We start from the raw sequence: 143,084 nt of genomic DNA, 5'->3' as shown, positions 1-143,084 counted from the left end.
AGGCAGGCAGGCGTCACATTCCCCCCCAGCCAGGAGTGGAGACAGAGGGGGGGTTAAGGCTTAAGGCATGGCTCCCTATCTGGCTGACAAGGGACAAGGCGGGATGGTAGACATTGTCTCAGTCAAGTCAGTGAGTTCATCAAAAAGAATGTGGATTTACTGTATATTGCCTGGGCTCGACTCAGGGGAATATGGGGACAATTACATATGGTCTTGGCATGCATGCCCTCCTAAAGCATAGCCCAGAGTTATCAATTACTCTGTCCACACTCTCTCCACTAGATGCAAACACACATCATCGTCCATCTCTCAAGCCGCGCCCCGCAGATGACCCTAGTTAGCACAGCAGCCTGGGAACGTCCTGCGATGACAAGGTCATGAGTATGAGGTGAGGAGGCCTCAGTCCACAACTACTGCAAGACTGAAAGCAGCAACAGTCTTTAAATGCACTGGATTTCACACACAACCCTTGTCCACGACCTCATGGCAGAGAGGCATTAGCAGCTGCCGTTTTACGAGGTTCCCGATGTGACAATGTGCTGCATATATCCATCAACAGTATGGCCACAAGTTATACATACAGTGTCTTCTAAGGGTGTAAAAACAGCCACAGTGCTTATGTTGTCTGAGCCTTGAAGAGGTACGCGGGGAAGACAGTTCTGACAATGTGCTGATAGATTATGAGACAGTAAAATGGTAGATTTGTGGTAAGCCTTTTGCTTTGTTCATGTAACCCAGGCCATTGAACATTGTGCGTCTTCTCTTAGATAGGTTATGGATAAAAATACACAGAGAATAATACTGGAAATGCAAAACCATTACATGTTTCCACTGATTGTCTTACATTAACAATTAAACAGTATACCTAGCTTATTCTGTGCAAAGCTTAGAAGCACCACACTCTATTGTCTATGGCTTAATGGCTTAATTTGTACAGTGTGGTGCCCCCTGTTGAAGTGCTATGGCCCCATCTCTACTTTTCGTTTACAGTACTTTTTTTCCTTCACTTTTTGGAGCATTTAATACAAGGGATGAAAATTCTATTTTCAAATTCACTTGTGTCTAGATAACTTGAACCTAGAGCTTATCTCACCATGATCTGGAGAGAACACAAGGAAACACCATTACATTACATTAACTGTCCACACATGAAGTTTCATTTGCAAATGCTCCAGTATTTTTCACAAATTGCAATAAGGTCTGAAGAAAAGCACAAGTCAGTTTTTTCACAAAATTTGTCATTTACCATCTCAAGACCTTTTAAGACCTTCCATAATTCTTTTGTCATTATCAGTTACTCTGATGATTATTTAATAATTAATTTTCCTGATATTCCTGAATAAATTAATCACTCAGTCTATAAAATGTCAGATAAATAGTTGAAAATGTCCATCATAATTCCCTAAAGCCCATGGTGACATCTTGAAATTGCCTATTTTGTTCAATCTACAAACCGGAAAATACTTGGTTTATTGACAGATATGGCCAAGAAACTGAGTAGCTGGAATGTAGGAAGTCTGGAATTTGAACAAAAAAAAACAAAAAATTAACAATTATATAAATAATCTACTGATTATTAAAATAGTTGCTGCCTTTTAATGTGAGTCAAGTAATTGATTAATCATCAAATGTCATTGACTTTGACAAGAAAAAAATGAAGAGGAACAAATATGTTTGAGCGAACATTTGCACCAACAGACTTCAGTCCATTTGACTGACATTTTCTGGACTCCCACGAGGCCACTTGAGCACCTCACATTGGAAAAGCTGAAACTGCAGAAAACCTAATCTAAGAGGTTTCCTCCAGAACTGAAGGAGATGGATGACAGGTGAAACATCTTCAAGTATCTACAACCAAGTCCAAACAACTTATTCTCAACCATAACAAATATTATGTTGAGAGCCAAATAATAATAATAACAATAATAACTCAACCGATATCTCAGACCAAACAGGTCAGGTCTACTGTATCTATTTAATACCACTGTCCTGTCTCTTATTCTGTTGATTTCCCCTAACAGGGTTTCCTTGAGAACTAAATCTACTTAGGATTTATTGTTTCTTATTATTTCTCGTCATTGGAAATTATAATCCTTTCACCTAATCCCCCTCTCCCGCCCTCTCTTTCAGATCATATTCATCAAGATCATCCCCTCTGACAAAGCAAGAAATCAGCACAGTGGGTGAGGTCTAAAGAGATCGCGCACTGGAACAAGGGGGTTTCTTCCAAATCAAATCAAGTTCCTCTGATGTAATCAAGACGAGACGCCAAAGACGACGACATAATCTCCCAGGGACATGCCTCCCTTGCTTGCACATTATTAAAAAATGAGGAAGAACAAATCTTTAGATTGAAAGACTGGAAAAATGGAATTATAATAAATCAGGAAAACTGGGGCAAGGTTGGATAAAGCCTTCAGATACAGATGAGGGACAAATCTTCACAGTGGTTTGTGCTTGTATGTGTTTGTGTGTGTGTGTGTGTGGGGGGGGGGGGGGGTGGGGGGGGGGGGGGGGGGAGTGTGTGTAGGTGCGCAGGAATGTAATGTGTTTGCATGGTTGCTTATGAAATATTTCAATTTACTCAAGTTCAAGTCCCTGACCTGAGCTCGCTCTACCTCTACATGAAAAAATCAGGAGTGCCGGTCGTCCCACCAGAACTCTCTCAGTTGTCGGATAATCTGTCTGGATCTAAGGTGACTGGTGAACTGTGATGTGTCATGGATGGGCTTCTTAATCATCTGAAGGTGTATTTACAAATAACACCCACATGATGGCACAATGTGACAAAAGTGGACACCAGTTAGGAAACTTGGAGGCTCTTTCTATTTATCTGTCCAGGTTTGATCTCCATGATGGATAAAGTAATGTATAGTGAATAATGCAATCAAAGCAAGTGTTTATATAGTTGAATACTAAAGTTACATCTACAAACTGTCATTTGCCTCGAGGCAAAAGGATAATCGCTACAAGAGAGTAGATATCAGCTTTAAAGACACATTCCCTCTTCACCACCAGATGGCCTCACTGAACTGCAGTAAAAAAGTCCCAACACTGTAACAAGCTGTAGGCTATTCATATAGTGTAGATGAGGGTATGTGGTTCTTTACATATCTTAGATCAGAGAAAAACATGCCTGATATGAATGAGTGTAAAAAAAACTTCCCTGTTCTCTCATTTCTTGCAGTCACTCTGCTTTCCACTCCTCAATAAAGCTATGAAATGCCCCAAAAAATACTAAAACAGAGCTTAGTGAAGCCTCCTTAATCCACAGCTACACCTTTTAACATCTACAACAGCAATAAGGCAGTAAACATACAATTGTACTTTAAGCTTCAAGTACAATTGCTAATAATCATTCTATTTGCATGAAAGGTTACTGCAGTCTCAAGCATACTTTGGTGTTTTCTGTTACCACAGTGGATGGATAGTGTGACAACATCTCCAGTGACAGCTCATTGTCTGTTTAACGTCAAGTGAGTGTGCTGATATGGGGCAAACACACCACAGGGCTCAGACAGAGAGAAGACATGAACATCATACAATTTCTTGAACCTGACACCAGAGCCCCCCTTTTACAACCTAGAAACAGCATAGCAGGCATTCAGCAGTGGAAGTGTGTCAGCACAAAGGCACCAAAACACTGTAAGCATGAATGTAATTAATTATCTACCCTCAGAGATTTTGCTGTATCCTTTATACTGTAGTATCAATCTTGGTCATATCTTTGGGTGATTAGAGCAGTGTTTGTAATGCTGAGAATGAATGAGCAAGGCTGCCTTTTTGCTGTACTGGTTTGTTATAGTCACAGAAATCATCTTCAGTGTGATGAAACACCATTATTGTCAGGTATATCATTCACTGCATTAACCAAAGCTACACATTAATATATTATTTTCTCCGAGAACAATTTTTGAATACTTTTTCCAGAAATCACACTGTATCATCAACATCACATTATAATATTACATTTTGTCTGTCAGAGGATTTTACCCCTTTAAACTATTGTAAGCATTTGCTTATAGTAGAGGTTCTTGCCCCAGTTTGAGTCCTATGGTTAAGCTGCTCTTTGAGAGGGGTCAGTTAAAATATCTCTGAAACTAAGTATTGTAAGCCTCAAGAATTTTATCAGTGGCATGGTTCAGATGCAAAGTCAGACAAGTCATTTAAAGAAACAGGGTATTATAGTTGGCAGTTGGACTGCAGAAGCACATTTAGACAACATCTACACTGTATGTTCACTTCGAAAGGAAACAATACGCACAACGTACATGCATGACTTAACACACTTTTCTTATGTATATTCGTGGCATGAAAAATCTACAAGTTTACACTCTCATGCAGATATCAACAGGTACACATTAGTTTTGAATACTGAAGACAGTGAAGATAAAAACACCAAGACCTAAGAATGTTTGCATCTAGACGTATCAATGCATGTAGGCTTTCAAATACAAGACTCTTAAGAAATTATCCCAAGCAATATGCATACCCTCTGAATTAGCCTCTGCACAGGCTAAGTCACAGACCACACACCATCAATACATAACTCAACTACAAACAACAAATAAATGCAGAATTGGGGAAATTCCAAATCATCTAAAGCCGTGAAGCCGCTGCTAATGGCCAATGTGTATTATAAACTCCGTAACATCAACAACAACATAGCAAAAGCAGTTGAATATACACAGCCGCAGAAAGACGTAAAACCACGAGGAAAAACAACGAGCAAAGAGGCAGAAAGAGACAGAAAAGGTAAGGGAATATTTGACTCACAGTGTCTGAAGCAGAAGGCCATCCTTTCATGGAGATGAGGTGGTGAATATCCATGTCCATAGGTGAAACATTTAGGCAAGCAACAAGGCGATTCCTCCACATTATCTGATGCAGAAGGCTCCATGGAGATGAGGTGGTGAATATCCATGTCCATAGGTGAAACATTTAGGCAAGCAACAAGGCGACTCCTCACATTATCTGATGCAGAAGGCCTCCATGGAGATGAGGTGGTGAATATCCATGTCCATAGGTGAAACACTTTAGGCAAGCAACAAGGCGACTCCTCACATTATCTGATGCAGAAGGCCTCCATGGAGATGAGGTGGTGAATATCCATGATATACAGTCCCACTGAGTGCACTTGTTGCCGTGATTGTTTGTTGACAGAACTCCTCTTCATGCTAACTAGCTGCTAGCTAACTGGTTTAACAAGCACCTGTGACGCAGCTGATATCACTATCAAAATTACAAGAGCAAGCTAACTCTTCCGTTTGTTTGTTTGTTTGTTTATACATTTAAAATACGTTAACTTTCCGTTGTTTATAGTGAGACCCAAAGTAATGACTTCACAGTTCATAGTTCACGGACGAGTTTTTTGTTTGCATTTTTGTTTTAAGTCAACTTCACTTAGCTGGCTCACACGCGCATATCACCTGTTTGGGTGTAATATCACCGTTGACCTCGAAGACCTGTCGCTAGGGGCGATGCTCCACTCATTTGAGGAAATTCAATGAAAACTTACGAAGACAACGAAATAAGATTTTGAAAAAAAATAAATGTAAAATAATTAAATTAGAATGATAGTTAGGGTTCACGAGAGAGTTCTGACGTTACTGTGGTTGGAGAGGAAAAAAAACACCACGGAGACCCCCCCAGTCTTGTTGCCATGGAAGCACTGCCCCCCCCAAGCTGCCACAAATGTACAAGTATAACTTACTCTATAGTGCCCCCCAAATCAGTTACTATGTGCTATAACACAAGCAGAGACTTTGCCTGTGCCACAAAAGTTTTACATAGTTTTCATTGTTTGTATAAAACTGCAAGCTGTGTTACTATGAACTAGGCTATAACTGGGGGAGGGTACCGCCCTAACTCTCAGAGCTGAGGTGACCCTTCCCACTTTTCTCCTTCTGGGTCTAGAGTCATTCAGAGGGAAGATACCCCCGGAGGAGGCACGATGACAGGAAGCATCGAGGGACTTGAGAGGTTTGACAGTCCGGGAAAAGGGCGAGGACTCCGCGTTACCAGACCCTTTAAGTTGGGTGAGCTCCTGTTCTCCAGTCCAGCGTACTCCTACGTGCTGTCAGTAAAAGAGAGAGGCTGTTTGTGTGAGTTCTGCTTCACCAGGTAATGGCTGGTTATTTATTTTTATCCTAGCATGCTTTGATAACTCACTTTATTTCCTTCCCATACTTGATAAAGTTCATAAAGAGCCTCATCTGAACACTGTTTGCTTGCATCAGATGCAACTTTGTTATGGCTGGCACCCTGTGGCAGCATATCCTATCTCAGTACATGTGATTTATCTCTGAGTGAATCAGAAAACACATGGTTAAAATACTAATCAACTGCTTAGTAAGTACTGACCACCAAACACACAAACAGCAAATGTCAGTCCACAAAATCTATTTCAGTTGAGTGGCTCATCTTCCCAAATGGTGGTTCCTGTATATCTTCTTTCACATGTGACATACTGTATCCTATCTGTGTAGTACATGAATGACACCACGATTACATAATACAGTCTGTTTTGACTTTAGCTGAAGTTGGGATTGATGAAAGTGTTATAAAATGCAAGTAATATAATAATGTAATCTATTTTGCAGACACATGCCATTTTATAATATTCAAAGAAGTTTATAGAGTGGTCAGTTAGCAAGGTCATCATAAATACAAGGCACATTCAATAACTTTTTGTGTTGTAGCCCACAGGTTGCACTGTGTACACATATCTTTGATGTATGAAATTACATCACAGTATTCACTCTGCAGCAGCAGTGTTGTTATCCCATGTGATGAATTCTTATGCTCAATATTAAGGAATTAATTCCTTTAAACTAATATGAAAAGAGGCAGAAATCAAATTATATGCACAGTTTGGATTTTGTGCAGTGACATTTTTTATTGTCCAGTGCTGATACTTGCCTATCAAGTGACAAAAAGTGGATGTTTAAGAAAGTATTACTTTATTGTAACCCACTGTAATCTATACCTCTGACCTTAAGCTCACCCCAATCCTATTTGTAGGTGTTACCTTATTTTTTATTCCTGATGCAGTCCAGTTTAACCCACCTTTGTCCTTAGTCTTCCATTAAATAAAGTAGACCCTAGCCTTGACAATCACAGAAATCTGTACAAATATCTAGTACAAATGTGAATTTATGGATATTTGGAGCTTCTTCAGTTAGCTGTGAGTTTGACATACCGTCAACTCATCAGATCTTAATTAATCATTTTGTTTAAGCATGGAGTACAGCTGGACTTTACATCAGGCAGAGTTTTTCCCAGCTTTAACCCATCTTGTTTTCCCGCCACTTAGCCCAACAACCAAGCAGCTTGTTCAGACTTTGTGTAAGTGTCACAAAATTATATCAGTGGACTTTTGGACTGCTTTACTGTTTCGCTGTGGTAGAAAGACAGCTGGTCTGTCATAAGGTCAGCTCTATTAATACCACAGAATGTTTTAAAGCCCTTCATTGCTATCGGTTACAACAGGCCACCAGCAACTGCTGCTTCTTGTCTCAGAACGGGATGTTGAGATGTCCACACACATGCTTACACACTGAAGCAACCAGACACTCACCTATACACAGATGCACATACAGATACATTCACAAGAATGAAGTCTGATATATTCTGAGTGATCTCTGGTATGTAGGTTGACGTCCGATGGGTTCTGACATCTGATGTTTGAGTGCCGTTTCTTTGAGTGTCTAGGAAAGTAAATTGTACAAAGATGTGTGATGGCCTTACAGTAGCTTCTTTATGATCTGCTACTGCCATCCATAAGATAATACTCCCTGTTTTTTGTCATTTCTAGGAAAGAAGGATTGGCAAGATGTGGGAAGTGCAAGAAAGCCTTCTACTGCAATGTGAAATGCCAGGTAGGAACCACTTAGGTGAGCGACAGAGTGAGTCCTGTGTATAATATAATGAGTCATGTGTGATTGCTCACAGGACTTTGATATCAGTATTAAAGAAACTGTCCCTATATATATATTGAAGCTCAGTGTCCAGAACCGCTACAACAGTCACTGTTATGCTGTTACGCAAGCAGCATGGCTCTGTGGTTGGTTGGTTGGTGTGTGAGTGAAATATCTCAACAATAATTTGATAGATTGACATAAAATTAAAATGTAATGACATGAAAGACACTCATGGTCTCCAGAAGTCCATCACCTGGGTTTTCATCTGAAGGGTCAACCATCATGTTAGTGACAGCTCTTTAATTGTATAGCTTCTAAAATCAATGGTAAAATTCCTGTCGCTTGATATACAGCTCCAAGCACAGGTAATCCTAGGTATAGCTGAGAGTGACAAAGTACAGTTTAGACAGATGAAAGTTGTGGTGTAGAGCTGAAACTGAGAGGCTCAACCTGTCCTTAAATAACCACAGTATGGAGGATAAACCCCTTGTGTTCTTGGCAACAACACGTCCTTTCCTCTGGTAACACCTCAAGCCAAACTTTCCATTTTTGACCTACACTAGTGCTAAAGACATAATAAAAGCCAAGGTGATCCATTCATCATGAAGTTCTTCATCTGTCCAATGATAAAGTGCTGAGCATCACAGGTCTACAGACCTTTAGTCCAGTTCCCTTATACTATGATTTCATTTTACTTGAGCTTGGGTAGACTGAAATTATTTGGAATGGGGGATTGTGGGTGGACCAGTAGTGAAGGTAAGTCCTCTTGCTTTACTGCAGCTATGCCAGCTGTAGCATTAAGTTTTAACTACAGGGTTGCTCATTTGTATGTCATTGTGATATTTCTGTGTGTTTGTGTGTAGAAAGGGGACTGGGCCATGCACAAGCTGGAGTGCTCTGCAATGACTGCATTCGGAGAGAAATGGTGCCCCTCAGAGATGGCCCGACTGGTGGCCCGGATCCTCGCCAAGAAGGTTGAAGAGTTAATGACACTAAAAATGTCCTGTTGGAGAATTTATCTGGCAAATACTTTACTGTAGCTCATTGTGGTCATGCCACTGGTTTTCCACAGAAAGTGCAGAAAGAAAGATGTGTGTCTGAGAAGATCTTGCTATTAGGAGAGATGCAATCACGTGAGTAAAATCAACACAGAGAAAAGCATGCATGGTAACTTTTGAGTTTGTACTTTGATTACTCTTTTTGGACCTTATAAAACAACAAGGGAGGCAAAGTCAAGATAAAGTAAGAAGACTTTGAGTCTCTCTACTTCAGTCTTAAGTGGCTCCAGATGTCCCTCTTTAAAAAGCACAGCCCATTAAGATTAGAATGACAGAAACACCCATGGCCACATCTATATATAACCTATATATGTGGGTCAAACGGCCATTAGACAACATAACAAGTGTAACAGCTTGAATGGGAAGCAGGAGCACTTCAGACTAACACTTAGTCCTGACTACATGATGTCTCTGTAAATCAAATGGTGCTGGATTATAGCAGAGAGTTCATAGCTAAGGTCCAGTTAAAAATAAAAAAAAAAAAAGAATTAACATGATTTTTATTTTTTGTGACATAAAAAACAAAAATTTATCACTGGCTGAAAAATACCATTAATAGTTGTATCAAATGAATACAATTAAATAATAAATGATAATATGTCCTTCTCCATTTAACAGATGTGGAAGACGTAGATAATGAGAAGAGAGAGATGAATGAAGCAGACATTGCCGGACTATATCAGTTTTATTCCAAACACTTGGACATGCCCGACCACAAAGACCTGCTCACGCTGTTCTCCCAGGTATTACACACTCCCACACACACATCCAGTAAATGACTATTGATAATATCTGTGGATTCTTACTATTATAATCATTACTACTACATCAGTATGTTCTGTCAGACACTTGTTGAGCAGCTATAGATTGTGTAATATTAAATGTGTTGCATCTTTAATTCACTGTAAAAGAGGCAAAGACTGATTAATATGTATAAGCATTATGCCTGTCTCTGCTCCATATCCTTTATTCAACAGGTTGCCTGTAATGGTTTCACTATAGAGGATGATGAACTGTCCCACATGGGCACTGCAGTCTACCCAGAGTAAGAAGGGAAACTGTCATGTATACATACAATCACATTTTCATTCAGTACTGTACAAAACATGTAAAGGTACAGTATATCACACAGTATGTTCTCCCCTTTTTTTCAGTTGGCTTAAGATTCATGTCTTGGTCCTGTAAGATTTAGTATCTTAATATATCTGTATTGGCACAGGTGAGCTTTATATTTAATCTGGTATTCACCTTTATTAGTTTTATTAATTATTAATTTACATTTTAAATTTTTCTTGCGAGTAAGAGACATCCAAAGAGGCCTGACAAGACAGCTTTTCTCCTCCAGTTGGTGTTTTGGTGGTATTATCATCTCCCTGCTATGGTTGAAGCTGCTAAGTTTTAAAATTGGCTGTGTGAAGGTGAATTCGCCCTCTCAGCTCCTTGTAGAGCTATTTCCAGCCTGCCACCCAGGTAATAGCAAGGTCGCTAACATATTTCAGGGACACTCAAGACCTCTGTGTAGGCACAGCCGTAGCATCGTGCTAACACCACTTAAAAATAACAGCGGTTATGTCACTGTTATGTCATTGCTCTGAGCAATAATAAGTCTCACTGCTCCTACCTCATCCATTGTGAGGGAAAGTAGAGAGTGGTATTTTTATTCTAATCTTGCTCTCTCTCTCTTTCTCTTGGTGTCTGTTTGTCTCTCCACACAGTGTGGCACTGATAAACCACAGCTGTCTCCCCAGCGTCATTGTCACATATAACGGGACGTCAGCTGAGGTTCGGGCTGTGCAGGACATGAAGCCCGGAGATGAAGTGAGGAAAGGGGACAGCTGCCATTAGAGGGGGTTGGGCCTGTTTTTTTTTTTTTTTTCCCTAAGTGTGTGTGTATGTGTGGAGGAAGGCGCTACGGTTTTTACAGGCAAGCAGAGAGTGTGTGAAACATTTGCTAATTATATTACCCTCTGTCTGTGAGCATCACAGCAAGAAGATCCACTGAGTCACAGTTAATGTTTTAACGTCAAATGACACTTAAATTATGTTTAACTTTAAATTGTAAGCCAAGCATTGTTTTTTGTTAATATTTTGGGAAATACACCTGTTCTCTTTCCTGCTAGATTAGAGACATTTATTAGTTATAAGTTAGTTAAATCTCTTGGCTGAATATGAAAATATAGATGGTGAAGTTATTTTCAGACCTGACCCTTTAACCTGCAGTTATAGCGCTGTCTGGCAGCGAATTGAGACATTCAAACAAGAGGAGATATGTCAGGAATGGAGAGTGAGCATTATTTGGGATTTTCATGTGCTGTGTTAATGCCACCTCTAGGTGCTCATCAGCTACATAGACCTCCTTTATCCAACAGACGACCGCAACAACAGGCTGAGAGAGTCTTATTACTTCACCTGTGACTGCCAGGAGTGTAAAAGCAAGTCCAAAGTAAGGTCCAGTGTAATGACATGATATGCAATATTTTGATTTGCAAAGGCAAGCAGTTACCAGCACTTATGGAGCCCTTAGTGAAAAATGCTACGTATCCCACAGGCTGAGGTAGTTGACTATGACTTTGTCTCTACCTATAGGACAAGGCAAAGCTGAAAATACGCTAAGCAGAGTGACCCCATTGAGCCGGAGGTCATCAACAACATGGTGCGCTACGCCAGGAAAACCATCAGAGAGTTCAGAGCCTCCAAAAACGTGAAAAATATCCTTTAATGTCATTAACGAACACTTTTGTCGTACAGTTTGTCTGAACTTGATTTTCCTGTTTACACACTTTCTAATTATTTGCAGTACAGTATTGATTTACTCACTAACTTACTCTAAAACATTTGATTGATCAGAGTCCCTCAGTCTTTTCAGTTCAATCTCAGCATGTGTTCAACGCAGCCTTGACTCTGTTGCACCCCCTAGTGAGCTGCTGGAAATGTGTGAACAGAGCCTGGAAGGAGATGGGAGCCGTCTTCGATGACTCGAACGTCTACATGCTCCACATGATGTATCAGGCCATGGGGGTTTGCCTTTACATGCAAGATATAGATGGAGCTATCAGATACGGCGAGAAGATCCTCAAACCTTACAAGTACTAAGAGCACACACACTTTGTAAACATGCACGATTACCTGCAGGTCAGGTATTACAGAATGTAGGCTTTTCATGTACCTGTACTGTATTTATTATTTGCTAAATTGTGTAAGTATTTCATTTTTGTTTAAATTAATTTCTCATATCCCTCAGGAATGGTAACAATCACAGAGAACAGAGTTTTAACCATGATAAGAACTAATGGAAAATGGATAAAATTTTATTTCTTTTTTAATCTGTCTTTTGCAAGTCCACCAATTTCACAGAAGTGTAATAAGAAATCACATTAATAATATTAAGCCATTTTCTACTAAAGTAATTTTACTTGAGTACGATATTCAGATATTCTAGTGCTCTGCACTTCCCTGGCCCAAAAATTTGTGTCAATTTGAAAAGTTAGGAAGTTGATCGAAGATTTTGTACCAGCTCATATAATTCTAAAATATGGGTTTCACCCTCTACATTCCCAGTTATTAAACTGAACAGAACAGGAAGACTATACAATTTTAGAAGAGGAGATAAAGGGTTTGTGTTGTCTTGTCTTATCTATACAATATGATTCCTTATATTATCATATGAATACTTTTTTGATCAATTATTTGTGTTTGAGAAAAGTAACTACGTGTGATCTCTGTCCAATGCAGCCGGCTGTATCCTCCCTACTCCCTGAATGTGTCCTCCATGTACCTGAAGTTAGGCAGACTGTACATGGGGATGGAGAGGCACTCAATGGGCATCAGCGCTTTCAAGAAGGTAATGTGACGCTCTGACAGATTCTCGTACCAGATACAGGCCCTACAGATGACTCTTAATGAGGTTAACAGCAGTGAAGACTGTGTTTAAACAGGAATCATTAGGTCTGAGTATCATTTGAAATTCTACTGTTTACTGTGCGCCCACAGGCATTGGCCATAATGGAGGTGGCTCACGGGAAAGATCACTCCTACTTGGTAGAGCTTCGCAAAGAGATGGCACAAAAATGAAGAGAAAGGAGAGAAAAGACGGAACATGGCTGATCCCTATGGACTGCATACACCCCTGTGATTAGGAGGTTTACAGAACTGTAGACACTTTCTACTCTTTTTGGTACTGGAGCAATGATAGAGAGCATTCATGTTTTTATAGAAGGTTTAATTTATGGATTTTTGGAAATTACATTTTTATGTTAGTGTTATGTGTACAGCAACTTCAATTGTGTGCAGAATACTTTTGTACCTTGTAGAGTTGTTATACTGGGGTGAAAAGCTGACTTTGTGAAATTAGCTTTTTACTAACACTCTTCCCAAACTGCTGATGATTTTGTATTTTGTTTTGTCTCATGACTGACGCATCAGCTGGAATCAGTCGTCCATCAGAGTCAAGATGTTTACGTTTATGTGAAGCGGAGGGGGTCAGCACAACAAAAATTCCTGTCAGCTAGTCAGGACAGCTGCCTCACCACAAGGGGCCTATTAAAGCTGCAGAGTGTGCCCAGGGATGGAGGATTGTGTTTGCGTTAACACCTTCTGTGACTGCTCTGTGCGAATTAATACTGTGAGAGAAGCCCTCTCCAACCCACACGGCATGACAAATTTAAAAAAATAAATTAAAAAATTGCAAAATGAATAAATTTGTGGCCACATTTTTAAAGAAAATAAGGCTTTATTGCATAATAAGCAAGTACGACAGCTTCATCCATGGGGAGAGAAAAACAAAAGACTTGATGCACTGAAAACGCATATACAAAACATATGTACACATACTTTAAAACGTATTTGGGAGTTTTGCCAAAAAAAGAGAAAAATTAAGGGGAAAAATTAAATATAAACAAACAGTGGAATGCCGTGTGAGAAAATACTGTCACAAAGAGAACTGAAGTGCAACAAAACACTTATATGTCAAGAGAGCATGAAGCTTATACTTATCTGAGAATATATACATTGAAATATAAAAATGCATGCATAGTTTATTATGTTGCGGTATTTTTAGGGTACCAAGTCAAAAAAAAAAAACTATATAAAACATTTGTAGAAATATTTTTTCCTCACATGCCCATTATGTACAAAGTTATTTTGGACATGGCTGGCTTTGCATCACAATTCAGGGAAAAAAAAAAGTATATTTAATGTAATAAGTAAAAGGAAATTCTTCAGAAGTTGATTTTATAAACAGGATTCAGATTGTTGGAAACACAGTAATCTACTGGGTTTGGATCAGATTAGTAGAAACAGCTGCCTTTTGTTTGGCAAAGACAGTTGTGTCACTATCCTTCAAAAATAAACCAAGACACCAGCATTCTCCTACTGTCAAATCCTTACCTAAGTAAAGGACTTGAAATGTTATCGTTGTTCTTACATCAAAACACAAACTATAAAATACTGATTTAAAGATTTAATCTTTGGAGGTAAAACAAAACTAAGGGAATTTAGTTTACCAAACCCATCCAGAACCCCCCAACAAAGATCAGCCAGGCAGCTTCTCGTTTCATGTTTCGATAAGGCATAATGATACAGTATACTCAGTATCTGCTGTATATAAAGACACAGTTTTCTACTTAATGCAAATGCAAACAGTGAAAATATGTTTATAAATTATCTCCAATTCATTGGACAGAGTTTTGAAATGCTTTTAGATTTAAAAAAATGTGATAAGACACATTTGATCGCAAGGAGCTGTGATTCAAGGAAACAAATAATTATTGAAATGTAGTTTGTGCGTGCTTGTGTGTGAGTGTGTTTGTATGTGAAAGTAAATTGAGGAAACTTCAGAAGGAAAATAGGAGGAATCCTTATGACATTCACAAGGAAGACGTGTATAGTAAAAATAAGGACAGGTTCCAAAGATCGACATGCTTGTCAGACGTCTGTTCAATGCTGAAGGTGACTTCAATCTTGATAGAAATAAATAAAACATTTGTTACAATGTTGAAGTAAATATTTGATGTATTAATCAATACTCTGTTAAAAATAATGGAACGGCTTAGATCAGAACAAGAATATTTTTGTTTGGCGAACTCTTTAAGAGTATAGAGTTTAGTAATAATACTGCTGCCACCTACTGTTCATGCAGTGTAATGCCATTTCTAATAATGGCTGAATAATGAATAAGAAAAGTAGCAGGCAGGCAAGCTGGCCAAACTGTAACTGAGACTTGATTTCTTAAGACATCCACATTCATGCCTGCAGGAAAGATAAGCTGCTTATTCACCTGATCTGCATGGAGAAAACGCACAAACATGCATACTCCACGTAGAAAGATCAGGTCCAAGATTAAATCCCAGGGGATAAAAAGAATGAAATGTGAGCACACTAACTAGGAGAAATCGCCATTGATCTCGACACAGGCCTACAAAAACCTTCTCCTCCCATAAACTGCCACGGGAGAAAAATTCAAACGGAAGTGGGGTTGTTTCTCACTGCACCTACTTCCAACTGACACCATCACTTATATCTGCCATGTCAGCCCTCGTGCTTACATTAAGTACCATTGTTGTTGTCTGCAGCCATTCTGCCATGTCATCTAAGGTCGAAGGTCACAAGCCCATGCTCAGATGAGGCGGGAATTCTTGAGGAATTGGATGAGGACCTGATAGACGAACTTGTACTGGGAGATGGTCTGCACCATCAGCATCCTCTGCTGCCTCAGCTCTGACAACATGGTGGGAACCTCCATTGGCTGCAGAGACAGAGAAACAAAAGGCAGGGATTGGAAAACGTGAAATACAAAGAAAAGTGAGAAACAGACATTTAAAGCTGTATAGTGACTCAAAATTAACCTGAGCCCAATCTGGACTCTTGAATTTCCCTCCCTCTACCAACTCCACCCACCTCATTGTGCTCCAGGCAGCTGATCATGAGCTCAGTGAGGATGACCACGCCGGTGCGACCCACCCCAGCGCTACAGTGCACCACCACAGGAGGGTTTAGGCTCTTTGAGGTGTCCAGCATGGAGTTAGTGTGTCTCCTTACAGACTGGATCTCCTCCAGGTAGGCTGCAGGAAAGAAGAAGACAAAGGTATAAACATATTTCTTTATTTACTTATTTGCACAGATGTAACCATTACAGTGAGTGTTTCATCACTTCCTGTTACGTCTTGACATTCACGCAAATTAATGATGGTGATAATCATGACACAGTCCCACTCACAGAGGAATCCCACAACATATTCAGGACAGCCCTGCTCGGGCCAGTCAGTGTACTGCAGATGCCAGACCGTCCTCTCCTGGCCAGACAGCAGGTGTTTGACCTTTAACCCCGTGGTGGCGTAGCAGCCCTGAGTCGGTGCGGAATTTGGTGGTCACCTTGAACTTGCCGTGAGTGGCCGAGTTGTGTTTGGAGCCCAGTTTAGGCCAGTAGCGGTGACTCTTGGAGCGGCCGCCCTCCTGGATGGAAAAGAGGGTGAAGAGCAAAGAGATGAGGATTGATTGGTGATTGGATTGGAGGAAAGAAGAAGAAAAAGAAGAAGAAAAAGGGGTTGACATTTATTCATACACACAAAAATAAAGCCACGATGACACACACACACACACTCTCACTGTCATCGTATTATACACACACAGACAAAAGCCAGCTGTCAGGCCGCTGAAAAATATCCACATCTGCGTGTGCCATGTGTGTGCATATGTGCATGAGTATACCTCCTCTGCTGTAACCATGGCGATGACGTTGACCCCCTGCTCCCAGACCATCTGCCAGAAGTCAGCACAGGTGTTGGCTAGCGGGCCCTGGGTGGCAATGTAGTGCCACTCCTCCCCTCTGATCATCACCTGGGGAAACACACACACGCACATATACATGAACAATCAATTAGTGCACATGCAGATTATAATGAGAATCTGTGTGTAAACAAAGCAAATACAAATGAAAAGTCACACTGTTGCACAAAAATGTGTTCTATTGTTTCTATTTTAAATCATACTACATCTACAGCTCATTTAAGGCATTGTCAATAATCTCATCCACCACTGGAGGGCAGTATACATCCCTCTTATTTTTATCCACAAGTGGGACCCGTTTTCTCTCATTTATACAACTATCAACTCCTCTCCTCTAACTTTCTTTTGCTTTTCCTCATTAATAATCACAAGGCCACACACAGCACTGAAACACTCCCCATCTTCGATACACTCCAGTCACAGTGCTGTTACATAATGGGCATGTCCCAGCTGATTCCTCAGGCCACCTCGTGACTGTAAACACAGCATTAGGAGATGGATGGTGAATAAACAAGGCCTTTTGTTCCACGGCAGCTACCTTAAATCACGGCTGGGGGGGGGTAAGAGGGTTACACCGTGATAGGCAGCGATTCAGTGTGATTCGCTGCTCTCGCAAATTAGGCGTACGCGCAAAATGCAAACTCATGCATACGCACGAGCTTGCGCACACACACAGTGTTTGCAACTAAGCATGAATAGAGGGGCTAGTGAGAGCAGCTCAGGTTGACTTAAGAGGGTTTGGAGTTTGGACCACATTCTTTGGGAATTCCACAAGCTCTGTGAGCTTAAAGGCCCAAACAGCCTTCAATAGCTGCCTTTCATCCTTTCCTCCAAGCCATTCCCTGCTTAGAGATGACCACAACAAAGACTAGCAGAGAGCTGTATGTAGCAAGTTTATACCCTTTGGTTTAATTTATGTCGTATGATGCACTGTTGCTGAGCACACATAAACGTGAAGCTAGAGCTCTTTGTGAACTATTTAATCTCTAAATTATCTGCCTCTACATAGGTTCACACTGAAAACTTAAAGATTATTTAGTGTGATTTGGAGCTACATGGTTTTCAAAGGATGGTGTTCTCCCACCCCTGATGAGAAATCAGGAAAAATCTGGATCACAAATTATCCACAAATGCCTTTTTCCACTTTTACACATGAGCACACCTTGATATGCGAGGCATTAATGTAGCCTGTGTTGTTCTCTTTGTTGGGCACCAGCTCGACCCGGTTCTCTTCGTAAGGAACAACGTCGCGGAAACGGTTGCGCTCCGTGTTTTCGGGCAGAGTCGCTGTGGTGAGGACGCAGTTTGCCCTCTTCTTTGGCACCTGCTCGTACTCAGTGAAGACCCGCTCCTCTTCCAGCTTCAACTCCAAGGTCTTACACTGCAAAGACAAGAGAGAAAGAGAAGAGGAGAGGGAGGAATGGAGGGGGTGTTACTTGTTGAATACCAAGCAACATATCATTCAGAGGTTTCTCTTTCAGTCCCCAAAAGGCTTTTATTCATTTACATTCCACCATACCTAAGAGACTATTCAGACCAGGAGAATCCAGAAATCTCATTATAATATACGTCCAACATTTCTTAGCTCATGACTGAATACTGACTTCAAGCACTCAAAGCATGTATAACACATCGACACAGCTGTGAAAGAGCAGATTATGCTGTGGTGGTATTCATCCTGGTGGGGGTACATGTTTATTAGGCCAGTCATGTTTGAGAAAGCAGCATATCTCTCTGTCTCTCTCTCACTCTCTATCCCTCTGTCTCTGCGGCTCGCTCGCTCTCTCTCTCGGGTCACATTCTTAACATACCAGCGGGCCCAGAGGCGATAAGCACCACCATGCCACGCGTTCCACAGCCCACTTAGGGCTTGCCCCCGTTAGCTTAGCAACAGTCGGGACAAAGGCCGGGCTTCACATGTCTGCACTCAAAAGGGAGCAAACAGACAGGACTTGGGAAGCAGAATTCATTAAATTAATGTGATTACTAGAGACTGTTTTGGCAGTTTTATCATGACAACTATCAACCAAACTGATGGTCAACAGGGTGAGAAAGCTGCAGAGCAAAAGGTCCTCCAATGATCTTGATCCACAAATCATAAAAAGACAATTTATACAAGTAAAATTTGGGCTTGAAAGTTTTTGAATCCTGATTAAATCCTGAATAAATCAAGATTAAAAGTAGTTGTATAAATCTGGTGCAATTATATTTTCAGTCTGATTTCCTTTGCTTACAGTCTTTTAAGAGTAATTGTGAGTAAGAGCAGCTCTAAAAAGCTTGTTATAAATTATAAGAATTTATGTGATCTAATCTACAATTTAAGTTAAGTTAAGTTGTATATCAATCAATAGCACATACTATCCAACTGAGATCCATCTTACAGACTCGACACAGTTTCCAAAGGGCGAGAGAGCATCTTACCCGTTCGTCTGTAGCAGCCTTGGCACCTTCCTCTGTGGGACTCTTGGGGACAGGCATTCGGGCCACATAGAGGCCATTGAGGGCGGCCATCATCAGTGGCCTCTTCATGGAGTCCACAGACATCTTCTGTCTCTCCAGCGTCTTCAAAAGAGAGGAAAATCCCGGTGTCATGGTTACAGGTACCGGCAGCATTGTGAGACTGACTGACCTGCCGTGGCCCTAGTGCAGGTTGCGCGCACATGTGCGTCACGTAGAAGTGGGTGGGGAGAATTTGACGTGCACGTGAATGTGTGTATGTGTGTGTCCTGTTAATAGGTTGAACGTGGCTGTACCAATCCCCATGTGTTCTGTCCAAAGGTGTGAACTAACAAGCCCCCGTATATAAAGCCTATTAAGAGTAGACTTGTGCCTTTTTATCTATCTCATTGCCTTTAACTTTTCCTTTCATCCTTGTTTTGTCTTTCCTCACATATTTTTCATTCTTTCATCCCTTTGTTTGTCCCCACCTACCTCTCTAGCCTCCTTTCCTTTACAGAACACACACTCCCTCCGTCACCCTGACTCTCATTCTGTCTACCAAACTCTGACCCACATTGCACGGTCCCTCCTTCATCCAAGGATTACCTCTCCTAATCTCTGATGCTATTAAACCTCCAGGACAGCTCCACCCTTCCCCTCTCCACCTCCCTTCATTCCTTGTGGGACAGTCAAAACAACAGCTTTGGGGTCACCAGGGGTACCCTCAAAGTATGAGATACACCACCTGGTATGAATGAGTGATATTAGTTCTGGGAGTTTAGCATGGAAGTTCACACAAAAAAATTTTGGGCTCAAATCGCACTGTAAACGTGCCGGCCACAGCAGGTCAGTGGTGAACTGAGGGGTTTATCACAACCAAGCGAGGCGATTATATGATTTAACTTACACCTGGACTCTGGCACTGTGTCAAATGTTTGAGCCTTAATCAAAGGGCAGATCTACACAAGAGCACCTAACCCAACGAATAATCTGGGGGATTTATATGGGTTTTAGCTGCATGGGGAGACTCAGAGCCTAGTGCTACCCTCTCAGGTGCTGAACCCTGGATTTACTGCTAATCAGGAGCTATGAAACTAGGAAGCAAACAACAGACTAACATTTAAAACTGTACAGCATGGTGGGCTCTTTTGTTCAAAGCATGATGACGTTCTACTCTGAAAATTCTGTTTAATTACTTTTATATCTATATATTTCCACTGAGTTTGTCATTGAACTTGTTGATTATTTTTATTGCTTAGTTTATAAAATTGAATATCAAAAAATGTCCATCACAATTTCTCAGAGCCCAAGCTGACGTCTTCAATCATTATTATTCAGTCCATAACCCAGAGCTATTCTTTACAGACGGCAAAAATACACCATCTCCAATCTATTACATCTAACACAGAGAAAAATGTGATAAATGATTGTAAACAAATCATTTTCTGCTGACTGACAAATAAATAGCATGTATTTTTAAAAATAAATAAATCAAATTATGAATTAAGAGGTGTCAAGACATATGTAGCTGAATTACTGAATGATTGTCTTACCCTTTGAGCGATTTCCCTCTCCACTATGCTGTCCTCCAAGGAAAACATCTCTGACACCGGCCTCTCTTTGACCGGCTCCTTCCTCACCCTCTCCTTCACACTGGTCAGGTCCGGCTCTGAGATGGATGGACCTAAAACTGCTCCATTCACCCCACCCTGGTCCCCTCGGGTCAGTGTCCCACCAGCACCTGCACCACAACCTCCCCCGGGCCCTCCACCACCACCACCACCACCACCCTGGTTCTGCCCAGCTTTGAGGGCTCGGCCCTGGGCCTGGTTTGGGTCAATAGGTCCCTGGTTGCTCTGCGGTCCTTGATTGTGGTTGTGGTGGTGAGTGTGATTGTGATTGTGGGTGTGGTTGCGGATCTGAGCATTGCTAGGAGGTCTAGGAGGTCCAGGGTACTCCGGTGGGGGTTTGTTGGGCAGCTTGGCCAGAGCGGCCTGGAGCTGAGCACTGATGCTGATGTCCTCATTGAGACCTGGGATCTGAACGTCCAGCTCAGGTCTCTCCTCTTCCTCCTCCTCCTCTTCTTCACTCTCGCTACTGTGTATGAGCATGGTAGCATTAGAAAGAGTCTTTTGATGTTGGTAGGCCACCGCTGCAGGTGGCGCTACAGAGGCCTCTGTAGGTGCTTTCTGGGCAGGCATCTGCAGAGGCAACTCCTTTGGCTGCTGAGGTGGAGGTTGAGGCTGCGGCTGGGGTTGTGACTGAGGGGTCTGGGGCTGAGGAATGGACTGGGGCTGAGGCGGCATCACATGTTCTCTGAGAGTATTCCTCCGATGCAGTGGAGCGTTCATGCCCTTCATCACCATGCCCTCCAACCCCCCTCCTCCTCCTCCTCCTCTCATGCTGCTGATCACCTCCATGCTGTGCCTCTTGCCCAGAGTGGAGCGGTGCTTAGCAGCCGCGGTCAGCTGGTTCGCTGACCTCCTGCAGCGACTGGTGCACCACGGCCGAGCTGTCCGGCTGGAAGGTCTTGACCGACAGCTGCACCATACGGGTGACCAGCTCCGGACTGCTGCCCCCGATGCAGCGGTGACGGTGGCTGGCCAGGTCTGGTGTGCTGGTGGCCGGGCGAAAGGAGCTGGAGGGGTAAGGTGGAGGAGGGCGCGACATGTGGTTTCTCAGCATGTTGGCTGTAGCTGCGTAGCTTCCTGCGTTGGTCCCCTGTTGTTTGGTATTTGCCAACTCAGGCGTGCTGACAGTGTGAGAGATGGAGCTTCCTACGCCTCCACCTCCACCACTGCCTCCGCCGCCATTAACGCAGGGTGAGTGACAGGGGCCCTGGCTGCTGGCTGGTCCTCCCTGATGAGGCCCATGGGACACTGGCTTACTGTAGCTGATCTGCAGGGTGAACAGTCACAAAAACAGCATGAAATATAGGAAAAAAAGGCAGAAGAAAAATCTAACAACTCATTCAGAAAATCCACCTCTACCTGTGGCCCATAAGGTCCAGGACTAGGCCCCAGGCCATGATAAGGACCCCTCTCCCTCATCTCCGGCTGGCTGTACACCAGAGCTTCAGGCTGACGGTAAGCGCAGGCGTTACTGATGTTCAGACTGCGCAGCGATTGGCTGTGGAGATCATGGTGAGCGGGGAGCATGCGCCGCTTCTGCCGCATGACGGCATCGTACTCGGGCGTGGGCCGGTAGGACGGAGCGATGATGGCGCTGTGGCGGTGGCTGGGGATGTAGTCCGGGCGCATGAGCTCACTGCCGGGGATGCTGAGGTTGGAGGATATGGGTGAGGGTGGGACGAAAGTCTGGGAATGATTGAGGGAGCTCAGGCTGGGGCTGCTGTACATGCTTCCGTTGGGCACGGTACCGTTTCGGAAGGGGAAGTCCACCGGGCAGCGGTCCAGGCTGGTTTCCGACTTGTAGTAGGGGTCATCATGGAAAATGCTGTCTAAAGAGTAAAAGGTGTACAGAAGAATAAATGAATAAGAAACACAATAAACAAAAAGCTGCATCACAAACAGCACTCCATTTAATCCATTAATGAAACAAAGATGTAAAGTTGTGAGGGCAGTAGATTTTTTTTTTTTTTTTTTTTGGATGCTGTATATTCATTGAAGCTCTGTTAACATTCACACAGTTGGTACAGAACACAGAATGAACTCACATAAACCAAGCAGACAAAACCAACAGAAAATGGAAAAAAGGAAGGGGCATAAATTAAATCCCTATTCTCTCACAGTTGAGGGTACCTAACAAGTCATTTAGCCAGTGCTATACTGAGGGCAGTGCTGCTGTTTTCCAGTACTGTGGTTGAACTTTCTTAGCTGTTATGAAGCTATAAGAAATGAACACTCTTTGTGGCACCCTCAAGGTGTCTCTGATGTGGCAAAAATGATCATTGTTGGTTTTTGGTTGCACAGCAGCACCAACCAACTTAGAAGAATTGTGAAAATGTCCTCCCAGTAGTTAACCGGCTTACAGCGGTATAGATTTGGAATATTTTCTTTCCCACCATGATGGAGACAGTGGTATGCATGCAATTGCTCTTTGTTTGACAAACAGAGCATTCTAGTCGTCTCGTGTGAAAACTATCTTGAGCCCACAAGCCAGCAGACATACATAATCTCCATCCACACAAACTGGAGTGTGATGCCTGAGGTCACACTCCAGAATGATCTCACACCCACACATAGTAGCACACCCAGAATGTTTTTCCACACGCTCTTGTTTTACTGTCACGCCGACATGACTGAAGCTCCTCTGGATTATAAAGCAGACTTCGAGTGTGTGAACAAGTCAATGAAAGAGCAAAGCACAAATGAAGTCACCGCTCTGCACCCCTAACGTTAGGCTCTAATTGGCCGGGGAGATTGTTAAAATACAAATGGGCTGTGTGAGTCACACGCCGGATGGGAAAGACACAATTAGCTCCATTCAAACACTTCAGTTGTTTTGAGGGAGGCAAAAATCTTAAATCACACTGTGGCTGAAGCAGCGAGCTGGAGGGGGCTGAATCTTACTGTAAATGTGTTTGTGTTTGTCTGTGTGTGTTACACGTACCTTGAGAGCTCTGTGTGTCCTGATAATGCTCTGAATACTGGGAATGCATTGACTGGAAGTTACAGGACTGGGGACGTGACTGAATGGGAAAAACACATTTAATACAGAACAGTTAAGAGGATTGTTATACTTCAAGTTTTGCATGTTATCACCATCTGCAAATATTATATAATATAATAATATATGCAGTCTCTAAATAAACCTTAAAATGTCACAAACTTGCCTGAGTAAAAATATTTTGAAGTTTGATTTTCTTTGCATTACAAAATAAAGGCATTATTTCACTTTGTTTCTGTTTTAACACATCTACACAACAGGTGACCAGGACTGACTCAGACCCACTCCAGGGCAGTGGAGCTGTCAACTGCCAGTGTTTGCGGGTTCTTCAGACAGACATCCAAGCACTCGAGTGGACTGACTGAACAACTATTGTGCCACATTTAGCCTAGCCATTGTCTGGCCAGCAGGGAGGGAGACGCACAAATCACTGCCTTCATTGTCGCACCGGAAATCAGACCAAGCAACACCCTTGCAAACTTTCCAACAACACCCACCACACCAGCGACGCACGTTAAAACCCAGAGGCTCCGCGGCACAATTAAGAGCTGCCCTGAGTGGGAGAGCAAGGTCAACTCTCCAACCGCAGCCTTTTCTGCCTTCCCTCCCAAAAATTCTCCCGCCGTCTCTGGTCTGGCTTCTGGTCTCGTTCATACAGGCCAGAGGCAATAACAATAAGCAGGACTGTGTCAAACCACTAAGCAATAACAAGCAATATTAAACCGAATCAAAGAGAACAAATGCCTCTGACGGTACCAGGGAGAGGCGGTGGGTCCAGGTGGGTCTCCTCCTGATTGGTGCAGGTGAGTGATTGGGCCTAAAGAGAAAGACACACATTAGGTGACAACAGAGACGATGATTCACCAATAACTCAAGCTGATGATTCACACGCTAAAAGCACTGTGAACTCTGCTTCATTATACAATTTTCTTTTTACATTTTTTACATAACCTTCACAGGCTTGGTGAACTTGATTGGGAAATTAAATGACAGACAATACTGGTTTAATTCTAATGGCCTTCAGCTGGCCTTTCTGCATGGCCTCCAGACTCACTCTGCACAGATCTTGTTCTGTTTGTAGAATTTGTGTCTGGCCGTGAAAAGACGAGCGATGTACTTGGCCATTTCCATATCCTCCTGAAAGAAAAACACAGAAATAAAAACAGAGATATTTTTAATCAACACACTGGTTGTATTTATAGAATATCAAGAGCAAATTTTTCCCTGTATTTATCTCCGTACAGGGATATCTGGGAATGTGTGCATTTTTATTTGTCACACTCCGCACTAGAAACACTGTGCAAAGCGTGTGTGTATGTATACGCTGAGACCACTGTCAGACACAACACTCACCATGTGAAAAATGATGGTGTCGTCTCTGCTCGTTATCTCCACTGTGATGGCTGACTTGTTGTGTGCTATGGTACCAATGTCCTTCCACCTGTCACACACAAAAATGTACACAAGGGTTGAATTTTCCCACACAAAATGTACAATATTTTCTTGCAGATTCATTCATTTGTACTATCACCACTGCTTCATGGTCACAGATGGGACCACATTTATATGGGCAACAACAATAGAATACATACAGAGGGGAAACTTACTTGTGGAGCATGATGGATCTGCCATTTCTGTGTTTGACAAACACCCCGATGAAGGACACACCGATGAAAATATCGTTGGTATAGTTGTCCTGTGGAAGAGGAATGAATATCATAAAGACACAGTTAAATCTTCTCACTACTAAGAAAATGGCTACTCTGTGGATATGTGTGTGTCTGTACAGGAGGCGGGTGTGATATATCATTTATCTACCTTAGCAGCAAAGCTCTCCTGCCCAAAACCGTCCAGTTTCTCCACCTCCTTGATGTACAGCAGCTCTGCTTCAGCGGCCTGCATTCGGCTGGAAAGTACAAGACAGACACAGGAACCGGGAATGTCATCGTCTGTTTCACACGTACACTCATGTACAAACAGGATAAAAAAAGTCACCAACTGTACCAGTGACTCTTGTGCTCTTCAGCGACTTTCTGGGTCCACTCCTCCAGCACCTCTTCTCCATTAGGCCAGTTCTAGGAGAAAAGAGAAGTGGACAAAACATTAGGAAAGTGAAGCAACATAGGATAGGACAGAGAGATGGTAAGGTGAGGAAAAAGTGAGCTGTTAAAGTCTTAATGAGAATGACAATTAATTGAAATTTCAATTAAAATATTCTCCTACTCAATAGTGTGAAATGGTGTTTTGTTGTTTGTGTGTACTCTCACTCAGATTCTTGCTCATTATCTGCCAATTTTCTGTCTATCAGGTATGCAGAGGGAGGAGGTACACAGGTGACACAAGAATGTGTTCCTTCAGGCAACAAAAACACACACACAGCTCATATATATATTTGAACAGTGAAGGTTTGAGGACTCACCACTGGGAAGAGCACGTACTCCCTGAGGAACTCCTGAGACATGAACTGAGTGAAGTCTCCAAAGTCAGCTAAAAATCACACACGGAGACATATTTCTAATCTTTTAGACAAAAAACACAATGTGTGCCCATTTTTATGTGCATGAATGTAACAGTATCTCAAATGCAGTGTTTTTCTGTCATATTTTAAGAAAAGGTTTTATCTACGTAGTTGATAACACACGATTGTATCAAATCTTGTTCATTCCCGTGTGTGCCAAAGATGCTAACATGTCAGGATAATTACAGTCTTTCCAATTAACACCAAGGTAAAAATTCATATTAACTTTTTCACCACAAAATTATTGCATTCCCCTGTATTTTACCAATACAGGTACTTGTCTCAGTAACATATTTTGATATCAAGACTGCTAAATTCCTAAGAAGCTCAAGACATGGGTACACTTTTTTTATATATATAGCTAAAGCTTATTTCAAGTTTCATAACATTTCTATGGAAGAAATTTGCACAGTTTCCATATTACAGAGATAAAAGTCCTGTATATTTTTATTGTGGTGGATAATCAGAAGCAACTTGTTAGCGTAATTAACTAGCTAGCTAAATAATCCCTGATGTTCCTCATTCCCTGTGTGCTGTATTGGTAATACAACACTATCTCCATAACAGGCTCAGTCTTCCAGACTGGGCCTGTAAGTGTATCCTGCGTACTGTTCTGCTGTTTGTCAGACAAAGGGAGGTACAGTGGAGGATCCTTGCTTCCTGACAGATAAGACTCTTCCTGATGCTACTGAGGCTAACCTTGGAGCTAGTGATAAGCTAACTGTCTGTTTACATTCCCCCTGAGACACAGACAGCACCCAGGAACAAGACAGAGAAGATGGAGTGAGGTTGCGTGTGTATATGTGTGTGTGTTAAGACTGATACCATAGGAACTCAAGTGGACTGGGTTCTCCCAGTGGTATGCAGCCATATTAGGTAGTGAAGTCAAGATGACCCGAGAAAGTGTGAGTTTGCGCTCACTCTGTCTCTCTTGTGCTGTCTGTCTCCCTCTGGTAGATTATTCACATGAGATGTTTGTTCATGCATGTGTGTGTGTGTGTGTGTGTGTGTGTGTGTGGGCTTGAGTGTGTGTTACCTTGTACTGCTAGGCCTGCTAGTCTGATCCCCTGCTCTACTGCGCAGTGTAGACGTCCATCCAACACCTCCTTCTTCACCTGCAGGTAATACTGATACCTAGAAAAACAGAGAGAAAAAAGAAAGAATTATTCAGATGAGATGCTAGAGAGTCCGAGAGAGACAGACACCTATGCTCCCCAGAGGATGAACCCTTTAAACATTAGTGATTCCCAGACTCTTCCTATAAACACATATTTTGGTTTATGACCAGGTACCTGCACAATGTGTGATATCCCCACTCCTGTCAGCATGCTAACAGGCTAAACTAAGATGGTGAACATGGTAAAAATACCTGCAAAACATTGCCGTGTTCGCATTGTCATAGGGGCACACATTTATCTAAAAGCCGTACTGTGGTTTTACATATCAGGATGCATACCCCAGCCTTTCTACAAGCTGTAAATTATACAAAAAGTCTGACTAAGTGGGTGGTTGAATAGGCGCTCTTACTGGCTTTCAGGAACTCACCAGAATTCGGCTGGCGGTCAATGTTATTTTTCCAACTAGCCACACTGTCTCTGAACACCACTTATGTAAAATCGAGCTGGAAAACATGATGGGGTCTCAGTTCAACACATTTCTCCAAAGAAAGTAAGAAGAGCCACGCTCAAGGCCTGAACATTAGCAACTGAAGGATTGCAAACATCGACTGAAACACCACAGAGAGACGTATTCTTCTGCCTCTGGTTTGTGCAACAGAAAGTATGCGTCAAAGACAGTATTGGCAACGGCATTAGCCGGTAAAAACAATGCCAGAGAAGCCTGTTGCAGAATCCAAGTGAGGAATGAGTGAATCACCTCTGTTTGAAATACCAGTGACTCATTTTTGACTTGAGAGGAATGCCAAATGTATACCAGGAAAGGCTAAACAAAATGATTTTATAGGTCTGTAAATTTTCTGCTAACAGCAAGCTTGTTTCATGGAGCTGACGCTAATAAGGGCTGAGTTTAATCTTAGGTAGGACCAACACCAGCTGGACAAAGGAAGAGTATTATAATTGTGGTGTGAATGTGAGGCAAACTGGGACTCGGTGCCCTGTGGTTTTGGGCAGAGGTGGTTTTGCCAAGTGTAAGCTGATATGATGACACTGCTCGGATTGTTGAGCCCACTTAAAGCCTTCACAAAATGTGGTACAAGTCCCAAAACCAAGAGGCTGAAATACACCATGCTCCTCAAGTTTCTGAGCTCCTTTTGTCCACTTTTAGCTGTGGTCCAAGTGGATGTTTGTCTTTTGAAGAATGCAGCGGCCACACAGGAGGAAAGAGAGAACTGTCAGGGTGACCGGGCTCAGCTGCATAAAAACTTGTGCACCGTTTCCTGTTTGTTGCCATGGTGACCACAGGCTGAGTCTTTCCAATGTGGGCTGTGAGACACCTTTTCTGACATCCACATCCACATGCACACACACACACACACACACACACACACACACAGTCATTAAGAGTCCCTAGTGGAAGGGTACATGGGACAGAGAGAAGACAGACTTCTACGTGGAAACATGCTTCGTCATTCATTCGTCTTCCTCAAACACACACAAAATTTTGAGTTAATGCCTCGCTTTCTTTTCTTCCTCTTTGGTCTCTTTATTGAAACTTGCTCTCACCATCCACCATTCTACCATTCAGCTCCCTTTGTACCTTAAGTTACCCTCATAGTTCCAGAGTGTCTTGCTCTGCTTTATCTCCTCACATCTTTCATGTTTCATATTTTCTTTCACATTCCCCCCTCCTCCCCACACTTCTTCTTCTTCTTCTTCTTTTTTGAGCTCCTCTCAGCGTACTCCCGGGCCTATAATCTGACCCCGCCCTCCTCCCTCACCCTGTCATTACACCCGTTGGCTAAGCTGCCATTTCGTTCCCGTGGCAACCCTCTAATTAGCCAACCCCAACCACCGCGGCTGCAGTGGAGGGGGGGAGGGGGTGGCCTGATGCGGTCTGAAGGGGGGAGGAGCATCGCGGGACACAAAACCCTTCAAATGATTGTGGACTTTGTTTTTACAAACTCTCCATGTTTTCCCAGCGCTCTCTGTATGGGGTCTGGGGAAATGTTGAGGTTGACAGTGGTTGGTTCTCATTCTGAGGTTCGATGGTAACAGCATGATGGTGTTTATACATATGTGAGGCTGGTGGTGAAGAGGCGGACAGTAAACTGTTGAAATAGCTATGAACAAGTGAAAGCGTGACAGTGAAAGGCAGTAAAAAGTATGCACCTCATGGGCGAGCCTGAATTACACAAAATAGCCACAAAACATTTTATAGAACAGTGCTTCCCAACAATTTTGGCTTTTGACACACCTCTGTCAACTTGTGACCCCAGAACGAAAGTTGTGTTTGTCTACAGGTTGTGACCAAAGAGGTAAAATTATCCAGTAATTCACAAGAGAAATGCAAAAGTTAGACCAAAGTCTGAAAAACTAAACCCAACCTTGTGTTTAGATGTATGTTTTCCTGTTTTCTTCCCCATTCTCTCAACTCCTCAAACTTGTGTTGCAAGACATTTTAGGCTGGTCTTCAAACACATTTACACCCAACAAGATTCTCCGCAGGCACAAACTGAATCTAATTAGCATCCTAAGATTTGTAGCACAACTAGAGTTCAGCAATATGATCTCAAATCTACATCAAAATAAATGATCATTAAGATAAAATACTTAAAAATTACATTAAGTCTTATGTTGCTTTATGAGCTGAGCTACAAGGTTTTAATTGATAGGCTCAAAGGTAACATAAAGTCTTAAAGTACTGCATAGAAAGAAGACATTTCTGTGTGCTACGGGATGTCTGACACTGCCAAGTTTTCAACATTACTAATGCAAGATTAATTATCAGATTTACCTCAAGAACTAAAAATGAAACATTTTCCTGAATCTTATTGGCTCACTTCTGATATATCTGTCCTATTTAATTAGAGTATGACCACTTGATACAGAGCTGTTGGCTGATAGGTTGGCTGAACCTCTGGTTAGATGTCACTGGTTATTGTAGTTAGTTTCGAGTCTTGAATACAGCATCAGGCTTAAAAACAACATAGACAGAGGTCTGGAAAATGTTTTCTGTATGAAATTGAAATATGAAATCCACATGTTGCATGTTGAAGGATTCTACAGAGACAGAAACCATTCACTTTAAGTTCATGTGTCAATATCAATATAAAAAGACAATCCTGTCCTCAAAAATATAAATAAAGCGACAGCTATCACCTTACTCATGTGTGGACCCCAGCAATGTTCAAGTAACAAACACCTTTACTTCTGAATTATAGAAGAAAAAAGTTTTGCTTTGTGTTCTGCCAGACTGACTGCAACAGCAGCCTACACGTAGTTGTCCACAAAGACGTCATTATGGCAGCACACACCTGGTTCCTATGTCAGAATGACATCACCATGCTGCAATAACAGGTGAATATACACACGCATACATGAGGTACAGCTTTCTACTTGGAGTAACTAGTGACTTCCACCATGGCAGAGTGCTCTGCTGGCACTCCAGGCAGCCACACAGGCACAAAGAGCCCTTTATGTGCCCACGCATGTTCAAGCCTCGCTCAAGACATGCTGCCAGATGTCCAAGTGGCCTGGACAACAATCCTGCGAGCATATGTCCATGCATGCATGAATGTGCGTATGTGTGTACATGTGCCTCAACCCCCTCTTCCAACCGCCCCCCCCACCCCTACTGGCTCCGCAGTGGTATGACCCTGACCACCCCCTCAGCCCCGGGATGGGTCCAGACAGCTTGTGTGGGAGGCAAGAGGATTTCACTTTGAAATGTGTTGAATCAGCAAGGGGCACTACAGAGTACAGCTGTGTGTATGTGTGCGTGTGTGTGTGTGTGTGTATGTGACTGATAGTGATAACTAGCTGAACAAAGCTAGGATTTCAAGGCTGTTGGTGCTGTTAGCCTTGGGGGCTGCTGGGGCCAGCTGGCCTCGCTCTGGTCAACAGCTCTCTGTTTAGGTTCCTCACTTTCTCTCTCTGGGCCACTTTGCTCCTCCTTCATACCAGTGAGACAGAAGGAACAGAAGGTTTCAACCACACATACACTTTGACCTTCTGCAAGATGTGTGTGTGTGATAAAAATAGGTAAAATCCAGAGGAGGTGATTTCCAGAAAGAAAAAAATTAAGAGGTAGAACAGGATATCTAGTAACAAGTGAGTAATATAGTAGGTAGTTTGGGATTAGCACAAGAAGCAATTCAGGGGTTGGTCACTGTGCAGCCGACTCTGTGTGATACACATGCACCTACACACACACATACACACACGAAGAGCAGCCATTCTGTTTCTACACAAATAAAGCCAGTTTATCCCCCACACCAAAACACTCCAAACAAGTTTCATTATAACCACTACTCTGAGTAAGACATTACTCTGATTTATACGTTTACGTGGGCGGTTTAAAACACCATTCTGACTAAAAATGTCTCCTTCAGATTATGTGGCAATGTCAAAGAATTTCCCTCCATAATCCAACTCCAACTTGACCTTTTGCTACCAGGTCCCTGTGGCACTTGGGGTGAATATTGTTATGAAACTGTGCTATTGTTTGTGCAGGATCTTTTATGGTTAACACCATGTAGAATGTAAAAAATATTTTCACTGAGAAAAACACACCGCTTTGATTGGAAGTAAAATAACAGACCAAAAGGAAGTTAATCTGCAACAATTTTAATAAGCGATTTATAAATGTAGTTAACTTCAAAGCAAAAATGCCAAACATTTGCTGTTCCACCTTCTGAAATGAAATCAAGATAACTGCAGTATGGTGTTTACATGGTCTCCAGCTTTCCTGCATAACTTAATTGCACGATAGCTGGATTGTTGGTGTGAATACACACACAGACAGACACACATAAGATTTTCAGCCTCCTGCTCTGGATAATTTTCACAGCTGCATGCAGGGAGGAAGAGAGGGAAGGAGAAACAGATGAATGGATGTACGGGAAGAGAGGGAGATCCAGTATCAGGTTACACATCAGTCAAACACTGAACTTCAAAGAAGCCGACCACATTATAAAACTTGCATTACTTTCTCAGTAAATCTCATTTACTCAGAAGAGACAGACTTAACTGTCTTTCTGCTCTCTGGCAATAAAGTTTGAGTGAATTTGTTTCTAAAACCTTTTGATCTGTTATTGCTCAGTGTCTATGTTTTTCTTTTCTAATTATATAATATGTAAATAGACACAATGGAAATAATATAATGCATACAGTCAACATAGATCCAACTGGATGAATGAGATTGATTTATTGTGTAAAAAAAACTGAAGAGATGCATTAAAATAATGACCTACATCTCAGTAGGCAACGCAGTAACATATTTAACTACATACATTTTGTGGGAAGTAACAAGGTAGGAGGTAACATTTTCATTTTAAAGGTTATTTTACTCCAAATGTGTTTTGTGAAACAAAAGCACAATGTCCCAAAAACCAAATCCACTCACTCCCACTCTGTTTTTACAGACAAGCATAAACAGACTTTTCTGTGCAGACACATAAATATGTATACGTTCCAGCGAAAACACATGCGGGCAGCAAGCTTGAACCACATAAATAACAAGGTACAAACCCAAAGCCGAGTGTTGCTGCCAGACTTTTTTACTTTCTATGTCCTCACTTGTCTTCCTCTTTGCCTGTGTCATTCTTTCTTCGAACCCCCCACACACACACATCAGACCAGGTGTGTAGAAAAAACAACGACAAAGATCCGCTTCACTGGATGTGACCCAAATCAACCTTGAGTCAATAAATTTTAAAGAGTCTGTGTTCTTTCCCACAGTGACAGATGGAGTTCTCCAACAAAAGTACAGACAGCGTAAGAGCAAAAAAGATCAAGATATTTGGATTTGGTAAAACCTTCCATTAGGGATAATGGGTAATAAAAAATGTTTTGAGCTTGATAAAAAAAAAAGTTGTGAGAATTGTTTTCAACTTGATGTGGAGGGGTGAAAAAAGGAAGGGGCTTTCAGAAAAGCTTGCCTCGGGGAGCGTGTATGTTCTTACAATGTGGTGTATTGTGACTAACTCTTCTGACAGAGCTGCAGCTGGCTTCTGAGAGGATTCTTGGGAGAGTGTGCGAGGTGTATGAGGTGAGCGAGTGTAAGTGTGTGCATATGTGTGTGTGTGTGTTTTGTAAACCAGACATCGCCCCCAACCCACCCCCACCACCCCCTTTTACCCCCAGCACTTTTGCTGGGAGGAATGTGTGGTCCGCCTCCTACGCTGGACGGCTGTGCCAACATTCCTGACTAGCATAAGAAGAGAAAAAGGGAGAGAAGAAGAAAAGGAGGATGAGGGGACTGGGGGAGAAAGAGAGGAGAAATGTGGGACTAGAGTGATGTGGAGATCTGCTCTTGATAAAAAGGAGTAGGGGGGTGACACTATGTACAGGGATTGTAAGAGAAAGAGAGGGGGCTTGAGAAAAAGAGGCAGCCATTGTTCCCTAAATTGCCCCTAAGGCCCCATCATAACCCCTTCAACCCCATAACCCCCATACACACACACACACATACACACACACACGCACACGAACCATAAAAGCCCGCAGGGGATTCCTGGAATACCATCCCTTTACCAGAGCAGATCCTGGCGTCTGTGAAACGAACCTGCAGACACACACTCTCTAGTCCCTCTCTCTATCTCACACACAGTAACTGTATCAGTCAGTCATGAAATCATTATTTCAACATATCTGGTCTTGCTCCTTCAAATACTAAGGAAATTCAACGGCGGAAATGCTTCATACACACACACCACACACCTTTAAACTAACTCTAGCGTCAAAACGTCAAGCTGTGACCTGCAGTCGACCTTTCCCACATCCAGTGAGGCAAAAGCCGCAAATTCACCAGCTCAGTGCGAGGCAGACCTGCAGAATGTGAGCGTGTGTGTGTGTGTGTGTGTGTGTTTGTACGAGGATGAGAAGGAATCTGAGATGGCAGACTGTCCACTACACACTGACCCCTGGATGCCCTTTTCACAGCTAGCTAACGTGCTCATTCACACTCTTTCTCACACACACACACACTCACAGATACATATACGTGTATAGACACTTCCTGTGTGGTATTGGGACAGAATGGCCACTGCTCATGATGTAAATGTACCTGTCTGCCACCGGCTGTATCCAAACAGCATGTGAATATGAACATGTATATGAAATACAAAGACTGGTTCTTGTAAAGACAATATGCCTAAAAATAAAAACAATTACACAGAGACGACCCTTTTCTGAATAAAACACAGCATCCGCTGCATCAGTGTTGACTTTGTTTCTTAAAACTCCTGTACCTCATTGCTCAAATGCGAAAGGTATTTGACTGCGTTTATGGAGCCAAAGGAAAATTTCCACCTCTGTGGGCAGTAGAAGCATTTCATCTTCTAATCTGTCAGGTTTGTAAAAGCACACGACACCGGGAATAAGGCAACAAATGTAAATAAATCAAATACATTTTCCCTCTCAAGTTGCAACATACTGGCTGAGGCAACATGGAATATGAAAGGGTACATTAAGACTTTACCACATTTTTGAAGCTGGCAGCTACTTTTAGAGACTCATTGCACCTGGCTTCATTGTAGACAGAATCATTTTTGTTGAGGGTTGATAAGCGTGTAAGAGCACACACAACATTAAAGAATTCTGGTGTGAGTCACATTGAAGTACAAGCTGTGTTTTGCAATATGAAGGTGACTGACACATTACCAAAAATAAACTGAGAAAGCACTGACAGTAAATGTCACCTGTACTACCACGGTGCTAGCCTGAAGCACACTGCTGCGTCGAGTTTTGCAAGTGGTGACTGGAAATACTTTACCTTGTGGCCTCTTGCTCCAGCCGGGAGACACTGGGCACGTAGAACATGACTCCAAAGAAGAGCAGCGGCTCATTGCCAAACTTGTCCAGCTGCTTCTTGAGGGGTTTCTCCAGCTCCACCCAGCGCTGGGCCGGGGCCTGGGTCTTTCCTTGGAACCACAGCCCGAAGAAATGGGTCTGGAAGCGAGTTTGGGGAGAAGGAGGGAGGGTCAGTGTGGTGCACAAGGTCGGGGGATGGCGATGGAGGAAAGGAACGAAGTGTGGAGATGGCATGAGGAGGGAGCAAAGAAAAAATTAGTTATGAAAGCACAGTGGAGTGAGAGATAATGATGGTCAATGGAAGAGACAAAGCATTGGGATGGGAAATAGGGGTTTGTAGGGATGGAGAGAGATGGATTCAGGATGAAATGAGCTGAGTTGAGAACAATTAAGGCGAACAGAGAGGAGATTCATTGCAGCTGAAACACAACAAGTACATATTTCTCCTTCAAATCTGATCAAACCTTTGACGTCAGCAGTGTAACTCTACTAAACATAAATGTTACCATTACCAGTAAGACCCTGGGAGAAAAGAAACAGGCAATGATCCTATCTGACTGAATCAAAATGAAAACAAAGTGCCTGTTATTTCATATAGGGACTGATAGGCTGATTGAAAATGCAACACAATTCAGCTGAATGAACGACAAAAATAACACAGAGAAAGAAGAGATATGATCAAGCCATTCAAATTTGCAAACTTCTCAGGAAATGGTTCATGTAAAACATGCTGTATTGATTATACCACAGTTCAAAACAAGAGTGTGTGGGTTCAGCAGAGGAGCTCAGAAGTGTTATAACCAGTTGACACTGCAAGAATGAGCGATTACTCCAACTTTGACTATGAACACTGATTTGCGTCGCATGTTTTCTTTAAATCTTAATGTTCCTGTTCAGCTACTGTTCTTGAGGCCTACAGACGCCTGTATATACAGATCTGGGGCAGGTGTCAACATGCTGTGATTTGCGACATGAGTTTTTAATTTCCTGTCACACTAATTTTGACACACCTCAGCTGAATCAAAACAAGAACCATGAGCCCTGCAGGAATTTGCAAATTTAAATGCAATTTGTTTGCAACAGTAAATTATGAAACATGATGGTGCTGCTGTTTGTGATCTGTGTGTAAACAGTGCTCAGAAAATGCCTTAGTGAAACACACCTCTGACCTCTGACCATCAGTTTGTCTCTAAATAAAGAAGTCACTAAGTTTGTTGAACTTTTTTTATTGGCTTTGTGTGTGTGTGTGTGTGTGTGTGTGTGTGTGTGTGTGTGTGTGTGTGTCACTGGTTTCTACAAAAGGTAAGCACACCTGTTCTGTCCACATGATTTGACTCCACAGTACTGAAAGTCATAAAGTTTCATGCTGCAGCTGCAAGACACACACTCAGGGCTTCAGGTACAGTAATAAAGATGAAAACAACTAATTCAGATGGACACACACAAACACACACACACACATACAGAGTCCTGAGATAGCATGCATGCACGGGGCAGACAGCGGCTGAAGTTGAGGCGTCACACCACCTTATTTATAACATCACTGACACCTGGCAAATACCACAACACTATGTGAGTACGCACAACTACACCGCCCCTCCCTCTCACTTTGTAAGCAGCCCAAGCGGGAGCAGACACACACTCAAACACATGGACCCATCAAAGTCAACCAGTCTTCAACCAAACACACACACATTCTTGCTCTGATCTGTAGAAAAAAAACTACCTTTCACACACGAAACAACACCCCACACACAAACAATATAAACCCCATGCAAAGCTACATATGTCTAGTCTGCGGTGACAGTAATGACAGACAGCAAAGGACACAAAGTCAGAGAGAAGAGGAGAGAAAAGAAAAAATATGGAATTGGAGATATTCTGCTTCCTGTGTGAGTACAGTGCAAGGGGGTGGTTAAACCTCGATGAATGGTTAGAAAAGAAAAAGCAGGAAATGTATAGAAAGACGAGGAAACAGAGAGAGAGCACGAGAGAGAACAGAGAGAGCACGGACAGGAGGGGTGAAGTGGGACAAGGGGGATGAGCAGTATCTCTTTCTTCTGGAGTGAAAGGAGGACAGAGGTAGCCACGCTTCGTTAGAGACGGACAAGGACCCTGCAGGGGAGAGACACAAGAGGGCAGGGACACACACACAGGGTGAGGGAAGGAGACGCGTGGCGATCTCACACACACACACACACACACACACACACACACACACACTCGCACAATCTGAGAACGCATCCATAAATGTGTAAGAACAGATGTTCCTCTTGGTGTGTGTCTAATCTGACCAATAGTGTACTGTGTACTGAAGCTGACAGCAGTCGATTATTCATGACATTCGCACGCCCCCGCTCACATGTGGAAAAACCTATGGGGTGTCATGTTGGCCTAGGAGCCTAAGACGCCCAACCACGTACATAAAACATCCCCAGTTTGAATCCGATCGGGGACATTCGTTGCACATCACCTCGCTCTCTCCCTATGGCTCTCAACTGCCCAAGATATGATTAAAAAAAAAGAAGGAAACAACTAAAGAGCTCCTGACAGGTATTTCAGAAAAACCAAATATCAGCTGACATATTGTCTAATACTATGCATGTACCAGTGTCACATAATAAACTCACCTCCCGTAGCTCCAGCCTCTGGGCCACCGCCTCCAGACACTCCTGTCCCGTACTCTCCACTGACAGAGTGCATTCAATCACGTTGCTGTCCAGCAGGCGAATCCGTGTCACAAAGTAGTTCTTGCTCAGGACATTATAGCGCCGTGTGCGCCGCAGCTTTCAGCCGGAAGGGCATGGCTGGACCAAGGTCACGGCGGGGTCACGGCTGAGTCGTAAGGTAAAAAGTCACTTGGGAGTGAGCAAGTGGGCAAGCAAGCAGAGGGTGGGCGGGCTCTACGACCTGGCCGCTGCCTTCCTCACTCTCGCACGACGCCAGCCACACCACCGGGTGGAGAGATGCACCCTGGCAAGGCGCTGGCCCATTCCCGAAAGATGCCCGGAGAGGAGGAGGAGGAGGACGATAAGGTGGAGGAGGAAGAATGGGTGCTGTAGGGAGAGAGGAAAAAAGAGAGGGATTAGTCCATAATAAAGAACTCTTGACAAATATCAACATAGTTTTGTATATGCTTTTCAAGCTTCCCTTTCACATTTGAGGCCCACAGGAACGCAAAAAGTACATGGTGCTGTAATCAGAAAACACTCTCCCTACTATCAAACCCTCCCACACCATATTTCCCTGTATTATCATCCTACATGCCTCCCATCAACATGTAGAAATAAAAAACAGACAAGGCTAGCAGAATCACCAGCGATAGCAGCAGTGGTGGTGCTGCAGTATTAGCAGAGACAGGAATGGCACGGTAGCAGACAGCTTTATCCTATAGTTATGGCAGCTGCGCTCTCTCCAGCCCCATGAGGCCCAGTGTCGGGCAAAGCTGGGAGACAGAGGCAGAGATGTAAGGCTATGGATGAATGGACATCAAACAGCAGAGCGCAGACATCCATCTGAACCGGGCAGCTGGCTTTGAGGAACTAATGGAGCTTCTAAGTCTCATATCTGGCTGTGTGGGAGGCCTTTCCTTTTCCTTTTTATCTCCTCTCTCCCCCTCTCTGCCCGACAGCAGCACAGTGCCAGACATTGTCGCGTAGAGTGTAGTAGTGTCTAAGATCACACACATGTGGCGGTGGCACATATGCTTCAGCAGACACACTTTTTTTGTCACTGCCACAAAACAGAAAATCAGGTTTCATGCTGTCAGTGAGAAACTCATAAAACTGTTCATTACTGCAACATCATGAGGAAGACAAGCCAATACACACACACATACACACACACACACACACACACACACACACACCACACACACACACACACACACACTGCGGTTTTAAGGTTGAGACAGGTCTTTGGGGAACACTTTGAACACATCTCTGGGTTAGTCATCAGTTCTTAGCTTTTATGTCTGTGATGAGGACAGAGCTTTGAAGTAAGGCATGACACACACACAAACACACATGGACAGGTATATATTCACACCTGTAGTAGACCGTATACACACAAACACACACACACACACCACTGAAACACTAAAAAGAAATATGAGCATTAAACTCAGTGATTCAGCCCTCAGTCATCCAGGGGATTAATAATGATCTAATAACGCTGGTGTTGCTTATAGCAATTAATTCAAATAGCTAAAAGCAGTGTCATTTTCAGGGTGGTGGCCACTTTGTAGCCTTGTTAGACAGGAACTAGATCACAAAACCAAAAACAAGGATCCACACCCCCTAAGCAGGGTGAAGAAAAAACAACCTCTCCTCCACAGAGGAAAACTGACAAAGGTCTGTGACAAAAATCTGGTGGTTTAACGAGAGGGAAAATGTACAAAAATAGAGCGAGAAAACAGGGGGACGCATCAAAAATACAAGACAAACAGGAGCGCAAAAAAGACCAAAATATGGAATGACAATGCTCCAGTGATCAGGAGTGGAGAAAAAAGGGGGGTGAGGAGGAGTAAAGGAGATGGAGGAGGAGTAAAGACCGAGTGGATGTGTTGCTTCTTGTCCTGGGCTCTGGCAATGTGCTGTTGATAGTCAGCTTGGACCCCAGCCCAGATTCCTCTTTACCCTGACTGGAAAAACAGAGCACACCTGACACAAGTATGCACCACAAGGCAGGAAAGTGTGTGTGTGTGTGTGTGTGTGTGTGTGTGTGTGTGTGTGTGTGTGTGTGTGACCAGGCTGAGTGAGCGGGAGAAAAAGGGAGCGAGTCTTGAATGAAAGAGGGCAAGAAGCTACAAACCGCTGACTTACAGCCGTGTTGTTTGCTACAATCTGAATCACACTCGCTTCGTGCTCGTCTTTTGTAACAGCCGTGCCCCTTTGGGAGCCGTAACGCATTCCTTAACCGTGAATCCATGTAAGACAGCTCATTGTAATGTGGCATCATCTTATTCATGTGTTTTTTATGGGGCGTTCATGCCAACACACACACACACACACACACACAGCGAGAAAGCCACAGAAAAGTGAATAACTAGGCTGCAGTGGGTGAGTAAATCAGCTTTGCTCCGGGAATACGTGGCCACCGTGACCTCTAGCCGCCACCTGACCCGAACCATAGACCCTCTTTAACCCCAACCCCACCCCCGACCCCTCTGGCTCGGGCTTAGGGGAAGTGACATCACAGGCTGACGGTAAAACCTCCCCCAAAAAATGCCTAAAGAAACGTTCCCAAGCTCGGAGGCCTGCAAGATCACTGTCAACAAGTGCACAGACAGAGATAAACACACAAAGACACAAATAAAGACGCATACTTTCACTGTGTAGTGTACAAACATAGACATGCATGAACAGGGCACACCACAAACACACCAACACATACACAAGATCACACACACACCCACCAGGTTCTTCAGAGGTTAGCCAGAGGACCAGACAGCAGTTAGTGCAACTCTAAACTAGTAATCAGTGGCATGGTTTGGGAGTGTGTGGTTGAGTAAAACCAGACAGACAGACAGACAATAGCTTGGGACCAAACCCACTCCTCGATGCAAAAAAAAAAAAAAAAAAAAAAAAACATACACACACACACAACAACAAAAAAACGCTGCTTCAGTGCCGCTACAGCTCTGCAGCAACATTCTCTCCCGACCGTCGTGTTTATTTCCAGCGTGCAAAAACAGCATATACGTTTATGAATTTGCACATTGTAATTTTGTGGCGCAGAGAAAACGAGAGGGAAAACTGAGGGATGAGGGTTGTTTTTCTTTTTCAGGCTAGTGAGCTTTTGGCTAAATATATAAATGAAACCATTCCCATCTTTTGTTGTGTTTTTTTTTTCCCCTTTATCCCCCAAACTGGTGTGGCAAGGGGCAGAAAGGTGAAAAAAAAGATGTTTTTTTCCTTTTTTCTGTGTGCTTAAATCACATCAACCCACATATACCACTTTATTTTATGAATCAATCAAGATAAAAGATCTTAAGTGTGCAGGAGCCACAAAGTCGATACATAAAAGGTGAAAAAAGGGCAAACTGGGGGAGATCAGTCCAACCTCAGGCACCCGCATACCTTGAACTGACCATTAATAAAGCTGTGTGTTTGTGTGTGTGTGTGTGTGTTTGCTCCCATATGCCATTAGACAGGCAAACAGTTCTGTATCCCGTCAGCCTGACATCAAATTCATTTTCATCAAGCATTTTTGTGTTTGTGAGTCAGAAAGCTGGTGATCTGAAACGCCTTCAATGGACACAAAGAGAAGTGAATAATCTGAGAAACTGAGTAGCTTCAAATAACAAAAACAGAAGAGCAACAGTGAAGGAATTGATTAAATACTGTGTTTGACTACAACCGTTGTCAGCTTGTCCATCTAACTAGCTTATTGCCCACAGTAACAGCCCAGTGTTACTTCCTAGGTCATGGATCATATGCTAATTAACTGGGTTAACAAAATTAGTTTGTTGAGTTATAGGTTAAGAGATCTGTTCACGACTAGTTTTCCCACAGTGTAATATTTCTCCACTGCTGCTGCTACAATTGAGGCTAATGTCAGGAAAATTATCGTGCTTTTTATTGGACTTTTACAATCCAACATTACGACTGAAAAGCACATTGTTTAGTCAACATCCTATAAACCTTTTCTCTTGTAATGTCAGCTGGTGAAGAAGCTGACTTTTTAGTTTTAGCCTCAATCTTTTAGAGTTAGATCATGTATGTAGCCATCAAGTTAACATTTCAGACCGTTTTGCAGGATTTATTTTTAAAAACAAGTCAGCTGAAAACATTAAAAAGTCAGCCAGAGACTGTTTTCAACCAGCTCATGGGGCTAACAACATTAGCTTAATTAGTTAGTTAGCTTCAGGCGGATAGCATCCACCAGCCACAGTTTTCATTTCAGTGGGAAAAACAACAGCCACTGGCCTGAAATGAGAAGCAGGCTTTGGCCTATTTCAGTCCAAAACTAAGTACCAACTGTTTCAAAAATGACACTGAATTTCAGCTCCAACAATAAAAAGGTTGGCAGGTGTAGCAACAGCAACTTAGCATTTAGCAAACAGCCAAATGATGTTAAGTGTTAACAGCTGACAAAAGAAGGATATGAAATCAGTTAAAAAACAATGTTGACACAGGTTTCCCCCTCAGGGTGTTTTGCTTGCAGTGACCTGATCTCTATCGACTCAGGTGTGTATTCAGCACAAAAGAGCCACAGGAGAATTATAACCAAACCAAAAACCACTACTGCAACAAACACCACAGCCAGCCAGGTACACAACAACTAAAACACAACCAGACTGTTGCATTTAGTTGCTCATCTACAGACAAAACACCACAGAAAATCACAACTAAAATGTTTAATTATATATAATTTAATCAAAAAGCCACTGCCGCATTGAGCACTTAATACTTTCACATAATTGCCAAAAAGACAACTTGTAAACACGGGCTACTCCCAAGTGTCTGCTCAGGAGCCACAGTTCAGATCTGGGTGCAGTGCGTGCTCCGTCTCAGGGCAGCGCGTCTGTCACTTTGCTCCATTCACATCCACACAATGGCAGGAACAAAACAGCACTTTGTCGCCTACTGCTAAGACCATTAGGCCGCCGAGAGCAGAGGACGCAAGTGTAGCGTGTGTAACTCAATCAACCTAATCTCTGTTGGTTGTCTGTCTGAAATACCAACACCAGCCTCCTCCCCCTCACTCCCCCTGCCCTCCCCTCCTGTTACACATGAATGCTGAGGCAAAACAAACGGGTTAAGTGTTTCACAAGTCGTAACTACTCTTCCTCCAACTTATTCTTTTTACAGTTTGATCAGGAAGCCAAAAACAGGCCTGGATCAAATACCATTTATACAGGCTACATACAGTATATAATTAATAAAAATACAACTAAAATACAATTCAGTTATTTTCTTGATTAATCACATGGTCTATAAAATTTCAGAATAAGTTCCCAGAGCCCAAAGTGATGTCTTCAAATTACTTGACAGAAAATGTTTGGCATTTTGCTTGATAAATGACTTAAAGATAAATCCACTATCAAAAATCTTGTGAATTTATCAATGAATTGACAATTGGTGTCAGTTCAGAGAGTCAGCAGTTGCACAGATGACAGCTAACTTGACTTAAATTATTCTTCTACTGTAACAACTTTATCACTTACTGTATTGTCCTATATGGCAGCTAGGCTTAAGATTTTGCAAATACTATTAGACCAATGTCTGCACCAAAACAGCCAGATTTGGTCTGACATTTCTAAAATCTTCTTAGGACTTTGATCCTCTTGTGCTGCACTGGCTTACCATGGAGCTCAGTAGTGAGATGTTTTGGGGAAACACAGCTCTGAAGTCCACACACATTCCTGGACACACAGAGCCAAAGTCTGTCTGAGTAACAGCAGCAGCTCCTGGGAGCTGACCCTGGATCAGACTGTCCAATTCACAGGGCAGCGAAACACAAGTTTTAGTGTTTGTAGTGGAGAAACAGCAGATACAGTAAAGGCTCATGCACTCCACACACAAACTGTTCTCCCAGCATGCCTCAGGGACATCAGGACACACCACCAGGGCCCTCTTTGTTATCTGACACTCTGGCCATGTGGGTTTGTGTCTGCACCAGAGCACTGTGTGTGTGTGTGTGTGTGTGTGTGTGTGTGTGTGTGTGTGTGTGTGTGTGTGTGTGTGTGTACTTTCATGCCTTAAAAATCCCTAATATTTCCTCACCTTGAAGAAACAAAGTATTCACTCCACAACCTGTACTGTACATACACACTGTACTTTTTGTTGCATACAGGCACAGACACACTCCTGCTGCACACACACGCGCATGTGCACACACACACACACACACACACACACACACACACTGTCTGTCTCACACACAAACATCAGCAGCTGCAACAGATGGTGGAGCCAGGCGGCCAGACAGTGTGAAAGTGAAAAAGCGCATCTGCTTTTTCACTTTCCAGCTCTCTTTTGTTTTTTCTCTCCATCTCTGACACAAAGATGCATACATACACACACACCACACACACACACAGCGATACACTACAAAAGCACACACACACACACACATGCACATATTCTCTCTATTATATGAGAACACAGTGATGGTGACAAACACACAGAGCAGAGTGTTCACACAGAGGTGACATCCAGACAGTGAAGGAGCCTTGTCTGTAACTTTATACAATCTCACACACACACACACACACACACACACACACACACACACACACACACACACACACCCCATCTCCCCATCTATCTCTATCAAACAAACACACACTCTTCTTTTTCACAGATCCAGAGGATGAGCTGAGGGTAGAAGCTCCATGCAAATGAAAGCAAGCAGGCTCCCACATCTTACAATTGTTATATGTGGTCAGGAAAGACATGATGTTAACACAGTATAAGTTATACAGAGTTTAGTGTGAAACTTTTATACCACTGTGCTCACTGCTACCATCAGGCCATATTCAAATACTGCATTTATTTAGGACTGCTCTGAAAAGATCCACTATGTCTACCACTGGTAGATGATAATCTAACTTAAAATCTTTACATGTTATAAATTCCTTGTACCATTCAATGCACTAAAATGTATCTGTGGCCATATTTTACTGTCCGTCTGAGTGCTGAGCATTTGATAAGATGGGGGTTCAAGAATTTTTCAGAAACAGTTCTTTGGGTCTGTTTTCTTTTCAAGCAGTAGGTAAACATACTTGAAAATACTAGTTTTTTCAACTAAAGACACAAGAGTGTGCAGAGACAAGTGTCACAACTAACAGCAGCACCTTCACACAAAAATCTACATATCTGCAGAGTTGCTGCTGTTTTTTCTAAGCAGGATATGAGTTTTTGAGTATTAGTAAAAAAACATAATTTTCCAGCAACACATTGTTCATAGTGAACAGGTGTGGATTTTGCCAACCCCAAATATCATAAAACCAAAGACACTACAGGAAAAACAGTAGAAATATGTGCTCACAGGCTGCAGCGCTGTGCCACAGTTGACAGTAACAGATAGGGAATGCCCAGTGTTTCAGGCTGGCATAGCCATCCAAACACTGTCACTAGAACATGAAGAGGGGGAGGATCAAAGAGGGATCCAGCTTAACACTGACCAGAGACTGGTTTTTCAAACCAACAATGACGCAGCTCTGCAGACTCATCCTGCGGCAGTGAGATCTGGGGATTGATGTCATGGAGAGGCAGGGAGAGAGTTGGAGATATGACAGAGAGGAACAGCGGGAGGTGCTGTGTGTGTGTGTGTGTGTGTGTGTGTATATGTATGTGTCTTCTAAAGGTATACAAAGCGTGAGTGATTCCCAGCATCCGAGTGAGGAAATAAAGGCTTTAGATAAGTGAGGATATGGAGAACAGAGCACAAAGGGAAGAGGAGATGTGACACCGGGTGCGTCTCAGGCTCTTGTCATGTTGGTACAGTTGGTGAGGAGAAATGGGTGGGGGAGCGGGAGGGGGAGGGTGAGAATGAGGGGAGGATGGTGGGAAGGAGTGAGTAAACATTGGCGGTGAGACTGATAGGGGCGGCTCTCGACAACAGAAACACGATGATGGGACCATCACCCGCCGGCCACTGCGTCTGTTCCAGCCAAACCACGGTGCTGTTCACATTTTCCACCCCCCCCACCACACTCACACAACCAGATACACAAATACAACTACACACATGCTCAATCACCAAAAAGCCACTGAGTGTTTTCTACAGCTGAACCCTCAGGCACTGAGAGGGACTTCAATAGCACTGAGTTTACAGGCCAATGAAAGCAACACACTTTGGGTTTGCTACTGTTTACATCCGGCTGTATCTAACACACACACCACGGCTGCAAGGAAAGGAAAATTCACACATTTTAAACATGACATCAAATGGAAATTTTCTCTGCTTGATGCTCTATTAGGGTCACACACTTCCTCTATCCATGCGTACAGTTCAACCACAACATGGAAAAAGTCACATGTTCATAAAGTTTTGACTCAATCAGAGGGGGAGGGGTCTGACCTGTTGTGCAGGGGAGCAAATGGTGGTGGGGGGGTCGGCGGTGGCAGTGATTGACAACTCATCCGTAGCACCTGGAAGCTGCCTTAGGTGGAGTGTGGGAGAGTTGGACAGGTCGCAGCACGCTCCCTGCTCTGTTGTTGTCTGCTGGGGAGCACAGAGCTTACACAACTCAGAGACAAAAGCATCTCTGCAAGTCTGAATACACTCACCACACACATGACACACAGCTTATACTCACATACAGCTTTAATACCTGGCTTCCTAAAACATAGATGCATGTTTTATTTATATTAATGAGAATCTGTTTTATGATTCGAATGAATCACGACCAATATTTGCATTTAGGGATGTAACTAAGAATTATTTTAATTATAGATTAATCTGATAAATATATATACATTTCTCTATTAAATAATTAATTGTTTTGTAGTCAGAAGAAGACAGAAGAAAATTTCTCAGAGCCAGAGGTAATGACTTCAAATTGCCTGTTTTGTCCAGCCACAGGTTCAAAACCAAACTTACAATCATATTTAACTGAGAAAAGCAGAAAATTGTCACATTTGAGAGACTGAAACCAACACATATTAGGCTTTTCTGCCTCTAACAAAGCACTGATTATCAAAACTGTTGTTGATTATTTTTTTGTAGACTAATTAATCAATCAATTAAGAACTGAGGTATATCCCCTAACATGCAAAACTATGTATTAAAGGAACTGAGTTATATTAGTTAGATTTTAATTCATAATTTGTGCTCCAGTTTTAACTAGAAGCTACCTTTTATCATTTATTCAAACAGCCTTAGTTTGCATGACAACAGCTTGACATTGCGAATTCATCACAAGCGCATTTACATTTTAAGAAAGAGACAGAGTTCGCAGCCGTATGCCCCTTTCCATTTGCAGAGTAACAAGCGAACCATAAGCTGCGTTTGAAGGGATTCTGTACATTTCTCGGCCTCCATTTAAACTGCTACAACAATAACAACAATAAATGCTGCTGCCTATTTTTTCCTCCCTCCCTCTCTTCCTGTGCTGCAGCATGAACACCCGACCAAAATTACAGGTATGACCGCCCCACATAGTAATCAACTGGCCTGTAGACTCAGATGACCACTGGCTACACAAACAATAGCCACTTTTCCTTTTACATGCAGGCTCCCATTACGCAGTAAACACCTATTATATTCTTACCATGCTGACCTTAAACAAAACATGCCTTTGGGACTTTGCGTTAGCTTTTCAGCAACTTTCCTTTTGTTTTTAAATCTGACAGCAGGATGCAGAGCGACAAAAGCTGCACTGGCTCCATGGAAATAATAGGAAACAGATATTAGATATGTGACCACTCTCTCACTTGTGTCTCCACTGTGAAACATGCCTGACCACAGGGTGATGAGGGGCACGGTTGAAAGCTCCTGCTCTGACTTTTTTTGGTCCTTTAAATTCTCCACCAGTGTTTTAAAACTGCTGTGTACTCCCAAGCCACTTGCTCAGGCACCATATAATTTACACAGCATGCCTTTGAGCTTATAAAGACAGCCAGATGTGTGTGTATGTGTGTGCGTAAGGCCTACGCCTCCTGCAGCTATGCTATATTTGCCTTTACAGAACTCTCACCCTTTTTTTTGTACTGTAGCCGTGGTAGTTCAAGGTGCATGTCCAAACACATCGTTTTTTACATACTCTTACACAAACATGTATGCACACTGTGCACGCAGGGTGTGAGAGTAGGACAAACAACTCAGCAGCAACAAAAGTGATCATGTCATCACCACCAGGTTAGAGAGGAGGGACGGCTCGCTCCAACACAAACACACACCGTGTGATCCATCCTGTGTAAAAACTGTTATCACTTTGGTGATGAATGCATGTGTGTAGCTTTGATCTCAGCCTTTCCTTTTCAGACCTGGATGACTCCAAGCAAACTGAGCTCACAGTCAGTGCAACAACACACATTACAGGTTGCTGCAGTGTGAAAATGTCATCCCTAGGTGTGATAACAGTTTGGGATCTAAATATTCCAGGTGTTGCAGACTTTACCTGGCATGCGCTTGTAGACAGAGGCCCAAACTGCATTCTTATGGGATTCTGCAGAGGCCTCAACCAAGTATATATACGAAATATAATATTACTACTCCCTCATTGACTCTGGAGACTTTACAGTCTGCTTTGATAGGAAGTGTAACTCTTCCTACTCTACAGGATAAGATCTCTATGAAATCACACCCAGCACTAAGCCCACATCTTATCAAATGTATATGGAGGATTTGGGGCTGAGTGTGCATTTTAATTTATGTCTATGTGCTGGAGGAGGAGGGGGGAGGAGGAGGTGGGTTTGGCACGAAAATATTTGGGATCCCTTGCTTGCCCTACGTGGCTAAAGCCATTTGGCCTACATTTTAACTCTGCTCATTCTGACTTTAAAATCGTTGTCCTCTACCACAGGAATGTCCAGAAACTATCAAGAGCGGAGCAAAACTCTCCCAGTTACTTTTTCTCGCAAGACAACTCACCCTCGGTCCTGCGCTACATGCCGTTTTCTGCTCCCCGCCAGAGAAACTTCTCTTTGCTCGACGGTGTTGAAGCTCAGAGTAAATTTATATTCCTCGTGGGGTCTTGGAAATAACTTTAAAATCCCGTGTGGAGAAAAAAAATCTCGAGAGTCTCTCGAATCATGTGAGCGCAACGTTTTAGAGCAAAAAAAAAAAAAAAAAAAGAGTCGCAAAAGCAGTCGCAAAGTCAGTCCTGAGCTGGTCCTGAAGCTGCTTGAAGTTTTTGTCTCTTTGCGGAGTTTTTCAGGAGCAGAAGAAGCAAAAATAAGAAAAACAGACACGAAAGTTTCTCTAACGTGACCGTGGATAACAACGTCGTGGTCTTCCTCTCTTGTTGGGATTGTTGGTATGTTTATAGTAGTGGACCCTCTGGTCCAATGGAGGCGTTCAGAACAGGGGGAGAGAGGAGCACATGGTGCATTCGAAAGCTGCAGGAAACATGGGAATCACGAGCTTCACGTTGAACGTCCACACAAGGAAGTGGAAAGTGCTCACAAAAAGTCCCAAAACAAATCTAAGGGGTCATGAGATGATTAAAAGATTATAAAGCTGAAAAAACTTCTGCTGCGCCAAATTTAGTTTTTTTTTCTCTCTATTATAATCTGCCTTTTGTCAATTACTAAAAAATATTACTAAATACTCTAAAATTTATTTGGAAATTAAGTGAACGCAAAAAATGTACTTGTATGTATTTATTGAACTGGTCATACTCAACTAATGTTCTTTTTTACATTTGTGTTATAATTATGTGCCACATTTCAGGGGAAATGTTGTGCATTTTTCTCCACTACATTTTTTAAAAAGCTTTAGTCACCACTTACTTTCATCATATACAAAACATATGACCAACAAGGGAAATATGTTGCGTTTACAGATCAGGGTATAAATTTGTTTGAATTTAAGCCTCATCTTGACAATGCACAACAGTAAAATGTTGTTTACATGTTTACATGTTTTTGCATCAATAATACTAAGAACCCATTAATGTGACATATATCTTGAATATGCTCTGAAATGAGTCTCTCTGTATAATGACTATACTTTTGCTGACAATATTATTATGTTTTTTCATTAAATTGATTTCTGAAAGCAGGACTTTCAGTTGTAAATGAAAATGTTTACATTATGGTGTTGCTGCTTAAGCTTAAGTAACTGATCTTCCACCACCACTGGTCATGGCTGGTAAACAAACACAACCACTGACAATGGTTTGCATATAGACACTGTTTTGATGGCAGAAGTCACAAACATTTGAGTTGGCTACCACTGCTTCGAAGTATGGCTGGGGATAAATGGGAAAAATAATGTCAGACTTTAAGATGAATTGTTTTCCCTCATGTCACATCGAGAAAAAATCTGCTTCCTGTTGCTTGATATTTAAAAAAAAAAAAAAAAAAAAAAAAGCAAGTAAAACGTTTTTGTAAAATCACTCAAAAGCCCTAAAAACTCCAGTAGAGTTCAAAGGTCGCAGCCTCGACCGGGGCCGTGAAGGCATCAGCGGATCCAGATGCATCTGGAGCGCCGTCCCCTCTGCTCTGACATCAGACCGGAGGAATCTGAGGAATGCCGGGCTCCTGGGAGAAGTCCTCCTCGTTTAATGGTTTTCCAGGGGCCACAGAGGTGACTAAACGTTGAACAAAGACGGCGCCCTCACACATTGATGTCCCCAACTTTTTGTCTTTTGGATGTAGATGAGTTACAGCGTCAGTGGAGCAATTTATTTGCATAACCTACATTTTTACAACATGTAGACTTCTGGCTGTATGTAGACAGATTTGGACGTATTTATTACATCAAAAGTGCTTAATATAAAAAGTGTTATACTAAATGTTAACTTACAGTAGATTCTGAAATACACAAGGAAAGAATGCAATAGTTGCCCATGTCTGATTAAAAAGAGTGCTATTTAAATATATATATATAAAAAAATAAAATTAGCAGTAGTAGTGACCATTTTACAATAAAGGTCTATTTTCCTGCACTTCTATCCCACAAGCTACTTAATAATGACTTTTTATAATAATAATAATTATTATTATTATTTGATATTGATTTCATTTATTTAGTTAATTAACTTTTTTCTTCACATTTTATCTCCTTACACAGGGATCTTTCAAAGCTCCACCCACAAAACAGGGAAAATAATTCTGTTGAAGACATAGTAAATCCCTCCTTCTCACTCATTTTTATTGCCAGTAACAGTCAAATTTGAAGGTTTCTGGCAATAAATACAAATGTATGAACCGACCTTTAAAAACTGATTTTGCGTAATTTGTGTCTGGGAATGTCAACTTCCCCTCAAAACAAGTTCCCACAGAAAATACCAAAGACATGACCTCTGTGACCTCAGTGGTGGTTTTGTCCATGTAGTAGCAGCAGTATGTTCCATTCCACCTTAAAACACCTTAAACTGTGTATTTGATCTCATCTAATATGTTGTTGCTGCAGTTAAGTGTCACACAGTTACTCTCATGTTGTTGTGTGCCTCTGTGAGTAAGGTCCTTCGTGATCTCATTATGCATTTTTAAACATCACAGCAAGTTATTAATCACTGCATCCTACAAGGGCATCACAGGAACATTTGATGGTACCACAGGAGAGTAAAAAGCACAAAAAGAGAGGAATTATCTCAAGAGCCCTCACAGGTTCATTAAGTAGGTATATTACAATGATTTCCTGTTGGAGATGAGTGTGGGCTCAATGAGATATATACAAATATAAATGCAGCAGGTTATTATGATTCAGTTAAAGCTCTCATTCAGTTTGACAAATTCCAAACACAGTTCACACATTGTGAAAATTACACATACTCAACAACCAACATACTCTCTCCTATTTCTTTTATTTACTGATGATTGTTTTACATGATGTCTGAAATGGAAAGGACGAAGCATGAAGTGAAAAATTCTGCTCTCAGCAGAGCAAATACCAGGCTGCTTTATTTGTGACCAAATTGCAGCCTCTTGTGGCTAACATGCAATTTACAACAGCAGCAATCAGCACGATCATTGTTACAAGGTAGCATTCTTCTAGGTTAAAAAAAATACACAAACTGTAAGATTGTAAGGTTACCTGTTGCTACTGTGTCTCCCTCTTTCTCCCCTGAAAATCTCTGAAACTTTAGGTCTTGGTTGTTGAAAGTCATTCTGGGAAATCCCTAAAGGAAGGTGAAGTGGGTCGGCCAGGTTAAAGTAAAGTGGCCACAGCAAAAAAATACAAGACGCTCTAACACTATATAACACCTGGAATTAATTAAACATCACAAAGAATAATTATACACAAACATAAGTGTGTCTAAGAGTTGTGCATTTAAAACTACTCCTGCAGGAACCAGTGGCTGGGAGTCAGATCCAAGGGAAACAATATGTTTTTTATTTTCTATTCTAGGATTTTGGATAAAGGCCTAGGACTGTGCTTCCTGAGATGTCCTGTGGGAGATACTGTGGGAGTGTAAAATACTGCTGTTATGAGACTTTAACTTTCTCATACTCAGTGTGGATTATGCTCTGTTTCACTGACATTAAGGTGGGTTTCAGATCCACATTATGGAACAAGAGTGGTTCTCCCTTGTGTTTGACAAATTCAGTGACTTGTGATAAACTGAAGCTAAAGTGTGGAGAGTGGTGACATTATGTTCTCTGTTCTTATAGAGGCAATAGTAAGAACAGAACTTGAAACTCAAATCCTTTCCAGTTTTTGATTGTGACACACAGGGGTACTTGTCCAGAGGGCTGAAGATCCACATATCTGCCTCATCTGTCTCTGTTTTTCATGTTTTTATTTGCCTTGTCATTGCCAAAGGTATTGTTCATTTCATTGTTTTGCAGGATGTGTCAGTGATTGTGCACCTGTGGAAAGTCTCTGATTTTGTCTGTCCGGCTTCCTTAGCTTTTATGATTTGTTTTTCTCAGTAATTTATCTGTTAGGTGCAAAGGTGGTAAAAGTCAAAGCTTAATAAATGAGGTTCCCCTGCTTTGTATTTTCAACACTATAAACATAAATGATAAGGAGTTGTATAAATAAACCTAGACATGAAAAAGGCTAAGAGAGAAGGGCACAAACCACACATAATTTTACAGATGAATTTTTCACCACAGGTTATAAAAGTCAGTACTGTTTTATTTTAAGAAACTATATCTAAAAGCCTGTAAATTACAGTATGATAAAGAAGACAGTTAAAATGTGGAAAAATCTCTAAATATATGGTTTTGTAAATAAAAAAGTAAAACCACAAATTAGCCCAGTGGAATTGTTCCCATTACTGACTGTGGATGTGGTTCATTACATTCACTGTTTTTATCTTTTTCAGAAATTTAAGTGACATGTGGAACATTGTGTGATAACACTTAGAAAGGAGTAAGAGAGGTTGGTGTTTGTGTTAAGGTCCAAAGGAAAAGGGAGTTTCCATGTGTATCCTTGAGTATTTATTAACAAAGAAACATCTGCAACATTAAACCTTCAGCATTGAACTCAGACAGCAGTTATTTTTTAATCCTGTTCTTTTTTTTTCATTCATTGCTTGTTTTTCCTGTTCTTTTACAATATCTTTAAATTTCACATAAAAACAGGTTTGTTTTTAGCAGTGAGCGACAATAGTCACTTTGTTATGTCCCACCTATTCTATTTTTGGTCAGATGTATGTTGGTTTGTCAATTCAGCCACTTCCCTTTAATGGTTAGTTGATGTGAACGACTTGACCTTTCAGAGCTGCACTCTCCTTATGGATCAGTGTGTGTCCATAAGGAAAGTGCAGTGTGTCCGGTTCTTATTCATATTCTTAGACATACAAATTTATGAAATAATGTCCTTCACATGACAACCAGTGGCTGTTATGGGTGGTAATAGTGCCACCTACTGGATCATCTCAGTACCCAGAGCTGGATAAGCTTCTGTTGTTATTAGCTGCAAATAACCAACACAACATTTATCCAGTGAAAAACTGATGCGATACAACAGATCAACATCAGCTACTGCCATTGGTGAATGTCATCTCATGTGCTGATAGGCTGATAAGCAGTCAGTGAGGTGAATATCAGCCAGTACCAATGATGTGCAGATATATCGGTGCGTGTCTAGTTATTAGTGTAACAAATGTGGTCCTGTGTTAAAATCTAAAAGCGCAGAATGTAACACAGGACCAAATTACACTGAACAGAGAAATGTTACAACCACTGCACACTCATGTTAAATGGAGGTTCTCACGTGCAATTAATTCTTAGTGTGACCCCATTATAAAAAGCATGCTGTGATGAAAACAACATGTCAGTCACCATCTTAGGCACTGATTAGCTCAAGTGCGTACAGAGAGACATGACAAAGAATTGGTTGATGTGATCCAAGTAAAACAAGAATAGTAACAGCTGGAGATAAACTGAGAGATTAAAAGAGGAAAAAGTGTGAAAGATGAAATGACAACTCTTCCAGTAGTTTGGGACTCTGAGACCCTATAGAATAGATAGATAACTACGTTTTGTAAGCTCAAATTCAACACACACATCTACTCAGCTCAGTGTTACCTGCAAAGTGTTTGCTTGGCGAGTGGTGAAGCAGCGTCCATGAGTTTGCCTGAGGCATCCTCATGTCTGGCTTGGAGCCAGAGCACCTCTTCTCTGAAGCTCATGTTTTGGGATTTGACGGAAGGAAAAAAGTTCATCCCAGGACACAAACACGTGTGGGCGTTTTGTTAAACCAAGCTGAACCGGTGGTGGGCTTTGGGTGCCCCGGAATATGGCAAGAAGCCGACTCTGTGTACCAGCCGAGGCCATGGCCGCAGTAAATGGTTACTTTTGAAAACACACGTCTCGCTGTTTTTGTTCTGTTCTTTTATCCACACTAAGCCAGCAATCCCCACCCACAAAAACTCACCTTTTCTAAAATGCTCTTCCAAGGTGATAACTTTAAACACACCCGCCTTGCACTCCAGAGAAGATGGGGGCAAGTGGAGCTTTTCAAAAAAGCTGACATTTTACAACCTCTTGCAGCATGTAAACATGCCATCTCACTCGCTTTACTTGAATCTATTCTCTCTCCCTCCCACGACACAAGGGAGGAATCAAGGCGGCACACATTTGTCAAATGGGACATTCCTCCTCACTCCGGCAATATTCTGAAGTGACGTCAGCCTGTTCATGACGCACAGTTGCATAACCTGACACCAGGCTTGTAACGGATTGCTCTGGATAATGAGAAAAGCTTCAAATACTTTACATAAAGTCTGCAATTGGTTTGTAAAAGGTTACAGGAACAGTAAGTCTACCCTTTTCCAAGCTTAGGTGGCCTATTATAGGACTAACAGCCCAAATAGTCGGTGTAATAGCCAACTCTGCAGCTTTGGGAGGAAATAATTGGATTCTCCCTCTCATTATGACTGAGCTGAAAAGCACTTGGAAAGGAACTGAGGACATCACAAATAGAAGATGCCTTGCTGGCTAATGACTAAACAGTGAAAAGGTGGCAGGGCATTTTTATGATTCATTTATTATATAAATCACACACACACCAAATATTTCTGACTGTGTTTCCGCATACAACTCAAAACAATAGTGTGGCAATTACAGTCATTTTACAGCCTCATCATGTCAGCACGAGCTGCAGCTGAGACATTTGAGGTCCTGTTTTTGTCAGAAAGATGAGTATGCAGTGTGTTTGGGGTTCAAGCACTGTTGCCAGGCTTTTATTTTTCTTTTTGGTAACTCCATCATCAATTCTTCATCCAGGGAGTTATGTAAAGTTTTGTGAATCACCCATCAGTGGTATTAACAGAGCTGTTTATTGGGGCTCTCCCTCTGTATACAGTCAAAGAAAAAAATAAAATAAAATAAAAATCCCACTCACAGGAACCAAAGACTGGACAGGATGATCTAAGCTACTCTTTGGTCCACAATCCTAAACCCTAAGTATAAACCATCATTGTTTAAAGGATAACTCTTCTAATATGTCAAGATTATGAACAAAACCTGTGTACGCAAAGCATGATATAGCTTATTCCTGTGTGTAAAAAAGGAAGGAAAATACCTGTGAGAGAGCCCTCCATCACTTGGGTCGAGCACGGCAGAGTAGATGACGGAGGAGGGTTCAAAACTGATCCCATGGGATTCATTATCAGACAGAACCTTGAGGGACAGAGGGCATTTGGTCAGGGCTCACATGCTGCTCTCTCATCTGTGCCTGTGAGGGGTCTTTGTGCCGAACGCTGGTCATGTGAACGTCAGTCAGACGGGTACGCTGCTCAGAACATGGGGGGGAGATACGCCTACGCACATGTCCTGGAGGAAAATTAGTTAGTGTGTGATGTCTGAGGGGCAGGAGGATATTTTCACATGTGAAATAGTGTCACCTCATTGTACTTTCACAACCTACTGGTCAGCTACAATGCAAATAAGGTTGCATTGCCAAAAAATGTGATATACCCTCATTGATGTTGTGTTCTGTTGACTTTGCTTCCTCATTGTCTCTCACACTCCAGTGCTGTGTGCGTAAAAACATTAATAACCACTGCAGAGTCAAAACCAACAACTAACTGAATATTACACCACACAAGGTCATAGTTCATGTTTTATGTGTTATATTGGCTATACATAAACAATAATGGTCTCAGCTGCCACTCTATTAGGTAAACCTGATTAAACCTAATGCAGTCTAATACAACAGTCCTGCAATAAATCTCACTTTCATCAAAGTTCGAGTGTTCTTTACTTTCCAAAACATCACTCAAAACATCACTATTGTCCTACATATGACCTCAGAGAGAAACTAATAAATTGACTAGTTTTGTCTTAAACTTAAATATACAACACATAAACATCCATTGTATTTAACCAAGTATTGCGGCAGACATCTGAAATACATCATCAGTTGAAAATCATGTTTATAAGAAAATTCTCATAAAACACTGAAATAGCCCCAACACTGAATTTGTGCATCAGTCATTTTTGATAAAAAATATATATATATATATATCACAGATAGTATGAATTTATCACACACCTAGAGTTCGTGTGTGAAAACATTTCATGTATCTGAACACTGCATACTAGTCAAATGCAGTATTTGCCTTGTTTGAGCATTAGGACGTGCTGGAAACACGCCATTAGTCTTCCCCATTTGTATCTGCAAAGGTGAGATGTGAAAAATGAGTGGTTGACAGAATATCTGTCCTCTCTTTTCATAGCCTCTAAAACCTCTGCAGATTCATGTGATGATAACACTTGTATAAATGGCAGCTGGTTAAATGGCAGAGTCTTTATTAGGCAGTGATTCACACCCGGCACAGCCTTGTCTGGGGGTTGCATTGTTATTAAGCGGTGGAAATAAGCAACATCAACAGGGAGATGAGCTACACTCCTAAGTGCTGTTGGAATGCATCATCTCCATTTGTTTATAACCTTTTTATTCATCCATTGAAGAGGTGGCTTAGCATGCATGTTCTTTTTTTTTTTTAATATTCATATCCAGAAATGACTCAAATCACAAGCAGGAGCTCTGCAGAACAAACACCACCTGCAGTGGGAGGTCACATGGAGGTTAAGTGGGTTAAATCTATGGGGGCTTTGGCACTTCTTTCTGTGAGAGAAGAGAGAATTACTCCCACTTCAGACTCTCCTACATCAAGGTTTTAAATCATTATCATTAACATTGTAACCATCTCTAATCTGCTACCATTTTACCAATTATGTAAGATCTTTTTCAAACCATAACAAAGATACCAAATGTTGGTATGTTTGTCTATTTATCTGCATGAATTGCTCACCTTTCTTTATTCATGTGGAGCTGCAACAGTTTCAGCACAGAGGTGATATTTAGTGGTAAAAATGTGGTATTAAAACTGTAAATATTAAGTTTAAATCTTTCTAGACATTTCATGTTATTCACATATGACACACATGAAATGCATAAAATGCAAACAGTAAAAATAAATCCTGCAAACCTCCTGTCAAACAGACAGCAGGCTAAGAAATCCCACAGCGACGGATGCTCTGAAGTGTTTAATATGTCATTTGTCATTTCCATTGGATGACAAACTGAAAATAAACATATTCTCCACTACTCTTTTCTTCGTCTCTGTGTTTTTGGAAAACATCCCTTTGCTTTCACACAAAACAGCTTTGCAAGGTCACACTGCAGTGAACTGAGACCTCAAACAGCTTATGCCTTTGGTTAAGCAAGATGAAAATACTTCCCTGTGTGGTCTCTCCAGTTGACAAACTGCTGTACGGTAATGTTGTGAAGAAGGTGTCTCTCCATAACTTAATAACACAACAGCTCTTTAAGATTTGCTGTGTCTGGTGTTCAGCTGTTTCTTGTTGCAGATCTGCAGTGAAGAGGTTTTATAACCAAAGAAAATGTGGATGATCTGCCTTCTGCTTCTATCATCCTGACATGAATGAGTAATGTAAAGCTGGGCTTTTATTTTCTCACTTATCCTTGTTGTTATTTCCCAGAATGAGCAGCTTGTAGGTTACAGGAGTACGTCATGATTCAAGTATGATGTTTTTAACATTGTTACTGTTTTAGGATTCAGAAAAAAGGAAAACATTTGCATGATGGAAAAAAAACTCATTGGTCCAAATGAAAGGACCTGGATTACGAACAACTTTTTCCCACAACATGGCTCCTTAAACATAAACTGTTATTTATTTCATGCAACTAATCTTAAAGGGGAATGCCATTGATTTCACTGATTTCATTTCAAGTCCAACAGTGTTACAGGGATGTGACCAAATTGCTGATTGTTGGAGAACTCAGTAGTTATTAATGTCCTATGTTCACATCATCAAAGTCATTACATTTTCTGAGCACATTCCATAAGTGCTTGCATTTTGTTAATTTTCCTCATATTTCAATGCATTTAATGGACCTCTGTCACCCTCCATTGTACACATTATTCAGTCTTTATTGTCCTTATTGTGTAACATATAGATGCATGCAAAACATTAAGTGAAAATATGGTCAAATACGCATCAAAAACACCTATTTAAAAAACTGTTTATAGTGTTCAGGTGGGAATTCAAAACCCTCTTTGTTTTGTTGGTGATAATATTAATGCACCATGTTTAAGTGACATCATTCAAAGGACAGAGGCAAAAAACAGAAAATAATCCTGATTTATATTTACAGTATTTACTCATACATTTTAATCAATAAATTGCTTGATCACCTTACATAGTAACTGTGCTGGTTTGCAGGTAGTAGCCATTTCAGTATTTTACAAGTCATTACTCCACGTGCTGTACTTAGAATGTCAGCATTTTTTCAAATCTTAGCCCTTATTTAGTTCTTTCTTCAGTTTTCAAATTTAAAAATAAATGAACAAAATAAACAGTCAATCAGTGTCTTTTTCAGAAGGCACATATTGTCTCCACGTGCCCTCCAATTAACCCCCAATCATCTATTCTGTGCAGTCCATCCTTAAGAACATTTAAGGCAACAGCAAACAAAAAGCTTGAGTGTGTTCAGCCATTGAGTGGGTGAACAGACAGTGATTTTCTTTTCAAAAGCACAACCTTTACTTTTATAAAACACTTGTGTGTGTGTGTGTGTGTGTGTGTCTCCTCTCAAGGTGTAATCATGACGTCCAAGCAGTGAGTCAGGTCCTCCAAATGAAGTTTCCACACGGGGACTCACGCCCGTCTTGTCAACGAGAGCCGCTGAAAAACGATCCAATCAGTCAAATTGATTTGCACATGTCGCCATGGCTCTTTATCCTTTTTTGAAAAGGTGCGGAACTAAACATTAAGACGTCAGTGGTTAGGACTGACCTTTGAGGGATTTAAAGCAGGGATTGACAGGAGTCTACTAATGACCAGCACTTATTTATATCTGCATACGATCATGTAATCATGAAAGAGCACTGAAACATCCCTGTAATCATTTAAGTCACTTGAAGGTTTTTAAGAATGCACAGATGCAGAGGAAAACAGCAAGTTGACAACTAGTTCACTGAAGCTGCACCTGTTGCCTCGTGACGTGAGCAGTGCCATTGATTAAGAAGCGTGTGGGTGGCGTTTATACCTAAACATACACACAAACACACAAGTACACGCTCCGCCCCACTGAGAAAGGAGCAAGAGACCCCTTACCTAGATCACACCCCGAGGCCTTGAGACTCACGCGTCTATAAAAAGAGCTTTTCTCCTCTAAGGAAAGCAGCAGCAGACCCTCTCCTACTGAGCATTTCATCACAGAGCAGAGAGAGAGCAGGAGAGGAGAAGAGGAGGAGAGGGATCACAGTTAGAGAGTCGCCACTCTGGAAGATCTGTGGACAAACGGAGGGAGATAAACAAGAAGAGAGGAAAAGAAAGCACTTGGAAAAGGTAAAAAAAATTTGCTTGTGTATTCTTCTTGTTTTGGCATGGATATTAATTGTGTTTATTTGATGGTAGCTTTTTGATTTTTGAATGAATAGACACCAATGCACTGATTAAACACACTTGGTGTCTGATTGATTTAGGTTTTTCTGATGTTTCCTGACATATACAGCTGCATTTACCCTGTCCAGTTTCATTCAAGTTGATCTATATATCATGACAATTATACCTCAGCTTTTTGAAGAGCATGCATAGTTGTCTTAGCTGACATCTGAATTGCTGTCCATTAATATATACACCAATACAAACACCCATCTAACTTTGAAAACCTTCAAATAACTCTGTTTATCTTTAACACATATGGTTTCAATCTATTTTAATTGCAGCTCTCAGGCTTCTTTCAAGAGAGCATGTCTGTGGAGAGTGAGTGAGTCATACTGTAGGAAGAGTGTAGTCGAGTCTCTGCCAGAGTTACAAAGACGATGGCCCACCAAGGAGTTGCTCCTTAGAATAATGGAGAAGGGATGGAGAGACAATGAGATGCAATTTCCCAACAAAGGAAAGAACATAGACTCTTCACCTGTAAGACGTTTTATGCACCAGCATGAAAAGTTTTTTAAATGGGGGTATGAGCTTTTTTAATATCTGTGAAATTAGTAAAATCGGATGACTGGCAGGATATCAAATGTTACTGAATATCTCTGAGAATCAATTTGACAGTGCTAAATTTACAAGTCTTGCTCAATTTGTCTCTCTAGCCTCCAAAAAACAACGCCCCCTAAAGATTTGATCTCTAAATAAATGGTTTACGGTGGGGAGAGAGAGAGAGAGGATATGAGGCGAAGAAGTGATAATAAACATAGCAACAAAGAGATGAAGGGGGGTGTTTCCCTGATGGAGATGCGTCATAAAAGAAGTCATTAAATGTCACGTTGAAAGAATTAGTTTGTACATCTTGTCCATCACCCAAGAATAAAGATCGTTTCTGAGATGCGTGGGACCTATATGAATGCAGCCTCCTTTATGTTGGCTTGCATGTATCCATGTAGGTGCACTGAATGTATCTGCGTTTTCCTTGAGGTGAAACAAAAGGCAACAGTTGCTCACCACTTATCTCACAAAGTGACCTTAATAATCATTTCACCTCACTGACCTTTAGATTCTAGATTTATTGATCTCTCTGTTGGTGTTAGAAAGAGGGGTATAATTGAGGAAATTCAAAGCCTTTTCACTGATGTGATGTGAAGTTACGACCATCATCATTGTCAGTGCCCTTGGACATCTCTAAAGGGCAGCTGGATTCAGGGTTACTTTTTTGTTTCTGTTTCTTTTCTCCAGCACAGTTAAAATTGGGGACAGTTTAAAGACTGAATGGAAATGACTGGAGTGGAGAAAAGGGGCTGAAACTTGTGTTTAATGTATAATAATATTGCAAATCAAAGCGACCAATATTTTCTAGAAAACTGCATCACCTTCCACTTTAATAACTAAACTCAGCCCTGATTTCAGTCTTAATATGTTCTATGTTCTATGTTCTATGTTACGTTGTTTATTTACAAAGCCCAAATTGCACGGTAGGGAGTGGAGGTAGCAATTACCAAAATTATGGACAGCAAATCAAAGTGCGTTCTAATACTACAGCACAACCTCCTTAAACAGCTGTTAGTGTTTTTACAGTGCAGCCAAACAAACTACTGTTGTAAATAACGTAGAAGCAATAAATTGACATTTCCCATCAAGTCATGAGCAACCACAATCTGATTTCATGCTGCAGACGCCACAAATAGTTTCCCACACAACAGTAGGGCACAGTAAACTTGGTTACATTGCTGAGAAGCTGGAGGTGTGTAACAGTTCTCTGGCTTTTTTTTTTTTTTTTTTTTTTTTTTTTTTTTGTCTTGTTTCATCATAACCATGCAAAAATGAAATTCATATCATATGTTTTGCCAGTCTGATTATTTTAATATGAAGCAGCTGCGTTTTTGTGCAGCCTTGGTGCAAGTGAAGGCAACTTGAATCCAGCACAGAAATCCACTACTAACAATGAAACCTATTACATAGTGAGGAAATGATTGAATGTAAAATCACTTAATGGCCATTGTATAAAAAATGCCAGTGACAATGCCAATGCCAGTACTATTATAAAGCTGTATCTGATATCATGAAAATCTTAAGGATTATATGAGAAATTACAAAATTTTGTTATGACACAAAGTAAAGACAGCTGTTGGCTAGTGAAAAATAATATTTACTCCTTACTAAAAATTAAACTCCACATCTGCTGTTTTTGTTTAATGAATGTTGTGGTTCAATGTAGAACAAAGTGCAGAACACAGAGAGGCCTGTCTTTAAAAAAAAAAACAAAAAAAAAAAATTAAATTAGTAATAAATTAAATCTTGTGACGATACAAATCTGCAGGAGGAGAATACCTGCACCCACACTCAGTCTACCCTCCATTCACCAGCACCCTCCCCTCTTTCTGAACGCCACCTCCCCCTGCTAATATAATAAGTACAGTCCCTGCAAACTCTAATCAAGCCTCTTTTGGGAAGTCTTACAGAACAGGCTCCAAAAAAAACAATGTCACATTTTCCACCTCCTTTCATTATCAGCCACTTTAAATAAGATGAACGTGCTGCTGTTAAACAAGACCATCTGTTACAGTATGTGTGACTGGAAGAGGAATGTTGATCATTGGTCTTTTGAGCGCGCAGTTATTATTCAGCCATGACACACACAACTACAAATCTACCATTTATCTCAAAGATAGTGCTGAGACATGTCATGTTATATAAGGAAGGGAGGAAAGCGTTATGCAATGATCAAGAGACACCTACTTTGTTCCTTCACATAAGTAGCAGTTTCTTCTTGTTTATGATTAAGTGAATATCAGAGCCTGTCGGGACATAATTTTATCTAAACCCATGACTCCATGAAGATATTTTCCCTCATGTCACAGCACTTTCTATTGAGCTCAAAGCCTTCATTTGTGTTTCCTGTCCTCCACTCCAGGCTGAGGATGGTGTGTCTATGTTGGTTGTTGGTGGTGGTGATGGCATATGTGTGCGTCCCTGGGTTTGGGTCGGTGTGTTGGAACACCTCCATCTGCAACGACCTGAGCAACAAGGGAAGGATACTGGTAGGTCAAACTGTCTGTTGCTTTCTTTGTTTTTCTTCTCTGTTAGAGCCATCACTAGGCAAGGAGACTTTATTTGTGTAGCACATTTCATTCATAGCTCAGAGTGCTGTACATAAGATGCGAATACAACAACAGAATAAAGAAAAACAGAGATAAAGTCAAGAAAATGAAATAGCGTTAAGAGTAACAGATAAAGTTTTGAGGTGCAGAGTTAATTCTGGATCCTAGACAAAGCAGTTAACAAAACAATCTCAATCTAATAGGACAAACTCTATGTACAGCTACTACACTGATTTTTAAGGTAAAATTGTTTTGTCAAGAACGGGATATATTGTGTGGATGTAAAAATGGGATGGAAAACAGGTGTGATTTAACTCTAGGAATCAACAACAAAATAAACATTGTCATGTTTTTTTTGGTTTAATATCTGAGAACAAGCACCAGACCAGATTTGACCCACATTAGCAGTACACTGTTGTTCAGATATGTAAATATGTGTGTCATTGACATTCTGATCGCAGTAAATCAGCATCAAGTCAGCTGCTCATTATTGTATCATTATCAACTCTTGCTGCTGCAAATTATTTACACTTGGTTTTAAAATGTTACTGTTGCCTCTGATTTCTTCCACACAGGACTGTATTCACCTCTGCATGTCTGTGATACAGACTGAAATGCCAGAGCTCACAGAATTGGCCCTGAAGAGTAATGATGATGATGACCTCTTATTCAGTATCATTCTGGCCACCCTGGCCTCCTCCGAAGGCAAGATATCAGGGTCAGAGCTGAACGCCCACAGCGACGAGCGACGCTCGTATTCTATGGAGCATTTTCGCTGGGGGAAACCCTCCAGAGACAAGATATTGGAGCCCAAGCTGGTTGCTCAGCGTGACCAGAGACGCTCCTATTCAATGGAGCATTTCCGCTGGGGGAAACCCTCTGGCCGTAAACGCCGGCCCATCAAAGTCTTTGCCTCTTCTCTGGAGGGAGGGGGCTCTTCTGAGGGCGGTTTTCCCCCTCGGGCTCGCAGGCAGCTGAGCAGTAATAAGGATGAAGCGAAGAGGGACCAGAGTAGAGAAAATCGTCAAAACCAGGGAATGCCGGGGGCAAGGGTCAGCTCCAAGTCACCCATCCTGTTGAACCCACAGGACAGAAAAGATGGGACCTACCGGATGAATCACTTCAGATGGGGAAACCCACCTGTCTCTAAACGTAATGGCAACTTTATGAAGCCGGGGGAGGAGAAAGCTCAGGGGCTGCTGGCTAAGCTCTTCAGGAACATTATAGTTAAGGATGTGCAGAGGATAATGGAATGAACAGAGAAGAAGGGGCAGGGGTAGATGAACAAGTTTAATAGCCATTGCATGTTAGTACCTGCAGGTTTTTTCATTTTAAATTACAGAAATCTTTCACTATCTTTGGCATGTTGTTAAATGTCTTTTCTGGGCCAAAGGTTTGTCTCATTAATACCTTAATGAAAGACAAGAAACAAGGCAGTTTATGTTGAATAAAAGCAGTGATGCACCTGCTGACTGCCTTGGCCTTCTTGGCCTTGACTTGAAAGCTTTCTTAGGAGCTGTTTGTTTGTTTGTTCTTGTGGGAAATGTCATTATTCATCAAAAGCTTTGAAAAAAAAAAAAGAATTCAGAGAATGCACTTCCAGGGTAAGAGGTGGGCATGAAAGGAAGTATTTTAAAGAGCATAGCAGTTTATTAACAGAGTGGAATCTTTTTTGTAAATTAATATGATATTAAAGATCATTCTGTTTGTGGCAAAGAATAATGGTAATTGTCTGATTTAATAGGAAGAGCAAAGACTTTCTACTTAAACTATAGGGATTATCACTAACAACAGCCACCAGATGAAGGCTATAACAATGGCTGAAAGCTCTGGAAAATCTCAAGTAAGTGAACCACATGTTCGCAACTGACTAAAAAACATAATGACAAAAACCTGAAATATAAAATGATGTATTGTAGTAATATTCTGGTGACACATGGAAAAGGCTGATGACATAGGATGGATATAAAAGGAGTGGACAAAATAATACAAACGCCTGTTAACAATTACAAACACTGAGCTTGAACCCAGTCAGATGACAGCACATCAGGCACAAAAACACAATACAAACACTGATGCAAGTTGTGCATCAGAAACAAAACTCTGTTCCTGGCATTACAGGCACATAAACAATAACTGCTGAGGAAATATGTTTTGAATACTTTGTTGAACACTGTGGCTGATTCAAGGTCAACAATTTTCATCTGTTTGCGGTCAAATCTGTGAGCAGTCTTTCTGAGAGAGTTTTTCATTCCCTGCAGTACTCCACTGCCTTCCTGAATCTCCGGCAGATCACATCAGAAAACAACATTCATCTTCTTCGGGATTTCATCACTAATAAGAAAAAATCCAAACCAGATCAGACCTTTTATGTTTACAGACAAATTTATTGTACAACACAGCAACATCACTAGCATGCAAAGTCAGGTATGACACTCATAAGGCATTTTCTCCATGTAAAAGCTGCCTTTGTCACTAGGTAATCCAGTTTTTAAAGTGCAAAGTTCACAGAATGAATAGATTTGACCTACAGCACTACATTGTAAACAGATCTATTAACCAGACATGTAATGACAAAAGTAAGATTGGATTACCGTCTGTTAATATGCACTATGCAATGACAACAAGCAGACTCGATAGATTTACAGGTCCTCACTGCGAAGTTGCAAGATGCGGAAAAGACTTTACACGGTGTCACTGGAAGGTTTAGACAGCTGCACAATGCTCGTAGCTTGTTCTTCATTAACGTGGTGGAAAGAGTCACTGGACAAAAACTGTAAACTGTGTCTGATGAGTTTGGTCTTGGGTAATGAGGATAAAGACATCCATCTGCATGGATGTTCATACACAGACGCCAACGTATACAATCACTCGCACACAAACACATTTGCACTGACAGAGGGGTAAACATGATCAGACGATCTGATACACTGGCATGTGTGGACATAAATATACATGAGACAACACGCTGTAAAAAATATTAATAATAATAATAAAACAAACAGAGCCAACTGGACGGTAACAAATGACAATCGAGAACAAGCCGGACACCATTGTTCACAACAAACAAGACGGTTGCAACAAGTGCCACGCCCGATGCAGTTAAGTTCATAGAAGCGCAGGAGTGGGAGGGGCAGTCTCTTAAAACGACACAAAACTGAACCATCACAGCACCACAACAACAGAAGGTACGATTTAAAGTCACACGAAAGGATCTGCTACCTACAGTTGGGGCCGTGTTAGCCAGGCTAGTGCCAAATTATTGCCATTATACTTTGTTTCTTTTTTTTTTTAATACCTGTGTGTGTGTTTGTGAACACACAAAATGGCTTTTAGACTTAAATCTTGCTGTGTGAAAAAAAAAAATGCTGGGAGGCTGCCGCAGTAGCAGTTATGGCGTAAAAATAGAGTGCAGCAGGACTCAGGATGTAATGGTGACAATGCAGGTCAGGATGACTGCTAAAACCTGACTCAAAAACAGAAAATAACTTTTAAACCTGTTTTTCTAGCAAGATTTTATCAGATGGGCTCATTAATACTTCACTAGTGTGATCCACTGGCCTCGAGATGATGCAGATTTCTCCTGTGGGCTGTTCAGACCCTCATCAATTCATGTGTTGCTGGTTACATATTTGAGATCCTAACAAAAAGTACAACTGAATACTAACTAAGTAGCTTTCTTTCTTATCTATGGACACAGTCAGTGCAGTGGCAGTCAAAAATTAGAATTAATATACAGTATATATACAAACACAAGAACATCCCTACTCTGTACATCAGCTTAAAGATTTATATATTTCTCTGTATATACACATTTATATGGGAGGGAGAAAAATAAAGGATCCTTAGTTATTATTCTAGTGTTTGATCTGGTAAACACGTCAGATCTTCAGACGTTTGGTGTGGCCACAACTGTGGCGCATTGTGTATGTTTGAACTTGAGTCACCACTAAGGCACACTCACTTTGGAGGACAGCACACAGATCAGCAGATAAATCTTTCATTTAAACCACAGCTAAAAACATAAAAAATAATAAGTAAAATAAAAAGTAGGTGCAGGAAATAAATGCCCGTCATGAAAGAAAAAGCACTTTTGGCTAATGCTAAAAAGGCAAAATAAAAAGCGGTGAAGCGTTAAAACACTGAGGACAGATGCTCACGAGCTGAGTATCGTGGGAGATGGCGAGGAATAGTTTTATATTTGAATATATCGATCCATATTTCAGTCAAACATACACAACAATACGCTGTAAAGTAAATTAAAATGCATCTAACTCACATACACCCTTCCTGGCCTAAAAAAAAAAAAACAATTTAAATGTCATGAGAAAACAGGAATGATTGGACTAATTTTGTTATCAAGGGTAGTATGGCACCCTGTAAGGGACATAAGAATGTCAAAGAATTAGCAGTTACAGGACATGCAACAGGTCAATTCATTCTAAAGCCAATAAGATAACTTTCAGTTAGTCACAACATTTTTCCCTCACAGTTCTTGACAATGTGTGACTTAAAAATCCAACCAGTGGAGTTTTTACAGACATTTAAGGAGAACTGAAGGGAATATGTTAAATAAAAGTTTCTTTGACTGCTGCATGTATTGATTAGCCAGCTTGTTAATCAGAAAGTAATCATAAAGTGGCTTGTTCTTTAGTTGGCTTCAAACAACTGCAGTTGTTCCACGGTCAAGATGCCTTTACAGTGAAGATCGGTTTGCATCTCCCAAATTCCTTTTGTGTTCAGTAGTTCTCCGAAAGTTGCTGTTAACTCTCTGGTTTAGTAAACACAAAGGTCAGGAAACTTCATCTCGTAGATTGGTACAGATCGACTCTGAGTTTGACCATAACCTGATGAAATGGTTCCAGATGGGCTGGGTGGGGGTCTGAGTGTGAAGAGGAAATGTGTCAGAGTCGTCATCATGAGTCAAAAGCATCATCACCATCCACTTAGTCAGTATCACTGCCATCTATGTCATTACTGCACTTTACAAAATTATCAAACAAATACAGTTCTATTTAAATACCCCTGAACATTGTTTCTCACCTGATTGTAATCTCAAAGATCTGATTTAGTTTGCTCTGCAGTAGAGTGGCCTAGACAGGACAGAATAAATCATATTAGACAATAGTGAGAAGCTGACCCGAGAAAAACAGTTAAATAATAATATGAATAAAAGAAAAATATTTCTGATGTACCCTGGCACCGCAGTGGGCAGCTATTTCCTCGAAGGGGGCCTTCTGAAACTTCTCCACCACTTGTCTCCTCCGCTCCCTCTCCTGCTCCTCCATACCCACACTGTCCACTAGAGGGAGGCAGAAACAACACTTTCATTTCAATAATGCTGAGGGGAAATCGCTACTATCACTGCAATCATGCTTCAGCAGCTTATTTCCACTGTTTCCAGTCTGTTATTTTAATTAAAGCTCAATAGAAAGTTTTATGAAACAAGCACAGAAATACGGTGATGCTGTGATGATAAATGTGTAATTTTATAAATGCTTTAAAACCAGAATGACTGGACACACCAATGGCATTTTTCAGGGTTTCAAATGTGATCTCCTCCGCTGGTGTCCTCTGCAGGACAGAAAAACAAAAAACACTTTGATGCAGTGACAAAGCCATATATACCGAGACCATAAAATTGTTGTAAATGGTTCTGTGCCTTTACCTCTTCTTTCTCTGGACTGTTTCGGGACTCCACCTCCACCTGGAGCGAGATGGTTTCGCCGATGCTCTTTCTCTTGGACAGACGGTCCTCATCTGGAAGGAGAGAGCAAATTTTGTTTTATCTCTAAAAAATGATGCAAAACAAATGACAAATTGTCACATTTTAACGCATTTATTGAGGAGATAAAACTAAATGAACCCAAATGGAAACTGCAGACAGACTAAGACTCAAGGTTCAAGCTCAGTGATCCTAGTTCACACCCCAGGGCTGGCCTGATGAAGTGTCCTTCAGTGAAACACTAAATCCTCACTAACTCCAGGGGAGTAGTTCAGCAGTAACATCTCCATTCAGGAACTGATAAAGCACCTGGGCTAAAGTTGTACCACACTGGCAAGCCAATAGACATGATCATTATTTACTATTATTTACCTGAAGAGCAAAGCACATAAATCATTGGAAGATTTTTCCACTTTGCTACAGCTGACTTTTAACTCCCCAATTGCTACATTAAAACACAAGGGATTTATCTGTACCTGTATACTGTGGGACATAAGGCGTAGCCAGTCTGTCTGTGTTGTAACCACTACCTCCAAGGACCTCAGTGATCTTTGACTGGAGGAACAACACGTCCCCTTCTACCTTCTCCAGTGAGGAAGGCAGCCTGGGAAGAAAGAGGGAGAGGTTATTTAGTAGAGAGCAGTAACTCACTGCTAGTACTAAATATTTACATATCAAATTCAATACTGGTTTGGTTTGGGAGAAAGAACAACTGAATGTGGATGGAACATACTTAGGATTATCAATGAAGACATCCTCAGGCAAAAGGTAGGGGCTTTCTTTCTGTCTGACCTCAATTACCTGAAGGGCAGAAGAGAAAGGCAGTTTATTAACACTGATTCTCAGACACACAGACACACACATATAAACACAAAGAAGCCAGAGTCCAGACCTCGTGTATGTGCTGGCAGAAGGCTGGGACGGTGGTAAGCTGACAGATGAGGTTGAGGTAGGCGGCGGCGAGGGCATGAACAGCACAGCGGTTAAAAATGGGCAGAGCCTCGTCGGTGGACAGAGCCAGGTCCTGCACGGGACACAAAGAGACATCAGCACTGTAAAACACAATACCTGATAAACTCTGGCACTCAAATTCACAATAACCTCCATTATACCTTTCTTAAATGCATGCAAAGGAAATCTGATTCTTCATCTTGCATTGTTAAATTAGTTTTTATGTTTATTTATTGCTAGTTTTAGCACTCATATTTAAAATATAAATTAAATATAAATTATTACTTGACTGAATGCATGTGCATCAGTACCTGCAATGCCAGTGCCAGGCGAATGAGGTCCACCACTACCTCTTCATTTGCCAGTTCCACACTGAGAAGGCCCAACAGAGCGAAAAGGGTCTCGTAGTGCTGCCGACCGCTGCTATGCTCCTTACAGCCCAAGTAGATGTGTCGGTACAGCTGCTGGCCGTGCTGAGAGTGGAGGACCCACAGGGAGAACTTAAAGTACTGCAGTTTTTCAGCAGTTATGTTGCAAATGTGAATATCTATTTGTTCAGAAACATTTGGTGTGAATATGAACTTGCATAATCTGTTATGCTAAGTAGTTTTCATTAGCAAGTCAAATGTTGTTGTGTGAGAAATTATCCATTTAATTATGAGCAAAAGTATGAGAACATAATTTAAAATAGGAAAAGCAGAAAAATAGTAGACTGCTGGGATATGAAATTCAAAGACTTAAATGTACCTTTTTCATGAATAAGTTGTCCTGTCTGGAACACTTGTCAACTTTAAGCTTGAGCACAGAGATGTCAGAGATGATGCTGCGCAGAGAGAAGGCACAACAGAACACAGAAATTGTAACTGAAGCACACATTAGTCACTCAGGCAGATTAGTCCGCCTGAGCTTTAAAAGCAGTACAACTGAGGCCAGACAATGTACACAGACACAAAACTACCACATTCCTACAGACATGCCCTAATACCTAATGTTGGTGAACTTGGGCCTGTTGTCGTGCCGGTCGATGAGACTGAGAAGGATCTGGAGCACCAGCAGTCGAACCTCTGGATCCTCAGTTAGAGAGAAGGACAGCAACGGCTCCAGGAAAGAGCTGGGCAGTGCCGTCAGCATGTTGGTGGTCTGGAAACCTGCTGTCACCTGAGAGAACAATAAGCACATTTTTGGATTTGTAATCTTCCAACACGTGATGAAAATTAAAGTTGAACACAGTGGGACTGTGCTTTTTGGCCTTTATAGCATGCAAGCTACAAATCATTTCTTAAGATATGATCAGAGGCTCACTTCTGATTGGCTACTTGTATATCTAAGCACCACAAAATTGATGATGAGCAGCATCATGGATGTGTTTAAAGTACATGTTTCTGCTTTGGTAAAAATTACATCACTAGAAAAATATCCTTGCTGTGCAAACATTCCTTAGTTGATAAGAAGACAAATGTGAAGCCATGTAGAGACAATGAAAATATGAAAGGAAAGGAAAAATCTTTTAGACCACAAGAGTACATTCAAAATAAACATGGTTTGTATAAATTACTTTCTCAAGAGACAGAGTACAGCTCTTGTGAAGTGAAGTGTACCACTGACTGATTGACCTGAATTTACTTCTTGTACACACAATGATAAACACAGCTACAAGCACTATTATATCAACCTAGCAAGGCACTGATGAATCCTGCCACTGATCCTTGATGTATGATCTGCAACTGTCATTTTGTTTCTCATCTCTAATCTTTTTATAATTCTCTTGATGTAAAAATAAAACAAGTGATAGTAACCACCTGAGTTTTCGTGTCCTGCTTCAAACTTTATAAAGAAACATGTTTTAGTCTAAGTTAATGATGACAATATAAGGATTAGGACCTACCTGGACCAAGGACTTCAGTAACATAACCTGAATCATCCTGGTACCCTCATGCCTGGGGATGAAAAAGCACATTCAGTTAAAATTTCCGTCTTTACAGCCTAAATCAGAAAGCATTGTTAACTGAGGGACAGAATGAGGTCAGGTTTGAAATGTAAGAATAATTTACCCAGAGCCTGTGGATGGAAGAGCAAGGTGAACCCCAGGCACAGGGATCTTGCCCATAATAAAGAGCATGACCTCTGACCTCTGGTACGTTGGCAGAGTGTTGGCAAATGAACCTGAAAGGGAAAGAAACAGACAGATAAACATCAGATTTGGAGAGAAGGAAAAACTCACACATATACACACACAGGCATGAATGCAGACAAGATAAACATAAACACCATAGACAATCTGAGCCTTAAAAAGCCTCTCACACTCCCCTCACTCTCTCTCACATAAACCAAAACACACAGACTCACCAATGGTCCTGATAACAGCCTCCTGGAGCTGCCTCTCCTCGTGAGCTTTGATGATCTTGGTGCCAATGTTGGTGCTGCCGTCGTAGGAGCCGGTCAACTCGTAGTCCACGCTGAGGCGAAGCTGCCGCAGCAGGGTGTTGAAAACCTCCAGAACTGTGGGACCTGCATACACAAACAGTGAATAATCAAAACACCAGTTCACCCCAAAATGAAAAATGTCAGCCAGTGCCGTTTTGTGTATGTATGTATGTATGTGTGTGTGTACATATAGCTCACCTACAGAGCCGCTGGCTGCGATGGCAGCTGCCTCCAGCAGAACCTCCACTATCCCAGCTCGCACTGTGGCCGAGTTCTTGCTGTTAGCGTCCAGGTGACCGAGAAGCTGCTGGATTACCAAGTGAGAGTGCTGGGACTGAAAAGGAAGCAGAAGAAGGAATGAATATGAAACCACAGTAAGGACAGGGAGAGAAATAGAGTTGGAAGAAAACTGGTAAATTAAGTCATTCAACCAGGTAGCAAACTAAAAGCTGTGGGACTGAGATAAAGCAGTTCACTGACTTGCATATTTCATTCAGGTCCAAAATGAACCACAGCTGGGAGGAGAAGGGTTCAGCTCTTATATATATTATATAGCTATTTTCGTCTGTAAATCAGCAAGAACTCCATAAATATTGGAGCACGTTATGACAGTCTGCCCCTAAACAGTGTAGTAATCACTTACAAAGACAAAATATGGCACTGTGTAAATTGCACAAAATGTCTCTGGATTCCATTTGGACTTGCAAGAGAGGGAAAGAGAAAGAGGAAAAAGGAGGTGAGGAAGAGGTCTTGAGAGGATTTGTAGGCACTGTATTGCTCACCTGGATGGAGTACATGATGATTTTGAAGCAACGCACTGCAAAGGTCTTCCCCTCCCATAGAGAGTGGTTATCTAAGTGCCTGGGGGAACACAGACAGGAGGATAGGGACGGGGAGGATACAGAAGATGTAATTACACAGCTCCAGGAGTGATGGAGAGCAGCAAGGGATGGAGAGAGAGAGAGATTAACAGTTCTCCAAAAAGCCCTGCCATCAAGTCTCAGTATGTGTTTTTTACATTTATACTGTCTTCATAGAAAAATGTAGGAGCTCATGAAATTAAAATATATGGAGGCAAAATCAAGATTTGTAAAGAATTTGTAGATACAAAGAATTTAATTCTGCTTTTCATAGTTAAATGAGACCAGGATGTTTCTATAAGGGGCAAAAGTGCAATAAAATAACAACAACAACAAAGAAAAAACTCAATCAATGGCAATGATCAGGACCACAACATCCATCAAACATGATCAAGGTGACTGCAACTGAACAGTTGTTTGAACTGCAGTGTCCTTATGTATGGAGAATGACAGGCAGGGACATAAATTACTAAAGCTTGAAGCAGACAGAAGCTGAGACAGTGATGGATGGATAAGAGCTGATCTCACACAGCACACATCAAGTGAGATGAATTGAAGGGTAAATCGAGAGAAAGTTGAAAATAGATGGATCAAGAGTGTTCGAAGAAAAAGTAATAATATATAGCTGCATTAGAAAAAACAGTAAGTAGAGTTTCACTCTGAGGAATTCTGGAGTATAAAACTCAATGCATCAATAAAGGTATTGTAGGCTTAAAAAGTCCCTGAAATGGTATTTTCTTCAACTCCACTCCATTGTATTTTTGCTGGCTTTTTATGTTGTTATTCAGGTCCACTTCGCCAGTTCCTTCAAGGACTTTATACATGTTAAAGTGCTGGTCAGCACAATTTATCTACTGTATTTTTTCAGTAATTCTGAGCTCATGTAGGCTTAACTGCTAATAAGAAATTAACATTATAGGTAGCCCACTGTTCCAACCACACCTTCATGGAAATATAAAGCAGGAACGACAACAAGTACTAGCTGAGATGCAGGGAATAAAGCCAAGTGGGACAAGGGACAGATAGATATACAACAGACAAACATTAACAAATGTAATGCTTAGAGAGATGCAGGCACACAGAGTGAAAGAAAAAGGTTGAGACAAATAAAATACTTCATTTCAGGAAGAATAGTAGAGCTCAACTGATTCAAATAAGAGAGATGCAGGAGGCAAAAGGTACAGAGAGACAGACGACTAAAACTAAATAGATAATCTCACAGAGGACCAGGCTCTGAGACATTCAAAGTTAAATAAAAGCGTTGACATCAGAGGCACAATAGAGCTGCGAAAAAGCAGGGAGTAGCAGTGTCTTGTCAGAAAAGAACTATAACAGCAAGGCAGACCTCAACATAAATGCAGTACTATACAACCAAAATCTCCCATCTGCAAATCATTCACTCACATATAGTCAAGAACAACCTTGCATTGACCTTGTGCCCCCTCAGGCAAATCAGAGTAAAGCTAAAAATGCCGCAGTAGTGTCCTGAGATGCATCCCCCCTTCAGGTTTAGTCACTACGTCAAAAACAAACACAAATCACAAACAGAGGACAGATCTAGTAAAATAAAAGAGCTTGCAGGGTTGTCTCACATCAGCACGGGCGTAATGGCATTCTTGATGTTGCCATAGGCGGCTCGTCCCAGCAGCTCCCTGAAGCAGCGCTCCGTCAGCTCCACCGGGCTTTCCTTCTCCTTCTCCGACGCCTGCAGCGGCGAGGGGGAGCGGCTGGTCGGGAGCGATGCAGGTAAGAAGGCAGAAAAGGGAGAGAAGGAAAGGACACGAAAGAGCAGGGAGGAGGCGGGAGAGAGAGGGAGGGAGACAGCGAGTTGGGAGGGGGAGAGAAGTACAGACAGTGAAAGAGAGAGAACGGAGGGAAGAGGCAAGAGTTTGGAATCAATTTGATTCAATAACATTTACACACAGGCTTGATTTTTTACACAGAAACACTCTGGTTTGCTGTGTCACTGCAGCTTTTACTCCTGAGGTGACTTTACCCTCTGCAGTGAAAACTTTGCTGTCGTGTGTCTGCATATTTGTGTATTCCACATCTGTTGTCACCACTGGAGACTCATCCGTCTCTAAGTTTGTACATATACACGAGTGTGTGTGGACACTTGCAGCCGGTCCAGCCTTTCTTAGTTCTCATGCATAATTAAAACCTCCGCCATAACTCTATCTTGGTCATGACTAGCCTCGGGTGGTCCACCAATGATGACATTATTTATTAACAGCCTAACTCTTTCATCTTTCCTGCTCCTTCTGCTGCTGCTGTGGAGGAAATATGACTTACTGCCTGAGTAGCTCGTCTGACTTTGCTAAAATCCAACCAAAAAAGTCAGTCATCAAAATGTATCAGTTTAACTTAAAGGGCACAAATTTAATGAAGCCATTTTCTTTTAGAGGCTAATGAAGAAAACTCAGGTGAGTTCTAAGCTGTTGTTGTAAGGTTTCGCATTTATTTGGCAGTAACAAATAATGCTTACAAAGCCGCTCTCACTGACCCTTGTCCAATCGAAAAGGGCATTTCAAACACCTACTGGAGACTTCACTCTGTGCTCTCACAGCACAGTTTTGTCTAATGACTTGGAAACTTGCAAGGAAGCGTTTCGCATGAGGAGCAATCAGCATTAACAGCATCCTAAAAGCCCACTTGTCTACTGTAATCTGACCTTGTATCTGCTTTCATCAGACAAATCACGGGAGCTGTTTTTGAAACTGTAGAATGCGTGTAGAATGTGTGTAAAATGCATGTTTGATATGAGGATCATTTCAGTTCAAATTTTCTGCAGAGGAAATGTCTGGAGGAAAAATGTTTGGGGAACATAAAATCTTTGCAGGCAACTACACATGACATTTAAATGCTGGCACATCTTCAGGTATAACATGCAAAACAGGACCTAGAAAAAGTCTCCAGGAATAAACTCACTACATAAATTAGTATGAACCATCAGAAGCTAAAACTGTGCCTGAAGTTGATCTTTAAATGAACTTGTACATGTGCATGGGGATTAATGTAGAGAAAAATGCACCATCTGTGAGATTAATTAGACTGTGTACTGACTGCTGTGGGTTTTATGGCTGGTAATGACAAGGTATGGAGGATGCACAGTGAGGGGCAGGCCTCATAATTTACACAGAGCAGAGGGAAGCTCACAGGAAAATGTTCTTCTCTGCTGGATTGTGTCCTGTCTGTCTGTCTGTCTCTTTCTTTCAATAACCTCCCCATTTTCATCACTCTGTCTTCTATTATCCACCCTCCACCCAGCCTCTCAATGTTCTTCTCACTGCCCTCCCCCTTTGCTCCTCTAACCTCAGATCTCGGCATTGACGTCAAAGTGAATTTCAGTATGTGGAATATTGCCAAGAAAGGGAGGCTCCAGACTCTACATCTCTCTCACACTGGCATAGTCTAGCCCTCAATCCTTGTGATGCTTTTATTCTCCACTGATTGCACTATTCCTGTTCATGCCCCCCCTTCTCCTTTGCATTTTCTCCCCATCTCCTGGGGTTTTTGTCCTTCACTGCTGCAGGTGGGCAAACTGATGTCCATGAGGGAAGCAGAGCTGTCAGTGGGTTTGCTTGGTGATGACAATGATGATGAATGATGTGGGTGATGTGGCTGGCTAGACTGCCAGGACAAATATGGCCTAACGTAAGACAAACAGCACCAGTAGGCTGCAAAACAATGGCTGTGGACTGTGTGATGGAGGCAATGGCAGGTCAACACCGACCCATTTTGGGTCATCAACTTTCTCACCACATGTGGGCACAGCCTGGCCTATTTAGTCATAATCACAGACATATTAACAGAAGGGCCATGTTTATCTGCTGTGAACTGAAGCTCATAGGAAAATGCCAGTTTATACAAACACTCTATATGAATCCTCCCATCATGGAGTTTATAAAGTTCAGTTTTTGTTGAAATTGTTTTAGAAAAGTGTTGATTCAACCGCAACAACCCCACTTATGAGGGTAGGCTAAATAACAGAAACACCTCTACTTGTATAATGCAATACATAGACAGCACCACAGACACTATCCTCTAAAATAATCATACACCTCTTAGTAAATCTGTACATCAGTCAGTCACTATAAAACACTACCTAATATTAACAAGTTGTTTAACTTGATTGCAGAACTCACAGTGTTTAACTCCAAATAGTTTCAAAGTCTGTTTGTTAGGTAAAATCCTCTGCTTCTAGTTCATTTTCAGCATGAACCACATAAACACGTAAAATATGATAAATAAAATACAACCTGAAATACAAAATACTACAGCAATACCCACAGTACAGAAATGGACAAAAGATGAAAAAAATGAAGCGATAATGTGATGTCAAAAATTCTATGTAATATACAGTATTTGCCTGAGGTCTGAGAAAACAACAATATATGGAACCCAGTCAGTCAGGTGAGTGTTTTTCTTTGCAAACACTCACCTCTCTGTACGCTCTCCACTCTGCAGGTTGAAAAGCAGAGAGGGGACGATCTTGTCCATGTGCTGAGGGTCCCAGATGTTGGCCTGTAACTCGTCATTCACAGTCTTCCTCACCACACCCTGCAGGCCCTTGATACCTGCCATGCGGATCCTGGAGGCGGCAATCACAGACACAGACAGCAGAAATCATTTGATCGATTCTATAAATGGATGAGTATATTTAGGAAATCATATTTTTGTCTACATCTGTCAGTGTTTGGCTACTATTTTTTCCAAAGCTATATTTAACTGTTCAAAGATGTTGCACGTTCTATTTTCAGTAGATGACAAAGATGGCATTTTAAGGATTTCACTTTGTTTGAGAGGACATGAGAAAGACGTCCACATGCAGTGGTAGTCTAAAAACAGCAGGTGCTTAATAAAGCTGCCTCTAGTACAATCAAGCATCTGTCTACTCACTTGGTGCGAATGTCAGGGTCCTCGTAGCTAGAGTGGCACATCTCACTGAAGCGCGACACAAAGAAGTCATAACTACGGTGGTATGATGGCGTATCCTCTTCTATGTTGGCAAACTTCACAAACTGAGACAGGAAAAATTAAAATAAATACATTTTTATGTCAATCACAAACTCTATGACCCAAGAGATTTACAGTAATAAGTCTGCTCCTCGATAGCTTGTGTTTATTTCGATTTAATTAAAACCACTTTCATAAAATTATTTTGAATCCTCATTGTGAATCTCCCAAAGTCAAGCTGTAGCACCATAACATCTCATTAAGAGTGAAAAGCACGGGGCAGAGGGGGGCTCTCCCACTGGGCCGGAAAATGTCACCATTTCAACACACTGACATTTAGCTTCACACCGCACTACAATTAATAAATTATGATCTGGATATCTTTAGAATCAAGTTAGAAATTATACTACCTTTAACAGGAATTATATAGTGAATATTCAGTGAAGCAGATGGTAATTACAGCACATAAATTCCACATTCAACAATACAGGCTGGACTAGTGCAGTAACCCAAATGCAAAGTCCCTGGTGAATCTATTTCCTGTGTACAAAATAAGTGTTTGGAGTGGTTCTGAAATTAAATGTAGTAGTGCCCTTGAGCAAATTTAATGAAGTGAACCCATAACTGCTCCTGTGATGCTGCTACCAGAATTACTAAATAATAATGCAGTAATACTGAGCAGCTTCCAGGTATTTAAGTATCACCTCTGGGTCTACAGAAACAGACTATGTGACTGAAAGTTTTAAGAAGAGTGTCTAAAACCAGAGGCAATGGAGAGCTGAGATTATAAACATTTTTTGTTGCAACTAAAGGCTACAATAGGAGAAACCAAACGCTGATGTGCTGAAGAGCTGGGTGTGTGAGAGGCAGCGCTGCAGCATGAGGTCTTAGGGTCAGTGAAACAGAGTGTGAGAAAACCTGGTCAGGCTTCATTCCTGCAGTGATAAACTCTCTAATCCTCTCCTTTCACCTCTCTCTGACACTGCTCTGCTTCTGATGAGCTATACCGTGCACGCAAAGTCGCTATGTGGTAGCTGCCATGTGAACTTACAGCATCTGTTCACACAGGAAATTACAGTATCTATATCTTTGTAGTTCTATGCGTGAGGAAGCTCAGGGTTTTTGTCTGTCCTGGGTGTGTGTTAGGATTGAGTGATTCCAGTGAAACTAATCCCGATCAATATCCTCACAATGTTTAACAACAAGCACTCTGGATGCAAAGCTTAAAATGAGCAGATATGGCAAAATTCCTATACTACTGATTGTAGTAAATCTATTGAATGTAAATCTGAGGCATGCATGTATGTGAGTGTGTGTAGGGCATGAGTGCTTCAGCGTATGGCCTTTCTTTTGCCCTAAATACACAACCCCAAGTGTGTGCAAAAGACAATTATAGCAGGAAGATTATGAGGGAGAGGCTAGCATGTCTCGTAAATCTGCGTAGATGACTGCAGAGCTTTGCCAGTGTGGTCTGCAGCTAATCTGATTCCCGTTATGCATCCTCTGCTGACCTGGCCGACAGCGCTGATAGCTGCTTCCCACATCAGAGGATACTCATCACTTCCACTCCCTCTGCCCACCACTCTCCTTGCTGAGCTCTGATCTTTCTCAAATACTAATGCAGCATTCCTCTCAAGGTTAACATCTTTTACTTTGTGCCATCACGTCAGGAAAGTAAATGCACCATGTCAACATTTGATTAGATAATTCCTCTAAATCCACTGAAAAGGGTAGAATTTGATGCGGCAGAAAAGCTTAGAAACTAAGGCACATTAAACACATTAGTGACCAGTGAACAGTTTGAGGATGAGGGTATTTATCTAAATTTATATCAGGAAAACAATCTGTCTTAACTTTTAAATAATTCTTGTTACAACAACTTTACTTCATGACTAGACAAGTTTCTCCGCTCATTAAATTATATTTACATCGTCTCTGTTTCACTCCTACCTGTAAAATGCAATTGTAAATCCTTTGAAAAACTACCTCAAATCGACTTGGACAGTACATTTGAACATTTGGTTTGATTTTACTAGAGTTGTCTATTATCACAATGGTGTTGTTTTTTGTTCACACTGTACTGAGTCAAAAGAAAAAAAACTGCAACTGAAAATAAGAGTAGTTATTCTTCCACAAAGCAATATAGTACTACAAGTTTTATGATGTGAATGATTTTATTTGGTTGTATTATATCTGCAAAACTACAGAACATGTAATGAACTCTTGAAACTAGTAATCTAATCTTGGACACTCACCGAGTTGGTTCCTAGGATCTGTAGGCTGGGTTTGTCTGACTCTAGCAGCTTGCGCACCATCTTCAGAAAGCTCTCCACAAACAGGTTGATGCTCTGACAGTGACAGGCCATCAGCAGCTGGTCCAGGGCCTCCATGGCTATGCACACATACCTGAGGAGGATAAGGGTGACAGAGGGACATCTGAATTAGTCCACAAAATAATCTGTATCTAGATATTTTATATGGACAGTAAAATGTTTAACTGCACACATCAGCAGAGATCAAAATGTGATAAGCTCTGCCAGACAAACTCTAGAGACTCACATATTGCACAGATTTGAGAGACTGTGCCAAGTGTAAATGTAATCTGTACAGGCTGTTTGCACAGGCAAGACTCATCACAGGGCGTAACAGTTGTGAGTCATGGAAGACAACACCCTCTATGGCATATAAAGTAAGTGCAGAAACATCACCATCGATCACTGTAGCCCAGGTTTAGTTTTTTGTTAAAAACAGACCAACCTGCCTCCTGCCTACTCGGCCATACTGGTCAAGAATGTGTCTAGATTGCATTTAGAATAAATCTGATATGTGTCCTTCTAGACAGAACTATGAAGGGGATATTAATCTTAAGCTCTTTGATGGACTGTCAGTGTAAATCTCTTTGACGAAAGGCTATTACAAGCACTGCTTTTCCCATCACTTCAGACCAACACAATCTCAAATTCTTTCCAGGATTTTTAATGTATTAGCTTCAGTCGTGTTCAATTTAAGTCAGGCAATGTATGGTTGAATAATTAATAAAATAAACAAAAAATATTTGTCAGGGCAAAGATTTACCAGCTGAAATGCTTTTTTTTTTTTTTCTAGAGACTATTTTGAGTAGCAATTGACCAGTGATGCTCACCCGTATCTGTGTCGGGCCACATCTCTTGACAATCTCTCGGACAGGTAAGCTCCGATACGGTCGAGCTTCTCTGGAGCTGACAGGGCGTAGAATGTCAGCTTCTCCATGTTGGCTTTCACCAGCCCATCCTGGGAGGGTGATTGGGGGGGGGGAGAAAGACAAAAACAAGATATAGAAGAAAAGAAAGTTTTAGGGTCTCAATACACATCTCTGAGCGAATGCAGTTATGTGCATACTGTATTGTGTGACCCTCAAAACCAAAATTGCAAGAGTATAACTAGATCACCAAGTTTCACCTCCTACTTTCCCCCTTGGCCTACTTCACTGCTCTTGTTTGGTCAGGGGGGACGGGAGAGCTAAAAACATCTAGAGTTCATTGAGATCCCTCGACATTCAGACAAGAGCTGGAACATGCAGTCAATGAAGTAGCACTCACAAAAAAATAACATAAAATCTGATTAAAACTTAAATATGTTGGTAAGACTGCAAAGTTATGATGGATTGGCTGGAAGAATTAATTATTTATATACTCCTGTATAAAACTTTGCAGAGCAAGGAAAAACCCCACCATACCATAATGTTTTTTCCACTTAAAACGCATTGAAGGCAAACAGCATAAAAAGTCACAATTAGCTGGAAATCAATGAGTAATAACCACAGGGCCTTTCACAGATTCCACTGAACAGAAACATAATGTGACCAAGCCTTTATAAAGCAGGAAAAGTACCAGTGTTACTTATAACATTATTCATGGCTGAACTTAATTTAAGATTTTCCAGTTGGCATGGCTTCCTGGCACACCTGAGTGGAAATAAGGCCACTCATTAATGTCATTAGTTGCACCTGTACTTTCCACCTATGACAGGTCATAGAATCCATAATTGATCACACAGCCAGAAATAATAAATAAATAAATGCGCTGTGGGAATGTTTTGTGTGTACACAAGACACATGCAGAGAATATAACCTATATTTAATCAAATTACCACCGACTATCTGGGAGAAATACTGAAATTGAGTAAATGTGTACACACGTGTGCAAAGTGTGACACAATTTGAGTAAATATTATCAGACTGCTGGGACACCATTAGTTACAGTCGCAACCGCAGCAGCTTAGAGCCAAACTTAGAAACCTTTTTTTGGAAGCACAATATGCAGGTGTGTATGCATGCATGCACGCACGCGCGCACACGCACACACACACACACACACACACACACACACACACACACACACACACACACACACACACACACACACACACACACACCAGGGAAAGAAGGTGTGTGTGTACTACTATGTCTGGTGTACTGCAGGTCTGGCCACATATCTGAAAGGTAAAGTGGGTCACAGCAGCAGCAGCAGTACAGAGGCACTTATGAAAAGTTTCCTCTGCAACAAATCAGCTCCTTCTTCTCCTCCCAAATTAATTCTCTTTATGAGTCATCCGTATTAGATCTCAGCTAATCAGAGAGAGTGGTAGCAAAGATGAAGTCTCTGGTTTGACACCAACAGCTTTAAAGTTGACAGTTATGTACAGAGGTGGTGCAAAGTTTTCTTATCACTAGTCTTCTAAATGTAAGATGTTATCATAACACTGTGTTTATATTTATCTGCTGAGGGACTACAGATGAAAAGCTACTGGCTAAATCTGGTGCAGTGCTAATGTCTCACATTTTTGGAGATGCTGTTTTGTGTATTATCTTTTGTTCATTTAACTTCATAACTAAATCATAATCATGTAGAAGACAGGGGAATGGTTATCAAGGACAGGAAAGCAAAGCATTACTAAAAGAAACAAAGTGTCACTTGAGCTTCTCACCTCTGGGTCTTCTGGGAAGATGTTGTCTACCAGCCTCTTGTACCGAGGCCTGAGAGCCCCGCAACAACCACAAACCCCTGAGGAGGACGAGAGAGATGAGAAGGGAGGGAGGGAGGAGAGAGATGGTCAATTAGACTTGTGCAGTATGACTGACAGAAATGCAATAAAAACAAAAAGAAAGGAAAACAAGTAAAACGTCTTGTTTTCTCATCCCTTCTCTTTCGTGGCACTATTTGTCTGGTCTATGTCAGTCTGTTAAAATGAAAACACAAAGAGCCAAAGTAATAAGGTACGTCTCAGCCACTTTTTCCAAAGGTTAGAGACACCACATACTGTAGGTACAGGTAAAATCGCTATGCAGTGACTGTGATATATAGTATACACAGTAAAATATACAGTAATTCTAAGATAACGACTGATAAAGATTTCACATTAATAGCATACTGTATTCACACAGCTGGTGATGAAGAATTAGTGATTAAAAGAAGTAAATCATATCCATTGTTAAACTGACTTGTCAGCAAGGAAAACACAGCTGTAGCTAATAAAATAATAATAGGTAAGCTAACAAGCTGCAATTCACAGTAGTCTTGTCACTATTGTTGTTACAGCCTTATTCAAGTGGAACACTTAAATAAAATGTATGCATCATTCATTTTATTAGGTGCAGCTGTGTCTAGCCTGTTGCGACAGGTAAAAATGATCAGCCAAAGTGCAGTGAAGTAAGGAATTTGCGAGGGAGCTGCTTAACATGGAAAGACCTGACAGACTGAGAGAGCTCCTATCCTTAGCTATATCAGAACAAAAAGCTCCATAGTCAAATAAAATATCCTGTAAGAACAGAGCTGTCAGTACTGGCATTATGCCATTATTCAAACTACTAAGTCCCAAGATTAAAAACATAAGATATGTTCACATTTATGGGGATTCTGGGAAACAGAAGCTTTGTCAGCACCTCCACAGTTTGTTCCTACACTGTTGTACAATAACAACCTTTATTTCCCCACACAAACGCAAGCTAAGTGAAGGTAATCCTGAGGAAAGACATTTGAGGAAGGCCAGATATGGGAAGAATGTGGTCACAAGGCAATTACAGTTGCAACAATGCCACTCAGATAATAACACACACAAACACAAAGGCACAGACACACACACACACTGTCTCTGTTTGTCTCAGTGCAATCAAGACAGCCTTGGAGAGAAAAGTGCAACAAACTGAAGAATGATTTTTCTGACTTTGCATTGAGGAGAAGGCAAGCTAGGCAGCCAGCAAGAGCTAGATTCTGATTGGCTGAGGGAATTCAGCAGTGGTGAGTCATAATGGGACCTGGGGAGAACGAAGAAAAAAGGGATAACCTAAAAAAGAAAAAAACAAAAAATGAATCCTTTAACTGTTCACACAGCTCTCTACAACAATTATTATATTCCTACATTCATCAAATAATCAAGTTTAGGAGTCACAAACTGTAACGACAAAAAAGTGGGTCATTATGCTGTCAGCAGTGCAGTCAAGTCTAATGAACGATGTGATAGCCTGACACTTCAAACAGCGACAGGACAAATGCAGTGTGTGATAGACAAAAGCAAAACAATCTGCAAAGAAACAGCTTTTCTTCTGTTCTTCCTTCCTTCCTCACTCCCAGCTTGGTTTTCCTTCCTTCTATTCTCCCAAAGAAAAAATCTTTCATTATTCATTATTTTAGTTTGCTCTAACACAGATTGAAGCCTTATTCACTGATGTGGCACTGAGGCGTCACTTCGAGAGCATACTGACCAGGCATTAAAAAGATTACCAGCCACCCCTGTCTCACAATCCACTGGATCCAATACATAGCAGATTCTGCCTCAACTCATGACACCAAGACAATATATTTAATCTTTTTAATGCACCACCAGAAATGTATAAGAACTGTTTAACCAACACAGCCAGCGACAACAGGCCTCATGCCTTGTGATCAATGCAGTGCTCACAGTATGACCCACAAAAGGGCTGCAAATAACGATTATTTTCATTGACTAATCTTTCTTGGGATTAACTGATAAATTGTTGAATCTTTAAAATGTAAGAATGGTTATGTTTTCAAACTGCTTGTTGTTTTGTCAGCCAACAGTCTCAAACTAAAAAAACATTCAGTTTACTGTCAAATGAGAAACAAAAGCTGTATACAGTAAACAGTAATGAGGAACATGATAACACATTATATGAGCGTTATGAAGAGAACATATTCTGCGTCATACATAGGTAATTATTTCTAATGGACGAGCATGTGGCCTTTACGCTGTATTGGTTAGAGTACTGTGTGGAGATCATCCTCTAAACCACAAAACGCGGAGCTCCAAAAGCCATAAAATTCACTCTTCTAAGATACGCTCCCTTTATTCACCAGCCTTGTGGTATGTTATCAGTGACCTACACCTGGGAGGAGGGGAGTCAGTACAGGCAGGATGTCCTTGAAAAAGCCTTTTAACAGAATAAAAGGCATCCTCGCAGTCTTAACTACTTAGATGACCCTCTGTTTCGAGGCTTGTCTCCTCTCTAAAAGTTCTGCTAAACTCCACAGCAGGAGCTCTGCTGGTGCTCAGGCTTCTCTATGAGAGCTGTGCATCTATTCATAGCAGTGCTCTCCTCTCCTCTATCACTCCAAACACTAATGAGGCCGCTCCCCCTTCCCTCCCTCCCGCACCCCCCAAACCTCCCCTCTACCTCTGTCACTCATCCTCGCCATATTGGCCCACGGCCCAAGTGTAGGAGTCACCAGCGAATTAATGAAAATGCAGCAGGTCCCGAGCGTAGAGAGGAAAGAGTGGAGGACCAAGAGTGACAGGGACAGAGGCAGGGAAGGAGGAAAAGATAGAGCCTGAGATGGAAGTGTGATGGGGGAGGTGGATTGAATGAGTCACAGATTAGTGCTACTTATTGCATCTTGTCTGTCCGGTACAAATCTGTCCTGTCCTCTCTGTCAGCAGCAGAGGAAAGATATTTTTGAGAGGATAACATAAAAGATAACACAAGGGAAGTTTTACAAGGAAAACTTTGTAGTGCTATTGGTAGTTAGTACAAATATCCTCAAATATCCTCAATAATTTTTAACAGCTCAGTGGGTGCAGCAAATTACATATTATTTCATACTCCTGTGGTGCGCTGCAGGCATATGCACTTCCACTGCAATTAGTTATAAGCAAATTATCTTCATAGGTCATTTTCAGTGTGACATGAAAGTTGCTGCCATTGTTTGCCAGCAGGTAGGCCAATTGTACGATACATCTAAACAGTTGTTGATGTGTGAAGGTGACATGTCATACCTGCTGGTTAATGTAACACTGAATGCTGCTGCCACAATATAGAACATTCACATATTCTGCTCCTAGCAAGCATTTAACTTAAAAATGTAGAAAAATCCCATGCAGTTTCATAGTTGTATTCAATTTGTGTTTAAAAATAAATAAATAAGCCAAGTTAGTTTTGTGTCTATGGTGTTGGTAATAGTGGGTTAGTGTGAAAAAAGCTAAGAGAGAGCAACAAGGTGGGTGGACAGGAATTTGGAAGACAGCGGTGAAAAGCACACATAGCAGGGGGTCTCACGACATCCGCCCACTCTGCATGGCAAGCTGACAACACATTTAGGGGCTGGACACCGAGCTCCTCCACGCTTCAATAGACGCTCGCACATAAACCCACACTTACACATTGCTCGCACACACTTTGAAGAGCACGAAGCTGAGGAACAATGAATTGCTGGTTGTTGGTAGAGGGAACAAGACAATAAAGAGAGGGAGGACATTGCTGCAACCTGGTGCATCAAAGTTGGGGAAGTAATATCTACTTGTTTCAGCGATTGGAGGCATCCATGCAGGATGAATTGAAGTGTGCATATGTATACACATGTGAGGGGTCTCCACCCCTCAAATCACCACAGCAAGGAGCCAGCCAATCACAATGCTATTTTTATCCCTGTAACAATGGGCTGGTACATTAACAGATTACACTCTCCATTTCCCTCAGGATGTCAGCTTAACGTTTCCACATTAGGGTGAGAGAGAGACAGAGACAGCGGAGTAAAAACTGCATGCTGATGTGAGAAAAATAGGGGAAAACAAAAAATTCATAGCTCTGAAAGACATGTTTGTGTATTAAAATATTTTTTAAATGCTCCACGTAGATATGCAAAAACTGTCAAGCACTGCACAGGGGGTCGCACACATCAGTACTGAACACCAGCACACCACAAATCAAAAAGTTCAACCTCACCACAAGATGAAGGTGCAGCAACAGCCAAAACAATAGGAATTTATCTGCAGGACTATGATAGTCAAACTAATTCTAAACACACACACACACACACACACACACACACACACACAAGGTAGGAGTGTGACAAGTAGCCCAGCACATCTTGCAGTATCATATCTGCACCTGCTGTCCCAAAGCTGCTCTGTTGTACCCAAAGTCACGTGGCTGACAGGAGAGAGTAAATATAGTTCTGACGCCCTACAAGAATATTAAACACATTACGGATATGTGCTTTGTGTTTGTGTGTGTGAGAGAGAAACTGGGAGGGAAAACTGTCAATACACATTTAGACCTCACCTTCACCTGGGGTCATGCAAAGCACTGGTTTTACAGGCCACGCTCACAAGCACATAGGCAAACATACGTATACCTGTGCAAAATACATGGCACTTCTCACAATGGATACAAAGCATATTGCCCTTCAGGGGTGTTATTACATAAGCAGGGAGGGGGGAAGACAGACCAAGTCCTGCTATTTTTACATCGGCAAACAAGGAAGGACAAAACATCTTATAACAGTGGATTCACACGGTGAAATGCAAGCACACAACAGAATCTACAAACACACAGAGAGCACAAGATGAGGGGCGAAGTGAGTGTAAGCAAATAACAAATAATGAGCGAGGCTGATTCAACAGCCAACTAATATGCACACAAGCTGTCGCTCAGTGAGTTTGGGAGAGCTGCATAGGAGATGAGGGGAAAAGGTGATCATCATGGAGAAGAGCCTGACAGCATTAGGGAGAAATGGGATTGTCGTCACTAAGGCATGCAGAGAATGACAGATATTCAGTGCATATATAATCATAACGTCAATTTGTCCCCCATTCTCTCTGTCAAGACAAGCCCCATCTATTGACAACATATCTTCAGGGCTACTGAAACCCATACATATTGTGCGCTCACTTTGCAGAGGCATATGTGCATATATACATTTTCTTCAGCCATCAATCTACGTACACTGAGTCAGATTAACGGCACACATTCCATCCAGTGTGGGTGGCAGCGAACATCGCTGGTATAATGCGACCGACACTCTGATATACAGACCCAGCTGCCAACAAATCCTCGTGACACAAGGCCAATCCGACACACTATGAATCACAGTCAAGCAGGCGCTGAAACTGGGCTATGAGGGGTCTGAAGCCCAGAGTGCAGCTTCCACACAGCAGTGCAGGTGCACAGTGAGGCCAAAATGAGCTTCATCTTCCAGTGTGCACGGTCTGTGCTAATAATTCATTAGCCTAGCTAACTAGCCAAAGCCTTTTTCCATCAATATTTTGCAAACTCAAAGCAAAGCTGCCCACATTTTAATTAGCACTAATCAATGAACCATATATCAACAAGTCCCAGTGACATCAGAGCAACAGTAAATGCTAACATTTCACAGAGGGCATTGTCTCGTGATCTGAAAATCTGACAGGAAAGTATCCCTAGCTTTATCTTTTAACAGCACATGTACTACTTTTCCTGTTTTCAGTGAAGCATGAACTTAACATACGCTACCTAAAACACTAAAGAAACCATAAAAGGACATCAGGAAAATTAAACATCTATGACATGAGCTTAGCTAAATCTCACACAGATAACTACAACAGTTAAGCTGACTATATTGTAAGTGCAGAGAATACAACCTACTGAAAATACAACAGGAGGAAACAATACAAGTAAAATGTGTCTATTACCAAAAATAAACATCTTGAAAGCGGTGTCTCCTTGAAAGCTAATACTGTTATTTAACAGAGAGTATCCTCATAAGAGACCAAGTTCCCATAACATGCTTTTAGGAGACATTACACTATAGTGACAGCTGCAGTGTATGACAAGAAAGCTAAGAAGAAACCTGTTTGTAGAATGTGGGAAAACTGGCTGAACGCTGGATGCTTCACATTGCTCACATGCTTACACAGTCGGGAATATGCACACAAACACACAACGGAAGAAATGACTGTTATTCTTACCGTACATCAGTCGTGATGTTGGAGCCTCTCACTGCAGATGCCTATGTTTCCTTAACGCAGCTTCAATCGCTCATACAGACACACCGCTGTGCAAAGAGGCACAGAAAATGCACACACACCGCTCACTCTGGGATAAATGCCTGCACGTGTGCTTAGAGCTAAAAGGCATATGAATGCCACACCGTGATTGGTGCAGAGCCTGGCTCGATGCAATGAATTACACACACTCTCCCTGCCGAGTGGCCACGCGCACACACACGCAGGCGTATGCACGCGCACACAAAAGGGGGCTGAGAGGCAACGTCACAGACAAGCATGCCGTGATGACCTTGGATTTTCCTGTTTGTCTTCTGCAACAGCGCTCCTTCTCAAAGGGGGGGGGGGTAGTGCAAATTTCACATGCAGGCGTACATACAAAGACACCCACCTCACTTCTAATCCTTTCTCTCAGTTGCAGAGAAAGAAACAGAGAAAGAGGGGGGAGAGGGAAAGAGAGAGAGACTAAGAGGGAAATGTGGAGGATAGGGACAGAGAGGGAGAAGACCTCCCGCCCACGCAATCTCCTTTCTCCCTCTCTCCACCCCCTGCTAGCACTCCTTCCCTCCCCTCCATCATTAATCTCTGCATGCCTCCTGCTTTACTTACTTTCAGTTTTTCCTTCTATGCTTATGCAAGTTTCTGCTACATTTCCATCCATTTTCTAGCCTGCCATCAAAATGTCTGTCTTCTCTTCTTTCTTCATTATGTCACGATTGGAAATAAACTTTTTCACCTACAATGGCTGGTGCAAACCTCAAATAAAAACACTTTATTAACCAGTTACCTTTTTAATGCAGATAGACTGCAGAAAGTGTGTGATTATATAACCGTGTTTACTGGTATTTGCATTTTTAAAAAGGTGCAGAAAAACTGCAAAACTGTGAAATACTATCCTTTTCAAGATGTCAGTGTTTACTCATTCTCCTCACTGTTTCATTTTCTAAAGCCATAGTGCATAAACACAACACTGTAGAGCAGCTGACACATCTCTCAGAAGGCAGGGCTCACCTGCACAACAATGAACACACCACAGGAGCAGAACTTTCATATCAATTCATGTGTTTATCTACATTATCACACAGCCATAACTATGATAATCATGAAAACCAGGTATGATGTTCACGTAATTGGTTCTAATGCATGAATCTGCAAACCTCATGTTGCTGGAGGATCTTTGTAAAGCATGACAGACTGCTCGAGAGGTAATTTGTGCCTACTCATCCTTTTCGGTTCAACAATTTTTCCATTATTCCCAGCATCAGTTTATAGATAACCTGGCATGAATTTTCAAGACTGACCAGCAGAACAATCAGCCTTTCTGGAAATATCCAAGATAGTACCACTGTGTACAGTGTACGAAAGCTAAAATATTTTATAAAGCGTGGTTTCAGAAATTATTAGAAGTGGTCAGATGTCAATGACTGAACAAGAGGAAGAGAGTGGGTTACATCAGAACTGGTTCAATGAATTAAAAATTGTGGTTTTTGGCAACTAATAAAGGCAGATTCAAACATAGCTGCTGGTGTTTAGGTTGCCAGACAGTAGACAGACACTATCTTCCTTTGAATTTCACCACAGCCTGGTCAGGTTTAGCTAAGATAAACTAAACTAGACTAGAATTTCATGTAATTAGCTGAAACTGTTCAACAGCAACCTGCGCAAAATACTGGTCACAGCCAGAGTTCATTTCAATGGTCGCCTACCCAAGTGCTCAAGTATCCTCAACATACTATTAAATAAGCGCAATCAACTTTGGTTTATAACAAGACAGGAATCAGCAAGACAGAACTTAAGTAGCAGTTTCCATGACATATTTTTGTCAGATATCATGGAATCATATAGAAGAAAGCAACTTTTCTGTGAAATAGTCCTCTGTTCGTGTGGAGAAGGAGCCAGAGAGAGAACAGAGGAGGTGGTGTTGTCACTTACCCTTGCCAACGCGATGGTCCAGAAGGGTACGACAGTCCAGTGCCAGCCTCTGAGAGGCCGGGACATCAGGCGCAGGCAAGGGCATGGCAGGCAAAACAAACACACAACAGCCCACAAGCACGCACGCACACTCAGACACACACTGCTTCTTTCATAGACACAGAAAAACTCCTAAATGCAAACCTGTGCTCACTCTCACGCATCCACAACTCTTCAGTTTGACTGCAATAAAACACTACATACAAGCACAGATACACTTGTCCTCAGTGAAGCCTGCACAGAAAATTAAAACTCCCAACTTCTGTGTTAAGTCTGATACCAGAACAAACTCACAAATTCACTAGCAGTCCCTGCTGAAAACCAGTTTGCATGTCCCTGCCTTGAGGCTTCTTAGTAATTCATGTTAGCACATCAGCAGGTTGACCGAATTAACGAAGAGATTAGCGATTAGTCCCTCAGTAGCAGCTCTGCTCTCTGTGTGCGCCTCTCTCATTAATAAACATCTCACTGACACAATGGGCCTCACTATCCACCAGAAGTCTCTCTCTGGGCGAGAGACACAGAAAGACAGAGATAGGAGGGTGGAGAGAAGCAAGGAAAGAGGGGAACTGTGGGACAACCATTCAGTCAGTGGGCTTGAGGTTCAAAGAATGTAGCCATCAGTGGATGCCAACACAGGCAGAATGTCTGGTGAGTGATTTCTGTGCAAATTCACACAACAGGCACATCACACATATGTACATACACACCTATAACACCCATGCAAACTTTCTCTTACAAAACATTTTCACAATCAGCAGATATTTGATTTATCATGGATTTGAATTAGGCAGTTCATATTACTAGTTTTAACATGCTCAGCAGGGAACTTTTTCTGCACTGGCCCACATTCAACATTTAGGGAGCTGTTAATATGTCTTCAAGCGGTGGTGCAGCAGGTGTAATGTACAATAGTTGGGTGTTACTCACCTGTCATGTTGGATGCTAGTCACAAGGCGGCGTTGCTCTTCCAGGTTCACAGTGGCACGGAGACGGGCGGCACTTCAACCCACAACTGAGTCTCCACCGGCGCTTCGAAAATCAGGAAAACCGCTGGATTGTCTTTGGCCTGTGGAAGTTAGTATGCCCAAGTTAGCTGATGTGCTAACAGATATTGCTGACTTTTGAACATGTTTAAACCTATCACAGTACGGAGAATACCACGTGTTAACGTTTGCCTGGCCAGTAACAAGCACATTTTGACATTTTACCATCTTATCACATCCGGACATTAATTTCAAAATCATAACAGTTGCCAGTAAATTAATTTGACGGTAGCAATGCTAGCCGTCACAGGTTTTCATCTAACGGTCTTCTCGTGATACGAGTTTCCTTGATTTCGATTAGGTTTAGACATAAACTTACACTTGACCAATAAAATAAGGCTAAATGATACTATTCAAATGTAGACATCACGGTGTAAAGCTATCATTCGTCTGTGCCACTGGTATGCTAACGTTAGCTAACTGCTTTATTTGTTTAACTTAAGCCCCCGGCTGCACCTATCTGAACAACGTTAATCACTGGCACCACCCTTTACTTACCATGAAGTGAACAAAATTAAAATCTTTAAAAGGTGTGGCATACGGGCAGTTAACGTCAGCCACCGTGACTAAAGTTCAGCTATAGCAGGACACCATACATCTAGTTACTGTTCCTCCAGCTACCGGTTGTTACTACTCAGGGTAGCTGTAAATGTGTCACATCCCACCACTGGACAGACGCGTTAGTAATATTTGAACACATGCGAACCAGGCACACACACACACACACACACACATTACCGGTTTTCTGTCTTGTTTACCTGATAAATATTGGACAGATAAACAAAATTTCAGTCAAATGTGATGAATAGGTAAGATGTCTGACCAAATAATCATCTATAATTTTTCAGTGTGGCTATGGTACCGTATTTGCACTGTAACTGTTAAGTAGGTGCGCCCCTAAGATATATATATATATATGAACTGAATTACGGTGAATATTATTATTTGTGTGGCAATGCAATAATCATGATTATAAAAGTCAAACAAACACTGTCAGTAATAAACTTATCTGAAATCCAATAGCCCCTAATTTCCATGTTGTAATGATGTTTCCAAAGCAGTGTTAATGTTTCGTTATATACTACTCTCCAAAGAATCCTATCACCACCTGGTGATGACACTGTGTGCAAGGACTTTTCCACTTCATGTCAAGGGGGCGTGTCTCCACTTGACAGTCCAATAGACATGCCCCGTTAATCAGTAAACTTATTAAAACACTGCAGTTCCCTTTCCATTCATAAAATAATGTCCTATTTTTGCAGAGATAGCCGTCCAGACCTCTAAATTGCTGCCAACATCTCCAGTTTACTCAATGATTTAAGAAAGAATGAAAATGATTTAAAAAATAAAATAACAATTCAGTATGATTATCAAGCCACAATAGAGTTTATCAACAATAAAAAAAAATCTGCATTTTGTAGACTGTATAGTTCTATAGATGATGATGATGGGACATCCTGCTTTTGCAGTAGGTCTTCCTTTGTACCAGTTGGCGGCAGCAGTGGATTAGAAGGAATCTAATTGAAGCTTTTTTTAAGTTATAAAGTCTGCAATTTCTAGAGATTATCATTTTTCCTCAAAACAATTTTATTGTAAGTGTAACACAACCTAAGCCTAAGCAATTTGCAAAATGTTTCCAAAATTGTTGGACATGACGTGTCACATTATCTGCAACCTGTTTTGAAGTCTAAACTTGGTGCTTCTCAGTGGACCACTTAGCACGCTAAAGCATTTATGTCCCAGGGTCTCTTAACCCCACTAAGCCATGAGATCCATGAGTGCTCTATGTAGCAGTATTTTTGTCCTTGCATACCTCATGCTGCTGGCATGTCTTTAACAGTTGAATAGGTGGTTGTTGCTAATGATGCCTAAGCTAAAGGTCATAAACAGGGGTTTGGAAAGGTTGTCAGGTCAAGATAAACTTGTAACTGCTAGTGGTTATTGTATTTTAGTGCAAGAGTAGAAAATCATTTGCTGAACTGGTCTACTGAGCACAGGCTGATGGAGTCTGGGTGCCCCCAAACCAGAGCCTGTGTGTGATATGGTTGGTAATATTTCTTGTCATTAAACAGTAAAGCCAGCTTTACAGAATAAATACCTTTTGGATTTTGTGCTTCTTACTATCATCATGCTATATGGCTCCTCCATCTTTGGGGATGGGGGCTGTTTGGTAAGAGGATGGACACAGGAGTTAAACATCTCATATTCTGTCAACGGTTAGTTGAAATTTGTGTTATTTTTTGATGCAACATATTGTTATAGTTGGTGGGAAATATCATTGTGAAAGCAGTCTGTAATTTGTTATGTATCCTCGGTTTGACCGTAACTGACCTGTGCACGTCTTCACTTAGAAGAGCTTTGTGAAACTGCCAACAAAAGCTTGCACGCATTCCCTGTCCAACTGTAGTCTTACACCACACACATTTGCTTACACAGCGTGTTTGTGATACACACCCGACAGACACAAATAGATCTCTGTGTCCAGCATAAGTGAAATGTTTGGCAGGCACGCAGGCCATAGGGTCAGTGCTGTTGCTGGTTTGGCTTCAGTGCGTATGAGAATCAGCTGATTAGTGGACAGCCAAAGCAGTTAGCCTTAATACTAATCAGCTTCTGGGTTTTTGCCCTTACTGGACTAACCCATCCTAACCCCTCCCTCATTTGGATACAAGTTCACAGGCACTCCAAATAGAGTCACTAAATAAAATTACAGATTGAACGCGTACAGCAGACAGACAGGCATTAACTGCAAGAGCTTATAATGAACACTAAGTTCCTCCAGAACAATCACTGATTTACTCCTTCTCCCTCATTGCTTCTAGTACAACTGACAGCTAATTAAACATATTCAAAGGGGGTTTTATTGTGTGCTTGCCAGGTGTCACAGAGCTGTGCTGATGTGGTTGCAGGTATAGTAGAACTAATTGCCTTAGGACCTGCAGCTATTTTTAGATGCACAGTAATCAGCAAGAAAGGTCTGAACTACACAATCATGGTGGGACAGATGGGAACTCATTAGATCAGCCTTAGGGGGCTTTGTGCTTCGCCTGGACACAATTAGCAAAGCAAGTCTCAGAAACTTTAACCAGCTTACAACCACGGGAACCACAGGCCTGCTGATGCTATCAGCATAGTAAGAATTTATCATTATCAATACTGCTTTATTACACCTGTTGTTCTTGCTGATTTTCTTTTGCTGATCTGCAGTTATGCAAATACAGTACAACAATATCGAGCAATGCTGATAAATGATCAGGGACATTTTGTGCCTTGGCTACAGAATAGCATTTGCTTTGCGTAACATTAACCAGCCCAACATTGCTAATACAACCACACAAAAACAAATAAGGACACAAAGGATTATATCACTGTTTTTAAAATTCATAACAATAACCTGTAGAGAAAATCTATGTCAGTGGATCTATTCTGTCTATTCTGGACAGCATTTTATTCGACTGTTTATGTGCTGTTTTTTCTGTATGGATACTGCTAGAAGATATAGAGGAATGGTTTCCCTATTGGACTACAGAGAAGCAGTCGTAGAGTTATAGGTGAATTGTGTTATGCATGATGTGAATTTATGGAAAACAACACGTGAAGCCTTGGACTGAAAATCAGTGAATGTATCCCTCAGGACCACATGACCAATTTAGGTCTTTATATCATATATAATCATAATACCATAATCATAATCCTATAACATCAACACAAAAATGCAGCACAGTTGCTGGTCAGATAGATGTGAAATAGCCTGTTTCACCATCTGAGAAACAAGTGAATTTAAATGCTGTTTCACTGGGGTCAGTTTGTTGTTGAATCACCTCAGGGTGCTGTTACTGGGTGGGGGAGGATTCAGCTTCCCTGCTCTCACAGGCAGCCTGGATTTGTAGGCCTTTTAGGTAACTGTACACAGCCTGAAAGAAACTCATCACCCTGGTGTCAGTAATTGCACAAATAAGTGCTGACATAACCAGGAGTGCAAAGGCAATGACTAACCAGCACCTCTTCATTTTATTTCTACATTACCATCAGAATGGGATTAGAGTAAATGAAGAAAAAGAATATTGACAATCGTATGAAAGAGAGAGCATGTGTAAATAGACTGGTCGTAATGCCAATGAACTTAAGTGTCAACCCTACTTTTAAAAGGTTTGGTTGAAGCGCATTGCATCTATCTTGGTGTTGTCTTGGTGCCAGTGACCTCAGCTTTGCAGGCCAGTGAGAGTGGCTGCTGACTAACTAATCCTCTTTGCACTCCTCACTCCTGCAGCTCTGCTACGTGGCAGTTGTTGACTTCATTTCAAAACAGTCCAGGTGGTGACCTACAATCCTGCCAGAACGACTCCACACACCTTGACTGGATCTGCATCTCCCCGTTTCCACATCAGTTTTGGATTCTGTTTAATAATTGGGACTACCTGAAGTTCCATTTTCCCATTTATGGATTATGCCTTAATTTTCAGATCTGTGTACGATTTCTATGCAATGGAACCAGAAAAAGTGGATTATGATGAACTGGCTAAATACATCCTATGGCAAATGCTGGACATGAGGAGTAGATACACAATATGTAAAACAACACAGGTCAGTTTTGTATCTTTAACTTTTTTTTTTTTTTTTTTTTACACAAAATAGGTGTAGACTATGGCATATAGGAAGCCTAAATTCAGAAAGTACATATATTACAATGCAGTCGATAAGTCTGTATTTTACTTTTGAGTGTACATAATTGGGAGCATGCCTGTCACAGCCACAGAACAAGTGATCCTTCCACAGTAGAGAAACTCTACTGCTTCCTGTATGATTAAAAAGTCAATAAAGATGTTACTATAGAATACCGTTCACTCACAAGGTGAATATTTATCAGCAGCTGTAGTGACAGCCTTAATCAAAAATGCAGTAAATGTTTTATAATATCCAGTCTGTGCAGTGTGGATACATAATCTTGGTGAGAATCAGGCTGGTGACAGCGGACTGTGAGTGGGTGGGACAGCAGCATCTAGAGCCAGAAGGACCTGGAGGAGTTTAACTCTGGGTATTAACCAGCTCAGGTCTAAATCTGGCCACCAGATAATTTGTTGGAAAGCTGCCTTTCTTCTGGCACACACTGTGACAACACGTGGAGCCTACCAGGTGGCTGATGAATCTGTGCAGCATTGTCACTTCTGTCCAAATAAATCATCATCATTTAAAAGATCTTAAAGATGCATTTTTTTTTTTTTTGGAAGGTGTAACTACATTTATTTGGACAAATGTCATGTTGGGTCAGTGTATAGAACATATGAGGAGCTGTAATGACGCAGTGTATTCACAGCTTCACAGATCCCCTGGTGTTATATTTGAATGTCATGTTTTGTCATCAAGTCAGCCTACTTGGTATCATGCTGTAAGTTGTTAAATGGGTTAAAGAGATCTAAAATCTCTTAGTGATGTGATTTTGCAAAGTAAAAAAAAATTAAAAGAAAAAGAAGATCCTCACTAACTACACCTTCCTCTGTTCCCACTCCAGGCTGCCGCCTCCTCCTGATCTGAGACCAACAGCTTAGGTCAGCTAAGGTCATCGCCATGGTGACCTTTGCTGAGACGAGTCAGGTCTCCCCCATGGGGCTGTGTGAGCCACCCTGCCTGACCGCAACCCTGTCTCCTGGGCTGCGGCGGAAGAAAATGCTGTGGCAGAATGCTGTAAAACACATCATTATCCAGCAGGAGCTCAGCGCCCAGGTGACTGTTTATTCCACAGTAATCAGTAGATTTGTTATATCCAGACGGAACTGTTGTCTGTACTGTTTTGCTGTTTTCTATTGTTTTGTACATACTCCCCTACAAGATTATGAGGATTGTGTGTACTGACTCATGTCACACAAACCGAGGAAAACTGAACCAAACAGAAAGTCATGTTTGATGTGTCTAATGATTTGTCTGCATTGACAGCCTGAAGATGAATCATCAGGCTACAGCAGTCTAAACTATCCATGCAGTAATGAAATGTTGTAATTCAGTGTAACTTGTGTGTAAATCTATTTTGTCACTTATGGTATCTAGCCGTACAGAGAGTTTGGGATATTTGGTTTTCACAAATAAAATTTGTTGATGCTGCAAGCACCATAAATAAGTTCCATTCACTTGACCTGACACATAGACAGGTATAGGTAGTGCAAAATCCAATAATGTAAAATAACACATCTGCATGGGTAAAACTAGGAATAAGTGAGGAATCATTCATGTTTTTTGTAATTCAGATAAACCAACCCTTTAAAGGGCCTTCCCATGTACTGCCCATTAAACCATTAGGAATGGTATGTATTTTAAAGGAATGGCACCTGTTACAGTAAACACATATGTTTTTCTGTTGCATTATGACAGGTTGGTGTGGAACCAGCACGCAAAATCATTGTGACAGACACCTACATGGAGGAGATCAACAGACAAATCCGTAACAAGGCCACACGTGGGGCCACGAAACGCCGCTCCTCCTCATTCAGAGTCCACCCATCTAGTTCCCGCGGCTCCACCAGCACACACACCAGTGTTGGAGGTTCTTTTCACGACTATGTCAGCGATGCCGACTTCTTTGTGAGCTGGGGTCACACTGTTCGTGGTGTCTACATACCCACCCTGAGGCACACCTTCAAGTCCCGTGACCTGGAGAGACTCTACCAGCAGCACTCTTCTCACCAAAGACGCAACTCTCTAGCTATAACAAATATAATCGATGCTGTGGCCAAGCTGCACGTGTTGGTCCTGTATCTGGCGCTAGCCCCAGAGGCAGTCACGGACATACTGCGTGGCTGCCTGACGGGCATTTTCATGGTGTTAGCTGTAGCACTGTGCATCGTGGTGTTGACTTGCAAAGACTCCATGTCCCCAAGGTGGCTCCGTTATGCTGGCCTAGCTAGCTGGCTGTCACAGACCACGCAGGTGCTGGGAGGACTGGTTTATGGACTAGAAAAAGACCCTTCATGGTATGTTTTGTTCACACTGTTCGCCACATACACGCTGCTGCCGTTACCTTTGCTTTGGGCCATGTGCGCCGGTTCCCTTACCTCAGTGTTGCACCTTCTGGTTGAGATAGTGCACTACTACAATGACACCGTACTTTTGAAAAAGGTGAGCAAATCAACTGACTAACTGGACTTGGACTAATGAATGCTGAAAATTTTACAGACCAGTGTGTAACATTTGGCAGAAATGGAATATGATACACATAAATACATTATACTTGTTAGTATATAATCACCTAAAACTAATAATTGTATTTTTGTTCATATAGAATGAGCCATTTATATCTACATGGGAGTGGTCCTCCTCCACAGAGTCCGCCATTGTGCAGCTATGTGTCTATAGTAGCTGAGAACAGACAAACCAATCGCCTTTCATGTTTTTACACTGACATTGCAGTTTGAATACAGAAGCCAGAGGAGACGAAGAGAGTACATATCAGCTATTATATATACATAAATATCATATCTAAATATAGCTACATAAACAAACCTTTTTGCTTGACAGACTAGTCCAGGAGGTAGTTGATGCCATTTTGTCACCCAACAGCCACCATAGACTCTCAGACACGCTTGGAGGGAGGGAGTGGACAGGTATTCATTGGGTTGCAATTTGTGTTCTTCCCCGTAGAGGCCACTCAATGTTACACACTGGTCCTTTAAACTTTAAATTTCTTTCTGTTATTCAACACTCCTTTATCAAATTCAGTCCTTCAAGATATTACTTTAGTGTAAAACTAAACAGTACATTTTTAATTTTTCTACTAAGTTGAGTTTTACATTCCTCCTCCTGACAAACTGATTTGTCTGTGCAGTCCAATAGTCTAAGAAAACACTGGCTAAGGATGTAAGATCCCCTTCCTTCTTTGCCTATCTCTCTTGACCCTCTATCTGTGCATTTCACATCTCACAAGTGTAAACTCGCTTTTAAAGTTCATCCATGAATTGGATTGGATACTGGCATTACTGCAAGCCTATTACTGGACTTAGAGAGCATAGGTTGGTTTAGAAACTGCTGCAATGTCCCCCTAGTTGTGTGAGGGCAGAATCCACTTCCCATTTCTAATCTTATGCTTATCTTATCTTTTAGTCTTTTTTGCTTTGGATGTTCCCAGTTAAATAAAGTGAATAAATGTATGTCCATTGGATGCAGGTGTTTGCCAAAGGCCTGCTGTACCTGGGTATGAACACAGCTGGCTTGTTCATCCACTACCTGACAGACCACGCCCAGAGACAAGTTTTCCTGGAAACGCGCCGTTGCATTGAGGGTCGCCTCAAACTGGAGCAAGAGAACCAGAGACAGGTAGCATGCTGCTGGCATTGTACTATAGGTTAGACTAGAATATGTAGACACTGTAGACTGTTATCTCTCTGTTCATGGGAGGATAAAAATGCTTCATAGATCCTCTGTGAACTGTGTGTAAATCAACATTATGCTGGTTTAACCATACACTGTCACATTGGGCGTATTATGTTGGCATACAGGAGCGTCTGGTGCTGTCAATCCTGCCTCGCTTTGTTGCCTTGGAGATGATTGCTGACATGAGCTCTTTGGAGGATGAGCTCAATCCTCAGGAGTTTCACAAAATCTATATCCACCAGTACAAAGATGTCAGGTACACACACACTCACATTAGTATTTACAAGGCTTATGTTTATACCTCTGAATCAGAAATTTCAAATACAAATTAAAACACTGATTATCAGCCTGTTTTAAGAGGATTTCAGGGAAGGTTTCTCTCAAGTGTTGTCTTTTTCAAATGGGAAACTCTTTGATTCACAGTTAGTCTCGCATATCTGCACTGGAAAAGGACAGTTTGACAGGAAATTCAAAAATAATTTGAATGTGTCATGCATTGAAATTCTTTTTGTTCACAGTTCTCTGTCTCTCCTCTCTGCAGCATCCTTTTTGCAGACATCAAGGGCTTTACTCTTTTGTCCATGAACCTGTCAGCACAGGATCTGGTTCGAACCCTCAACGAGCTCTTTGGACGCTTTGACCGACTGGCAGAGGTGAAAACCTGCACTTCAAGTTATTTTAAGATGACAAATTAGATATTTTTGACACAACTTCTGTTGTAATGACTCCCTTCTAATTTGTCTTCTGTCATGGTAGGAACACCACTGCCTGCGAATAAAGATACTGGGAGACTGTTACTACTGTGTGTCAGGGGTCCCTGAGCCACAGCGTGCCCATGCCCGTTACTGTGTTGAGATGGGCTTGGCTATGATCAACACTATACGGTCAGTTTTAACTCAGTAGAGTCAAACCCCACTGGGTCCCTAAATTCTGATTAGAACTATTACAAGTTCACTGTAAAATATGATACAGTATTGCTGTTGCATTGTAATTTGTCTTCCCACTAAGGTTTGTACGGAAGCAGTTAAACTTTGACATGGACATGAGGATCGGGATCCACACAGGTTCTGTCCTCTGTGGGGTGCTCGGGCTGCAGAAATGGCAGTTTGACGTCTGGTCCTGGGATGTGGGCATTGCCAACATGCTGGAGGCCGGGGGGATCCCAGGGTGAGTAATTCATTTTCCTCTTGTCATGATTGGAGGAACATTTCTTTGCACATCACTTATAATTTTCTCTGCTCCTCTTCTCCATCATTCAGTCGCATCCATATCTCAAGGGCGACTCTGGACTCTCTGGACGGAACCTACAAGACAGAGGACGGTCATGGCCGTGACAGGAACGAGTTTCTGAGGAGGCACAACATCGACACTTTCCTCATCTGCCCTCAGGAGGAAAACAACAAAGTTAACCTCACTGAGCCCCCCAAAGTCCTGAAAACAAACCGAACTTGGAACCCAGAGTTGCCTTTTGGGAACGTCATTGACATGAACAGTGTAGGTGCAGGGATACTAAACTTATAGTGCTCATGTTCTTGTGTACCTTGTGTCACACACTAAAAGGTGTTGATCCCAATAACTATGGCATGAGGGATAGAATATTTAAACAGAAAAAAATGACTTGACCAATCTCACACCTATTCTTTCCTTTCACTATAGATCTTGGCCTCCTTTACAAACGGTTCGCTGCCCAACATATGGCAGTCCACCTCCAAAGAAATCAACAAACGCATCAAGCATGCTATAGAGGTTCGGAGCAGTGAGCGCATGCACAAGGAGCACATCACTCCACTGACCCTGGTGTTCAAGGACACACACATCGAGGACAAGGTACGCAAGTGTGGAGGCAGGTTAAGGAAGGTGTGGTGTTTTCTATGAACAAAAAGGATGTTCATGTACCAGTACCTTGAAACGCAGAGGAAATGATGTTGGTCTTTCTTCGATCTCTTTTGGTTGGCCCAGTTCTCCCAGATGAGAGATGAAATGTTCAACTCCAATCTGGTCTGCTCCTTCATCATGCTTCTCTTTCTCATGGCTGCCCAGGCCCTCATCCCTGCCCCCAGGTAGGAAAACACCAACTCTGTACAGTCAAAGGTCATGCTGTAAGTGCTGCATTTAGATCATAAGGATTTATTAGGTTTGAATGGTTCATATAGACCCATTCATTTAAACCTAAAGTGACAAAACTTCAACCTCCTTTGATCTTTCTCTGCAGGTTGTTCCCAGTCGTTCTCCAATTTTCAGTCTTCCTGCTCGCCTACATGCTGCTGCTGCTGTTAGCCCTGGCTGAGGAGTTCAAGTGGGCTCCTGTGGCGCTGCAACACTTCTGCTGCTGGATCCATGAAAACAACAGTGCCCGCAACCTTCTCACCCTCACTGCCATCATCATTAACTTTGGCTTGGCCTCTACTGACATGGTGAGAGAGAAAACAGGGCCAGATTAATATACTTGAAAAGGTTTATCAAATGGTCTATTCTCTGCCACATTTTTCCTTCTCATACTGTGTGCATGGTGCGTGATTTCTATAGATTTTTTCCACATAAGACTGGCCCTCACAAATTGTATAGATATCAGTAAATTTAGCTGATGCTTCCAGGCCAGTTTGATAAATGATATGCAGTACTACAAACGCAAAAAGTGCCAAAAATGGGGCACAAAAGCTTTAAATTTCCTCTTTCTGCCTTTTGTTAGTTGTCAGAGATTTAATGTGATTTGTATGCTGTGTGCCTGGGCACAGGTATGGTGCATTCTTACAAACACAGGAGAGGCTGACATGGACAGAAGTAACGCAGCCTCACGTGTTCTCACTGTCTGCACTTACCCTGAGGTAAGGACAAGAGCAGTTTATGTGTTTAATTTTACATACAACATATTACCTTAAGAGATTTTATGTGATTTCCTGTGGTTCATCCAGTCTACTGTGTTCATCTTCAGTCGCCCTTTCTTCTTTCCTTCTCTGTTTCTTCAGGTCTTTGTGTTGAGCGGTGTGATCGCCATGGTGACTTGTGCCGTGTTTCTGCGTCTGAACTCTCTACTTAAGCTGGCCGTCTTGCTGCTGGCGGTGGCTGTATACTCCTACCTCATCCACCTGGCCTTCCTTACACTCACACGCCATGACATGCTGCACAGGTCAGTGCCAAACACATACTCCTGCTGTACTACTGTTGTGCTCAGTCACATTTTCAATTCCACCTCTCTTCATTAATCATGCAGGTCTCATTATGTCAGGAGAAAGGGAATCTCCATCATTCTCATGGTGATGTTTATTGTGGCTGTCTTTTACAACGGACGGCAGGTACTGTTAAACTCAGCTTTCCCTTGGTTTTGGGTAGAGGCGTAAGTGAGTAAGTGTGATCTCTGATAAATGCTGCATCTGCCCTTTGTTCTTCCAGTGGGAGGCCACTGCCAGACTGGACTTCCTGTGGCGTCTGCAGGCCCAACAGGAAGTGGAGGACATGAGAGAACTGCGGGAACACAACGAGTGTTTGTTGCACAACATCCTGCCGCTGCACGTAGCACGACATTTCCTGGACCGGAGCAAGAATGACGAGGTACCAAAAACACCCATAGTTCTTCCTATACTGTATAGTAGTAGAACAAAAACATAATAATAATAATCCAAATCTACAGTAAAATTATATTTTGGAAATACTGATTGGACTCTTGCAAATATATGGCAGTTCTGCTGTTTATGGCTTTTTATGAATGTTGAAGTAAATGAAAACAATAACAGTAAAAATGTTATGTAATAAATGTAATAAACATATTGGATTGGAAATGTGCAACCTGATATTCATTTCAAATACTTCACATTTTAAGTGTTTTCACATTTGTGGACCTTTCATTTCAATTTGTTCAACCACTTCTCTTTTGGAAGCAACATCAGACTTCTTTCCCTCAAAAACTAAACGTTTTACTGAATAATAATACAGTTCATATATGAGCCAAACAAAGAGGCTTTTAAGAATTCCCCCCGCCAAGCTCATTGTACATGGGCTCAATTTTCATTTCAGGAGCTTTACTCCCAGTCCTATGATGAAGTGGGTGTTATGTTTGCCTCAATTGCTGGGTTCAACGAGTACTTTGAGCAGAAAGAGATCAAACATGAAGGAGTGGACTGCCTCCGACTGTTGAATGAGATCATTGCTGGCTTTGATGAGGTGAGTACTGAAAATGAAACTGTGCCTAAGATTGTTTATCTAACCACACATTTAACGATATTGTAGGATAATATGTAATTTGTTCAAACAGAGTAATATAGATATGCAGTATGTTTCCTGGTATTCAATCAGTGCAATTGAAACAGAATTTACCTTCCCCGTAAGGTGATGAAAATAAATAAGATAGAGACAGTGTTGTTCAATCCAGGTCTTGCCTCTGATAAATGGGATTCCTTCTCTTTGCATAACTCAGCTCCTATATATGAGATTTATGTGTGTAATTTCCTTTATCTCTAAATGTTTCTTCTTCCTCTCCTTACAAGTTGCTGGAGGAGTCATACTTCCACTGCGTGGAGAAGATCAAGACCATTGGGAGCTGCTACATGGCGGCCTCTGGCTTAGCTCCAGACAGACAGGTGGGAGTTCTTCTAGTACTTAGTCTGCGTTATTTTGTTTTGACTCCATTTGGTAGCAACTTTGATAAATTCATTTTCCTCACCTCTCTTTCTATCTATGTATCTATCTCTGTCTCTTTCACCCTCTCAGGTCTCCATGGATGAATGGAATCACCTGAGCGAGCTGGTTTTGTTTGCACTGGCAATGCAAGAGACCTTGAAAGAGATTAACAGGTTCTCTGCCAAAAACTTTCAGCTGCGTGTGGGTAAGTGGCTGACCTCCCGCACACACACTCACATAAACAAACTGTTACTGATGATGCACCTTTCTCTAGGATATCCAATGTCAAAGACCAGCTACTTTTTCATCATTTCAAGTGAATTTTCTCTGCTGGTCTAAACAGGCATCGCCCACGGGCCGGTGGTCGCTGGTGTGATCGGTGCCACCAAGCCGCAGTATGACATCTGGGGCTCGACAGTGAACCTGGCCAGCCGCATGGACAGCACAGGTGTAAGTGGACGCATCCAGGTGCCCGAGGCCACGCGCAGGATCCTGGCAGACTGGGGTTTTGTCCTGGAGCTCCGTGGAGAAATATTTGTCAAGGGGGTGAGTAGCAGAGAGATGGATTCTGTACGTCCTGTTGTTAGCGATGGTTATGTAGTATGTTTAACTATCATTCATTCTTCACACAGTAGTACAGTGAAATGGAGAATGGAAGTATGTTACTGGAGAGGTGGGATGTTAAGTCAGGCTTAGAAAGGTTTAGTTAAGTTGTGAAAAGATGGAAGGACACTGGGCTCAACCTGCCACAATGACATGAGGAATAAAGTTTGAATCATGGCAGTGAGTCATCAACCAAGCACCAGCTGACTGTATACACACTGTGTACAGGCTTAACTGATGACAATGGAGCGTCACTACTTATGATAGAGTACACTGTATTTACCCTGTAGCATTTATTTTGACTGTATGTAATTTACCCTCTAAAATTCCTAACATGTCAAAATATCTGTTGTAAAATGGCCTGTTAGCTCTACCTACTGTACCTTCAGACATTTAAAAAAGTCTGATTGGCCAGGGACAATGAGAACACTTGCTGCTGCGTGCTGGGGATCATGAGTGGATGGCTTAAAATAGGCCTAGACGCAAGTAAAGACAATTAATAATCAGCACAAGTGTAGATATAAAGCCTGCTTGGCATTAGAGAACAACTTAAACAAGGGGGACACCTACTGGTGAAAAGAAGCAACAGGCATCAAATAAAAGCCAGTGTGTTCGCATTAGTGCATCAAGTGTTTAATATCTGTGAAACTACTCTTGTCATTGTAGGTGAGCGAGTGCCAGGGGAAAGTTCGCACCTATTTCATCAGCACCATGCGCAGTAAGAGGTCGACTGTCGGAACAGATGGCCACACGGGCGGCCGGACATCAGGACGCATGACGCTGGCAGGAGTGGTGTTCGGTCTCGTCCAGGCCAGACACAAGGAGAAGATGAGAGAGAGCAACGGGGGGTTCAGTCTGTCTCCCTGCACCCTGCAGTGCTGAGGTGACAGTCAGATGACTATGGGTGGAGGAGGACACAGTCCAGCCATATTGTTTGTATTGGTTTACACTTTTTTCTTATTTCATACCTTGCCATAACAAAATTAGCTGTGCACTGGTCATAGGATCCAGTTTTCCTTCATGACTGTGTCCTCCTCAGCTTTCCTGCCATCAAAAAAACGGACAGTACTGTGCTTAATCAACACAATATAGGAACTTGCCCATGAATCCTGAAGCTGAGCTTTAATATTTGAAAGCTGGATAGAGTGGTGTGTCCTGAACTTTATTTAGAAAGAACCCAACTGTCCTACTGGCCTCTTTCACAAGTCTGAGTAAGTATCATGGGTGCACTGTTTTCTGTTTTTATTGCCATATCTACACATTATAAGCACTGTTTTCAGCTTTTAAGTTCATTTTATACAAAGCTAAAAAAAAAAAAAAAGGCCAACATGTCTTTTATTCTTTTTGCTGTGATGATGCTCATCCTCTGATCTCTAAGCCTAAACACAGAATACCTCAAAACAACCAGCTCAACCTCTCATAGTCTACCAGTGGCCTATACAATACTGACTAGTGTTTTCACTGGATCTCTGAGATTTTTGTCAAGCATTAGTTTTGTCTCGGTACACTATGATTACTCTCACTAGTCTCACTTATATTTTCAAGACAGCAGTGAAAGTCAAGCAAGTAAAGAAAATTTATCAATGTATGTAATATATCTCTAGATTTATATTTTAGAAAATACTGGTCTGTGTCCTTAAATAACGCTGAGTTTTCTGAAAGTTTTCAGGAAATGTAATCCACAACAGTCAAATGTAACATTTTGTTATTCACCTTTCTGAGGTATATTAAGTTTATTTTTTAATCATTTTTACAAAACTATTTAATAGTGTACAATTTCTGCTAATAAAACCAGTAACGACTGTACCATGAGTGGTGTTATTTCATTTTAATTGTGTATTTGCTGCTTCATTCCAATTCATTCATATCATTGTGTCCAAAGAGATGTGATGTGATTATTAGTGTTAAACCCAACTCAACCTTCTGTGTTAATGAGTAGTAAAGTAAACCAACACTCTAGCTGCACCCACAGCTTGAATGGAAATCTACCATATCCAGCCACTAGCATAGGAAATATAGACCATATATATATATATATATATATATATATGTGTGTGTGTGTGTGTGTGTGTGTGGATTCTAGGATTGAATGATTCTAGAAATCTAGAGTATAGGTTTCTAGAATTCTAAACTCTTCAACCCCACACTTTCCCAGAATCAGGATTAGTTCTCTCACACACTCTACGGCCCTGACCAAACGTCAGGCTCTCCTGAATTCAAATGATATATATATTTGAATTTGGTTTGTGGTTGGTCACCTCATCTGTCAGTGGTTTATACAAATAATGCTTTTCAGATTCATTCACATTCAAATATAAACAAATTCAATTTCAGGTGACATACAGTACTTCTGTCCTTATTTGCAGCCTTGCAGCCTGCTGTATAGGGCCGCACAGTCAATATCACATCAACCTGACACGTGTTGCTGTTGGGTTTTCTCTGGGTACTCCAGTTTCCTCACGCACTTCCAATTCATCCAATTAAAGTGTTTAAATGTATTTTTAATGTCTGAAATCCCTCTCAAATTACTTGTGAGATAAACAATGTGGATTAGCTGACCTCAACACAAACTCTAGGAGGTTGTAAATGCTGAAATGGATGGATGGATAAATAAATGTAAAGATGTAAATAAATGAGGAAAAATTATACTAATATAAACATGTAAAGAAGGTGATACATTTAGAAAAATGATAAATGTTTAAATAAATAAATAAATGTCAATTGTTGAAGGTCTGAGAGTTGGCTGAATGTCTGGTGACTGTTAGTGTTGTTATATAAACCAGTTATTCATCATTTGTGAAGAAAGCATCAAACTGAATCAGCCTCCACAAACCCAGCACATCACCCGTACCATCAACTGGTCAACAACACGACTCACCTAGAGGCCCAGACCAAGTGACAACTTTTAATATACAGAGTCTCCGGTCTAGAATCATGAGATGAACGACTTTTCTCGACTCGATTAATTCTGGCTGCGAGGAGCGCGGGTATTCTAAGGCCAGCTCACTGATCGTCTATCATAAAAGATGAATCACTCTCTAGCTTGAAAGATTTATATTTCTTGGACTTTTTAAGAGGCAGATGCTGGAGCATCCACAACGAACAAATCAAATTATCTGGCATCTAATAATCCTTATACATGAACCAGACATGATACACATGTAGACTTATATATAGAGTATTTCAAATGTCTTACACTGTAGCTGCGTCTAAATGCTGTTTCAGTGTCTCTGCACTGCCAGGATATAGTTATGGTTATCCATTCATTACATTTTGAGGTTAATTTGACTTAAATTAAAAATAATTTAGTTATTTTTGCTTTCAAGTCTAAAGTCAAGTCTTTAGGGGAGCTTGGTGACTTAGTATCTCAAAAATGAGAGACTTTCATTATTTTGAAAACATTATAAGGAATTACAGGATCTTTTTTCTTCACATTGACGGAAATGGGCCTCCACAGACGACTACTGGTCATTTAATTTAGAAAACTGAGGCCGTGATTCGCCTAATTGTTAAAAAGAGCTGCTGATGCTTATCGGTAACTTGTTGGTGTCCGGAAACATCGACAGAGTGAGACCTCTTCTTTCGTGGCGTCCCTACAGGCACGCGGGGTTTCGCCTCTCTCCGCCTGTGTGTATGTGTGCATTGATTGCCACTGTTCCTCCTTGTCATCCCGGAGAAAGTTCGCCTCACAGTCGATTCATTTCAGTTTTTTGCTTTAATATTGAAGAAGTATGGCAGATTCTCAAGAGGACAAGCTGTACAGGGCGGAATACGCCAAAAGCGGCCGTGCATCGTGCAAGAAATGCAAAGAAAACATAGCTAAAGACTCGCTGAGGATGGCCATCATGGTGCAGGTAACGTAGCGACGTCTGGAGTCACTTTATCTGAAGAAACCTGCTCCGTTAGCTGCGCTAATGACCACGGTCCTGTCGTGAAAATTAGCTCATTTATTCTGTGGATATAGTGAGTATTAGTCAACTAACTGGAGAATGTGAATACGCAGTTTATATTGTGGTTTCAGTTCAGTAGGTTAGGCCCTCGTTAGCATTTAAATGGCTGACATTGTCTATTGAGTTTTGTTCACAAAGAGCCGCTGAGCCTTTCTTAGTGTCGGATTGTCGCAGTTATGCATCCTGTTGTTCACAGAAGTGAGGTTTACTGATACATTTGTGATTCATTTTGAGGTTGTTTTGCCTAAAGACGCGGAGCTGTTTAAAGTATCTGCATCCACATGGAAAGACTAAATCACTACAGCAACAATACCAATCTGTTAAAAACTGCTGCTCCCCTGCGGGGAATTAATTAAGCGAGTAGCTAATGTTAAGAAACCTTCAGTCAGCTTCCTTATTCATGGCCTGTGGAGCAGCTCCAGATTTCCAATCACTTGACTTCAGTCAGAATGAATCTGTTTGACACAAGTCAGCACTGGCACAGGACACTCTCATCACTTTATTGTTTCATTTTAGTGAATGGCAATATTTTCATAAACCGTTTTTGTCCACTTTATAGAGAACATATATTTGCACTCCATAAATATAAATCAAATTACATGTGTCTCACGTTTGTTAGTGTTGAAAGTCTTCCTCATTCTTTCTGCCCAGCCCCCATGAAAGTGTAAGAAACAACAACAAACTTCTTACTTATGCAAGAAAAAAAATAATCTCTCTCAGTCTTTACAAATAAATCTGCCACAAAACACAGTTCAGTGTTTTTTATAATTACCCTAATGGAGGAAGTTACCAGCGATGAGGGGCACAACAATATAAAGTGTAGCCCTTATAACATCACATAATGAGTGAAAAACTATAAAATAGATTTAACCTTCAGACTCGCCTAAATCACACAGTTGGTTGACTAAAGCAACATTATCAATGTCGACATTATCAACCCTGCTTGTATTGTTTTTTTGACTTTAGGTAAATTCTTCCTCCCATAAGGTTCTACTTTTTAGATATTATAGTAATCCTCATACAACTTGCTTTAAGCATCACAAATACTACACTGTTATCTGTTTTATAAAATACGATATAAATGATTTATACAAAATACAGATTTTACCTCACAAGTCCGGGAATGGTCATACAAAATGTCCCCCAGATCTTTACTGGTGAGCCACTACGAAGACATGTCCCACAGAGGGATCCTCTAACATTTATGTCTGTTGTTTGTGGTTTCCATCCCAAATCACCACTACTTCACTGTAAACTGTTCTTTGACTTCCAGTCCCCCATGTTTGATGGGAAGGTCCCACACTGGCACCACTTCTCTTGCTTCTGGCAGCGAGCAGCAGCTCAGTCCACTGCTGACATCGCCGGGTACTCTGACCTCCGCTGGGAAGACCAGGAGAAGGTCAAAAAGGCCATTGAAAGTGGTGGAGCTGCTGGAGGTCAGTACTCTACTTATATTTTCATATATCAGTTGAGCAGCTGACTTCATCTTTTATGTGCTACCTGATTGGCAAACTTAGCTTATAGCATTTTACATGATTCAATTACAGAGGAAATGTCTCCTATCAAACAGGTGTAGTGATAGACATCACTGATAAGTGCAGTGCAGCAGCAAGTCACAGCAAGCAGAGAATAAATTCTTCCATACCGCTGTAAAAATCACTGAGATGTGAGAAAGAAATTGTTGTCAGCTCCGATGTGAACATTTATAGCAGTCATTGATTTTACTTTTATAAGGAAAAAAATCAAACACAAGTTTGTAGAAAATACTTTGTACATCTCTGGATCTCTGGATGAATGTAGAAGTTTGAGATAAATTTGCTTCCTCGTGACTGAATATCATTCATCTTCACAATTTTTTCTCACATACAGATTTTTGTGACTTGATTAAAAAGGATGACTTAAAAATTGCATATTTTTCTTCTTGTAGGAAAAGGGGACCAGAAGAGCGGAGCTAAAGGGGAGAAGACACTGAATGACTTTGCAGTGGAATACGCCAAGTCGAACCGCAGCACGTGCAAAGGCTGTGACCAGAAAATAGAAAAGGTTAGCAGCCAGTTTTTCTTATAAGTTCTGTATTAGTTGGATCATATGTCAGTTGTTTTGCGAAAGCTTCTGATCGTCTGGCCTCTCCTTTAGGATCAGATTCGTGTGTCCAAGAAAACTGTGGACCCAGAGAAGCCCCAGCTGGGTCTGATTGACCGCTGGTACCACACGGCGTGTTTCGTCAGTCGCAGGGAGGAGCTGGCCTTCAAACCTGAATACACCGCCGCTCAGCTGAAGGGTTTCAACGCGCTACGGGCTGAGGACAAGGAAGAGCTTAAGAAGAGGCTTCCTGCTGTCAAATCTGAAGGGTGAGACAAAAAAAACAAAACAAGAGATCATATTTTTTGTGCAACGTTCAGTGTTGGGATCACAAACCTGGTCAGGTCTGGTGGGCATTTTGGACAGCTGCACCCTCTCTGTCATCACCGCCAGTCCTGTCTCCCACTGTCCTGTAGCACAAGAAAATTGCTTTAAAGGTGTCCCTGAAAGCTGTCATCGTGTAGGCATACAGGAAGGGGTTGACGGCAGAGTTTGCATGTGACAGGATGATGGCGGTGAGCAGCAGCTCCAGCGGCACGGGGCAGTGTGGGCACAGCAGGAGGAAGCAGTTGATTATGTGGAGCGGGATCCAGCAGATTGTGAAGAGGAAAAGAACCAGGAAGAGCGAAGTGGCCGTCTTCATCTCGCGGCGCATGGTCGCCGTGGCTCTCGCTTGCCTCTCCCCTCTGCAGCTTTGCTCACATGCGATGCGTTTCACCTGCCGCTTGACCATGATGAAGATCTGGGCGTAGATGAGGAACATGATCACCAGGGGAGTCAGCACACAAGCAAAGAAGTTGAAATAGACCATGTAGGTCATGTCCACCACCAAGACAAAGAAACAGTAGCCCGAGTCGGGCGGCGTCTTGTGCCAGCCCATCAGGGGCACGAGCCCGATGAGAAAGGCGAGCAGCCACGTGGCGAGGATGACCAGCACGGCGTTGCGAGACGTCATAAGGACCTGGTAGCGAAAGGGCATGAAGATGGCCACATAGCGCTCCACGGCCACCGCCAGCAGGCTGAAGATGGAGCTTTGGGTGAACATTATCAGGACGCTCAGCATGAGGAGACACAGGTAGAGATTGTGGCGAGGCAAGCCGACGTCGGTCAGGATGGCGCAGGGGATGGCGATCGCGCCCACGCAGATGTCGGCAATGGCGAGCGACACCAGGAAGTAGTTGGTGACGGTGCGCAGCTTGCGGTTTAGGCCCACGGCGACACAGACCAGCAGGTTGCCCACCGTGGAGAGGAAAGCGATGACGAGCTCGGCCGCCATGTACGCAACATTAGGAGAAATCACCAAGTTGGCAGGGGGAGATGAAGGAGACGGTGAGGAGGAGGTGGAAGAAGAGTTCTGGTAGAGGGGAGGATAGATGGGATGAGTTTCTAGTTTGCTGAAGAGGGTAGAGGAGCAACAATGTGTTTTCCATAGTTGTCCTAAAGGGAGAAATAAGATTCAAGTTAGAGGTCGAGCTGAACTGCTCAGACAGGTGATGAAATGCATGAAAGCAGTAAAATTACTCACCAGTCCACAGTGGTATGGTCCTGTCTAATAAATGTACCGTTCCTCAAGAAACAAAGGACTCCATCGTCACACCTCCAGCAGAGATCCTGATTTAGTTTGTCTGCTTTCACATGAAAGATCACATGAACACCTCTGTCTGAGTAAGACTGGAAGACGCTGTTTTATAAAAAATCCCTTCTTCCCCCATGATGTCACTCGTTGTCAGATAAGGGATGTTTGTCGTGTTTTTTCGGCGCTGCAAAGGATCCAACAGAGGCCCACTGTGGTCATTAACTGAAACACGCATTGCTGGTGTGTGACCGGGTCTCAGCGGGGGGCTAATAAATTTGTCTCGTCACGGCAGGATGGGTGATATCAGCACAGACACCTGGGACTGTGGAGACATGTACCAGCTTGTGTTTGTGTGTGTCCATTAACTGATGGGGCCCCGAAGAGTTTGCTTAATGAATAAAGGTGTCAGATTCAGGCTTGTTTGTTCCTAATCTCAGCTATCCTCCTGTGTTCCTCTCTGACCTCGATTAGGAAGTTAATTTGGATGTTTTTTTCCACCTTCTAGAAAACAAAAAAAAAAGCTTGGAAGAAACTTTATTTAACTTGTGCTTGCTCTTACAGAAAGCGTAAATCTGACGAGGTGGATGGAGTATCGAAGAAACAGAAGAAGGAAGAAGAGGAAGAGAAGAAAAAGCTGGACGATCAGTTGAAGGTACCTTTATATATGTCCCCTTTTTATTTTACATTTTGGAACAAATGTCAGATTATATGTGGCATCCATGCTCTTAATATGTGGTTGTCTTTTTTTGTGTGTGTTTATATGCGTCCACAGAACCAAAGCCAGCTGATTTGGGGAATCAAGGACAAGCTGAGGAAGTTTTGTTCAATCAATGACATGAAGGAGCTGCTGATTGCAAATGGCCAGGAGGTTCCCTCTGGAGAGTCCAATGTAAGAGAACCTCAGCTCATCTCATTTTTCAGATCTGATTTTAATGTTTGTGGTTTATTAGATCACATCACTGTATATTCGCATTAGAGTTGTACAAAATATGGTGCAAAAGAGACTCCCATTATTTAATCATTTTTGCTTTTGTTGTACATTTAACAACCTATTTAAATGACAGCCAGAGTCCTCCTTGTGCCAACTACAGTTACATTTTTTGTGTATTTTATGACAAGTGTCATCGTGTAATCAACAGGTGGTTGACTGCCTGGCCGACGGTATGGCGTTTGGTGCTCTTGAGGCCTGTAAGGAGTGCAAGGGTCAGCTGGTATTCAAGGGTGATGCTTATTACTGCACAGGAGACATCTCAGCTTGGACAAAGTGTGTTTTCAAAACGGCAACACCTGTACGCAAGGACTGGGTCATCCCCAAGGTAGGTCACCTCCATTTCAGGACTGTCTTTGCTTCTTTTTTAGAGAGTTCGTTTTAGTAATAGCCCGTGAGCAGCGCTCAGGAAGCGAGTCCTTTCAGTGCATGCTGTAGCTGACAGTGTGCTTAGATCAACTCAGTGGAGGGCAGCTAATAAAAGCTCTACATTTAACAACTCCTGGTTTGTCGTTTCAGGAATTCAATGAGGTTCCTTTCCTGAAAAAATTCAAGTTCAAGCGTCAGGACAGAGTTTACCCCAAGGAGGCTCCCAACCAAACCCAAGCAGCAGCCAAAGCCAAACCACTGGCCAGCGCATCCAGTGCCCCGATGGAACGACTTCCAGAGGGAGCACCTTCGGGTGAGAGAGGAAACCTGAATGTGTTAATACCCTGAAAATATAAGTTTGTGTAAAAAATGATACATAAATGTCTTAAATAAATTGGTTACATAAATTATAAGTAATGTAATATGTATTTTGGGTCCATAGACAAACCTCTGACGGGTATGAAACTGTTGGCTGTGGGTAAGCTGACCAAGAACAAGGACGATTTGAAGGCTGCTGTGGAGGAGATGGGTGGAAAGATTACTGGCACAGCCAGTAAAGCCTCTCTCTGCCTCAGCACCAAGAGTGAGTAAGGATTCAATAATGGGAGAACTAATATGTGGGACAATAAGTGCCCTCAGTCACATTTAAAAGCTTATTCATCCACACTAAGAATAGTGAGTAATGTAACACTTCCAACACATTCGTCGTCCTCATCTTTTAACAGAGGAGGTGGAGAAGATGAGTAAGAAAATGGAGGAGGTTAGGGATGCCGGCGTGCGCGTGGTCTCTGAGGATTTCCTCACAGACATCAAGTCGTCGGGAAAAGCTATCCAGGAGCTGGTCTCCCTGCACGCCATCTCACCCTGGGGCGCTGAGGTCAAGGTCGAGGCTCAGGCTCCGTCTGCGGCCTCCAAGTCTGGAGCACTGGCTACCAAGAGCACAGGGAGAGTGAAGGAGGAGGAAGGTAAAGGATATTTGTTGCTGTGGTTAGTGGTTATGAAAATGCTGTTGTTAATGCACGCGCTAATAGCTGTTTATCTAAATGTCATACATTTTTTTGCTCTGCTCTTTGTGTGTATTTATAAAGAATTGCATCTACACTATTGCAGGTGGTAGCAAAGCCAAAAAGATGAAGCTCACAGTTAAAGGAGGAGCTGCTGTGGATCCAGATTCAGGTACTTACAAGTACTCTGCATTGGAAAAATTGTCTATCTGTCCTTTTCTATCCTCTGAATTTGATTGGCGAGTTTGATTTTTTTTTTTTTTTTTTTTTTTTTTGTAGGTCTGGAGAACAGTGCTCATGTCCTGGAGCAGAGTGGGAAGATGTATAGTGCCACGCTGGGCCTTGTGGACATTGTCAGAGGAACTAACTCCTACTATAAACTGCAGCTGCTGGAGGATGATGTACAGAAAAGGTAATTTCACCTCTTTTGGACATAGGGTAAATGCTATTACAAAGAAGAGATAGAGAGATAACAGACCCAAACCTGACTTGTAACATGATTTTATGTTAAGTGGTATTATAACATGCATCTCCTACACTGCCCATCTATGATCTATGTGCAGGTACTGGGTGTTCAGGTCATGGGGCAGAGTGGGTACCACCATTGGAGGCAACAAGCTGGACAAGTTCCATGACAAAAACTCTGCCCTGGACAACTTCCTGGGTGTCTACAAGGAGAAGACGGGCAATGACTGGGGCTCCTCCAACTTCACCAAATATCCCAACAAGTTCTACCCACTAGAGATTGATTATGGACAGGTGCGCACAAACACACACAAACCTGTAGACATCCCACGGTGAATTTACTCTGCCTCACTGGCTTTTATTTTTACGTGTAATTCTTAATGTTGCTGGGCAGGATGAGGAGGCAGTGAAGAGGCTGACGGCCACCGCTGGCACCAAGTCCAAGCTGGCCAAACCAGTCCAGGAGCTGATTAAGATGATCTTTGATGTGGAGAGCATGAAGAAGGCCATGGTGGAGTTTGAGGTAGGATTTAACTATGCTTAACTGAAAGATAGCGGTAAATATAAAATCATGCATCCGTTTCTCAAGTACACATGCTTGTTTTGTAGAGGAAGAACATCCAACATCTAGTGCATCCAACTTTTTTTCTATCAGCATTGATTTTTCTACAGTTTGAGAGTAGTATCAGTGCAACCCCAGTGTGTCCATTGTGCTTTCAGATTGACCTTCAAAAGATGCCTCTTGGAAAGCTGAGTAAGAGGCAGATCCAGAGTGCCTACGCTCTTCTCACTGAAGTACAGCAGGTCAGTAACCAACAGCTCCTCCTGCAGGGCCATCCCATGTTTCAACTCTTCCCTTTAATTCACAAAGACTCTTGTGATGAATTTCTGTCATTATTACCAGTAGTCTGCCTGGCCAGTGATTGGATCATATATCACTCAGTCCTTTAATAATTACATTAAGTATATTTTTCCTTTCTCGTCGTAGGCTGTGTCAGATGGTGTGCCAGAGGCGCAGATACTGGATCTCTCCAATCGCTTCTACACCCTGATACCTCATGACTTTGGCATGAAGAAACCGCCACTGCTCAGCAACCTGGACTACATTCAGGTAAGGGCACACACATACTGTATCATACTGTACAATTTTCTCTTGTTTTGTCATCTCACTGATAAGCCCAGTGTAGACTGATAAATACATCTGCATCCATCACTGTCTAGGCTAAAGTTCAGATGTTGGACAACCTGTTGGATATTGAAGTGGCATACAGTCTGCTGAGAGGAGGGGCCCAGGATAACGAGAACGATCCCATCGACATCAACTATGAGAAACTCAAAACCAAGATCGAGGTGAGTGGTGTAACCTTATGTTTTGAATGGTGTGCAACATCATTTTCTCTAATGAGAATCACGTTCTGCTCGCTCACTCAATGGAAAGACTACAGTATGTGATGTGTTCATTTCACAGGTTGTCGATAAGAACACAAACGAGGCTGAGATCATTATGCAATATGTTAAGAACACCCACGCTGCTACGCACAACACTTACACACTGGAAGTGCAAGAAGTAAGTCATTATTGGGGAAAATGGTTTTAACAAGACAAGTGCTTTATTTGGATATAATGCTGTAAGTTTAAGTGTTTGTTGATGAATGATCAACTTTTTATCTTCTATCAGATCTTTAAGATTGTTCGTGAGGGAGAGCGCCAGAGATACCGTCCTTTCGAGGAGCTACACAATCGCCAGCTACTGTGGCACGGTTCGCGCGCCACCAACTACGCTGGTATCCTGTCTCAGGGTCTTCGTATCGCCCCTCCAGAGGCCCCAGTGGTGCGTTGTGTTTGCAATTAGTTTTAAGTTTGTGGGGGAACCAAAAGATGCACTGCCATGTGTTCTTAGTAATGGCGTATTGATGCTTCCCTCATTCGTAAATACCTGTGTTTTGTAATGTTTTAAGTTCATTTTCTCTTGTGTCACACTGCTGTTTTGCTTCATTTTCTCCAGACTGGTTACATGTTTGGCAAAGGTGTGTACTTTGCTGACATGGTGTCCAAGAGTGCAAACTACTGTCACACCTCCCAGTCAGACCCTGTTGGCCTCATACTGCTGGCTGAGGTTGCCCTTGGCAACATGTGAGTTCTTCAAAAACTACCTATATATCGACCTTTTCTTGTGTGTCTCATTAAATATGTCTCTGATGTAAATTGTAAATTAATATGTCTTGCTTTTCACTGCAGGCATGAACTGAAGAAGGCCTCCCACATTACAAAATTACCTAAGGGCAAACACAGTGTTAAAGGTGAGAAACTGATGGCAGTGTGTGAATACAATAATTTGACAGTGTATTATTGTTTAATAATTCAGGGACTCCAATGCCGTTTCATAATTTGATGTAGAGGTTTGGTTTCCGTTCCTCTTCAGATCTTTGCTTTAACATTTCTTTTTCTTCTCAGGTTTGGGTAGAACTGCTCCTGATCCAAGTGCTGCTGCCTCTTTAGATGGGGTGCAAGTGCCTCTGGGAAAAGGAGTCCACACTAACATTGATGACACAAGTCTACTGTACAATGAGTATCCTTTCATATTTGTCTCCTGGTTTGTGATTTTGCTAATAATTTTACCAAATGGCTCTACTTTTTTCCTGCTCTATCATTTAATTCATTCTTTAATAGTAGTGTGTAGAGGATGTGCAGAGCCAAAAACGTTGTTGCCTTTTTTTCTTGGTATTGAATAAGCTGACTCAAGTTGAATTTGTGTCCATTAACTTGTAAAGGTTGAGCTTCGATTGCTGTGCTCTCAGTCTTACTCTGCCAAGATCTCACAGCATGACTCTTATTACTTAGAGTCATGTAGCTTATCTTTTCTGGTGAGAAAGATTCTTTTCCAAATTCCTGATCATGATGTCGACCACTCTGAGGCACCATACCTGGATGAAATTAACTGTCCTGACATAAACTAACACATAAATCACATAAACTGGTAGCCACTAAATTATGATTTTGTGACAGGACAAAAATAAAAACAGGGGTTGAAACCTCTTTGTTTGGTGGTGGTGTACTATCTTGTCCTAACCAGATTTCCTCAGGCCGGTAAGAGTTATTTAACAAATGATTTCTAACTGTGAATCATCTATTTTCATTCACCTCTAGTGTATGTAATTTGTATGAAATGCCCTCTTTTTTCACAGTTTTGGTAATATTATCTGTATGGCCTCTATTGTCCTTAACCGCTGCTCCTCTAGGTACATTGTGTATGATGTAGCGCAGATAAACATGAAGTATCTCCTGAAGATCAAGTTTAACTACCAGACGTCCCTGTGGTGAGAGGGGCGGTGTCTGAACCTTCTTCAGTGAAAACAAAAGACCACTGTTGCCTCCAAACGCCAGGGCTTCTTCCTCTGCAACAGAAGACGTTTGGCAAAGGAGCAATGCTATACCATACCAATGGTCATTGGAAATCTCTAGTCACTTTATTGCTTTTTCATCAGGTTTACTAGCTGCCAGCCTTCCTTAGTAGTGCATTAGGTACTTAAATACCTACTTCAGACTCATAAGACTGCAGATCACAGCTCAATACAGTAGTTGCAGCACGGAGCATACTGCATAGAAAGGTTCTGGTTTAGAGATGAACATCAGAAATGTTAGCTTTCTGTCTTGTGGTATTCTTGAATTTGACAAGGATCTTATTTCTTCATTCTTTAATAAGTCTGTAGTTAATAAAGCATAGTACTGCAAACAGACATACACAAACCAGTGTTTATATTTTGCAAAGGTTCCCCAGAAAATATCCACTAAGATGAACATTTTGTAGACTGTTGGGTTCACAGATACTGTACAAGGTTTGACCTGTAAATACTGTAAGTGTTTTGTTGTTTGTCCCTCAAGCCGTCTTCCTTGCCAAAATTTAAAAAACAAATAAACAATGTAGTTCATGTTTATGCAAAGTATTCTGTTAAAGAAACAACTGCCATGGTGTGCGATACACTTTTTCCTAGTGTTTTTCTTGCTTACCTCAAAATAAAAGATTGAGAGAAACTTTCTTGCCTGTTTGCAAATCCTTGTATTTTCTTGTACTGCATGTTAGAGCCTATTTAAGTTTTTGGATTTGGTGTAGGTGGGGAAATGATTATAAATCTGCAACTTTTTCAAACTAATGTGATGATTTGTTTCTTTAAGGACTTTCTCTTTTCCTTTGTCTACCTTCAGCAGGTCAAAGGTCAGGGTCAGAGATATTTATGAGTCCAGGGACTGCCTACAATCATAGACTGTATATAAAAAACTTCCTGGTGATATTTTAACCATTAGAAACCTTCCTGCCTATATACACAGAGATAAGGAGTATTTACCACCATAGTTTCCCATCTGAAAGATGCTTGTGTTTTTCCATTAAGGACAATTTTTATACTTGGTATGATTTCCTGGCGCTGTGCATAATTCTAGGTAAAAGCAACAACTTGCATCTGGAGGGGAATAAAATTCGAATAAAACATTCACACCCTCTCCCAAACAATGAAGAAAAATCAAATAGCTGCCAATAACTGGTGTTGTATAAAACAATGGAGGGCTGCTGCTGTGTGCCCATTCTGAGTCTAGTTTTCGATATGAAACGGTTTTCCAAGCAATTCTGTCAACATTTAGTACGGAAAGTTGCATTTATATTAAGTGAATATGACTGTGTGTGTGAACATGTAAAACAAATGGATTCTCCAACCACCGGTTTAGTAAATTATTGGATTTTTATTTCTCAAATCGCCCTCCAGACAGCGTCCCGACCCAGAATGCATTTTGACAAGGTCTTTGAAAAAGCGGCGCGGCTAATTCAAGATGGCGGAGATGGACCAGCTGTTAGACGAGAGTGAGTAACAACACAAATTCAAGGAGTTTTGCAGTGTAAACACACAACGACCCGGTGCTGGTAAAATACATATTTGGTGATAAGCTGCTATGATTGTTCATATAATGGAAATCGTAAGTTTGGGGTAGAGTTTGTAAAGTCATTTTTAGACGCTAAGAGATACCGGTTTGTCCAGGTTAGCTAACGCTTGTTAGCAGGAGAGGCTAACCATAGCTAATGTAGGAGTTGAGCAAGTTACTTTAGCCCAACTGGGTAAACAAATAACGTTAGCTTAGCTACATGCTAACGTCTGCTAACCCTACATCGTACGCAGTAATAACAAAAGGACTGGTTTAACGTCTCTACTGACAAAGTACACACGCTAGCCACTAGCGACCCGCTTTTCTGGTTATAGTTTTTTAGTCTTCCGTGACACCTTCCTTATATTTAACGGTAGTTAGCGCTGGTTAAGGTTACATGGTAACGCGTTATATGTCATTTTGACAAGCTGGTGAATGGAAACCAGCCAAGTTATTTGGCTAGTTAACGCTTGAAATAGTCATGTTACTCGACGTGAACGTAGTTAATGTAACTGAATATTATCTCTGGGTTGCAACGTTAGCTTGTTCAGCTCTTTTTATAAATATGATTTGGGCAGCTGACGTTATACCCGTGCTTGACAGCTCAAACTGGGGTTAAAGGCCTAACCGACGGCGTTAGCATTCACTATATCTAACCTCAGTTTAACCTGGCAGGCAGCTGTCAGTGTCTGAAAGACTCGTAGACGTCTGCTCTTTACGGACGCTTTCTTTGAACCAAAATAAACGTATCGTATTTACTTAAAACTAGAAAGCACGGCCCAATTATCTTTCTCATCACAGTGACATGGTTAGTAAAATATTTACAGCATTTTGTCCTTAAAGTAATACACACAGTTTTCAGTTCATTATGATCTAGCTAAAACTAGTATGATGTAATACATATAATATTTTGCTGGCAGGTGTTCCTATTATTTTGTCCACCCCATTCAGGTCAGTCAGGATAGGCTACAGACTACATCCTCCTAAATGATCATAGTTGAATCAACACCTTTTCAACTGTTTCAATAAGAACTGAACATTATGAGCTTAATGAAGATATGAGTCATTGCAGGATCATTGTGTTCGACTGATTCAATTTGACTTTGATTAGTTTTACCTAGGTGTTCCTAATAAACTGACAACTGAAAGTATGTGTTTTAGTGTAATACTGTAGATTGATGCAGCACAATTCTTCCATTTCCCCAGGCTCTTCAGCAGAGGCACTTGTCAGTCTAAAAGGTATGTGGGCAGTTTCCCTGTCTGTCATTCTCCTCATTTGTTTTTGGCACTGTGTGTAAGTACGTTGGGAGCTGCTGGAAACTGCAGTGTAATTCCTTGTTTTCTGAAACATTTCCAGATGATTCAGTGAAGATGATTGTGATTTTATCATGTCTGTATGTGTGTTGGCTGACATACTGTATGCTGTAGGGTTGGTTTTTAAATGTGGTCAGCAATCTTAAGTCCTTCATTGGATTAGACTTCTGTATGGCCTGCCATAATAACAAGCTTACAGTGCAGTCGTGGATACAGTGGAAACAATTTCATTTCGGTTTTGGCCCTTTACTTGCAATGATAAATGTTTGTGCATTAAAACTTGTAAGAAAATAATTTATTCCAGTTTCCTTTGTGTGTGGGAAATTCATTTACATCTTCTGTGGTTTGGAAATAGTTTTAGTCCAACATTTGATAGCAAGTAGGTCTTACTAGGGTCACTATTTTGAATAAATGCATTGTTTTTTCCTATACAGAGGGTAGTTTGTCCAACACTCTGAATGAAAAGAACAGCTTCCCAAGAGCTCACAACACCAGGGGACGACATTCCTCCCTCACAATGGACACGGTAAGAGACATAATGTTAGGTTGTCATCTTTAAACTTGTAAAGAGGAGGCAATAGAGGAGCTTCTGTTATATACTTATATAATTTGTAAGCTTAAACCAAGAAGTTAGCTAACGTGATGCAAAAAGCACAACACAAAACTCAGGTTCACAATAACTGAATGACATTGTATGTTACTCAGTAATTAAAGGGCTCTTGTTTGATATAGAAGTGTTGTTGATGGTGTTGATTGTGTGGTCACTCTCCGTTGATGATCATATCAACTGCAGCCAAGTGTTTTCTTGGCAACTGTCTTATCCATCTGCACCAAAATAAAGTAGTAGATACTATTTCTGAATGTCAGTGGCACTGTCTGGGACTCCTCTGGAAACAGTTGTTCTACACTTCAGGAGGTAGTGTTGTGCAAAACTGCATCCCAGTCATCCCAAAGCAATATGTGACTGTGTGCAGGAGGTGGACATGTTCACCTCACTTCAGATTTTTTTATGTTGCATCATATAATATTTTTTTTTTTGTCTGATTTTTCTTATCAGCTATTTCAGATTTTTTATGGCACATCACACAATAGTAATGCACACAAAACTTTGTGCCTGGTATGAAAAGGCTTTTTTTATTGCAGCATTATTGTCTCTATTCATAAACATCTTTCTACATTTGTCCCTCCAGCCCACACGGAGCTCAAAGAGGAGTCGTTTGTTTCGGGAGGAAGATGAGCAGCCACAGCAGCGTCTCCCCTCCAGATCCCCTCGGAGGAGTCAGAGGGTCACCACCACACCACAGGTAAAACCTGCACACCATGAAGAGATTGATTGTGAAAGGAGGTAATACTTTGTCCTGTACCATTATGTTTCCAAAAACGCACTGAAATGTCTATATTATAATGTTTACAAGTTTGTTACTTAACAAGGAGATTGTGGTCGATGGTAACCCTTAGCCTCTGTTAGCATTTCCATTTGCTGCTTTACAGTAAACGTAAAGACACGCTGAATGTGTTGAAGCTGCCAGACACACTCAGAATGTGCTGCTTGTCATTGAAAATTAGTTAGATGTGAATGCAATCCTCAGCATGCTGTAATCTGGTCTCAAGTCTTCAAGTGATTTGCTGGTAGAAAGGTGCATGTACATCTGTATATGGAGTGACCATTGCTTTAATGTTTGTCTTCACAGAAGTTTTCTAATGTGGTGACACCAGATAAAAAGGCATCCCAGAAGATAGGGCTGAGATTAAGAAACCTCCTAAAGCTACCCAAAGCTCACAAATGGTGCATCTATGAGTGGTTCTATTCCAATATTGACAGGTAATTTGATCTTCAGCAGGTACACATAAATACAAGATAGAAGAAATTAGGCTGCCTACATATAAGTGGTCTGAGCTCTGCTTGTCCCTATGTGGGTGCAGAGACAAGAGCTTAACTCAAAGCTGAAACAGTGTACAGTTTATCTTCTCTGTATAAAGTGTTAAATTCATGCTGAAGAAAGCCATAGATACATGTACATTTAAATTACACTAATTATTAACGTTGTTAAGTGTGTCAGTCATTTAACTGTAATATTGGGATAATGTTTTAACAATACACTGTACCAAGACTTCCAGAAGCTTTAAAGACTTTTTGATTATCTATACATTTGTGGTTGATCTAATTCTCTATAAAAATATTTGTCACTTTTCTCTTTTCTTCCAGACCCCTTTTTGAGGGTGACAATGAATTCTGCCTGTGTCTCAAGGAGTCTTTTCCCAACCTGAAAACAAGGAAGCTGACAAGAGTTGAATGGGGGACAATCAGGAGACTGATGGGGAAACCTCGACGGTATGCCATGATTTTTACACTGAATGCTCCTGCACACCAGTTTCATGGCATTATTTTTTCCAATTTTCTTTGATATTGAAAGTAATTCAAACTGTATTTTTCATAACATTGTTTCCTAATGATTTTAGCTGTGAAGGGAAATAGTGTTAAAGCAATATTCTCCTCTGTCCCATCCAGGTGTTCATCAGCATTTTTTGCTGAAGAGATAGCAGCATTGAAACAGAAGAGGCAGAAGATTCGCCTACTGCAGCAAAGAAAACTGTCTGACGTGTCGAACTGCAAAGACCTTCCTGATGAAATCCCCCTGCCTCTCATCATAGGAACCAAAGTCACTGGTGAGATGCCTGAAATGCAGATGCATCACTTTCAGCAGTTACAACAAGGCAGACCAAAAAATGTTAGGTGGTAGTTATCATTGCAGTTAAATGACCTGCAAAGCAAACTAGGTCACAGTTTAAATTTTCAGTATTTGCCTGCTTTTCTGTCAAGAAAAACTTGGCGTATCCCTGAATTCACCACAAACATTTCAAGCAACCACATATTTTTATGACTATAGAATGATTAAATAAGAGAATTATCAAGAGAGGAGTCTAAGTTTGCATTGATGTAAAGATTGACAGCAACTCAACTGTTCTGCAACTTCAAAGTTTCAAGCTTAAACTGTGTTGTCCCAGTAATAAGTTTAGAGTTGCCTACATCCTGCATGGATCAGCCACATTGCCTACAATACACACATAGCATAGCATTCACCTCGTACTGCAACTACAGGCACTGTGTTAGCCACTGTGGTTGAAAGTGGTACTTTTTCTCCTTCACTGGTTCAGTTAGTCACTCCCTTCCTGCACCTCCACACTCATTATCAGTTGTTTTGAGCCGGGATCTCTTATTGGCTCTCCCTCTCCACTAGTCTCATCCTCCCTCTCCTCATTTTGTTTTTTAAAAATAATCAGCTGCAGACTGCTTCATCTTTGGAACGCGGTAACAGTTCAATGAATTGTTTCAGTCGTACACACACACTGATGATGAAACCTGCAGGCAGGGAGAGGCAGACTGACCCTGTGAAGAAAAAGAAGTATCACGTTCAACCACAATGGCTAACATAGTACCCATATGGGAAGGGAACCATCATCATGCTCATCATGATCGTCATGCACTTACATATATTTGACCATGTGAAATTCACCCACTCTCAAAAAATTGCTGCATACCATTTTGGTCACAATCTGGAACCATCTAACAGAAAGTTAACTGAAACTAAGCTGATGTGGAAATCCAAACTTGATGGACTCTACTGACAATGGATGCCCCACACGGGTATGTATGATATTACCAGTACCAATTCAGTTTTTTCTTCAACAGCTCGACTCCGAGGTGTCCACGATGGGTTGTTCACGGGGCAGATTGATGCAGTGGACACCAGTGCTGCCACCTATCGTGTCACCTTTGACCGCAGTGGTCTGGGGACACACACTGTGCCTGACTATGAAGTCCTGGTAAGATTAACTAGTTGTCTATAAGCTCCACTAGTGTTTGAGATTATATGTGCAACAACTGTAGTTTGTCAGCCTTTATTTTTCCCACTTGTACAAACTACAATGCAGTGTAATTTAAAATTGTAAAACAAGAAGTTTGTAGAAAGTTGTACTAAAGGAATTTCATGATACATTCTTATGCATCTATGGTGATTGTATTTTCCAGAGCAATGAACCCAATGAGACCATGCCCATTTCAGCCTTTGCCCAGAAGCACCGGACAACACGCTACATGCAAAACCTCATGACTCCACCTAGGGGGCCCTACCCATCCGCCACTACTCCTGTCCTTATGGTAATATGAACATACATCTAATGACAGATTTATGTGTTGTCCCATCACACTTGCCCCCATAAAAGCATGACCAGGACACACAGTTGTAACTAATTCTTGTTGTTTGTTTGAATATGCTTTGGCTGTGAGTAGATTTATTCACTGCAACAGTTACTTGGGCAGGCAGTCAGTTATTCTGAGAGTTAGTTAGTTAAAGCCAGTTATCCCAAGACAGCTATAAATGTATGCATGCAGAAGTATATTGAAGACAGATCAGGCAGTGTCATACTTATTAAAGTCATCACTGAAAAGGATTTAAAATTTCCCCACAAAAACATCTGTCAAATGTTAAGCCTAACCTAATTCTCATGTTATCTGCTGTATGCTTTCTGCGAAAGAGCAAATAAATGAAAACAAGTCAATCAAATGACAGGGTGAGAGTGTATCATACTGAATCTACAGAGCAAATCTTCAGAAAAATGGAAAATCTCTTCCTCTAGATTTCCATTCAAGATGAATGACTCCATTGTCCCATTTTATTTTTATTTTTTTCAAAGCAGGACAATGACCCGCTTATCAACCAGTCACCATGGAGGAACAAACTGCCCGGTGCTGAGGGAGAGACTCTGGGAGGATTTCCTGTCAAGTTCCTGGTCCAAGTGGTAAATACTGTCAAATGGAGAACTAAAAGGTGACATCCTCAAACTCTGTTACACTTTGTTCTAACACATTTTTTGTCTTATGTTTTTCATGATTAGACAAGGCTGTCCAAAATCCTCATGATCAAGAAAGAACACATCAAGCACTTGAAAGAAATGAACACAGATGCAGAGAAACTGGTACAGTCTTCATTTAAAAAAGAAAAGCTTAAATGTTTATATTAAATGTTTCTGAGTTGCACACTTCAAGCCTACATAAACTGTTCCTGTGTTTTTGTGTTCAGAAGTCGTACTCGATGCCTATTGACCTAGACTTCCAGAAGAGATATGCAACCACAGTGCTTGAGCTGGAGCAGCTCAATAAAGATCTCAACAAGGTGCTGCATGAAGTTCAGCAGTTTTGCTGTGAGGTAAGTCAGCAGATAACTTCAGTTACATCACTCAAGTGCAGAAAAGTACGCCTGTCTGTGATATTTCATGCCCTGTTCTATCTGAAACAATGTTTAAGATGTGAATCAACAATGCATTTCTGTCCAGCTCGCTCCAGATCAAGGCATGGTTCCAGCCGACCATCCCACAGAGCTGCGGCGGCGTTGTGAAGAAGAGGCCCAGCAGATGGTGCAGCTGAGCAACTCGCTGAAGGACGGACAGCAGAGTGTGACAAACCCCAGCCTCACACACCTCATCTCCCGCCTTACTGCTCTGCTCCTACAGATCAAGGTAGAGGTTGTATAAACACCCTGCTGCTGTCTGCCTTCATTCCTGCTCTTAACATGTCAGGATGACTCTGAACATGCTCAATGAGTTTGCATTCTGGTTGAAGTTCATTCTTTTGTATTTTTGTGATGAAACATCTTGTTGACGAGTTCTTTTTTTTGTTAAACAGTGACACTTTGATTACCAGTTATTTATCTAACCTTCCGGCTTGTTTCAGTGTCTGGCAGATGGAGGAGACCTGAATTCATTCGAGTTCAAATCTCTAACAGACTCTCTTAATGACATTAAGGCATCAATTGATCCCTCCAACCTCAGGTAAATGAACCTACACTGCTATACACCCAAATGGATGGGATGATCGTCCATAATGTGTTGCATGTAGAAGCAATGGCAAATTTTCTCTGGTACTGTGTAAGTCAGGTTCCCTGTTAATCATCACTCACATTATCATCTCTTTTGTCTTTCCAGTTGCTTCCAGAATAACGTTGAGATCCATGTGGCACACATCCAGAGCGGCCTTAGCCAGCTGGGCAATCTCCATGCATTTGCTGCCAACAACACCAATGCAGTCTGAGCAACCTGCGATCGTCCTCACCACGCACAGGTGCATGCACACACAAACAAACGTGTGGTCTGTTTAATTCTGTCTTTTGAAATGGTGCTCTTCACCATGACTGTGAACAAAAAGCCTGCGCGGACGTTACAGACCACCTCCACATGATCTGGATCCGGATGTCCCAGTGAAATCGGCTCTGCCCACGTTCCTGAAGCTTTGCTCTGAAGGGAGGGAGGATGTCATAAGTATTTTACCCACCCGTTTTATTGTATGAAAATGTTTGTGCACTCAATTCAACACAAACCTGAAAGAGTCTTTCACTACTCTCTTGCCACAAATCCACTTCTCCAAACTCTCAATGGTTATTTATTGGTTTCATGTGCCAAACATTGATTCTTACAGTTTTTATAGTCCATATTTATTTATTTTTGAGTAGATGTGTATGGTTATGAAACAATATTTTGCTATCTCTAAAGTTTCCCCCTGTTAAGTGTTGTGTTCTGTTGCTCCGCTGATGGTAAGCACAGGGGAGGCTAAAGAATGTTTTATAAAATTGTTTATTGTAGATAATTGTACAATATCTGATTATTAGAACTATCGTCAATATTTCTGCTGTGTATACAGAAATGACTTTTGTAATTTTGTGTGCACTGAAAAGAGATTTTGGTATTTTTTATAAAGGAGAACTCTGGGGTTTTGATGCCTTTTACTCCCTAAGATGATCTTAGCATTTCCATATTTGGCATGGCTGTTGCTGCAACTACCCCTACACTAAGCCTGCATCACTGATGTAACCCTGAATATTCAAGCCAACAGTTTTTTCCTAGAGAATCTCCTTTTTCAGTTTTGTAAAGTTGTATATGAGAGTGCCTCAGGGCAACTGTATATAAATGTTTCTGTCTTTTTATATTAAACATAATATTGCAAAGCTGTATTTGGTCTTCTACTTCTTCGTCTTCGTAACAGATGAAACAAATCAATAGTTGTTTTTCCTTACAAGCAAAAGTTTTATTAACATTTTAAAATAAATACAAATTTTCCTTTTATGCAAACAAACACCTGTATATGGCCTCTTATGATACATAGTTTTCTTTATATCAGCTCTGATGATGGATCACATAAAGCCACCAAAGCCAGCCATAGCCTCATTTTCCCAGTCAGAGTCTGAATCAGTAAAGTCCTGTACCTCGGTGCCGTGGATTGGCGAAAAGTGACTGAACCCGTCACCCGTGGCCCTCACCCGTGGATATTGGATTTGGCATCCATTATCCTTCGGTGACGACCTGCTAAAGTTATTCTGGGTCGGGATGGGGGGGATCACGACTTTCATCTCCGGCCCGATGGTTTTGTTGGGTGGGAAGTTGTCGTACTCCACCAGAACTTTTGGACCCTGGTTGCCCGTTACGTTGGCTTCCATCTTGGAGTGGCGCCCGTTCTCCTTGGGATACAGATGGACGTTGCAGCACGGGACATTGACACTCAGCTCGTGTCGCTGCATCTGCTCGGGCTTCACTCTCGTCCCTTCCTTCTCGTAGATGCAGGAGACAGATGTGTGATCATAGCTGCTGGGTTTGCTGGGTAGACTGGTACGGTGTTGGTCCTCAGTGTTTTGATGCATTGTGGGTCTGAAACTGTCCTCTAATCCAAAACCTCCGATCCTGTGTGCCTCTGCGCTGTGACTGTTGTCATAAACTAAAAGACAAGAGAAAAGAGAATGAAGCAGCTGGTTCTGAAATGTAAGAAACATTATGTAAACTTAGGTTAATTCAAACTATGTATAGAATACATTAAGGTAACTGTGGGTTGGTAATGTGGGAAAAAAAAACTACAACTCAACAGGCACACTGACACAAAATAAGAGTCTCTGCATGACTAATTATTACCGTTCTCGGGGCCCATCCTGCTCTGAAGCTGGCTGAAGGGCGCAGCTGCTGATGGATTGGTGACCTTCATGGACACTGATGAGCCAACCTGGCGACGAGACTTGGCTCTTCTGTTCTGAAACCATACCTAAATAGTTTAGGAGGGGAAAAAAAAATTAGGGCATTTGAACCAATTTTGTCACATTTTACAACTCCACAAATCTGACACAGCTTAAGGTCGAACTGTTAAGCATTATCCAATGATTGTAAGTCACAGTGTTGGTTCTCAAACCTTCTTCTAGGAGGCATTTAGATCTGACATTACCTGAATTCTGGACTCGGGTAGCCCCGTCAGAGCCTCCAGCCTCTCTCGCAAGTAGATGTCAGGATATTTAGTATCCGAGTAAACTTTCTCCAGAACCTCAATCTGCTGCTGGGTAAAGTTGGTCCTCTTCCTCCTGTGGGTCAGTATGGCCACGCATTTATCCGCCCTCGGTACAGAGTTTGCAGAATTGAAGTAGTTTGTCACATCTGTAGCTCCATAATCTGAAAAGAAAACGCACGGTGTGTTTAGTTATTAAGGTGAGAAGGATGCAAAGAGAACTGTTTCTGGGTTTGTGCGTACATTACGCACAGGATCTGTTTCCCCCACTGTGCCACAAAAGCGGTGCAATGAGAATTTGAGCCACCAACCTGAGTTCACCATGCCGTTCATCTGCAGAGGCCCTTCGTGATACATCTGGAAATGATTCAGATCCCCGACGCGCATATTCCCATGAACTGCAGACATGATCCTCTTCGTCTTATCTCCAGCGACTGACTGAGTTTGAGATGCTGAGTGCGCTCGCTCAGGTTAAATCCTCTCCGCGATCAAAGGTGATGCTGGTCTGGATGTGTGAATGGGGAAGCCATCAGTGCCGGCTGGCACTGCAGCGGCCGCGCAGCGACTTCAGACGTCTGCGGGCCGGTGGAGGTGTGAAGGCATCACACCTGGGACGGTGGTGCGGCCGCAGGTCTCTTTAAAGGGGTTTTAATGGAATCGGCATGCTCAATACACATCGGCAGAGAAAACATTTATCCTCTTTGGAATGGATGAAGCAATAATGGACCTGTAGCCTTCAAAGCGGGGCAGTCGGAAACTGCCATTTCCTCAACTGGTTAGAGACTCACAACGGCAGCTGTGTGTTGTTCCATGATAACAGAAATTATACAATTTTCTGCAATACATTTGATCATCTCCTGTCAAATTTGACGCAAAACAAGACACAAAATAAATACGTTTTTCTGACAAAACAAAATATGTATGTTTATTTGTCCCTGTGTTCTTAAATACAAATTCTTACATGCTTGTATTTTTTTCTTTCTTTAGGTTTTTATGTAAAAGACTATACATTATGTTTTAGAAAAATATAAATCCCCTGAGGATTGCCCCTCAATCAGAATCAGAATCAGACTTCATTGCCAAGTAAGTTGCACATACAAGGAGTTTCTTGTACATGTGCTAAAGAACAGTGATAGTGAACAAATATTTACAAGGAACATAAATATATGCACAACACTGATCCACAGTATTTAGGAAATGAAGCTTCCTGTCCCAGTTTAGTGGCAATACACAAACCTCAGTTCAAAAGTACTCCAGAGTGGTCACTTGATATTGAATGGGTCACCTTCATTTAGTTCAGAGGGGGGGGATCAAGTCAAGAGGTCAGATCACAAAGCATCACAGACAGGCTAATTTGCTCCCACATATTTGGTACAAGATTTGCTGGAATGAGCTTTTATGGTCACAGGCTTTTAAAATAATAATCCATGATTCTTTTTTGAGAGATTTTTGTCTACACTTGGGTGTTAACACACTACATTTTGTGCCTCATATTTAATTGCTTTGGGTGTGGGTTGACATGATTTCTGCAATATAAACTGAAAATGTAAATGAGTACCAGACTCTTTACTGTATCCCATTTCATCTGATTTATTGGATACAGCTCTCACTGGATTAAATCATTGCATTTGTGGTTAAATGAGTCTTAGTCAGCATTTAGTCAGACCTGTAGCATAGTACTGGTTATTTACTTGTTGATCTCTATGGGAGCCACAGTGTCATTTCACGTCCACAACAGCTCTTACTGACCTCTGTACTTTGACACATACAGTGTTGTTCAGGTAGGATATGATTGTTGGTAAAAGGCATTCACAGTTCACAAGTTTCTTTTGTCTGAAGGCCTTAATTGGGTATTGCCTGTGTGCACAGACCAAACTGCTATGCTAAAATCAGGCTGTTGAAGTTCCTGATCTTTTGTAACGGTCAGTGACAGATTTTCTGAGAGCTACCAGCAGATCATGAACTAGACGGTATGCTCTTCATCTGTGGCCACAAAACACTCCAGTCATGGCCAGTGACAAATATGAATTCATCAATGCAAGTGTAGGAAAATTGTAATGAAGTTTTGCCATTATTGTTTGTATGCAGTCAGTTTTAATTAGATTAAAAGAAGGCAGGTTTGGGTTAATCAGTGCCGATATATTGGAGTTAAAAGACAATCTAACATCAAACAGCTAAACACTTGGGATTCCCACTGGCCATTTCCAGTAGGCACAAACAAAAGCATATTCACACCTTTAAAGACCGACCACCATTTCACCTTCAGTTTGGCCTGACCACTATACATTTAACCTGCAGACAGACAGGTAAATTATCCTCACAAGTTTGCAGGGATATGTTAAAATGTCAGCTGTCTAATGTGCCTTTGTTATGAGGTTAGTCTTTGTGTATTTGAGCAATGTTTTAAGGAAGCTATGGTACATTTATCTTTTCCTAATAGAGATCTGTGCTCATATCATCACAAGCAGTGGTTGAGTGTGATGTGTTGTTATTATACATACTTTGTCCACCAGAAAGCACTGACAGGTTTTTTTTTTCAGCTGTCAAATATCTAAGTCATAATTCTTTAATGACTATATTTAATGGATCCTAATTTATTGTGTTTATTAAAAAATGACTGTCAGCCGATATATTGCCATTGTATCTTTTTAACTCTTAAATATTGGAACTGGCCTTAAAAATCCAGTATTTTGCAGGTTATTATTCATATTTACTGGAGAAATAAACATAAATCCATCCATCCTCATCCACTGCACTCAGAGGCTAAATTGTCGCCAAGATAAACTTTAGGGCAAAAAAATATAACCCTGCCTATATCATCATCATCATCATCATCACTGTAGTATACATTTAAAAAAACATCTTAAGAATATGTCTGTGTAGATTCTTGGTCATCCAGGTCATAGTAGTAAGTACTACAGTTGAAGTCAACTGGACTGAAAATAAGTATCTTCTTTTCAAGAAACCTATAAGAAGTCCAGTTCCCTTCAAATCTAGCACTTAAAACAATCTTAAAAATAGACTGAACTTTTGAACTGTTACATGTTTTATGGATTTTTGTGTGGCTAGTGTTTATGTCTGCTTGTGCTTTATGTTTCATCTGGTTGCAAGACAAATGAACTCACCTCTCCTGTAACAGAATTAAGGCGTATGTATTTTACGTGACAACCATTAAAATGATTACAGCTACTGTTATATGTAATTGTGACGTAGCATTTTATCATAAAAATGTAAAATTATTTCTCGAGTAAAATAACAGTTTGATTCAAAATAACATTCATGTATCTATCATGTTGTTCTCAACATAAAGCAAAATATGGATAGAATTAAATTTTCAGTAAAAAAAATAAAAGTTAATGTGTCGCGGTTAGAGCGTCGTCATTATTTACATCGAGAAAAAAAAATCTCCCGGAACTTCCGCCAAGTCTCAACGGAAGTAGGTACGTGGCCGCTTCAGCTGACAGTCTACATGATGGCGACAGAGGTTCAGAGCGGCGACCTCGACAGCGCTACTTCCAGCCGGCTCGAAGTTTCCATCGATGGCCTCACCCTCAGTCCCGACCCGGAGGGCGAGCAGGGCCAGGTCGAGGAGCCGGACCCGAAACCCGCGGAACCCGAGACCGATACGCCGGGAGCCGCTGAGGGCGAAGATGGAGAGACTGCCAGATCTGCGATAGAGAGGAAATGGGGCTTTCCTCTACAAGAGCTGTACGGGATGGCGCTTAAATTTTTCAAAGGTATTTTACATTTGTTATAGTCCTGCTGCTGTAACGCAGAAAAACGGCTCGCTTTGAAACCGACTTTTAAAGTGTGAGGCGACTGAGGTTAGCAGGTTGCTAATGTTAGCTGCTAGCTGTCACCGCTGGGGCTGCCGCTGTCAGCCGCAGCGTTACATTAGCTAGATAGCTAACGAGCGGCTAGCAAGCTGTTAGCTGGCTGTTAAAGGGTAAAACAAGCACGGCACACCCGAGTAGTCCGTTGGTATCTATGTGTGGCCTGAGAACATTTTCAGCTTGCTGTTTGCCTGATGCTGTCCCCGTTCTGTGAGCATTTATTTGGGTTTCGGCAGAGAAGTTGTCATACGACTGCTCTATGAACTATCTGATGTAAGACGCTAACCATCCAAATTGAATGATGGCTCATTATAATTTGTTTGTGAGGTTTAAACACGGCCGGAATAGAGCCTGCTGGTCAATTGCGTGTACACAGATCTCTCTCTCTCAGGAATTAGACCCCGACCGGTTCCTGCTGTGTTGGAGAAATAACCTCCGTGGATAAAACTGATTCATGTCCTCGGGCCGATGTCTTTAAAACCAGTTCACAGCGCTACTTAGAGGCACGCTTTCAGAGCTCACTGTGGTTGTATGACCACTAGCCTGTTTTTCAGCCTAACTGAACCTCCTCGTATCCATACCACTCCTATGCCGCTGCTACTACTCCAACAGGAAACACAAGAAAACGTGCATGCTAATTACTTGTCTTTGTGTTCAGCATGCATTCAAACTGGAAGGCCATTTAAACTGGACAGTGAGAGTAAATGGCATCACCTCAAGACATCATTGACATCAGTGTCATCACTTAATCACTGTCTACTCTGCACTCAAAAACAGCTTGAAACAGATCTATTTTAAGTTTGAAGAGAAAAGTCCCATTTAAGCTCCATCTATCTCACCAAAGCTAGTCAAGCCAGCTCTGTGCATCCAAACTGTATCAGACACGTGTCAAATCAATATGCTGTATATCCTGCCCTCTGTGACTGCCCTGTGTGACATCTTGAATGCTAGTTGTGTGTAGAGCAGTATACTTGAGATCATTGTGCAAACAGGTTTGGACGTGGTTCCCACACTGTGTGATAGTAATCTGTGCTTTGTATTTTTAGTCAGTTAGGGTTAGGTTTAAGTGCTTAACTTGTATACATACATCTTTTTACTTCACCTTAGCTTTAAGAAAAATTGCAACATGATCTTGACATCTGACTGCTTTCACAAATCCAAGCTACAGAGTGTCCATGCTTTTTTTGTAAAAGAGGGAGAACACAATAAACAGTGCAGTTGTTCTGTTCCCTACTCTACAAGCTTCAAACAAGAATGTGATAGCCTTTCATGCTACTACTGTTGCTACTACTGCATTACACTAAGACACAACGGTGTATTGTAGTATTAACAAGCACTTGTCACAGTAGGATGCTATAAAACAAATGAATGCAAACTCATCACTTCCACATTGCTGCTCTCAGATAAAGATGGCAAAGCTTTCCACCCGACCTATGAGGAGAAGCTCCGACTGGTGGCTCTGCACAAACAGGTGTTACTGGGCCCTTATAATCCAGATGCCTCACCCGAGGTTGGCTTCTTTGATGTCCTAGGCAACGACCGCAGGTAACCCTAGCAGACATCTGTACTGTGCGTGTCTGTGCGTGTGACCTTTGAGCGATAGCAGACATTCCAGCAAACACATGCCTTTCCGTTCACTAAACTGTTGATACAGCCCATTTAATAAATTATGTGTTTACAGTTTAATTAAAAGAATGTTTTTTTTTATTTAAAAAGTTAGTTTTTATTGATTTTGTTATGTTCTTGTTGTTACAAATGCTACAGATATTAACCTCCCTTGTTTTGTTATTGTAAAACAACTTTTAATCTAAAAATAAATTAGTACATTCTTAACTGCTGAGTCCAATTTTACTTCTAGCTGCCTATATTGTCTATCCTCACCTCCATCTCACTCTCTGTGCAGGAAAGAGTGGGCCTCCCTGGGTAACATGGAGAAGGAGGAAGCCATGGTGGAGTTTGTCAAGATGCTTAACAAGTGCTGTAACCTTTTTGCTCCTTATGTCACCTCACACAAGATAGAAAGGGAGGAGCAGGAGAGGAAAAGGTAAAGTGTTTCAGCTGCAGTTCCCATGAGGGAGCTCCCTCTTGCAGTGTCTAAATACAGACTCAGGTTCAGTTTGTCCTATATGCAGCCAGAAAGAATCTGGGAGGCGTCAGGGGAAATATTGGACGTTTTATTTACGTGACATGTGGTGTGTAATGAATTTGACCATATGCATCATTTCTAACATCCTCCATGTCTTTGCTCTTCCTCAGGAAAGAGGAAGAGGAGCGTCAGAGGAGGGAAGAGGAGGAGAGGGAGCGGCAAAGGCAGGAGGAAGAGAGACGGAGGCTTGAGGAAGAGGAAAGGCTGAGGAGAGAGGAAGAGGAAAGGAGACAGGCAGAGGAGGAGAGGCTACGGATTGAGCAGCAGAAGTATGTTTGTTAAAAAATGACACTTTTCCACTATCCACCATTGTCTCAACTCCCATTTCCTGTGTTTTCACCTGCCCTGTTATTTTCCCCAGACAACAGATAATGGCAGCACTGAATGCCCAGACAGCAGTGCAGTTCCAACAGTATGCTGCCCAGCAATACCCCAACAGCCCCGAGCAACAGCTGGGCCTCATCCGTCAGCTCCAGGAGCAGCACTACCAGCAGTACATGCAGCAGCTCTACCAGGTCCAGCTGGCCCAGCAACAGGTAGAATGTATTTACTGACACACAGACTTTCACACAGACTTTCAAAAAAAAAAAAAAAAACTTAGACAAAAAGATGAGTAAGGTGAATGGTAATGAGGGCACAAACTGATTAGCATAATAATCTTGGCCTTAATGGCGCAATGTCAGTGCTTCATTCCAACAGCATAACATTTCCGGCATATCTCCCTAGTTTGGTTTTCAATGTCTCGACTCATTGTTGTCTTCCTATCGGTCCCAGGCGGCCTTACAGAAGCAGCAGCAGCAGGCTGATTCAGTGGTGCAGGGGACGTTGGAATCTAGCAACTTCAACAGCGGTCGAAGCCCATCCCCGCCACAGCAGCGGGACCGTTGTGTGCAGCTTCACCACCTGCCGGCGAGGAAGCCCCTACGGTCAACGGAGGGCAGTCAGACTCGTACTCAGAGAGCATGGACCGGGAGCCAGAGCCTGAACCAGCAGAGGAGGTCTCCGAGAATGGACCGTTATTAGGTTGGTGGGCTTTAGCTGTGTTTTACTGACAGAAAAAAACAACAAACATACTTAGTGGACTTGACTCTATCTAGAAAGAATCTACATTTTTTCCTTGTCGTGCAGCTGTTGGCTGCAGGGCAGGGGGGGGGGGGATCTTTCCATCAAACAAACAAAGCTTTATAGCAAACTTGAAACCTGAGTCTTATCTGCTTGTGTCCTTGTTGGTGTGACCTGGAGGCAGGGAGGAGAACAGCTAGAACAAGTGATACATGATAGTCAGCAGGTTTAGGTATCATCTGACCACACATCCTGTGTAAGCACACACACCTGAAATGAAAAAGGCCTCAGCTTTAATCAGTTTTAGTACATCCTGAGCCAGATGAATCCACTGTGGCTGGCTGCTCTTTCTCAAAATATTTTTTTTTACATTGCTTGTATGAAAGTTGATGGTAAAAAGTCTCCTATCCCCTGATCACAGCTGACTCCCCACCGGTCATAGCTGCCCCCTCCATGTGGACACGGCCACAGATCAAGGACTTCAAGGAGAAAATCCGGCAGGACGCAGACAGCGTGATCACGGTGGGGCGCGGCTGAGGTGGTGACGGTACGCGTGCCCACCCACGAGGAGGGCTCCTACCTGTTCTGGGAGTTTGCCACAGACTACTACGACATCGGCTTCGGGGTCTTCTTCGAGTGGACGGATGCCGCCTCTGCTTCAGTCAGCGTGCACGTGTCAGAGTCCAGTGACGAGGATGAGGATGATGAAGGTGAGGTGTGGGTGGGAAGTATGGGTGAAATAAGCCTGCAGAGTTGATTGTTTGGTGATAAGTTTGGAGAGTGAATTTTACCTACTGTGATGTTGTATGTAGGTGTAGGCTCTCCTTCAATGTGTTTATGATTATGTGAAACAAAAATATGCAATACAGACTTTCCAAGAATGGAAAATGGAACTTTGTAAGCTGTTCTTTTAGTTTTACTACAGTACGGAAAGGTATAGATAGGTCATCCATAGTTATTTGCTATGGGTACGACATAACTCTGCTATTTAATGACATGTCAAAGCACAGTGGTTATTTAGTCAAACAGTTGCTTTGAATGGGAATGTTTGTTGAATTCATTTATTCCTGCTGGTTCACTTATCTGCCTACGGAGAGATGAATAACTAACCAGGTTTATAGAGAATATTTTATTATCGCCTGTTCACCCGCCTACGCCATAGTTAAACATCCCCTGGTTCTCCCGGGGCCAGAGGAAGTCCTGTTTGTGCTCGGTGTTGGAATCCACAGCAGTGGTGTGAATAGAAATGAATGCTGATAATATGTTGATAAGATACAAGGCAATATAGTGCTACAGATCTGGCTTGGTTTTATTGGTTAAATTAACTGTACACATTAGCCTTCAGCAGAAATGCCAGTCCTTGTAAACGTCACCTCTGAATGTCTGCTGGTGTAGCAGCTGTGTGTTCATTTTTGCTCTGCTGTCACACTGTGTGTTTTGCATAAGGGGTCTTATTACATTTTGTCATGAACCTAACTAGTTTGGTGGTACAAAAGGTTTGTGCAATATTATACCCTACAAGTTTTCAGTGGTGTATGCCATACCCATGGTTGGGCCATATTATATTGTGTTATATTTGTGCCTCAGTCTTGAACATGCAATGGGATGCAACTTCTGAGCAAAGAAAAATTATTTACCACAGAATTTATCCTTGCTGTGATTTGATATGAGTTACATTTCGCCCCTGCTTTCTTCCCTGACCTGATACATTGTTCTTGTGCATACAGGTGACCCTCCCAATGAGGAAGGAGAAGGCAAAGAAAGAGGCAGGGAAGCCCCAGGTGGATGAGATTGTGCCGGTGTACCGGCGGGACTGTCACGAGGAGGTGTACGCCGGCAGCCACCAGTACCCCGGCCGCGGAGTCTACCTGCTCAAGTTTGACAACTCCTATTCACTCTGGCGCTCCAAGAGTGTTTACTACAGAGTGTACTACACCAGATAAGCCTGAATACAGACACAGGGGGAGCCAAGGAGTGTGTATGTTCATATATTTGTGTGTGTGTGTGTGTGTGTAGGTGGAGATTTGTGCGATGGCAGCCTGTATGTGTGCGTGTGCATGTGTGTGACGGAGAACGTGATACCAGATATATTCTGGACAAAACCACCAGAGGGTGACAAAGAGACACATCTGGAGCCCTAGTCTGGAGATTCGACTAATATCTATGTACTGTATGTGTATGCGTGTCCCACCCAAGATACACCCATTCTAGATCCTGTCATCGAACCCCTGGAAGAGGAGTGTGTATCCCTGTTGTATATTCACCACCTGTCCTCGCTGCGCTCACACACCAAGCTGTAGGACTTTGCTCTCATATTGTATTTTACCATTTTCCATCCCGGGCTCCTCTTCTGTTGGCCCCAGCCCAACACTGTCCAAACGTGGCCTTGTGGCTGCTTCTGCCCCCCCGCCCCCGAAAACAACGCTTTCATAACCATGAACGGAAACCAGGCGACTCCAGCGCTCTGCAAGCCAAACATTTTCCTGTTTGGTGGTAATAGTGGTTGTGTATCCCACGAGAACACAGACAATGTTGAAAATCAAATTATATTGCAAAATGTACTTCATAACACTATGCCTTTGTTCCACAGAGAGTTTCTGGTCTTTGCCAAGTCTCACTCACACATTAAAAACACCAGTGTACACAAACTTAATCATCCTTTTTGTTGTAAAACAGTAGCCTGTTATTCTCTTCCATAGCTACCATTGCATATATGAAGATCTGAGAGGATGTTTAGTGGAAGCAGTGCTCTTTTGGCTTATTCCCATGCAGACACAGTCTGTTTTCACCTTTATTTCTTGATACGGTCTTTATGACACAGTTTACCAAGATTAGTTTTTTTTAGTTTAAAGTTTATCTGCAAACTTTATGAAGGACAGGCAAGAAGTCATTGCATGATTTAGGGTAAACTCCAAATGAAGTCATGGGTGTTAAGTGAGTGTGTACAAAATAACGTGCACTAATGGCTGTGGGCTTTCTGGCTTTACAAACTCAAGCATCTCACTGTGTGATACAGAATAAGAGGTTAAATAGAGATTACTTAATAAATGTTTGTTCTCCCTTTCTACACATATGCTTTTCTGCGTGATGCTGTTTCAGTTTTTTTTCACCTTCGAGCAGTTGCTTCTCGACAGTTCCTGTTTGTATGGTTACACACCACACACATGAAATCATCAGTCGTCCTTTTGCCCATCAGTTCTTCACACAAGAATGAAGAAGGAGGACATAGTATTAAGACAGATGTTATATTAATATTAGCTGGGAGGTTTTGTGTTGATTGTTCTGTGTGTTGGGAGTTGCTGTACTCAGCTCTGACACATCTAACAATAATAAATTCCATGTTTTGGAGGTCATAACACACTGTTACATCTCTGCAGCACTCAAAGATCCACAACACAAAATAACAGTGCTGGTATTCTGTTTTTCTTCTTTTTTTTCTTCCTGGTATGAATCAACTCAACTTGGCACCTCAAACATCGTATCGTGAATAAACAGATTATAAAGATTTATAATTGTGTCTTGGGTGACGTGGTTGCTTACTAACTTGGTTGTGACCTCTAAATGTATTCAGCTTTTTTTCCTCCTTTTTTAAAAATGTTGTTGCCATAATTTAGATTCATTCTGTTCAGTTTCACATTGAATATGCATGTTTTGTGTACCACCCAGGTGCATTATGAGCAGTGCTGTATCAATTGTATCCTGTCTGAATCTGAATGATGGTTGTTGAATTGGGGGTGTGTCTTCAATGGGAGTCAGAGACATTTGGTTTCACTTTATCACTCAGCTGAATTTGTACATTTTTACGTCCGTGTGCAACCAAGCTTTTAAAGACACAGAGGTGGAATATCTTGCAAGTTGAGTACTCCTGCAACGTCCATGCTGAGTGTCTCTTTGTCATTTTATTTAATTTGAGGCTGTTCACGCCTCCTTATCCATTCAGTGATTTTGTGTAACTAAATGTCACTACCTATGGCTCAACCAGGCTGTAAAGTTCAAGCAAGTTCCCATTATCTTCTGACATGTGATGTTTTGTTTTTCTTTAAGTTACTTATCGCTCACCAAATTGTTTGAGTTGACTTGTTCAAGCCTTGTATGTAAATAATTCTAAAAATGAGTTTATGTATGGGTTTTTAGACGTGGAAGAAGGCTATGGTTGTGAGAATCAATGCACTGTAAAATATGGTGAATGAGATATATGTATACATTTTACCCCGAATGAAAGTCCAAAATTTGTAGGAAGTACGAAACCGTAAGACAGACAGAGAGGCTCATCTTTTTTGTATTGTTTTGACTTGTTTGGATCTCTTATGAGTTGCAAGATCTTTTTGGGCATATATTTAATCTTGATTAAACTTATGTTCATCTCTAGAACTGGACAGTTTGCTCACCTTTGTTTTTATTATTTTAACGTCTGGTGATTGAGTTTTAAAGCCTTGTGTCTTAAAGCTTTGTTTCCATGAATCTTTCATCGATTTGCTGCCTTGAAACAGATAGAGAATTGCTGAGGTTGCTCTCAGTAGACCTTTTCCACAGGAGACATTTTACCCTGTCACAGCAGAAAAGGCTCAGGTGGGTCTAAAGAAACCAGCATTAACCTGGTTCCTTATAAGTGTCCCAATAGGCCAGAAATGCTGCCTTAATTATTGTTATTGATTACACCTGTGTTTTTTACTGCTCTGAACATGTCTTTGTACAGTTACTAAGCAGAAAACTTCTTTTCAGTTCCAGAAAATGACTTTCAAACAGAAAATGGAGGCAATGTTGAGAACGTGGGTACACGAAAAATGGCCTTTGAACAACAAAACACCTTTAGGCTTGTTCCCCTTTCCACCGGTGGCAAATGTGTCATCCTCAAGCTGCTTTCCTGTCAAAAACATTTTGTGCTGAGGAAAGGACAAATACGGATGTTACTAATGTGTAACAGGGGGATACACCTCACCT

The 143,084-nt window shown here is 41.7% G+C and overlaps 10 protein-coding genes across 15 annotated transcripts; 6 read left to right on the top strand and 4 right to left on the bottom strand.

Annotated features, from left to right (window-relative positions):
- Positions 1-5,896: 5,896 nt before the first annotated feature.
- smyd2b (SET and MYND domain containing 2b) lies at positions 5,897-13,677 on the top strand. The gene is given in 14 exon segments (XM_018694541.2): positions 5,897-6,123; positions 7,817-7,880; positions 8,786-8,896; positions 8,995-9,055; positions 9,599-9,723; positions 9,958-10,025; positions 10,696-10,798; positions 11,313-11,423; positions 11,567-11,590; positions 11,592-11,688; positions 11,891-11,931; positions 11,933-12,066; positions 12,713-12,821; positions 12,971-13,677. Coding segments are annotated over 14 exon segments (1,299 nt in total). The 5' UTR covers positions 5,897-5,953; the 3' UTR covers positions 13,052-13,677.
- Positions 13,678-13,689: 12 nt separating this feature from the next.
- LOC108895605 (protein tyrosine phosphatase non-receptor type 14) lies at positions 13,690-40,188 on the bottom strand. The gene is given in 24 exon segments (XM_051072075.1): positions 13,690-15,722; positions 15,875-16,038; positions 16,194-16,323; positions 16,325-16,429; positions 16,685-16,813; positions 17,925-18,143; positions 19,184-19,324; positions 20,755-21,669; positions 21,671-22,099; positions 22,192-22,661; positions 23,774-23,852; positions 24,587-24,647; positions 24,885-24,967; positions 25,184-25,271; positions 25,438-25,526; positions 25,649-25,736; positions 25,835-25,905; positions 26,250-26,317; positions 27,385-27,482; positions 35,241-35,416; positions 37,909-38,068; positions 38,209-38,334; positions 39,916-39,920; positions 40,102-40,188. Coding segments are annotated over 24 exon segments (4,110 nt in total). The 3' UTR covers positions 13,690-15,593.
- A 19,711-nt stretch (positions 40,189-59,899) lies between these two features.
- LOC108895658 (pro-opiomelanocortin) lies at positions 59,900-65,090 on the top strand. Its single transcript, XM_018694557.2, has 3 exons — positions 59,900-60,174; positions 63,182-63,308; positions 63,944-65,090. The coding sequence occupies exons 2-3, from the start codon at positions 63,189-63,191 to the stop codon at positions 64,622-64,624; spliced, it is 801 nt and encodes a 266-aa protein (XP_018550073.1). The 5' UTR covers positions 59,900-60,174; positions 63,182-63,188; the 3' UTR covers positions 64,625-65,090.
- A 644-nt stretch (positions 65,091-65,734) lies between these two features.
- Positions 65,735-93,631, bottom strand: LOC108895623 (protein EFR3 homolog B). Of its 5 annotated transcripts, none has more exons than XM_018694509.2 (23): positions 93,053-93,631; positions 92,439-92,577; positions 83,250-83,326; positions 81,427-81,554; positions 80,540-80,690; positions 78,228-78,349; positions 77,770-77,919; positions 74,921-75,055; positions 73,251-73,329; positions 72,391-72,802; positions 72,096-72,207; positions 71,930-71,981; positions 71,030-71,202; positions 70,792-70,867; positions 70,356-70,517; positions 69,986-70,117; positions 69,827-69,894; positions 69,570-69,697; positions 69,037-69,128; positions 68,894-68,942; positions 68,564-68,670; positions 68,412-68,461; positions 65,735-68,250 (listed from the first exon to the last, which is right to left on the bottom strand). In XM_018694509.2, exons 2-23 carry the CDS (start codon positions 92,443-92,445, stop codon positions 68,145-68,147), a joined length of 2,568 nt encoding a protein of 855 aa, XP_018550025.1. In that variant the 5' UTR covers positions 92,446-92,577; positions 93,053-93,631; the 3' UTR covers positions 65,735-68,144. The 5 variants fall into 5 exon arrangements, with proteins under 5 accessions (XP_018550025.1, XP_018550026.1, XP_050927829.1 ...); XM_018694510.2 differs by lacking the exon at positions 93,053-93,631 and adding an exon at positions 92,874-93,019; XM_051071872.1 differs by lacking the exons at positions 92,439-92,577; positions 93,053-93,631 and adding an exon at positions 89,226-89,352 and having other exon boundaries at positions 72,391-72,552; positions 72,667-72,802.
- A 4,444-nt stretch (positions 93,632-98,075) lies between these two features.
- Positions 98,076-107,925, top strand: si:dkey-206f10.1 (adenylate cyclase type 8). The gene is made up of 20 exons (XM_018694495.2): positions 98,076-98,275; positions 98,918-99,661; positions 100,706-100,855; positions 101,038-101,168; positions 101,454-101,565; positions 101,669-101,796; positions 101,921-102,079; positions 102,172-102,406; positions 102,569-102,739; positions 102,872-102,972; positions 103,125-103,326; positions 103,648-103,737; positions 103,879-104,039; positions 104,124-104,205; positions 104,303-104,461; positions 104,924-105,070; positions 105,394-105,486; positions 105,617-105,731; positions 105,870-106,072; positions 106,796-107,925. Exons 1-20 carry the CDS (start codon positions 98,120-98,122, stop codon positions 107,009-107,011), a joined length of 3,555 nt encoding a protein of 1,184 aa, XP_018550011.1. The 5' UTR covers positions 98,076-98,119; the 3' UTR covers positions 107,012-107,925.
- Positions 107,926-109,724: 1,799 nt separating this feature from the next.
- Positions 109,725-120,595, top strand: parp1 (poly (ADP-ribose) polymerase 1). The gene is made up of 23 exons (XM_018694507.2): positions 109,725-109,983; positions 111,353-111,515; positions 112,007-112,122; positions 112,216-112,430; positions 114,299-114,389; positions 114,510-114,626; positions 114,877-115,053; positions 115,245-115,407; positions 115,537-115,677; positions 115,820-116,059; positions 116,205-116,270; positions 116,378-116,510; positions 116,662-116,857; positions 116,958-117,086; positions 117,284-117,367; positions 117,552-117,674; positions 117,785-117,913; positions 118,032-118,130; positions 118,242-118,394; positions 118,569-118,696; positions 118,802-118,863; positions 119,018-119,132; positions 119,803-120,595. Exons 1-23 carry the CDS (start codon positions 109,861-109,863, stop codon positions 119,882-119,884), a joined length of 3,045 nt encoding a protein of 1,014 aa, XP_018550023.1. The 5' UTR covers positions 109,725-109,860; the 3' UTR covers positions 119,885-120,595.
- On the bottom strand, positions 112,437-113,617 carry LOC108895603 (adenosine receptor A2b-like; the record flags this gene model as incomplete). Its single annotated transcript, XM_018694479.2, has 1 exon — positions 112,437-113,617. A coding segment is annotated over one exon (1,116 nt), but the record flags the coding sequence as incomplete, so codon positions are not given.
- A 745-nt stretch (positions 120,596-121,340) lies between the features above and the next one.
- On the top strand, positions 121,341-129,792 carry lin9 (lin-9 DREAM MuvB core complex component). Of its 2 annotated transcripts, none has more exons than XM_018694532.2 (15): positions 121,341-121,415; positions 122,681-122,713; positions 123,223-123,314; positions 123,979-124,092; positions 124,480-124,610; positions 124,995-125,120; positions 125,298-125,455; positions 126,480-126,613; positions 126,819-126,947; positions 127,487-127,588; positions 127,685-127,765; positions 127,870-127,995; positions 128,123-128,305; positions 128,520-128,617; positions 128,771-129,792. In XM_018694532.2, the coding sequence occupies exons 1-15, from the start codon at positions 121,385-121,387 to the stop codon at positions 128,874-128,876; spliced, it is 1,644 nt and encodes a 547-aa protein (XP_018550048.1). In that variant the 5' UTR covers positions 121,341-121,384; the 3' UTR covers positions 128,877-129,792. The 2 variants fall into 2 exon arrangements, with proteins under 2 accessions (XP_018550048.1, XP_018550047.1); XM_018694531.2 differs by having other exon boundaries at positions 127,484-127,588.
- A 137-nt stretch (positions 129,793-129,929) lies between these two features.
- mixl1 (Mix paired-like homeobox) lies at positions 129,930-131,489 on the bottom strand. The gene is made up of 4 exons (XM_051072074.1): positions 131,414-131,489; positions 131,046-131,293; positions 130,742-130,868; positions 129,930-130,550 (listed from the first exon to the last, which is right to left on the bottom strand). The coding sequence occupies exons 1-4, from the start codon at positions 131,487-131,489 to the stop codon at positions 129,973-129,975; spliced, it is 1,029 nt and encodes a 342-aa protein (XP_050928031.1). The 3' UTR covers positions 129,930-129,972.
- Positions 131,490-134,520: 3,031 nt separating this feature from the next.
- Positions 134,521-142,519, top strand: LOC108895634 (acyl-Coenzyme A binding domain containing 3). Its single transcript, XM_018694526.2, is given in 11 exon segments — positions 134,521-134,839; positions 136,339-136,480; positions 136,839-136,979; positions 137,192-137,350; positions 137,443-137,617; positions 137,856-137,939; positions 137,942-138,104; positions 138,565-138,677; positions 138,679-138,853; positions 139,871-139,890; positions 139,892-142,519. Coding segments are annotated over 11 exon segments (1,635 nt in total). The 5' UTR covers positions 134,521-134,571; the 3' UTR covers positions 140,087-142,519.
- The last annotated feature ends 565 nt before the right edge of the window (positions 142,520-143,084 follow it).

Source organism: Lates calcarifer, linkage group LG7_1, assembly GCF_001640805.2.
Source record: "Lates calcarifer isolate ASB-BC8 linkage group LG7_1, TLL_Latcal_v3, whole genome shotgun sequence".
Classification (NCBI taxonomy): domain Eukaryota; kingdom Metazoa; phylum Chordata; class Actinopteri; family Centropomidae; genus Lates; species Lates calcarifer.
The sequence above is the reverse complement of the archived record's forward strand: the minus strand, read 5'-3'. Positions and strand labels throughout refer to the sequence as shown.

What these genes read in the sequence shown, in the direction of transcription:
- LOC108895658 (XM_018694557.2), top strand. Translation starts at nt 63,189, where the DNA reads ATGGTGTGTCTATGTTGGTTGTTGGTGGTGGTGATGGCATATGTGTGC. An exon ending in GCAACAAGGGAAGGATACTG is followed by an intron (nt 63,309 to 63,943) that starts GTAGGTCAAACT and finishes TCTTCCACACAG; the next exon opens with GACTGTATTCACCTCTGCAT.
- LOC108895623 (XM_051071871.1), bottom strand. An exon ending in TCTTCCCAGAAGACCCAGAG is followed by an intron (nt 81,555 to 83,249) that starts GTGAGAAGCTCA and finishes TCACCCTCCCAG; the next exon opens with GATGGGCTGGTGAAAGCCAA. An exon ending in TTATGTCCCACAGTATACAG is followed by an intron (nt 69,129 to 69,569) that starts GTACAGATAAAT and finishes CTCTCCTTCCAG; the next exon opens with ATGAGGACCGTCTGTCCAAG.
- si:dkey-206f10.1 (XM_018694495.2), top strand. Translation starts at nt 98,120, where the DNA reads ATGGTGACCTTTGCTGAGACGAGTCAGGTCTCCCCCATGGGGCTGTGT. An exon ending in CGCCATGACATGCTGCACAG is followed by an intron (nt 104,040 to 104,123) that starts GTCAGTGCCAAA and finishes TTAATCATGCAG; the next exon opens with GTCTCATTATGTCAGGAGAA. An exon ending in ACCGGAGCAAGAATGACGAG is followed by an intron (nt 104,462 to 104,923) that starts GTACCAAAAACA and finishes TTTTCATTTCAG; the next exon opens with GAGCTTTACTCCCAGTCCTA.
- parp1 (XM_018694507.2), top strand. Translation starts at nt 109,861, where the DNA reads ATGGCAGATTCTCAAGAGGACAAGCTGTACAGGGCGGAATACGCCAAA. An exon ending in TCTCTGCCTCAGCACCAAGA is followed by an intron (nt 115,678 to 115,819) that starts GTGAGTAAGGAT and finishes ATCTTTTAACAG; the next exon opens with AGGAGGTGGAGAAGATGAGT. An exon ending in AGGCCATGGTGGAGTTTGAG is followed by an intron (nt 117,087 to 117,283) that starts GTAGGATTTAAC and finishes TTGTGCTTTCAG; the next exon opens with ATTGACCTTCAAAAGATGCC.
- lin9 (XM_018694531.2), top strand. Translation starts at nt 121,385, where the DNA reads ATGGCGGAGATGGACCAGCTGTTAGACGAGA. An exon ending in CATAGGAACCAAAGTCACTG is followed by an intron (nt 125,456 to 126,479) that starts GTGAGATGCCTG and finishes TTTCTTCAACAG; the next exon opens with CTCGACTCCGAGGTGTCCAC. An exon ending in TCAAGTTCCTGGTCCAAGTG is followed by an intron (nt 127,589 to 127,684) that starts GTAAATACTGTC and finishes TTTCATGATTAG; the next exon opens with ACAAGGCTGTCCAAAATCCT.
- mixl1 (XM_051072074.1), bottom strand. Translation starts at nt 131,489, where the DNA reads ATGCGCGTCGGGGATCTGAATCATTTCCAGATGTATCACGAAGGGCCT. An exon ending in GAACGGCATGGTGAACTCAG is followed by an intron (nt 131,294 to 131,413) that starts GTTGGTGGCTCA and finishes CACCTTAATAAC; the next exon opens with TAAACACACCGTGCGTTTTC. An exon ending in TACCCGAGTCCAGAATTCAG is followed by an intron (nt 130,869 to 131,045) that starts GTAATGTCAGAT and finishes TAAACTATTTAG; the next exon opens with GTATGGTTTCAGAACAGAAG.